Source organism: Coloeus monedula, assembly GCF_965178545.1.
Source record: "Coloeus monedula genome assembly, chromosome: 27".
NCBI classification, from domain to species: domain Eukaryota; kingdom Metazoa; phylum Chordata; class Aves; order Passeriformes; family Corvidae; genus Coloeus; species Coloeus monedula.
The window spans coordinates 2,185,120-2,323,075 of NC_138807.1; the positions used below are offsets into that span (position 1 = coordinate 2,185,120).

The following is a 137,956-nucleotide window of genomic DNA, read 5'->3' on the forward strand; positions in this document are numbered from 1 at the left end:
GTGGGCCATTCAGCAAGAGTTGGGTCCTTGTGGGTGCATTCCAGCTCAGGATATTCTGTGATTCTGTGATCTGAACCCCAGCTAACTGACCTCCATGGTATTTAGCAGCAAAAAAAAAAAAAAAATCGGTTTTGCTGCCTCAACACATTTTGAAAAATCTTTCTCTTGATTAGACCACCAGCCTAAAACACTTCCCACAGCTCTGCTCCTTCTCTGACAGCTCTGGGGGCACCAGGCAGGGAGGGAGCAGCGCTTCTCCTCCCTGGGGATTGTGTGTGTGACTCTCCACCCCTCTGGAGACCCCTCTGGAGCATCTCTGCCGTGCCCCCGCAGCCACCACCAGCTCCGGGGTGAGGGGCTGGGGAAGGGAAGCCCAGGCCCCTCCTGGCTCACCGAATATTTCCTCTTGCTCAGGCAGAAGGCAAATTTCTTCTTGAACTGCCTGTGGTAGCCGCGGTCGTTGGCCCTCACCTCCCAGGTGAAAGCTGGAAAAGCAAGTGGGCATCCAGCAGTTCCCGTGGCAGCCAGGCCCTGCCCTCGGCCCCCCCGGGCACAAGGACCTGCCATGGTCACTGCTGGGGTGGCCTTCCAAGGGCACGGGGACCTTGAGAGCTGCAGGCACAGCTGGGACGGGGCTGGGTCTCATGGTCAGTGACAGGGGACAGAGAGAGCAGGAGACCAGAACATTCCAAGAGCTGCAGGAGCGCTGCCCGCACCCCCCGAGCCTCAGGGTCACTCCTTGGGCTCAGGCCACGTGCAGGATGAGCCCCCAGCCTGTTCTGGTCACGGTCATTCCTGTCCCAGTTCCGTTTGTGCCGTCCCAGTGCAGACCCTGCCGAGCTGGGAACATCCCAGCGCTGTTCCCAACACCTGCCCCCAGCTGACAGCCCATCCTCACCCCAGATCTTCTTCGTCCCCCTCACAACCGTGCCCCACATTCGGCTTCCTCATCAGCTGTCTGAAACCAGGGAAATTCCCCAAACCACACCCGCTGCACACTGACCTGGCAGCTGCTGCTTCCCACGTGGGCAGCCTGTGGCTGGGTCCTGCTCGGCCATGCTGGCACCACTGCCAGGACCTGGGGACAAGGACAACCACAGACATTTGAAACACTGAGCGGTGACAGCGTGATCCCACTGGGATGCTCCAGCTTCCCAAGGCTCCAGGGCAGGACACCCCGTGGGAGGGACATTCTCCCAAGCAGCCTTCACCCATCCCAGCTGCCTGTGACAATTTTTGCCCTCTGGGGAAGTTATGGGAAATCATTTTCAGTCATTGGTGAGGAATTGGAGCTCTCCCTGTCCTGCCATCCCACCCGAGCTCACATCATGCTGGGAGAGAAGCCAGCTCCATCAATGACAAGATTTCCCTCACGCTCGGTGGCTCCGTGACCTTCCTGCAGGGATGGTGGGGAAGATTAATTAATGTTTGTGAAGTGCTTTGTGATCCTCACATGAAAGGAGGCAGTGAGGGATAAAGTATTAATTACCTTATTATTAAATAATCCCACCAGAAGTCAGCCCCTGCCGTTATTTCTTATCTCACTTCTTTGATCACTTTTTCCATTCTTTTACCCAAAGTCTCAACTTCTCTCTTGCTCCTCGTGGGTATTGGTTTGTCCCAACTCACCATGGATGCCACTGGCTGGGCATCCATCCTCATTCCAGGTGAAAGAGACCCCAACCACCAACAGCACCTCAGCCCCTGCAGCCAAGAGCTTGAAAAAAGCTTTGATCCACAAAATCCTTCTTTACCACCAAGGACTTGGTGCTGTCACTGTGCTTGGATCCTAAATGAGCTCAGCACACAATCCCAGAATGGAATGGTTTGGGTTGGAAGGGACCTTAAAGCTCATCCCATTCCACCCCCTCCCGTGAGCAGGGACACCTCCCACTGTCCCAGGCTGCTCCAAGCCCCAGTGTCCAGCCTGGCCTTGGGCACTGCCAGGGATCCAGGGGCAGCCCCAGCTGCTCTGGGCAAATTTGGGCTCTGAATGTTGCTTTCTTTGTTTTCACAGCATGGCTGAGGAGGAAGGAAGGGTTTCAGGGAGCTGCTGGGGGTGGTGGGATGCTCGTGCTACATCCCAAAGCTCCTGCTACCATCTGTCCCACAGGTAGGAGGGAGCAGGAAGAGCCGGTGGATCCCTGGAGGGATGAGATCTCTTCCATACAGAAAGCCCTCGGTGCCCAGACTGGCTGCCCCCACTTAATTTAGGCAAAATAGGATTTGACTCAGAGAGATGCAAATCTCCCACCTCCCTCCCTGCTGTGCCCCCACCTGTGTCCTTGCCCCAGGGTGCTGCCAGCTGGGGACACCTCTCCCTGCAGACAGGGCTGGATCTGATTGCAGAGGGACAAAGGGGGGGACACCAAACCCCTCCATCTCCTGCTCCTGGCAGGCACATCGCCCTCTCTCCTCCTAACAGAGGGATGGGCTCCCCTGGGATAGGGATGTGGGGTATCCCTCAGAGACCATGAACAGGCCAAGGGATACAGGCTCTGTGGAGGCAGCTGCTCCATAGAGAGCATCCAAGAGGAGACCTCAGGGTACCCAGAATGGAGGAAACTGAGTCACCTGCTCACAGCCCTCGAAGCCAGGCAGTGCCCCTTGCTTTGACTGCTGGAGGTGACAATCCCTGCCCTGATCCCATCCCCAGCAGTGTCCAAGGCCAGGCTGGATGGAGCTTGGGACAGTGGAAGGTGGATGGGATGAGCTCTAAGGTCCCTCCCAACCCCTTCTAAGGCCCCAACTGAGGGCGGTCAGGGCAGGGCCAGGGTGGCAGCCGGGATGAGCCCTGAGCCTCAGCCTCAGTCAAGCTCCAGGGGTCCCGACTCAGGCTTGGGAGTCCAGCGTCAGGATTCCAAAGGGGACAAAGGCCGAGGTGAGGCACAGCCCATCCATTGGGACAAGACACCTCCAAGGCCAAGGACCCACAGCAAGGCCCAGGACTGTGGCCAAGCCAGAGCCAGACCCACCTTCGGGGGCTTGGTCTAGAACTGAGCCCTGGCTGAGCTCCCCAAGCCCAGGGCGATGGGTGGGGGGGTCCCAGTGTGGCTGCTCAGGGCCAGTAACCTCCGGTTGTGCCCTCAGGGCCCTGATCAGGGGCTCAAAGCATCTTCTGCCCTGGCTCCTCTCTCCAGGACACTGATATTTGAGGCGAGGCTGACACTGAGAAATGCCAAGGTGCTTTCCCAGGCTTGCTGCTTCCAGACCTGCAATGTCGGGGCTGGACCCTGCCCTGAGCCTCACCAACACGCTGGAATTCCTGCCTTTATTGGTGGTTATCCTGGTCCCCACCATGCTCAGGATCAGGCCTGAAGCTGCTGATCCATCCTGTGCCCAGTCAGGATCACCGCTCCCCCGAGCCGTGCTCCCCTCGGCAGCTCCAGAGCATCCCTGCTCCCAGTCGGTGCCAAACAAAAGCACAGCTCGTCAAGCACCTGCAGCTGGCACAGGCAGGACACTCCACGGGGCTCAGCGCCCTGCAAAGGCAGCCAGGAATGCTGCCTCTTGCCAGGGCCTGGAGCAGGGGGAAAGGGGGAAAAAAAGGTGATTCAAAGCACTGGAAAAATATTTTCGAGGAGGTGTCCAAGAAACCTCAGTTCCAAGAAAGCTCTCAACGAACCTCACTCATCGCCTCAGTAATTAGAGATTAAAAGTGCACTTTGGGGAGGCGGGAACAGGCTGGGAGTGGGTGCCAGGGCTCCCTGCCAGCCCCAGCCACACGGGTGGACAGCCTGGACAGCCAAACCCTGTTCCAGCCCGAGCCCGGAGCTCCCTGAGGGGCCAGGGAAGGCTAGCGATGGCCGAAGGCACAGGACATCCTGTGACCACGGCCCCAAACCTCAGCAGTGAGTTCTTAACTCATGGGATGTCCCCAAATCAGCACCTGGGATGAGCCAGCTGGTCCCTGCCCTGCCCCGCAGGGAACGTCCCACCCCTGAGGTCTCCAGCTGTAAAGCATCTCCGTGGTGCTGCCGGCTGCTGAGAAGCCCCAAAGCAGGGCTTTCTCACCCCAAAAATGCCGTTCTGGGCTATTGGAGGTTTGCATGGCTGAACAAAAGTCAGGTTTAAGGAGGACCGGGCACGGCGCCACGAGGATTTGGCCCAGGGTGGTGAAACACGCGGAGATTTATGTCCCTGGCTGATCCGACCGCTGCCACGGGAATTCTGTGGAGGTTTTGTTCCTGAAATCACCGGATCAGTGCCGAGCTCTTGCTCAGAGCAGGAGTCGGTGCGGGAGTGCCGCGTTCCCTGGGAGCGCCCGGCAGGTCCGGCACAGGCAGTGCCCACAGCTGGGGGTTCCCGGTCACCTCTGTGCCCTCCTGCTCCTTCCCGAGCGAAAACTGGCGGGGACAGGACCAGCCTGCCCCTTGTCCCCCTCCCGGGGCTGGCACTCGGTCCTGTCACCCTCCCCGTGAGTGCTGCTGTTGTTTCCCTGATCCCAGTGTCCCAGTGGGACCCCAGCCAGAGCCACCCCGGGGACGCCTCCAGCGCCAGCCCCGCTGCGGCATCGCCCCCGGGCCAGCCCGCGTCACCCATCACGACAGGCGACAGTGACAGCGGCCCAGGACGGGCTGAGCGGGTGGGTGGGTGTCACCTCCCGTCCCCGGCACGCCGGAAACGCCCCCGCGCTCCGGCCGGCTGGATCATTAAAGCCTCTCGAGGGTTATTTCCCCAGCTCCCAGGACGTGCCCGAGCCATGAGTTTCCCTCCCCTCGCCCTATTTTCCAGCTGCTTTGATGCGGTTGCAGGTGAAAAGGCGGCTCCGCCATCCCCAAACGCCCCTCCGTGCCCGGCATCCCGGGGCACCATCGGCCGAGGGGCTGCCCTGGCACCCCGCTCCTCCCGGGGGGAGATGCAGCTCCCCGGACACCCCACGGGACCCGCCAGCCGTGTCCCCCCGCAGCCCCCGCTGTCCCAGCCGGGGTGGGTGGCTGTCACCGTGCCACGCTCCGCTCGGGGTCCCCGTACCTTGCACCGATGCCCAGCGACAGCCCCGGGCAGCGCCGAGCTCCTGCCACCTCCGCCGCGAGCGGGACTGCTGCCACCCGTCCTGCCCCACGCGGGACCGCGGGGACAGCCCATGCCACACCTCCGCGGGGACCTGCCCGCCTCCCCTCCTGCCCGGCCCTGCCCGCGGCCGGGCGCCCCCGCTCCGCTCCCCTGCTCGGATTTGCCCGGCTGCTGCTGCAGGAGCCGTTCCCGTGCGATCTGTCCGGCCTCCGGCACACGGTGACACGGTCAGGGTGTCCCTGCCACCATCCCAGAGGAGATGCAGGTGGTCCCAGACTGGATGCCAGGGCAGGGTGGGCACGAACATCCATTCCCGGGGCAGATTTGGGCAGCCCCGGGGCTGGACTGGTGCCACTGGGGATCACCAGGCCCCCCCAGAGCCCCCCGGGATGTGGCAGCAGCTCGGGGGATTTGGGCCGGGCCCTGGGGACCGAGGAAGGCGGGAGGAGGGGACAGCGAGGAAGAGGAGGCCGAAGGCACAAAGGAGCCCCGGCACCTCCGGGCGGTGCCAGCACCGGGACTGCGGACCCAGCTGGGGACAGAGGCCACCTCGTTAGTGACGGCAGCTAATGAGGCCAGAGCCTGGTGTCCACCCCGCACTCATCCTGCACACCCGCAGTGGTCCTGCGATGGCCGTCATTACGTTAATTACTGCCCTCAATTAACCGCAGAGAGCCGGAGGCGATCGCCCAGCGCCGGCCCCACAGTCCATAAAGCATTTACTGCGCAGCCGGGAGCGGCTCCTGCGAGCTCCATGAGCGGTGCCTGCTGCGTCCCTGTGTCCCCATGTCCCCATACGTGTCCCCATGTCCCTACACATGTCCCCAGTCCACGTATGTGTCTTTGTGTTCTCCTGAGTGTGCCCACGTCCCCGTACACGTCCCTGTGTCCCTACACATCCTCATGTGCCTGTGTCCCCTTACATGTCCTCACATCCCCCTGTCCCCATGTCCCTGGACACGTCCCCACGTGTGTCCCCATGTCCCCATACACTCCCCACGTTCCCCTGTGTGTCCCCGTGCTCCCTCTGCGGCTGACACTGACATCTGCCCTGCAGTGGGGGCAGATTTGGGCACATTCCCATCCTGACAAAGAGGGAGAAGCCTCTGCCAGGCCTTGCCCCGGGGCTGCTGCTCATTGTCCCGCGGGGCTGGTGACGGTGGCACAGGTTTGAAACAAAGCTCGGGGGCTGCCGGGGAGGTCCAGCCCGAGGGGAGAGCTCCGGGCACAGCGGGCAGGGAGGGAGGTTTGGGTTGGGAGGTCTGAGCAGGGCCCAGCGGTGACAGAGAGCGGAGGCCACAGCGGGGCTGGGGAGTCACGGAACCGGAGACTGCTTGGGGTCGGAAGGGACTTAAAGCCCACTTCCTTCCATCCCCTGCCGTGGGCACCTCCCACGAAACCAGGGTGCTCCAGCCTCTCCCTGAGCCCATCACCCGCCTGTCGCTTCCGCGGCGATCCCGCAGGGCTGAGCAGCATCCGCACGAAATTGCAGCATCTCAGCCCTCACCTGCCGTGTCCCACTCGCTGCCCCCTCCCCGCCTGCCAACCCCCTCCGCGAAGGCGGCATCGGCACCGCAGGAAGGGCCAGTGGCCCCTCGGGCACAGCGGGGTCCCGAACCGCGGCATGCCCCGGCTGTCGCAACCTCTCGCCGCTTCCGGAGCATCGGGGCTGGATTCGGAGGAAGGAAAGGGATTTCCACATCCCACCCCCGTGTCTCCCCCGCAGGCCGCATAGCGGGTGGCTTTGGGCACCCGGGAACGAGAACGGCCGAGGTCACCCTGGCAACAGAGGCCAGTGAAGATGACATTTTCCCAATCAATCGCCCTCTGCAATTAGCTGACACCGCCCCCCCTTCCCGTGTAATTAAGTGAGCGCCAGGAGGCCGGGGCAGAGAGTGTCCCTGGGGCGCCGAGGGGCTGTCCTGGTGTGTCCCCTCCCCCGGCACCGCGGGGGTTGTCCTGGTGTGTCCCCTCTCCGGGCTCTGCAGTGGCTGTCCTGGCGTGTTCCCTCTCCGGGAGCTGCCCCCTGGCCGCCTCCGTGCTCACAGGGAAGAGTTAAACCTCTGAGCCAGGTTTTTCCCTCTCCTCGAGGACCGAGAGGCTCCAGGTGCCCCGTTCCGAGCGGCCGAGCAGCTACAAAGCCCCGTTTGTTCGGAGAAAAATAATAATAATAATAATTTAGGAGCTTTTCCCTGCGGGACGGGGGTTGTTTCCCAGCCTGGGAGCAGCCCCATGAGCACCCCCCAACCTCCAGCCGGTATCTCCTGGGCTCCCATTTGGTCCGAAGGTGGTGGCCCTCAGCACCCAGAACTTGCCTTCAATACCCCAAAACTCCCCTCACTCTCCTCTCAAAATCTGCACAATCGGTGGCTGCTGCCCTCCTTCCACCCTCTTCTTCCTCCTCCTCTGTCTCCCGCCCCCCCCAAGCCACCACAGGCCAGGGGACAGCTCTAGGGTGGGGGTCACTGGTGCTGACCCTGTTCCTTGCCCACCAGCAGCCCCAGCTCCCCAGTCTGGCCAGTTCACCTCTCACTGGTGGCTGGAGGGTGCAGAAGGACCCCAGACCCTGTGGTGACACAGGTGTCACTCAGCTCACCCTGCTGCAGGTTTAGGGCTGGCAACAGGGACCCCAATGTCTGGGGAGCATCACAGCCCCCCTGCACTGCACTTCGGGGCACAGGGACATCCCTGGTGGGGACACAAGGCCATGGCAGGGGCACAGGCCCTGGTGGGAGCATCCCGTGCTGCCACCCAGGAGAATCCAAAGCACGGAGCAGAGTGACCGAGGTCCCCGGGCTCAGCACCACGGCCAAGGACCATGCCCGGGCCCAGCCGAGCAAAAGTCTGGAGGAGCGTGGAGGCAGCAGGGGCTGCTGTGAGGTCCTTGTCCCCACCGGCTGTGGCATTGATGTCACCACATGAGGAGCTCTCCTGCCTGCACACACGAGCCATGGGACCCCAGCACGGGATGGACACTCCCCCCCTGCCCTGGCGCCAGCCCTCCCCTCCTGGAGGGTCTGGATAAAATGTGGTAAAAAGCTTTTTATAAAGAGGATCGATGACCGTGGTCACCTCTGACCTGTGCCAGGTGGCTCAGGGGCAGGCAGTGACACAGACACCTGTGGATGTCCCTTGCTGGGGGGAGAAGCCACAGGACAAGGCAGATCCTGTTGCAAATCCTGGAGCATCTGCAAACGCAGGGCTGGGCGTGCTGAGCTGCCCGGTCTCGGCTGAAGGAGGGACATGGAATGGCTCTGAGCCCCCGACGGGCCCCGGGCTGCCCAAAACCTCCCTCCCCCTGTGAGGGGGCAGCTTTGGAGCCGAGGCTGTTTGGATTCAGGTTTGGCATATCCCTCCATCCTTGGGAAGGAAAGGGTGGGGTCAGGGAGCAGGGAAAGCCAGGCAGGGCCCCCTCCAGGTCTGGGACACTCTGACAGCCCTGGCAGAGACCCTGCGGGGCACTGGATCCCTGACAGCTCCCAGGACCAGAGCAGCAGCACCAGTTCACTGGTAGAGTTCAGACTGGGACAGGGGCCAGAGGCAACTCCATGGATATGGACACGGTGTGGAATCAGGGGCTGCACCCCAGTGAGGCGGGGCAGAGTGGGGGATTTGTGATCCCCCAGCACCTCTGAGCCCCTCTCCTCTTGCTGGGGTGGGAATGGAGCCTTTTCCCCAGCAAGCTACTTCCTTTCATCTCCCAGGTTTCAGCTCATCCCAGAGAGTTTTGGGAAGGGGAAGAAAGGGGGTTCTGGGGTTCTCTCTGCTCCTTTGCTTCCCCCAATTCAGCTGCAGCATCCAAACACTGAACACCGAGGTGGGGACGGGCAGAGCCCTGGTGCCACACTCAGAGCCAGAGGCAAAGCCACCCAGAAGGGGCAAACTTTCAGAGAGAGAGAAAACCCTTCCTGCAGGTGATGCCCCAACTCGGCAGTGCCCTGGGAGACGAGATCTTCCAGGGAAAAACAGGAGGGACAGACCCCAGAGGCAGATCCTGAACGTGCTTTGGTGTCGTCGAATCCCAGAATGGTTTGTGTTGGAAGGGACCTCAAAGCCCACCCAGTCCCACCCCCTGCCATGGGCAGGGACACCTCCCACCATCCCAGGCTGCTCTAAGCCCCGTCCAGCCTGGCCTTGTGTCCTCTGTCCCTCCACATGCCTGGGGCATGTGAGTGCTGCTCCCTTGGCACCAAGGCTGTTACAATCCTAAAAATCCCACCTGCCTCCAGCCTCGACCTGGAGGAGACTCCAAAGGTCCCTGTCACCCTCCAGGCTCCACAAGGGCGACAAAGCAAAATGCTTTTGTCACTGCAGGGGTTCCCTGATGTCACCTCGGGCTGCCAGGTGAGCCGCAAGGGGGGGGACACAGCGGGACCCTCGGGGCTGGGGTGGCACTGGAGGTCACTGCCGGAGCACCCAGCGCCACAAAAGCCCGGGGAGGTGGCTGAGAACACGCGCCAGGCGTGACTTTTACAGCCTCCGGAGCAGCCGCTGCCATCACCGAGCCATCAGCCGCGCGTTAAATAAAACACATTGCCAGTGAGGTCATCTAATGGCCCATTATTTTTTTATTTGAACTTTTTACCTTCACCTCTTCCTCCGTGCTGAATCAGCTCCTCGGCTTGGCACTTTAATTCCTGCCCCATTTGGGAGATAGACACGGGCTCCGGGGGGAGCCTGGGCAGGGCTGGGGGGATGCCGAGGCTCCATCGCAGCTCCGGGATGAGGCAGGAGGAGCCGGGATGTGCCCGAGGGGCTCGGGCACCCCTCGGGGTGTGGGGGGTTCGCACAGAGCGAGGGTCCGGCCACGGCCCCCTCTCCTCGTTCAGTGCAGGGGGTTGGGATCGGGGTTCTCTCCAAAAGGAGCGGCACCGGTTTCATCCCTTCCCCTCGGGCTCCTCGGCTCATCCCGGCGGGCGGGAGTGTCCTGGAGAGGCACGGAGAGGCGAGAGCTGGGAGCGGTGCTGGGGGAGGCCGGGCTGGGCTGCAGAGCCACGCTGGGGGCACCCGGAGGAACGAACGGGCGCTGCAAATGGAAGGGATCGTGGGATCAGGGAATGGTTGGGATCGGGCAGCACCCGGGTTCCAAAATGGCAACGGGGGAATGGGCTGGGACCCCTCGGGGCTGGGACCCCCCTCACCCCTCAGCCCGTGCCCGGGAGGCGCCGGTGTCACCCTGGGCCAGAGTGGTGGGGGGGACACAGATGAGGGGCCCCACCGGGACCCCACGGGGCCAGCCCCAGCCCCAAGCAGCAGAGCAGGGTCTTGAACCCACCACTGTTACAGAATCATGGAACGGTTTGGATTGGGAGGGACCTCAAAGCCCCTCCAGTGCCACCCCTGCCATGGGCAGGGACACCTCCCACTGTCCCAGGTTGCTCCAAGCCCCAATGTCCAGCCTGGCCTTGGGCACTGCCAGGGATCCAGGGGCAGCCCCAGCTGCTCTGGGCACCCTGTGCCAGGGCCTGCCCACCCTGCCAGGGAACAATTCCTGCCCAAGATCCCATCCAGCCCTGCCCTCTGGCACTGGGAAGCCATTCCCTGGGTCCTGTCCCTCCATGCCTTGGCCCCAGTCCCTCTGCAGCTCTCCTGGAGCCCCTTTAGGCCCTGCAAGGGGCTCGGAGCTCTCCCTGGAGCCTTCTCCTCTCCAGGTGAGCACCCCCAGCTCTCCCAGCCTGGCTCCAGAGCAGAGGAGCTCCAGCCCTTGGGGCAGCTCAGTGGCCTCCTCTGGAGTGGCTCCAGCAGCTCCCCGTGCTCCTGATGTTGTTCCCCAGGGCTGGGGCAGCTCTGCAGGTGGGGTCTCAGCTGAGCGGGGCAGAGGGGCAGAATCCCCCCTCCCCTGCTGCCCACGCTGGGGCTCAGCCCAGCACAGGGGGGGTTTCTGGGGTCAGTGCCCATGGCCGGGGCAGGTTGAGCCTCTCACCCACCAACACCCCCAAGTCCTTCTCCCCAGGGCTGCTCTCCCTGAGTTCATCCCCCAGGCTGTGCTCAGGGCTGGGATTGCCCAGAACCAGATGCAGGGCCTTGGACGTGTTGAACCCCCTTCTCCAGCTGGGGAAAGGATGCTCCTGGGAAGCCTGCCCAGCCCCCCCCCCCCAGCTCCAGGACGGCTCCAGCAACTCCCCTCCACAACCCATCTGCAGGCAGAGCAGTCCCAGACTCAGGAATGTGCATCTAGTCAACACTCTTTTATTAAAAACAATTACAAAAGTTACAGGTTACAATCGTTCTGTACAACCCAACCAAACCTCTGGTGCCTGGGGAGGCGATGGCAGCCCTGGGCCAGGACTGGCTCTGACCACACCGATGTTGTGGCTGGACACGGTTCCACTTTCCCAGGGACATCCCTTGACACAGGCAACCCCCCTAGAACCCCACCCCAAAAGCCTCAGTTTAGGCTGGACCATGGGGAAAGGAAGGGGAAATGATGGAGGGCCTGTGGCCTGGCAGGATTCCTGCCTGGAGGAATGTCCTGCCTGCCCCAGTCCCAGGAGATGGGATGGAGCCAAGCAGCTCCACGAGCAGGACACCAGCACAGCGTGTCCCTGTTAGAATGTCCTGCCTTTTCCAGGGAAGGAGCTGCTGTGGGAAGGCTGGAGCAGGGGCTGCCTGTCGAGGAACAGGCAAGAGGCAGGAGCCACATGTGACACCTGATGTGGCTGCTCCAGGGACATTCCATCGCTGCAGCCAGGGGTGAAGATAAATGATGGATAAACATGGGAAAGAGGCAGAAGCAGGAACAAACCTTCCCTCCCCAGTCAGGAAGCACTGAACCCTGTCCCTCCCACGGCCTGGGCAGGAACAGCCCCGTTCCCTGCAGGCTGTGGGAGATGGGGACAGGCCGAGGTGTCCCAAGGCTGCTTGGGGTGGAAGCCCCGAGGCGGGGAAGGAGCAGAGCTGGATGTGGAGCACTAGAGGAGGGCAGGGAGCTGCATCCCCAACAGCTGGGGTAAGGAACAGGCTGCCAGAGGAAGCACAGGCTCAGCAGTGACAGGAGCCTTTACAGCCCCACCGCTCCTGGTGGCTCCCAGGGAAGCCACCCCCCTGCCTGCGAGGGCAGCAGTGGCATGGGGAGAGTTCGGGGCAGGACATCCCTGTCTGGGAACACAGCCCAGCCCACGCCCCTGCCCACAGGGTGGGACAGTTCATGCAGGGGACACACAGCTGTCCCCAAACCCTGAGCCCAGCAGGCTACAAAGCAGTGAGTGGGACCTGGCTCTGACAGGAACCAAACCCCAGCAGCTCCTCTGCCCCCCCGGCCCCAGCCTGATACAGCCAGCCCATGCCAGGGACACAGGGACCACAGCAGCCACCAAGGGCCACAGTTCCAGTGCTGCCAGGGAGGGCGAGGGGTCACTGCCTGAAGGTGCTGCCTGACCCAGCTGAGAGAGCCTGTCCATGGGGATTGTCTCCCTCAGCTCTGCTGTCCCCAAACAGCAGCAGGGTCTGGGCAGAGGGACCCACCAGTGCCATCCAGTCTGCCTGGGCTCTGCCCCCATCACCCCAGTGTGACAGTCACACTCAGCAACTGCTTTTGCCCAGGTGCCAGACACACAATGGGGTCCTTTGCTCTCTGCAGAACTTGTAAAGGAGTTGAAATGAAGGATTTTTCCCTGTTGCTTCTGCCTGTACCACGTCCCTGCATCAGGGACAGGCTGGTGGGGCGTCCTGCACGCTGCTGAGGCCGCCCTTACCTGTACCCCCAAAAGCCTTGTTCCCTGAACACAAGCTCACTGGGGCCCTGCTGGAGGCTCAGGGTGGGGGAAGGACAGCTTGTCCTACCCTGCAGTGATGGGATGCAGGCTCTCCCTTGGCTCTGGGAGCTGTTTGTGCCCACCCTGCTGTCCCTGCCCTGCCACGTGGCTCCCTGAGGTCTGGGCCAGGTGTGACACTCGTGGTTTCCCCCTTTGCAGTGACTGCAGAACCAGGTGCCAGCCAGCCCTCAGCAAGGAGATCACCTGGGGCACAGCAGGTGCCAATTCCCAGATCCCAGCTCATTCGTCTCCCTCCAGCTGCACAGAGCCAGCCTCCCTCTTTTGCAGCTCTGCAGTGGGATTGCACCAGGATCTCTTCCCAAGTGCTCAATCCTCAGCTCTTGTTTCCCACACAATCCCCTCACAGCTTCCTGCCCAACCTTCCATCTCCCCCTCTCCAAACACTGCTTTGGAGTACAGAGTCAGTTTAAGTTACATTTGGGGGGAAAAAAAAAAAGTAAACGATCTACCTTTAACTGAACCAGAAAGATCCTTCTGCACATCTCCAACCTACCTCTAACAAGCTTCTCCTAGGAACCAAGAAGTTCTGCTTGTGCTACTCAAAACCACCTTGCCAGGCCCACAAGGCAGGGCTTGGACCACAGAGAATCCCTCAGGTGGAGTCTGAGGATCCGAGAGCCACCACCTGGATATGGGGACTGCGGGTGTGAGTCCAGGAGTCCTGCTGGGATGGCTGGGGAGCAGGAACATGCTGCTGGCACGGGGGGACAGAGTGGCTGCGGGCATTTATTGCACTGCTTCTTCACAGAGGTGCAGGAGGAACAGCAGAGAGACGCACAGGTCATCGCTTCACTTTCGCATCCTCTTTGATCTTCCACACCATCAGCTCCATGCAGGCTCTGGCATCCTCGCTGGAGTCGTGTCCTTCCACTGGGGACACAAACACAGGCCTGGCAGTGACCCCTCTGCTGCCTGCTCAGCACAGCACAGCCCAGCACAGAGAGTTCCCCAGACAGAGCCAGCTGCTCCCTGGCCCCTGCAGCCACAGCCACACCTGGGAGCACCCTGAGCCACAACCAGGGATTTAAAAGAGAAGAATTCCACAGAATCCCAGAATGGTTTGTGGTTTGTTCAAGCTCATCCAGTGCCACCCCTGCCATGGTGTCCCACTATCCCAGGCTACTCCAAGCCCCAATGTCCAGCCTGGCCTTGGGCACTGCCAGGGATCCAGGAGCAGCCCCAGCTGCTCTGGGCACCCTGTGCCAGGGCCTGCCCACCCTGCCAGGGAACAATTCCTTCCCAATCTCCCATCCAGCCCTGCCCTCTGGCACTGGGAAGCCATTCCCTGGCTCCTGTCCCTCCATGCCTTGTCCCCAGTCCCTCTGCAGCTCTCCTGGAGCCCCTTTAGGCACTGGAAGCAGATTTAAGGAGTCCCCAAAGCCTTCTCTTCTCCAGGTTGAACAACCCCAACTTTAAACACACTTTTTTCCCACTAACCCCACACTTTTTGCTGGGCTGCAGCCTGACACCATCAGCTGTGGAACAGCCAGGTGTGGATACAATATTGCTGCTGCCACGTACCACGGCCGGGAGCTTCCCCAGCAGCGTTTGCAAGGTGTTCAGGGAAGGTGGGAAGAACAGGCCACACTTCCAACAGAAGGGTCCACCTCAGCTGGCCAGAGAGAAGGGAGGGCAGAGCCTGGCCTTGGCAGAGTCACCCTAAGCCTTGTCACACCACTTCCTTTGTCCCACTCAGCACAAGGAGGGAAGCAGCGGGAGCTCTGCCCTCGGAACGGGGCACACTGCGCCGGGGCAGCGGCTCCTTATGCCAGCACGTTCCCAGCTACCACACACATGCAGGGGAGAAAACACCAGGAGCAGGAGGATGGGCTTGGGGACAGCAGAGGAAGGCAGGGCTGCACCCAGGAGGAACTGGGGTGGAGGTCCACCCTGAGAGGTCTCACCATTGTCCTGGATGATGCGTTTGAGGTAGTCGGCCATCAGCGTGCGCAGGGCCCGCTTGTAGGGCAGCCCCAGGCGGTGGGGGAACACGATGGCTGTGTCCACCACGGTGCCGTGGATCAGCTGAGGGAGCAGCAGAGGAACAGGGTTATTTCCCCTCTCCCAAAGGGACAGGCACTCCTCGGGATTAGCCATGCTGCAGCACCCTTCCGGTAACCTCTGTGCAATGCTCTCAGCAGCTTCCGACCCAACCAGTCTGGCAGGAGGCGCTGGCTGGAGGCAGGATGACTCCCCTTGCAGGGTGTGTGCACACAGGATTCCCACTGCTGTGCCAGCCACACACCTGCCCCTAGAGCCCTGAAACCTCACGTTCAGGGCAGCAGAGGTTCGGGGCTGATCCAGTTCATGTAACTCAAGCAGGACAGGTCAGTCCTTGATCCCCCGGCCTGGAGAAGCTGGAATAGCTCTGGAGTCTTTCCCAATTGAAAACTAAACTGAAGAAACAGCTGACTTCACAACAGCCTCTGTGTAAGTTGTAGCAACCTTTCAACTGCTTCTCAAGATGGAGCAGCTCAGCCCAGTGAGTGGCATCCCCACCCATGGCAGAGGATTGCAACTGGGTGATCTTAATGGTCCCTTCCAACCAAACCATTCTGGGATTCCAAGACGGGGACAGAAGTGGGCAGGATGTGCACGACAAAGCAGGATGTACATCACACTGCTGCTACACAACAGGCCTGGCCTTTGGGGTGCAAACCAACCCCAAATCCTCCCATCTAGTCAGCAGTGACTCAACAGGAAGTTTTTATCCAGCACCAGCTCAGCAAGGATGGAATGGGACAAGGAAATCCTATCACTGATTCATATCAGAGAGTGTTTTGAGTTGGGACTTTTTAAAGGGCTTCTACTCCATCCCCTGCCATGGCAGGGACACCTCCCACTGTCCCAGGCTGCTCCAAGCCCCAGTGTCCAGCCTGGCCTTGGGCACTGCCAGGGATCCAGGGGCAGCCCCAGCTGCTCTGGGCACCCTGTGCCAGGGCCTGCCCACCCTCCCAGGGAACAACTCCTGCCCAAGATCCCATCCAGCCCTGCCCTCTGGCACTGGGAAGCCATTCCCTGGCTCCTGGCCCTCCAGCCCTTGTCCCCAGTCCCTCTGCAGCTCTCCTGGAGCCCCTTTAGGCCCTGCAAGGGGCTCGGAGCTCTCCCCGGAGCCTTCTCCTCTCCAGGTGAGCACCCCCAGCTCTCCCAGCCTGGCTCCAGAGCAGAGGGGCTCCAGCCCTCTAATCCAACACCTCAGCTATGAATTGTCCCCACGCTGGAGGAACTGAGGATGCTGAACAGGTCCAAGTGCTCCCTGCCCTGCACCAAGGGGCCTGGGGACAGCCAAGAGGCCCCACCTGACAGTCCATAATCATAGGGCAGGCTGGCTTTTTTTAACACTGATTTCTTCCTCTCAGGCTAAGACAAGATTAATCCTTTGCTGTCATGAACTGCATTCAGTGGGAGCTAAAGGAATGTGGATGAAGGCGATCCCATATTCTGAGCACAGGAGTGAAATGCAGGGCCTAAGAGATAAACCTGTGTCCTGACCAAGGGATGGCTCTGCAAGCCCTAACACAGATGACTCCAACAGGACCCTGATAATCCCCTCTCCTCTCTGCCTCCAGGCACCAGCTCATGTTGCAGGACAACCCTTAACTCCACCAGTTACAGCTCCCAGAACAGCTGCACTTTAACAGAAACAACCTGCTCCTCTCCTTGGAGTATAAAACTGCCAACGTTATGGATAATCTCCCCTGGCCTGCACTCAGCTTTGGCACCCTCCCAGACACAGTGGTAATTACTTATGTAGATCAGGAAGACTGAGGAAACAGGATAATAAAGCTTTAAATAAAACTTGAAATGCCATCAGCACTTGGAACTTGCCACAGCCATTAGTGAGATATGGCTTCACTGCCACAGCCCTCGGCCATTCCGCCGTGACACCCCATGGCCCTGCAGGATTGCTCTGGGCTCCTCCTCTTGGCAGTAGCTGTGGTGCTAAGAGAAAATCAAGCCTCTAAGAGGCCAAGGCAATCATCTCGAGCTGATCTAACTGGGAGTAATGTTTTTCTGATGATGATGAAGCCTCTCCGAGGCTGGGATAAAGGGTGCCACGGAGAGGTAAAGTGTTTTACAGGCATTAAAAGCTCCTGTTTCCAACCCAGCGCTGGGAGCTGGCAGCCACAGAGGCTTCAGCAGGAGAACTGTGGGACAAGGAACAGCTGAGGGAAGTTCTGGCATGTGAGCACAAAGACTTGGCTCCTGCCTGCCACACGCTCTCCTGGTGACCCGGGACAAAGTCCTGGGGCCTCAGTGGAGGACACACTCCCTGGCAGGACAGCAGAGGTGGCTGAGGGATGGGCACACCGGGCTGGTGAGGGCCAGGCAGGAAACAGGACAGCTAAAAGGTCAAAATAACTTCATCAAAGTAACACCACAAGTCCTAGCAAAGGAGGCACGGAACAGAGAACAAATCTGGCAGGGGTGAGAGGCAAATGATTTGGGATCAGTCATAGAATCATGGAGTGGTTTGGGCTGGAAGAGACCTTAGCGACCATCTTGTTCTACCTTCCACTAGACCACGCTGCTCAGAGCCCTGTCCAGCCCAGTCACCTTTGGACAGGTCTGTCCCCCTGGGCAGCAGCAGCTACTAAAAACTGGGGTGACACCATGAGTGACACACATGACCCCAACTTGCTTACTCTTCCACCACAACCAACTTCACACAGGCTCAGAGACTGGACAGACCATGGAATCCTGGAATACCCTGAGCTGGAAGGACCCTCAGGGATGATCAGTGCAGCCCCTGGCCCTGCACAGACACCCCAACAACCCCAGCCTGGGCATCCCTGAGAGCGCTGTCCAAACGCTCCTGCAGCTCTGGCAGCCTCGGGGCCGGGCCCATTCCCTGGGGAGCCTGGGCAGTGCCCAGCAGCCTCGGGGGGAAGAACCTTTCCCTGAGCTCCATGGCCAGCCCTGACCCAGCTCCAGCCGTTCCCTGGGCTCCTGTCCCCGGTCATGAGAGTGAAAAGTTCGGTACCTGCCCCTCCTCTTCCCCCACGAGGACATTGAAGACCACAATGAGTCCCCCCTCAGTCTCCTCCAGGCTGAACAAACCAAGTACCCTTAGCTGCTCCCCATGAGCCCTCTCCAGACCCTTCCCCATCCTCACAGCTCCTCTGGACACCCTCTAATGGCTGCATGGCTTTTTTATATTGTGGTGCCCAAAACTGCACACAGGACCTGAGGTGAGGCCGCCTCACTACTGTGAACTCCTGGTCCTTGGAAATAAACAGTTCCTCAACTTAAAGGAGACACCTGACAGCCCCCAGGGTGGGAAAGCACCACAGGGAGATGTGAAGGCAAGAGCCCAAGTTACCTTTAGTGCAAATAAGTCGCTTTCCAAGCTGTGCCCTATCAATATGGTGTCTGCACTGAACATGTTCAGTAGGACGGCTTGGACATCCCGCAGGGTGATGCTCGTGTTCTCCAGGTCCTCTTCTGTCACACCTGAGAATCTGCAGAGCAACAGGAGACAGGTGGGGTTCCTTCACTTGAAGAAGGATCTCAGGGCCCAAAGCCCCTCAGCCCTTAGGGAGTGGTGGCCAGTGGAGCTTCAACAAGTGCTCCCAGCCACGCCAAGCTCCTGAGAGAGCACAGAGCTCTGTCCCAAGGCAGACCATCCTCACCTGGTGTTGTAATCCACCACCTTGGAGTCTGGCTTGACAAAGGTGTCGTAGACCACTTTCAGCTCCGAGTTGATCACAGTTACTCTCGTCAGCTCCAGTCCTTGCTTAGTGTAGCACTGCGAGGAACAGGGCAGATGTGAAGAGAGGCACAGCCCAACCAGAGTGTGGGATCTGTGGAGCCCCTCACCCAAGTGCTGCAGCTCCCAAAAGGCAGCACAGCTGGAGCAGCAGGGCCAGGCAGCAGCACTGCCCAGCGTGGGCCAGCCAGAGCCTGCCAGGGCTGCACAGCCCTCAAGTCAAACACACCAATCAATAAGAGCTCATTTACACCTCCAGCACCAATATTCGGAACAGAAAGAAGGAGGTTAGGAAACAGCTTCCCTTCAGCTGCTTGTGTCACACCTCAGCCATGCCCAAAAAGCTTTGTTTTGGCTCTGGACCCACCATTTCACAGTCTAAGGCGTAGATCCCAGGGTAGCCATCAGTCGTGGGCAGCTTCTCAAAAGTCTTCACAAAGCCATCCAGGCTCTCCTTGCGCCCGTCGTGCACGTGTTGCTGAAAGGAAAGGGACAGCTGGTGATGAGAAGAACAAGAAGCCAAAGAGCCCACTCCAACAAACCTGCACTTAACAAAAGTGGGTTTTTAATAATTTCTTAATGAGGAGTAAGTTTTGCCTGCAGTGAGCCTGAGAAGTTCACAACCACAGCAAACGCAGCCATGGGCAACCCTAATTCCAAAGGCAGATCAGGGCTGGTGGCATCCACTGACAGCACATGGAGGAGCAGGACACCAGGTGCTTGGGGAGAAGGAGCTTTCAATGTGGAGCAGAATTAGTCAGGAAGGGCTGAGGCCTGACACTGATGTAACTCCAGCTCCTGGTTCCTGTGGCCAAGACATGCCCAGGGGCAGGATCCTAACCCCAGACATCCCTGTGACACCCAGCTCCAGAGCGTGTCTGTGTGTGCACCCACTCAAAGCCACTGCATTCCAGACCCAGGCAGCCCACACGAACAGGAGCTACAGCCCACCAGCACTTGAGGCAACAGAGAACATTTCCAAGCATTTCTCCCAGCTAAGGCTCCAGGGTTAACAAGATCCAGCAGGAAAACTCAGGGAGTGATTTCACAAGTGGCTTAAGCCACTGCATGACTGAGCTGCTGTTGCAACACAGGTACTCCCACACTCCTCCACAGCACAGATCCCACTGGTTATCCTGACACCTACTCTTGGCAGCAGGAGTTGCAAGCTGGATGAAGTTTAAAGGGGAAGCAGGAACAGGTAACTGAGGGCAAAGCGGAGCCGTGCCTGCCCTTTTGCCTGCTGACATGGTTTTAGGTAAAACCACACCCAGAGGTGATGCTCTCCCTCCCTTATGACCCTGTGGGGTTTTTTGTTGTGTTTTAAGTTTTGTCTGTCCCTACATCTCCATGTATTTGTGCACAACCTCAGCAGCCTGGGCACAGCCTCCTTCGTCATGCTCAGAACCACAGAACCACTGAATCCTTGAGGTTGGAGAGGACCCCCAGGATCATCAGGTCAGCCCAGCAGCCCCATCATGGTCACCACTAAACCACATCCCCAGGTGCCACATCCACACGTTTTTTGAACACTTCCAGGGATGGTGACTCCACCACTGGCCTGGGCAGCCCCTTCCAGTGCCTGACAACCCTTTCCATGAAGAAATTTTCCCAATATCCAGCCCAAACCTCCCCTGGCCCAGCCTGAGGCCGTTCCCTCTCCTCCTGTCCCTGTTCCCTGTGAGCAGAGCCCGACCCCCCCCAGCTGCCCCCTCCTGTCAGGGACTTGTGCAGAGCCACAAGGTCCCCCCTGAGCCTCCTTTGCTCCAGGCTCAGCCCCTTTCCCAGCTCCCTCAGCCACTCCTGGGCTCCAGACCCTTCCCCAGCTCTGTTCCCATCCCTGGACATGCTCCAGCCCCTCAATGTCCTTCTTGTCAAGAGGGGCCCAAAAGTGGCCCCAGGATTTGAGGTGGGGCCTCAGCAGTGCCCAGCACAGTACAGGGCTTCCCACAGGTCTCACCCTATAAGGAATGAAAGAAACTGTTCTGGTTTGTCTCAGGACTAAAGGCTGGAGAGATGAGGAACTGAGGCTCTTGTAAAGCTGGCATGTGTGGGCAGAGAGGAAACCAGAGCAGGATTTGCATATTTTCCTGCACAGGTCACTACTGCAGGTGCAGCCAGAGCACAGGAACTGCATCATTTAAAGTTAATGAGGCAGCTGGGCCAACACTGAGGCCGATCTCTCCCTGTATCCACAGCCAGCATTGCTCAAAGGCCTCAGGGATCACTGCTTCCCAGGAGGAAGGGGCCACACTTGTCCACTCTGCACCTATGCATGCACCCTGCTCTGCTGAGGGAATGGGGAGAGCAGCTCAGCAGCCAGGAGACAACAAACACCCCTCCCTCACAGCTTCAGCCCTTCTCTCCCTGTGTAATCCAACAGAACTGAGCACTGAAGTGAAAAAAAGTCCCCTTTGAGGTATTTTTCTCCATCAGCTGTTGTTCTGAAACTGCCCAGTTCTTTCTGGCTGGGAGGAGGGCAGGGAAGTCGCTCCTGTTTTTGAGACTCGGAGAAGCAGCAGCCTCGGGTACCACAAAGAGCAGCTGCTCCAGGCTCCTGGAGCAGCACGGCTCCATCCTGCCATCTCCTGCCTCCCTGCCTCACTGCAGCACCAGGCAGGGGCATCCCTGGGCTTGGAAAGACACACACGAGCTTTTCTAACCAGCTCCGGGCCCAGTCACTGAGAATGGTGGCTTACTACGAATATTTTCTGCTTTCAACACCCTTCTTCAGAGCTGAAGGGCTCTGTGCTCCCCAGTGTCCCAACATCCCAAAATTTCCCTGCATGCTCTGATGCTGAGCAGGCTGTGGATCCAATCTTCCAAGGGGTGCTGTGAAAACTGGGGGCTTATAAAAAGGAGGGAGTGGGGCTTTTAATACTGGTATGGAGTGACAGGACACAGGGAATGGCTTCCCCGTGCCAGAGGGCAGAGAGAAATGGGAAATTGGGAAGGAATTGTTCCCTGGGAGGGTGGGGAGGCCCAGAGAAGGGGATTTTAAAAAAATCCTAAATTCATGTGGAAAAGAAGGAAAAGTAACAACTTGATCCCATCCAATCTAAAGGTGTAGGGCAGACTTTCATGGTGCCCAGACAGCTCTTCCTATTGTAACAAACCTTGAATTTTGCCCAGAATTCACCTTCTACCTTTAGCTTTTGGTTCTCCCCTGTGTGGCAGCTGCCAAATATAAAAATGCCACTAAAACAAGTGACAAGGAGCATGCCCAGAGACCTGAGGGAAAGGCACGAGACAGACTGGGGGTGCCAGGCTGGGACACAACTCTCCTGCTGCCTCAGGAAAGAAAAAAGGCACCTGTGCAAAGGTATCCCAAAGAGAGCTCTGCTCTACCAAATTCCACATCTGAGCAGGTTTTTCACTCTTTTTTCTAATGCTGAGCTCCCTCAAAAGAAGTTTTGTGGTATTTTGGAGTTACAACAGGCTCCTTGGGAAGGTTCCTCCCCTCATTACAACCAAGGGCAGGCAACAAACAGAAAGCTGGTAAGAAAAGATTTGTCCACCAGGAGAAAGTTACCTTAGCATGGGAATCTGGGAAAGGAAAAGATGGGAAAAGGGGTTTGGCACTCTGTTGCCAAGGCTCTGAGACTGCTCCTTAAAAGGAAATCCCTTATTTCCCATTTCCTCTGTGATTCACTAAAGAACATGAGCTTTTCTATGTCTCTCAAGTAGATGAGCTGGGCAGCTTGGGATAAATGAACCCAACTCACCCCAGACAGCTGAGTGTCAAATACTGGATTTTCCTACCTTTGCAGAGCAAAACAAAATTTAAGTTGCAATTGTTTTACCCCGTTAAGGGAAGCCACTGTTCTTCTAAAGGCTTAAGCAAGGACTTCCCAGCCACTGCCACTGTGAGCAGAGCACATGTGTCACAGAGAATAAAAAGGTGTTGTTCCATCACTTACTTTAGCAACCTGGCAGCCTGGTGACCCCACAGCTCCGGAGCAGCAGCTGTAGTGAGTTTCCCACCCACCTGGCACTGAAAGAGCAAGAGATGAAGGGTCAAGGAGAAGAGTCTTGTTAACAAGAGACCTGAACTTCAGCTTTCACGTGCAGAGCCCCTGGATGAGCACAACAATAACGTGTCAAACACAGGGGAAAAATAACTGTGGGTTCACAGGCAGCAATCTGAAGAGTTTAAGTCTCTGGTACTCAGCCAGACAAACTCCAGAAGCCACTCATATGCTCTGATGGAAAACCAGAGCAGAGCTCAAACTAGGTTAGTGCCTTGCTGCAAATGAATTCAACCAAGATCAGTAAACTCTCCTGGGAGTGACAGACCTCTAGTGCTCCCAGACAGCCTCTTAAAAGGCTGATCTTTTTCCAAAAGCACAGGAAGGTTTTTTCCTTCACTTTTTTGAACAAAGACTGAGCACCTCTGCTGCAGCCCCAGTGTCACATTTTGGGCACTGCCAAGCCCAGCAGCTCTTTGCGAGGCCATTTCAGTGACAGGCCCAGGAACTGTCACCACCTGGCAGCGTGACAAGCCCCAAAATCAAGCTGAAACCTGAGGAAGACTCTGTGTTTGGAGCTGGAGCACAGCCAGCACGGGCCCATCCCCCTGGCAGGGCTGTACCTCTCTGCTTGCGCAGCCGCCCCCAGTGATGGACGCACTCCTCCTTCCGGATGCAGTTCCCCGAGGCTGAGACCATGTACTCGGTGCCACAGCGACAGCAGATCCTGCAGGAGGCTTGGGGACAGGAGAAAAACAACAGCCAGGTCACTGGAAACCCCTCACCTGCTTAACCTGGCCAAAGCAAAGCAAATCACAGTCACTCAAGGCCCGAACGCTGTTAAACGACGTCTTCTGTTAAAAGAGATTCCAAACGTTGTTCCAAACTCCTCTAAAGGCACAGCAATCCCTCTGAAATGTGCCCCCCAAACACTTCCCAGAGGCAAACACGACGACTCTCCAGTGGTTTTGGTCCACAGCAGCTGCCCCCCAGCTCCATCACGGTTTGCTGCATTGTTTCTCCACGCACTGCAAATTACATTGGAGTCTAACACAGTTATTTTAAGAAACAGGATAAATAAGTCATTCTTTGGACACCAGAGCTAATGAAGCCTGGTTTCCAGGGGATCTGTGCCTTGTCACTTCCAAATGACATTTTAGCTCTTCCAGGGCACAGCTTTTTTGTAAGGATTTTCCAGCAGCTAAACCCAGGAGCACTTAGAGCAGGGCCTGGCCCAGCCACCTGTGCTTTTACTGCCCAAAATTTGGGGAAGGGAGATGCAAAAAGCCACTGGGAAGAAGCTATCATTCTTCTGATCTCCATGCAACTCCACGAGCTTTGGTGTGGGCATTAAAGCTGTTAGCACATTCCCAGCTCTGCCCAACACCAGCTCACTGGTCACAGCAGCAGCAGCAGCTTTAGTTAAACAAGGAGAAATCCAAAGATCCCGCAGCATCTGCAGGAAACTGCAGGAACAAAACCAGGAACGTGAGCTCAGGATCATATAAAGGAACTGGCTGGTTCCCTGGAAAAAAGGGCTCTCACAAATACAGCACATGACAGTGTTAATGCAAGAGAGCTTTTGCCCAGGTTGCTTCAGCAACCACAGGACAAATGTAGACACAAGGTGTTAACATGGATGAGCACTTAACACACTTTAGTGAGGTCTCTCCACACAGATGCTCAGGAGAGCATGGCAAAGCACCTCCAAAGAAATCCCCAGTCTGGGTTTTATCCCTGCTGCAGCACAGCCTGCTTCAGTCAGGGTCTGAGGGGCAGAAATCTTGCCAGGAGTTCAGAAAACTCAGAGGAGGACCCCATCCCATTCTGAGGAAACCTATGGGATCAAGGCCAGGTTGGACGGGGCTTGGAGCAACCTGGTCTGGTGGAGGGTGTTGCAGGGGGTGGAATGAGATGGGCTTTAAAATCCCTTCCAATCCAAACTATTTTGTGATTTTATGATCATTTTGTCCAGCTGCAAAAAAGGCTTTGGGGAACTTTTTGGCCCAGGACTGCCACGAGATCAAACAGAAAACTCTGCAATCCAGAGCTGCACAGCAGGACCCACTGCAAAGCCAGTCTGGCCCAGGGTCAGTCCTTATCCCACCATAACAGCAGCCCACATGGATAGAGAGAGAAAAAAAATCCTTCCCTGGGAGAGGGGAGGGTCATCAAGTGCAGAACAGGAGCCTCCTTCCAACCTGCCCAATTGCTGTTCTTCGGCAGCACAGAATCATGGAATTGCTAAGGCTGGAAAAGACCTTTAGGATCAACTCCAACCATCAGCACCACCACCATGGTCACCACTAAACCATGTCCCCAAGTGCCACATCCACACATTTTTTGAACATTTACAGGGATGATGACTCCACCACTGTCCTGGGCAGCCTGTTCAATGCTTCACAACCTTTTATACAAAGAAATTTTCCCTTATATGCAATCTAAACCTCCCCTGGTGCAACATGAGGCTGTTTCTTTTCTTCCTGTCACTTGTTACCTGGCAATTAGAAATTAGAAACCTCCCTCAGCCTCACAGCCCCACAGACTATAAACTTTGGGTCAAAAATAGCATTCTCAGGATGTGAAAGCTGAAGACACTCTCCGTGCAGGAATGCAGCAGAACTCTGCAGTCACACTCCCCATCACAAGAGGAGCAAAGGCTCCACACTGAGACCTTCACACAAGCCAGAAACGGGCAGCTCCAGCTGTACCCAGCAAATCCTGCAGATGGAAAGAGCCAGCAGAGCTTACAGTCAATCACTTTCTTCTCCTCTGCAGTGAAGAGCACAGCACGTCCAGCCTTCTCGGGGTGAGGCATTGGGTACCCGTTCTCCTTGAGCTGCTCCTCGGTCATCAGGTACTCCTTGAGGCGCCGGTACAGGGCAGCTCCTGCACACAGACACAGTGCTGGGGTCACACCACTAAAGCAGAGCCTGGCTCTCTGGCTTTACCAAGTCTTGGTAAAGCTTGATAAACTGCCCCCACCACTCTGAACTTGCTTTCACTGCCTCAGCTCAGGATGGACAGGGGGATAGTTGTTGGGTGGTAGTTTTTAAAATCTGGTCATTAGTGCACAAGTTGATTTTTAAACTCCCTGAACAAGCAGCATTAAGTCTGGAAAGCACAGCTGGAACAGAATTCATCCAAAAGGCCCATCTTCAGCCTTTCTGTTACTGACAGAAGCAACCCAATTTGGGTTGGAAGGGACCTTGGAGATCATCCCATTCCACCCCTGCCATGGGCAGGGACACCTTCCACTGCCCCAGATTCCTCCAAGCCCCAATGTCCAGCCTGGCCTTGGGCACTGCCAGGGATCCAGGGGCAGCCCCAGCTGCTCTGGGCACCCTGTGCCAGGGCCTGCCCACCCTCCCAGGGAACAATTCCTTCCCAAGATCCCATCCAGCCCTGCCCTCTGGCACTGGGAAGCCATTCCCTGGGTCCTGTCAGTAAATGTGAGACTTCTCCCATACTAATGTTTAAATGCTACAGCTGATAATTGGTAACACAGCCCTCAAACACCCCTCTAAGGCCACCCACAGCTCCCTGAAAATTTCATTATCAGAAGTTTCTTCCTGCTACTGATTTCAGGCTGCTCGTTTCATTTCACAGAATAATTATAACTTCTTGCACTCTGCTCAGTATCTCCTTTGGCTGCTGCGTTAAACCCTTCCAATATTGCTGGGTGCCCTTTGATGTTGCTTAGCTGAGCTATACTGGCCCTTTTAAGCTTTCTCAATGTCAATTCCTTCTGCTCCGTGGCCTCCCTGTCTCTCCTCTGATCTCCTCCACAATTTGCCTACATCTCTTGGCAACCAAAATACCCATAACTGATTTGAGCCCACATGAAAAACGCTCGTGGCACAACCCTTTGGCTACGATACGACCTTACTGTGACATTGGTGAAAGTGAAACTGAACCCTGCAGAGATGGAGATTTTTAAGTTTGCCTTTTAATATGACAGGCACATTGTAAAGAACTGCTTCAGGGCAAGAAAGTTAAAGTAAAATAATGCCCAAAGCAAAAGAGGCAGCTCTGAATGGTTATTGATGCTCCATCAAAGCCAGCCAGGCTGCAGCAGTGACCTCACAGCCCCAGAAAGGAGAGAAGGAGGACACTGGTCAGGAGTGTCACCATCCACCAAGGGACTCTGCAGCTCTGTGCTGCAGCCAGGTAATAACTTCTAACAGAGAAATCCCAGCACTTCAGATCATAAAATCCTGGAATATCCTGACTAGGAAGGACCCTCAGGGATGATCAGTGCAGCCCCTGGCCCTGCACAGACACCCCAACAACCCCAGCCTGGGCATCCCTGAGAGCGCTGTCCAAACGCTCCTGCAGCTCTGGCAGCCTCGGGGCCGGGCCCATTCCCTGGGGAGCCTGGGCAGTGCCCAGCAGCCTCGGGGGGAAGAACCTTTCCCTGGGATCCATGGCCAGCCCTGACCCAGCTCCAGCCGTTCCCTGGGCTCCTGTCCCTGTCGCAGAGCAGAGCTCAGCCCCTGCCCCTCCGCCTCCCCTCGGGAGGAGCTGCAGCCCCCAGGAGCCTCCCCTCAGTCTCCTCTGCTGCAGCTGAACGAGCCAAGTGCCCTCAGCTGCTCCTCAGACCCTTCCCCAGCTCCGTGTCCCTCCTTTGGACACTCTCCAACAGCTTTGGATCCTTCTGATCTTGTGGTGGCCAGAGTGCCCCCAGCACTGGAGGTGAATGCACCAGCCCTATTCTGCTCCCCCCAGTCAGTGTTACACCTCAGCTCCACCCTCACAAGTGACAGCCCAGCAGGAGCAGGGTCTGACCTGTCAGATCCTCGGCTCTCAGGCTCCCTGAGCGGTTCAGAGTAAAGCTTGTCCTGGCAGCAAGCTTCCCACCCAGCACAGCTTCATGGGACACCACCTTCTTGTTACTCGTCTCTGCAAGGAGAAGGGAACAGCAAAAGGGGACAGAGATCAGGTACCCAGTGGGTGACTTCAGTCCTAGTTTGGGACACTACACGTGGGCAAGAGAAGGACTGTGTTTATCCTCTTGGACTCTTGTTTTGCTCCAGAAATGGATTCTTTGTGCCACGTGCTGGCCCAGCATTTCCCTTCCAGCACCACAGAGGGTTGTCAGTTCACACTGTCAGCCCACAGTAATTTTAAGGGCAGCAAGGACACTTTTACAGCTCTGCTAGAAACCTGTGGCTCTCCCTGCTCACTCTGCACAGTGAGCTCTCCAAATGACCAAAAGCAAGAGAGGAGCCAGCACAGAAACAACTTGACCCCTTCATGTGCTGTGTGGGGGCATCAGCCACCCCCAGGGAGCAGCTTTGATTCTGGGGCTCTGCCGACCAACCTCCCACGCAGGATCTTTCAACTTCTTTCAGAATGGAGCTTCAGAACTCTAGAATATGCTCAGCACATCACATAATGGCAGAGAGGGGCTTTTTACTAATCATTAACTGGCAGCCCTCTCCTAAAGGCCAGCCTCCAAGTTCAGCTGCTCTGCCTAATGGCCAGGAACGTAATGAAGACAGAGGGGAGAAAAGGGAAGAGACCAGGGGAAAAAAATTCACAAGAACAGCACAAATTGATTGTTTAATGTACCCTCTCGAGAGCCAATAATGAAATGTCTTAACCCTCTTCATTTCTCTCTTGAAGCTTAATGTGTGTAACAGATTTCTGTGGTGATGGACGAGTCTATCACTTTGAAGGCATCATGTGAAAGTTACTCCATTAGCAGGGCTTTTCATTTGAAAGAACTTGTGCTAAAAAAAAACCCCACCCGTGTGGCATTATCTCCATTTAGGCTGAGAGAGCCAACAAAGCATTGCAGGACCTGCCTCTTGAAGGCCCATTAAAGCTTGCCAGGCTATAAAAAGCTAAACTGGAGCTGTTTGCCTTTCAGCATAATGCTGCTGAGAAATGGGTTCTGGCTTTTCAACAAGTTTCTCTCTGTGGTTTGTAATCCCAGCAGGGCTCCAGTTATTAAACTACAAGGTACCTACTGTTGGTGCTGGCTGGGGAGTTGGGCACGAGGCTGCGGAGCTTCTTCAGGGTGTTCACAGCCACGTTCAGGTAGATGTTGCGGCTGGTGCTGCGCTCGTAGGCCACCTTCTCCTCTGCCAGGGCCTGTGAACAGCACAAGTCATCACCACACACTCTCTTCCCACTGTTCACAGAACCCCAGAATGGTTTGGGTTGGGAGGAACCTCAAAGATCTTTTTTCTCCACCTTCCACTATCCCAGGTTGCTCCAAACCCCATCCAACCTGGCCTCGAACACCTCCAGGGATGGGGCAACCACAGCTTCCACTGCGTTTGGAGAAAAGAAATGTTTGGCTCTCAAAATACAGACACCAAGTAGGACAGCAAACAAAAAACTGCCTGACAAATGAGTAATAAAGTGGAACATGGCACCAATATGTACTGGTGCGGGGTCTTGCTCAGGTAAGTAAGAGAAAAAAAGTAATTTCATTTTAAACAAAGTGCTGGAAAAAGCACCTTCATGTGCAACTTTCTCCAGGAGATTAATAAAAATTTCCTAATTAGCAAAAAATTACTTTCTTCAAACTTTAACATATTTTAATTTGGTGTCATATCATCCCTTCTCTTTTCCCCAATATAAAGTCTGCTGCCTCCTTGGCTTAAGCATTCCAGAGCTGTTCTTGCTACCAGGAAGATCTGACCTGGCCATGTTTTCACCAAGTAATTCTTGATTCTTGTTCTTGGAACTGCCTGGGGAAGGCTGCTTTCCCCACTTTGGTGCAGTGCAAGATCTTAACTGGTAAGAAAAGGAAGTTTGGCAAATGGTGACTCCTCGGATGTCACAAGAAGTTGGGAAGGTGGAATCCCACAAAAGAAATCCTCGCGGTGTCTGCTTTGCTTCGGAAGAGCCGCACCATGTCCTGCATTTACCCCACTAATGGCCAGGGTTTCTCAATAAAACACATTACTTTCTCAACTCTGCTTTTGGAAATCCTACTGCTAGAAGGCTCCTTAGAAGTCTCCTTAAAAGCCTTCAGACGCAGCAAGGAACCAACTCCCAACCAATCACATCTATCCCAAACACTTCCCTGTGCTCAACCCTTTCATTCCAGGAGGTGTTTCTGGCTGTTCCAGAGCAAAAGGTCTTTGACCATAATGCACATTCCCCTGCACTCCTCTCCCAGGGTTATTAAAGGGATCAGGCAAGCTTTCCAAATGAAGGGGAAGATGGGATTTCCTACTGGAAGGCCCCACTGGAATGACACCTTCTGGTAATATTTAATACCAGTTTCCTCAACAGAACTGCTTGTGGATAGAGGAGTTTTCATGGAATCAGGGAATGGTCTGGCTTGGAAGGGACTTTAAAGATCATCTAGTTCCCACCCCCAGGTTTCTGCAAGCATAAATCCAATCCAGTTTTCTGGATTTGCTACCATTTTAGAAGGTCTTGGCCAAACAGAGGATGCCATTCCCTGCTGCAAACTTTATTCCTGAGAAGCAGAGATCTGTACAGACCTTGTCGAAGGCTTCCTGGGAGGAAGAGCAGAATTTCAGGCACTCATCAATGAAGAGATTGAGATACCTCTGACGAATGTTGGTTGGGACTTTAGCACCAAATTCTGTGGGAATAACAGGCCTCTGTAAAGTGGTGCTCTGGAGGTGAGACAGAGAGAGACAAAGAGGCTGGTCAGGCTCTAGGAGATTGCTCTGAGGCTCTCCCACTTCCTGCTGTTATTAATCATGGGGTGACTTCCTTTCTGAAAATCTGCTCAAAGCCAAACTTAACACACAGCACTTTTGGTACTAAAAATACCACTTGAGGCTTCACCACCTTCAGTGCTTTGACTCCTTTAGAAAACAAGTGTGTTTCATTCTGAAGTCAGCCAGGAGCCAAGGGCTCCAGTGGCATTAGTCACAGCACTGCCTGCACACACAGGCATTCCAGAGCAGGGAATGCTGACATTTCCAGCGAGACATCCAAGGTTAGGATGGCACCAAGCACCACAGGCTGAACTGGAGCCATGAACACACACCACCACAAGTTAGGGGCACCAAAGCCAGGTTTGGTTCTCTGGCTGTAAAGAGAGAACAGGAGGCCCCTCGTGCCAGGCTGGCAGCCACCTAAACCATCCCACTTCCTGGGGCAATCCTGCAAATTCGCTGAATTGGGGGTTTTCTTTCTTTTTTAATGCCAATCATGATGTTCCTAAAAGGATTTCTCCCTTCAATTTAACGGCATGTTCTTCAAAACCTGCATGTTGGACTGAGCTACGAGCCACCACTGCAGTTTTCCATTTACCACCAGTTTATTCCCCAAATCACAGCACTTGCCTCTTTTTCAGAGAGGAAAATGTACATTCATCTCTAAAACACCCAATTGTTTTGTCAGTTGTTCTCCATCCCACCCAAGAGATATCCATAAACCAAACCATCTGCTGCAATCTGGAATAGAAACAGCTCTGGGGAAGATGTCAGCTTGTTCCAATGGGAGCAACTGGTCCTATCTCAGAGGGGAAAGGGCTCCTTTTCCCCAGGAGACTCTCACTTTGATGCCCTGTTCAAGGGGATTTGGTCCTTTTCATTAAATAAATAAATTCTCAGTCTAATGTGATACCCTTAAGCACCTCTGTAACTCTGCTACATATTTTATCCTTTCAGTTATTTCTCTTCTTTTTAATCAGCTTCAAGTTCTATGTTACTATGGTGGCAGTTTGGGTGGGAAAGGAAAAAAAATGACTTTTCACTCTTCTAGAAATAATCAGAGCAAGTTATGACAGATCTTGACACAGACATCATCAATAAAGGGATCTTTAATCAAGTCCTGGCACGAACCACGTTCTGCCATCCACTCCAGCAAACAGCTCCTTATGCCATCCCCAGGCTGCTCCGTGAGGAATTCTTCTCTGAATTGTCTCAGCAAGTAACAGGTTCCCAGTGCTCATGGGGAAAAGATGAACTTACAGAATCATGGAGTTTTGGGTTGAAAGGGACTTTAAAATTCATCCCATTCCACCCCTGCCATGGGCAGGGATACCTCCCACTGTCCCAGGCTGCTCCAAGCCCCAATGTCCAGCCTGGCCTTGGGCACTGCCAGGGATCCAGGGGCAGCCCCAGCTGCTCTGGGCACCCTGTGCCAGGGCCTGCCCACCCTGCCAGGGAACAATTCCTTCCCAATATCCCATCTAGCCCTGCCCTCTGGCAGTGGAAGCCATTCCCTGTGTCCTGTCACTTTGCTAAGGAACTCATAGCAAAGGTACCCAAAGGCTGGGCAGAGATCCCAGGGGCTAAAGAGAAACAGAACAAAAAACAACTAACGAAGGAAAAACAGTCTTTTCTTTAAACACCAGCAGCAGCATGAAGTTCAGTGATCACACTGTACTATCTAGGTCACAGAGGGACTTTATTCATAACCACCTGCCTCAGTGTGGCCCACAAAGCCTGGGAAGGCCATTAATCCATCCCTGGCTTCTGAGCACAGGAGGTTCCAAGCCCCTGACCCAAACACACCCAGGCCACTCAGCACAAGAGAAGGCTCAAACTGGAGACAAGTGATCAATATTCACAGAGATCAGAGCAGCACTTAAGTATTTCTACCTTTTTAAACTTCTACCCCTCGAGTGTTTAATTTTTTATACAATGCTATCTAGGAAAACCACAGGAAGAAACAATCCCACTTAATCAACATAATCAAAACACCACTTTCAGGGAGTGCTAAGTTTGGAACAGCAGGATCAAACATCCCACCCTCCCCGGGGAATGACAGGAAAGAATTCAAATTCCCCTTACCTGTAAGGAGGGAACATGTGCTACCCTTTTGGGCACGATGGTGCTGGTGGTCTTGGAAGCCATCCCAGCCAAGGTGCAAGGCTTCAGAGGAAGGGTGGGGGCTTCAGAGTCATTGGAAGGTGTGACACTCCTGCCACCAACAGTCGTCTTACTGCTCCCGAGGCCTGCAGGGAACACAAAACACTCAGGTGCAAATCCTGCACTGGGCTTCAGGCTGCCAGAATGAACTCACTATCAAAGGCCAGCGCTGCAAGCTGTGATTTTCTCAAATCCAGGTCTCCAAAGGGATACAAATTGGGCAATTTTACCACCTTGCAGGCAAGGATGAAGAAATCTTCTGCCAGGAAACGCGTCTCATTTGGGTTTGTTTTGGGGTAACTGAGTCAGCAGAGTTTAAAGAGGTAACTCTGTCAGCTGCAAGGCACTGACACCCCACACGTCAGCTCTGAGTCCTTCCACTACAAAGGGACAGCAGTGAGCGTTAATTAGCACTTCCCTCCTGCTCCTTCGACCTCCAAAGGCTTAAATGGAAGAGGAAATGAAGAGCAAACACAATCCAAGGAAGAAACAGAAAAAGGAAAGGCTGAAGTGAGGGAGGCCAGGTGAGACAGATGAGGCTGCACACGCCTGACCTGTTGCTTTTCAGAACAGGGCGGAATTTCTCAGGGAAAGACCTTCCCACTGGACACTATCAGCAAAGATTCAAGTCATGGCAAGTCCTACACATCCCCTGACAGTTTCACATCTGCTCAGGAGAAATGTAAACACACAGTGGTGCCTTTGACCAGGGGGAGGACAGGACAGCGATCCCAAATCCCGCCGCTGGCTTACTTTGCTTGGCTGCTGCGGTGAGGGCTGCATTTGGCACGTGAGCAATCCTCCTCTTTTCTCCTGGCAAACAGAGAGAGGTCTTTTGAACGGCCACAGCCAGCTGTGCTGCCTGCTGCTGAGCCAGCTGGATCCTCTGGTAACACACCTCCTGGGCCGTGGGGGGACGGTACGGCCGCACTACCGGCTTGCTCGGGGCCTCTGCCTGCACAGACAAACAGCGTTTAGGGCCAGCAGCTCCCCTGCTTCATCCACACCCTCTGCCTTCCACTCACCCCAGAAAGGTCTCTTCTCCTCAACCCCTCTGTTAGCAAGTACAGGGTTTGGAGAGGAGAAGATCCCAACTGTCTTCCAGAACAAAGTAATTAAGAATCATCCCTTGACAAACGTGGCATTCATGATTCACGCTCTGGGAAGGCCTCCCAGCTCACTGGCACATTCCTCAATTGGCAGGTGGTATTAATGACTGCTTTTAGAGGCGTGATGTTCCCCGTGGCTGTGCCCAGCCCAGTCCTGGGTTCTATCAACACTCTCAGCCTTGCTCTAGAACACAAACGCAGCCCTGTGCTGCCTCCTTTGCTTTCTGCTGCAGTGGAAAAGTGACAACAATTCTGCACTTCCCTGTGCCTCACGATGCTGAGCTCCACTGCTCTCTCCCTGAAGACCCCCTGCATCCACCTCTGCACCACAGCAGCTCCCTGCAGCCCTGGAACTGCTTAAAAGCCTCACAGATATGTATTTATGGGATGAGAGCATTACATAAACTGAGCTCTCAATTTCAAACAGGCTCTGTCCCTGCCCACTTCTGGAGGCACCTCAGTGCCTCGGCCGTTAACAGCACAGGGTCCACACGCGTTTCCTTTGATGGCCAAATTTAGGTTTGCAGGAAAAGTGCCAGAAATGATGTCAGCAAAGAGAGAAGTTTCCTAGCAGCAGAAGTGCAAGACAAGCAGCAGTAGTACAAACTTCACTCTACTTAACAGCCTTTGAAATGTGAGGAACAGGCCTTCCCTCCTGAAATCTCGGAGGAGGGCGGCTCAGTGTAACACCTGGGGGCAAGCTGGCACCTCCTGCATTCCCGGCCTCTGATGCTTCTGGATACCAAACTGAGTGCAGTCAGACATTAAGTTATAATTACAGACTTCCAAGCAGGACAGGCCACTCATTTTCTGCCTCACCTGCAATTCCTTTGGCCCCTCCATTTCCCCTGGCAACCAACCCCGAATTCGGCTCCCTCCCCTTCTCTTGCTCAGTCCTTGAGCTATAAATCATGAGCAAGACTTGAGCAAATATTCCACTTGGAGGGACACAGCAAAGCACAGGCCTCAATTCTGAGGTGAAAAGTGGCAGTTCAGGTGTTACAGCACCTCCTGGGCAAAGCTGGGAGCTGCTCTGAGCTGACATACTCCAGGGAATGCAGGTCCTGGAGCTGCCCTGGCAGCTGAGCACACCAGATCGGCTCTGTTTGCCCAAGCAAAGGCTGTGCTGGGGCTCCTGTCTTTGGAAAGCATTTTGGGATCAGCTGTCACATTAAGAAAATATATTTAAAGATCTGCACATGTCTAAAAGGCGCCTCTTTACAATAAATATTTGAGTTAATGAATTTCCAAGCCATTTGCTTCAGTCTCTTATCTCTTCACTTTGGAAGAAAGGGCCCTTATCAAACCACATGAACTGGCTGGAGATATGCAGTTAAATAAAACCCATTGTATTGACCCCAGAGCTTCAAATTATTAAAGGCAAAAAAGCCTCTCCTAGGCAGAGAGGAAAGGCAGAACAATTAATTTGGACTACCCAGCTCAAATTAGTGCACAAGCCTCCACTCTTATCCTGCTGCAACATAAAACTAATCTGTGCTCAGCACCTGGAGGGAAACACATTAAACCCTCAGAGAAAACATGAATTAAAATCCCAGGGAGAAAGGAATAAAAAAATCAGAATGTCTTCCTTGCTTTTTTTTTTGTTTTAATTCTTCTCCTCTGTATTTTCCCAACTGGGAAAGAAGAGTATCCAAACAAATACTGCTGAGATCTTGGCTGATTCAGAACAGATGTCAGGTAATGGTCTTAAACATCTGACCAAATTCCTGCAGTATCTTTGAGATCACAAGGCACAGAAAAATACCAGCAGATGCAGAGTGACCTTGTGTCCAGTTGATTTTTATTGAAATCACTGAATGAAGCTATACTGGAGAAAAACGAACATCCCAACCTATCCCAAAGGGTTATCCCAAAGAGCAGAATCCATTCAACTCTTCCCAGCCTACCCTTGGTTTTAGGAAAGTTTATTAGAGTTTTGCTGCCACTTTTACTGGATCCTAAACATGGGAGCTTTTTGAGAAACTAGAAAGAGAGGAAATAAAACTGCCACAGACTAATTCCAGCACAAACAACTCCCACGCTGCTGCCTGGCCCTGGGAGTGCAGCCTTTCCCAGGGTCAGGACAGAAAATCCTCACTTGGACCAATCTAAACATCTGCTTCTAAATCTGCACTTACATTTCCTTGTTTGACAAGATGAGAGATCCTTCTTTTTTGGCCAGGAAACAAGGTAGTTAAATTATCTTCTGTCTTTTCTTCATTTGCTTCCTCTTTGGACAGCTGGAAAACAAAAGAACAGGAGAACAGACTTGAAGACCCCTCGCAAGAGGGAGATGTGGAAAGTCTCCTTTTGGGTTAACCTTGCAGGGGGCAGGTGAGAACACGTGGTCAGCTGCTGGGCCACTGACAAGAACCTTGCTGTGACCCCAGGAGCCACCAAGGAAGCCAAGGAACAGCAGCAGGACGTTCCCACCCCAGCAGCAGCTCCATGAGCTGGCATGGGGCAGGATCAGCCTTACCTGCCACAGGAGCCTTGAGCAGCCCTCCCCTGCCAGCCACTCACACACCTCACCTCTCATGGCATTCTTACAGTCCAGGGGGTTTGGGGTGCTTTGGATTTTTTAAGAAGTTGGGAACTGACTCATTTCTGCCCCAGGCAGGTGCTGACACCTGCTCAACACCAAACCACAGTGCCCCCACCCCACATTTAGGGAAACGTTTCTCTGCAGGTTAATCCACAGCTGTCACTGTAGGACGACTCTGGTGACACAGCCCAGGTCACATCCAGAAACTCAGCAGGAGGCAGAAGCACCTCTCCAGCCAAAGCTGCTCCGAGCTGACACCTCAGACCTGCTCCTGGACAGGGAGAACCACTTGGAAATCTTGAAATTCGACTCAGTTGTTAATTGATACAAAACACTTCACAAGTTTCTTTTTCAGAGCTCCAGCTGCTCTCCAGACAATCTTTGTTTTCAGTTTTTCAAAACAACTCCTGGCAAAACTCTGAGATGAGCCTGACAATCTCTGAAACTCAGCAACAGAGCCCAAGGCTGGATTTAGGGATTTAGCTCAGGCACCACTTGAGATAAGCCTGCGTTCATCACCACAGGGGCACTCTGGATGAACACTGCACCCTGAATCACTTGGCTCTCTGGGAACTCCAGAGCCTGATAATTCAGTTACATCCCTAATAAACTCTCTCACAGTGCAATTCTCTCAGGTGGAAAAGCACCGCACTGCCCACAAACAGCTTCCTGCAATCACAGATCATGGAATATCCTGAGCTGGAAGGGACCCTCAGGGATGATCAGTGCAGCCCCTGGCCCTGCACAGACACCCCAACAACCCCAGCCTGGGCATCCCTGAGAGCGCTGTCCAAACGCTCCTGCAGCTCTGGCAGCCTCGGGGCCGGGCCCATTCCCTGGGGAGCCTGGGCAGTGCCCAGCAGCCTCGGGGGGAAGAACCTTTCCCTGAGCTCCATGCCATCCTCCCTACACATTACTGAGGCCAAACAACACGGGGCTGTGTTGGTTTTGCACAGGCTGGTGTTTGGTAGCAGGGGGACCACAGAGGTGGCTTCTGTGAGAAGCTGCTGGAAGCTTCCACCATGTCCGGCCAACCCAATCCCCGATGGCTCTGAAGATGGACATGGCACTGGCCAAGGCTGGGCCAATGAGAGAGTTGGTAACGCCTCTGTGATAACAGAGAAGAAAGAAGAAAATCAAAAGAAAGTGGGGGTAATTTGTATTCCAGCTAGAGAAGAGGAGGAGATGAGAACATGTGAGGGAAACAACAGGGAGACACCAAGGGCAGTGGAGAAGGAGGGGCAGGAGGTGCTCCAGGAAACAGAGCCGAGATTCCTCTGCAGGCCATGGTGAGGCCATGGGGGAGCAGCTGTGCCCCTGCAGCCCCTGGGGATCCCCGGGGGATGCAGAGATCCACCCGCAGCCCCTGGGGATCCATGGGGGATGCAGAGATCCACCCGCAGCCCCTGGGCATCCACGGGGATGCAGAGATCCACCCACAGCCCTGGGGGAGGTGCCCACACCGGAGCGGGCGGATGCCTGCAGGAGGCTGTGATCCAGGGGCAGTCCCGGTGCAGAGAGAGGAGGTCTCTGCTCCCAGGCTGGAGCAGTCTGGCCTTGGAGCGCTGCAGCCCGTGGCAGACAGAGCCCGGCACAGCAGTTTTGGGGGGCTGTGTGCCCGTGGGAGGGGCTCACGCTGCAGCAGGGGCGATGTGGCTGCTGCTCCTGAGTGGACCCATGCCAGGGAAGTTCAGGAGAGCTGTCTCCTGTGGGAGGGACCCCACGGCCTCACAGGGGAAGGACTCCTCTCCCTGAGCAGCAGAAGAAAATCTCGGGTGACAAACTGACCCAAACCCCCCAGCCCCTGTCTGCCTGCACTGTCGGTGGGAAGGAGGGAGGGGTTGGGGGAAGAAAAAGTGTTTTAAGGGCTTATTTTATTTCTCATTATCCTCCTCTGATTTTGTTAGTAACAAACTCGCTTTGTACCTCTAAGTTGAGCCTGTTTTGCCCTTGGAGTGTTTCCTCCCCATCCTTATCTCAACTCATGAACCCTTCATTTAAATTTTTTCTCTCCTCTGCACAGCTGTAGCAGGGCAGGGTGAGTGAGTGACTTTCATGGGTGCCTGGTGTTTGGCCAGTGTCTAACCACAACAGGGGTTCATCTAGAAAATTATTCCATAAACAATAAAAATGCCCCATGACCAATCGCACCCAGCGGGTGCCTACTCACCCACACCCATGTCCCAAAGAAGGATCCCTGTGCTGCACTGAGCCTCCTTCCCAAAGGAGCAGGAAACCAAACCTCAGGCTGCTGAGCTTTGTCACTCCAGCCCACAATTAACTGTTTGCTATGAGTGGCAGCCCCTGGTTCAGCACTTTCTGAATTCAGTGATTAGTAATTCCTGCTATAGATTATGTGCCCTTCAACTATTTTTCACTTAAACTGGGCAACTTGGAGGAAAAAAAAGGCCAAAAATAAAGAGTTCTTTCCTAGCTGAGAATTAAACTAAACCCTGAAGAAAGAACAGCTGCAATGCTTAATAACTGAGAAGAAAACCATCACACTGAGCCTTATATAGAGTTTCTTCCACCCATTTTGTGTGAGTGTAAAAAAGGTCTTTAATTGTCAACAACACAGAGTTCCCTGTGACCAGACTGGGGATGTGAGTGCAGCAGAGAGTTCAGCAAAAAGCTTTAATAGCCCAGCTCCTTTTCCAAAAGCTGAGCTCTGCTCCCCACACGCAGCACACGCCCCCTCCTCACACCCATGGTCCTGAGTGCAAGGGTTTGCTTGGGCCACTGCACCCACCCAGCTCCACGAGCCTGGAGAGCAGCACCAATTCCTGCCTTTTGCAGCCAAAGTCAACAATCAGTTCCAGCAGGAGAAACTGCCACAGGGTGGTTGTGTGGCTCCTTCTGCACTCGCTTGCACCTCCTTCCCATCCATCATCCCTAAGGGAGGCTGCCTGTGGGTGAAGGGGTCTAAACTGGGACACACTGGATGCCCTGAGGGTGCCCCAGTACCTCCATTATTTTGGGATGCAGGGGAGCTGCAGCTGAAGTCACTCAGTAATTCCTTGGATAAACTCCTGGCTCCTCCCCTGGACCCCCTCTTCCCAGCACACAGAAGGCACCTGATTTTGTCATCTCACTTCATTAAGCCCCTTCCGGTGTCCAAGAGAGCTGCAGAGGGACTTGGGACAAGGCATGGAGGGACAGGAGCCAGGGAATGGCTTCCCAGTGCCAGAGGGCAGGGCTGGATGGGATCTTGGGAAGGAATTGTTCCCTGGGAGGGTGGGCAGGCCCTGGCACAGGGTGCCCAGAGCAGCTGGAGCTGCCCCTGGATCCCTGGCAGTGCCCAAGGCCAGGCTGGACACTGGGGCTTGGAGCAGCCTGGGACAGTGGGAGGTGTCCCTGCCCATGGTACTGGATGGGCTTTGAGATCCCTCCAACCCAACCCATTCCAGGATTCTATGAAGCCTCCCAGGTAACAGAGCTGCCTCACCTGGCACCCCTGCACTGCAGTCAGACGGAAAACACAGATACAAGTTTGGGATGTTTTCTCAATGTTGGCAAATTTGTCACCTTTTACATCTGTAAAGCTGTTCCCAATCCCATTCCCTGAACACCTGGTACAGCAAAATCATCCCAGCCAGGGATGCTGAGGGTGCTGGGTCTGACAGCAAGTCACACACCCCTGCCTGAGCCCAGGAGCTGCTCCCAGCTGGATGGTTTGTCTTGCTGCCCAGCGAAACTGGGATGTCAGAAGATGAAGGATGAGTTTTGTCTGCTCCTACTTCCCTGCTTCAGATGCTGTGGGAGGATCACTGCCAGAAGCTGCTTTCTAACCTTTTACATGTAGAAACATGGAATTGTTAAGGCTGGAAAAGACCTTTAAGATCATCAAGTCCAACCATCAACCAGCACCACCACCATGGTCACCACTAAGCTCTGTCCCAAGTGCCACATCCACACGTTTTTTGAACACTTCCAGGGATGGTGACTCCACCACTGGCCTGGGCAGCCCCTTCCAGTGCCTGACAACCCTTTCCATGAAGAAATTTTCCCAATATCCAGCCCAAACCTCCCCTGGCCCAGCCTGAGGCCGTTCCCTCTCCTCCTGTCCCTGTTCCCTGGCAGCAGAGCCCGACCCCCCCGGCTGCCCCCTCCTGTCAGGGACTTGTGCAGAGCCACAAGGTCCCCCCTGAGCCTCCTTTGCTCCAGGCTCAGCCCCTTTCCCAGCTCCCTCAGCCACTCCTGGGGCTCCAGCCCCTTCCCCAGCTCCGTTCCCTTCTCTGGACACGCTCCAGCCCCTCAATGTCCTTCTCATCATGAGTTCTCCACTCTGTTCTAATCTTCAAAACCGAGAGGTTTCCATCCTCCAGGGACCAGTCAGTCACTGCCAAAACTCTTTTTATGTAAATACTGTCTTTTTACCTCCTTAGATTGAAGCCCCTGGTACCACTGGAAGAAATTCTACCCTCCATTTCTTGCTTGCACCACCCACAAGCTATCCAGAGATCCCCAGGAACTACCTGCAGCATGCATTTAGAATAGGAAAGAGGAATTTGGGGACAAAGTGTCAGTGACAAATACTGGACTTACTTGCACCAACACCCTGTCCAGGTTCTACCTGTCCCTATGTTCCTTAAACTCTGCTGCAACAAGAAGGCAGTGCCCAGACTGGCAATCTCAGATTGGCTTTGAAACCCCCAAAACTCACTCCCTGAAGCCTTTTCTCCCAAGGTTCTCAGGCCAGACAGCAGTAACTGATAACCCTGAAAGCTGAAAGCCTTCCACACAAAAGGGAACTGAACCCTCACATTTCACAGCAGCTTTCAACCCAGCAGGTAAACTCAGGTGCAAACACTTCCAAGCACTCAGTCATGACAAGGATGAGATTCTCCCAACACACGGAATCTCCCTCTTCAGCTGCTTGAGATAAGCAACACCACTAAACCGAACCAGAATCCTTCCACCTTTGGAGGGGAGAGCACACACACAACCAGCCCAACGCAGCATTACCTGTTTCCCCAGCCTTCCCTTGTCTTCAGTTTTCACATCTTTAGATTCATTAAAGATCCTCAGACACTCTTCCATGGGATCTGACTCGAAGTCCACATCTTTCTCAAGGATGGAATAATCAATGTCATCAGATGTTGAGGAAGATGATGACGACTTGGACAACTTGGAGCGCTTCACTTTCTTTGTCCTGTCCTTGTCACTCTCAGAGGCTGAGCCAGAGTCGGCCCCATCCGAGTCCGAGCTCACATCAAGTAAGGAGGAGGACAAAGGCCGGCCTTTGTCATCGTCATCTCCACTCTCATCTCCAAACAGGTCCACGTGACTCAAACTCCGCTGCTTCCGACCCTTCTTCGGGTCTCCTTTTCCAGCAGAACTGACCTTGTCTTTCTTTTGCTCCAGGGAACTCTTGGTCCCTTTCTCTTTGTTTTTACGACCAGAGCTTTCCTTGCCATTTTTCACATCAGCTGTTTTGCTCTGTGAGTCCTTCTTGCTGCTCCCCACTTTCTCTGTGCCCTTGGTAACACCTTCGCTCTTGCTTTTCCCTGAACTGCTGGTGGTGGACTTGGATTTTTCTTTCTTACACCCATCCACCTTTTCTGACTTCTGTTTTTCAGGTTTCTTCAAGTTCCCATCTGCTTTCACTTTGACATTTTTGTCTTTGCAGTTTTTCTCTTCATTCTTGATTTTTAATTTTTCTTCTTTCTTGAGCACTTTGTCTTTGTCTGTATTTTTATTTTTCTCCTTCTTCCCAGCCTCACTGAGGCCTGATGTTTTACTAACATCTGTTTTCTTCCTTTTTGTTTTGTCTTTGGAGTCTTTGTTTTTATTTTCAATTTCCTTGTTGTTCTTACCAGAACACAACTTCACTGCTTTTGGGTTCTTGTCTGGTGAGTTCTTGGCAAGGTTTTTCTGTGAATTTGGAAGGTCCTCCCTGTGCTGTGCTGCTTCTTTGCTCTCCTGGGAAGCAGAGCCATCCACTTTGGTGCTCTGCTCTTTGCTGGACTCACTCGAGTTGTTTGACTCACCCTCAGAACCACCTTTTGAGGGTGAACTACCAGAAGCTGTTTTATATTCCACCTCAGCCTCATCTTCAGAGGAGGAGAACCTGGCCAACACCTCATCGTCATCAGGATCTTCACAGAGCTTCTTCCTTGATGGAGAATAAGACTCCTCATAATCAGAGGCCCTTTCCCTTTTGGACCCCTTGGTTGTGGCTTTGCCCAACAGCCTGGCAGAGTAATTGGAAAGGGGGTCATATTCCAAGTCTGTGGAGGGCTTGGAGTCGTCAATCACATATTTATTGTTAGTGACAGTGCTGCTGTATTTTTTATTCTGCACTACAGCCTTGGGGACATATTCCAGGGAGCTCCCTTTGGAGCGGGAGGAATCCAGAGTGTATTTACTGGACCGGCCAGCAGCAGCCAGAGGAGTGGGGTTGTAGTCTGAGTTATTACTGAAGTTGTAGCTCCCTGGATTATACTCCAAGGAGGCAAAGGAATCATTCTGAGGCCCAGCAGCCGACACAGGTGAGTTTGAAATGAGTGAGGAGCCCTCTGAAGCACCCAACTCCTTCGTGGTTTCCAGGAGCTCCTCGTACTTCTTCTGCTCCCTCTCCACTTCGTTCTTCACCGCCTCAATGGCCTTGTTGACCAGCTCCAGCTCCAGAATTCCAGGTGTGACATCTGTAATGTCAGCCAGAGTGCCATCCTCCGCCTCCAGTGAGGGCCTGGGAAGCTCTGGGTTGTAGGGATCATAGCCTCGCTCTGGAAAGAGGAAAGAAAATCATTTACTGCCAGCAATTCAAGTACAATTTAAAAGAGGTCTTTTCAAGGTCTGCTCTGATCAAACCCCAACACTGAATGACACAACCAAAAGCCACAGTCTTGCACCACAGAATAAATAAATGTTGGATACCAAAAGCCACCAGTGATGTTCTCTGGCCTAGACTAGACCAGATTGTACAAACTACTCCCAGGACTAAAGATCTGCTAACAAAGTGCTTTTAATACTCATGGAAAAGCTCTATAAATTAAATATTCTTCAGGGCACCAAAGAATAATCACTGTATTAGGCCCAAGGGGAGCTGATTGTGCACAGAATTATCTGCTTAATTCAATGAGGCCACCAAGGGGGAAAGAGGATTCCTGCAAGAAAATGTGGATTAGATTCTCACTTCTCACTGCCAACACCTAAAGCCCACCAAGAGCATCCAATATTCCTCAAGGCTCAGTGTTTCTCATGGCAGCTGCAGGAAAACCAGTCTGATCTGGACTGACAAACTGAGAGCTGCTGGGAAGGAAAAATTACAACAGGCAACACAACTCAGCCATTCAGATCAACCACCAAGACAAGAACACTGAACACCCAAAACATTTCCCTTTTCAGAAAAGTCCCTTCAGTGGCCTCTCTTCCACATCCAGCCTGGGGAAGAGAAGGCTCCAGGGAGAGCTCCGAGCCCCTTGCAGGGCCTAAAGGGGCTCCAGGAGAGCTGCAGAGGGACTGGGGACAAGGCATGGAGGGCCAGGAGCCAGGGAATGGCTTCCCAGTGCCAGAGGGCAGGGCTGGATGGGATCTTGGGCAGGAATTGTTCCCTGGCAGGGTGGGCAGACCCTGGCACAGGGTGCCCAGAGCAGCTGGGGCTGCCCCTGCATCCCTGGCAGTGCCCAAGGCCAGGCTGGACATTGGGGCTTGGAGCAGCCTGGAACAGTGGAAGGTGTCCCTGCCCGTGGCAGGGGTGGAATGAGATGATTTTTAAAGTCCCTCCCAACCCACACCATTCCAGGACTCCAACAAAGACAGTGGCATTTAGCAAACCCACAGAAGCTATGGGAACATTAACAGCTGCTTTTTGACTCTGAACTGCTTTCAGCCCTTGTTTTATCACAGCATCTCTGGATGCTGACATTCCAGAGGAACTTTTGTTCTCTGCTACAAGGACAGCACTAAAACTGGCTCTCCAACATGGGTATGCAGAAGACCCAAACAATAAGCAAAGAGATAGAAGACAGGAAATAAAAAACCTCTCAGGTCTAAGAGGGATGAGAGAATTTCTTGTAACAGTCAGAAACAAACAGTATTAAAAGAGCTGTTTCTACCATTCTCATAAGACTGAGGGGTTTGGGGTTTTTTGGAGGGGGAAGCAGGGGTAGGTTTGGGGTTTTTTAGAGAGGGTGCATGAATGCCCAGCTTCCTTTGGCAACAGGAAAAGGATCTGTCTAGCAGTTGGCAGAACTGGCCCCCAAGGAAGCAGAATGAAAGAGGGTGGGTTAAAATAAAGGCAGCGGTTTCAGAAAACGCTTTTTAACCCTTTGGGTTTGTGAAGTTGTTTTCCAAACCAATTAGCTCCTGATTGAACGGGGACTCTGGGCAATGGCAGCGTGTTGTCACCACCTTCCACAGGCCTGTCTGAGCCCTGTTCAGAGCCAGAAACACAGGGGAAGAGGAACAAGGTGCTATTTCTATAAGCAGTTCCCCTCCAGCTATTGCAGAGAGCTGTAATGATGACACAAAGAGCATTTCCAAACCCAGGGTGTGCTCCTCCCTTGGACAGCCAGCACAGCCAGGGACAAAGGGAGTGAGCAGGTGACAAACCAGGGCAGTGGGCACTGCACAGGCCAATTCCTGGTTAGAAACCTTGAAGAAAAGCAGGTAACAAGGAAGAAACACGAACAAAGCCATACGCAAACAGCAGCAGCATCAAGGCAAGGGTACGTACAGCTTATCAGAATGATTAGGGGTAAGATCAGCCTAAGAAGTGGTAAGGAGCAGACAGCCCTCCACGCCCACCACTCATCTCTGACCACGGTGTGAAACATCAGCTCCACACTGGCAGAAAGGACCGGTGCACTGAAGCCTGGAGGAGTCAGCTACTACTCTCTACATCAGAATTGAGACACAAATATTTTAAGGGAACTGCTGAAAGCCTGATAATTCATGCAGGGCTAAATATGAGATGGCCTGCAAACAGAGAACCCAGAGTCTGGATCTAGAGACTTGCCAAAATAAAGCAACAAACCCTAACCAAACAAAAGCCATCTTGTCCATGCAGAAAACCAAACTATTTTAAATGTATCAGGATCAGGGAAAGCAGAGGGCAACCCCAGCATGGATCTGGTGTCTGGATCTCTGCTGTTCATCTCTAGCATAAAACTCCTGGCACATTTTCTGTGGCTGGAATGGCCAGATGAAAACACATGTTGTAACCTCAGGACAAGCCCCAGGCTTTGAGGCAGGGCAGAGGAAGAGCTCTTGTGGAAGTGTGGGGGAGGCCTGATGGATTCTCCAGCACTGCTGATCAAAGGCTGCCTGGCCATGAAAGACTTGTGTAAGTGGCTCCACGATGGCCATCAGCACCATCCCCTCTGGCCACGAGGCATCTGCAGATAATGCAGCAGAAACACAGAAGGAGGGGGGTTTATTTATATGAAAACACACACACAAATATATATACATATATAAATGATGAGGCATAAACACACAAGTCTCCAAATCAGAGATCTTCAACCTGCTATTGGAAATCAGAGCAGCTTTTCAGCTGCCAAACTACACTCCCAGGAACCAGGAAAGGGAAGGATCTTCCTACCACTGGGATGTGACACTCAAAGGAGTCTGCTTCACCTTTCCCTTTATTCCTCTTCCTTTCACTAACCTGGTGTCATAGATTAGCAAGCATAGTCCCAGAAGGGACGTCCTTGCTAAGGGGTGCTTACAGTTTCCTCTGGGAACTGATAGAACCTATCAGCGGCCAGTTTGAATATGGACAATTCTCTAAGCCACTTAAAGTTGTGACCACCTCTGTGATCCACACTTAAGAATAGACAAACTCCCCCTCCAAGCTCTCTCTCGTTTCCGGCGCTGGCACAGGTGGCTGCGGGCCCCGTGTGGGGGCCAGCGGACCCGGCCAGGCCCTGCTTGGGCCAGGCCGGGCAGGGCCACGGCCATCCTGGAGCCATGGACCTGTTCCAGCCATGGAACCCCCCCCACTGCCTTGCCGTGGGCAGCCGGAGCGGCTCGGCTCTCCCCCCTCTCCACTGCGATAAGAAAAATTCAACATTCCATCTGCAAAGCTGCAAGGCCGAGGTGAGATTAACCCTTTTACTGCTGTGAAGAGCTGAAAACCTGAGGGAAGAGAGAGAGGAGATGCTTAAAGCTGAAATTCTGTTGTGAAGCTATGATATATCAGAGTATCCTGTTGTAATTTCATGAAGATATGGGGGGTGGAGTGTTCAACTCGTAAGCAAAAGCACCTGCACTGAGATAGGCAGATGCTGACACAGCTGTAATTTCATGAGAAGTTTGGACAGGGAGAGATGAACCAGATGAGGACTTTTGCTCCAAACAGGAAAGGAGAAAACCTCAGTACCTAGAGATGCTCCCAGAGATAGTCCTAATGATGGAAGATGATGAAGACCCTTTGCTCCCAGGGAAGGAGAAGGGCCTCTGTTTTTGTTTCTGAACGGCTCAACCTTAAAATTGTACCCCAAGAAACTTCCAGAGTGGACCCTCGAAAGCAGTTGCGGGAAAAGCTGCAAGTCAGGGGGAAAGGACTCACACGCAGGCAGAGAGACTCCTCTTCCTAAATGGACTGAACAATATTTGGAAGTGGGTGGCTGTCTTGTTGTGATAATGTTTTCATAGCACAAGCAAGAAGAGACTTCTCTTTCTAAATGGACTGGACAAGGTTATTATGGAAGTGGTAACAGACTGAACATCTTAAGGGTTGTGTTTTACATTGTCAGTGGGAGAAGGGAGGAAGGTGGGGGGAGGAGGAGAGTTCTGAAGGTGTGGTATAATTTTTTTTCCCCTCTTTTAGGTCTGTTAATAAACTTCTTTATATTCTTTCACGTTTGGTGCCTGCTTTGCGTTTCTCCTCATTCTTATCTCACAGCAGATAAACAGTAATGAGTATTTTGGACCAAACCACTACACTAAATTGGTGTTTCTGCCCGGTTACAAACCGAACCCGCGACACCTGGCTACTCAGGGTGTACAGGAGGAGCTACACTGGGGTTGCTGTTCTGATGTACCAATGGCTGCAGTTCCTGAGGCACTCCGAGTGAAATAACTCTTTTTGGAGGGATGGAAAGCAGAGTCTGCTCTGTCCCTCAGGAATCACGAGATAATGAGACTTGAGATGCCAACTCCTTGCAGGATTGTGAACTAAACACTTTTTAAAGTACAAACTATTTTAATAAATTAATGTACCTCAGACATATGAAATAACCCTCCTGAGACACAAAAGGTGAGGATACCATCAATGTTATAGAAAACAAGTTATTAATATTTTACACAGAACCTCAGTGAACAATTTACTTAACCCAGACCTGCTTTAGAACACACCCAATTGAGCTGTGCTTAAACCAGCCATTGCAGCACAGAAAACATGGAAGCATAAAACAAGATTCTGCCTAAAAAAAAAACTGGGCTGATGGGTTTTTTCCCTGATTAATGTCACGCTGGTTGTGGGACACGAGGCCTCAGTTCCAAGGTGGAGCTGGATTATTACAAAGCTTCCCTGAGCCAGAGACTCCTCACTGGTCCTTCTAGTTTGGGCAACAGGCAAGGGCAGTAAACAAAGCTGACATTAAAGAAGAGTGGGAGGACAAGGTCGCCTGGGTGAAGGTAAAACTTAATTTACAGTGAATCATTCCAGAGAAAAGTCTTGCCTTTTTTTTGTCCAGCCCTGCCACAGCACGTACCTGAGATGCTTTAAATACAGAAAAGCCCAAATGTGTGACAGGTGCTGGCCAATGCAAACCTGCAGGTTTTGGAAAAGGAGTCCAGCTCTTGAATGCACGCGGGGAACAGAATCCCAGGATGGTTTGGGTTGGGAGGGACCTTAAAGCTCCTCCAGTCCCACTCCTGCCATGGGCAGAGACACCTCCCACTGTCCCAGGTGTTCTAAGCCCCATCCAACCTTGGACACTTCCAGGGATGCAGCAGCCACAGCTGCTCTGAGCAACTGGATGACAACTTCTTCTTCCAGATCCAACAGAGCTGCTCAGCTGCTGCCAGACAAAAAGGCAGCAAAAATGAAAAACTTCCAAATTTACAGCAATTAGGAATTCAAAATGAAAGGCTTTGCTGGCCAAGCTGCAGAGGGACCAGCACAGGTCAAAAGACAATGAACCTTTCTTGTAGTGAACCCACAAGAGAGACACTGAGGGGCTGGAGCTGGGAAGGGGCTGGAGCACCAGGAATGGCTGAGGGAGCTGGGAAAGGGGCTCAGGCTGGAGCAAAGGAGGCTCAGGGGGGACCTTGTGGCTCTGAACAAGTCCCTGACAGGAGGGGGCAGCCGGGGGGGTCGGGCTCTGCTCGCAGGGAACAGGGACAGGAGGAGAGGGAACGGCCTCAGGCTGGGCCAGGGGAGGTTTGGGCTGGATATTGGGAAAATTTCTTCATGGAAAGGGTTGTCAGGCACTGGGACAGGCAGTGATGGAGTCCTCATCCCTGCAAGTGTTCAAAAATCGTGGGCATGTGACACCTGGGGATGTGGTTTAGTGGTGACTGTGGCCAACTGTTGGACTCAATCTCACAGCTCTTTTTGATTTTCAAGCCCTGCTGCTGCTGAAGTCACCCATTCCCTTGGGTCACCTGCAGCTGGCAACAAAAGGTGCATTCATGGCGAGGTGGGCAAGGTGAAAGCTGTTTGAAGACTCTTTGGAAAAGGAAAAAATAAAGGCATTTTTATTTCACGTCATCGGAACAGCTTTGTTGGTTTAAGAGCTCGCTGTGTTTACAGTGCCAGCACTCAGCAAAGGGACAACCTCTGTGATTGCAGGAAAATTATCACCGCTGGAAAATCATTCTGAGCTTTTCATTTAACACTTCACAGAAGAGACAGCGGTTCCTCAAGAACAAAATATTTCAGAGAGGCTTTACCAGCAGCCTGAGTTCTGCTGCTCTTCAGAATTAAAGAGCACACAAGAAATGGCAGGTTTTGGCACAGAGCTCATTTGCCGGGACCCGAAGCAAATTTCCAACAATTAATTTAACAAGAATATGCAACCGCTTGGAAATAATTAACACTGAGATTTAAAATAGTACATTTCAAATAATCATCCAGAGGAAATGGGTTAGGAGGGCAGGGAAGGGGAGATAAAAGAAATGTTTCTTCAACTTTAAACTTAACCCTAGTCCAAGGATTTGTTTTGCTCCTTTTTTGTGTTTTTGAGAAGTAAATTTAATTATAAAATTAAGTGTTAAAAGCAGAGATAACCTTGTCCTGGTCAAGGAACATCAGGAAGCAAGGTTTCAGAGGTATTGGAGGCAGAAGAATCCTGTGCACCCCACTCCTTGGATTTGTTCCTCCAGGGGAGCTATTTCATGCCACATCCTCAAAGTACACCATGAACCTCCACAGTCATTTCTTTAGTGGAAAAACGGATGCAGATATGAGAAAAGAAAGTCTGATATTAGCAAGGCTGAAAAAAAGCCTGAACAGTCATCTCTCACTCCAAGGTATTTTTAGCCCTGCTGGGACCCAGCCTGGGCAGCACTGGTTTCTCCAGGTGTTGTGGCCAATGGGGCCACCTGTCCCCGTGGGCTGAACCCCAGGGGTGACACAGCACAGGGAGGGGGTCACGAGGGACCAGAGCAGCCAGACACCACCTCTGCATTGTACTCTGAGCCATTTCCTCAGCTCAGCCATCCCAGACTGAGGGCAGGCAGTGGCCAGGGAGAAATCGTGGAATGGTTTGGGTTGGAAAGGACCTTGAAGCCCATCTTGTTCCTGGACCCCTTCCACTGTCCCAGGCTGCTCCAAGCCCCAATGTCCAGCCTGGCCTTGGACACTGCCAGGGATCCAGGGGCAGCCCCAGCTGCTCTGGGCACCCTGTGCCAGGGCCTGCCCACCCTCCCAGGGAACAATTCCTGCCCAAGATCCCATCCAGCCCTGCCCTCTGGCACTGGGAAGCCATTCCCTGGCTCCTGGCCCTCCAGGTCCTTGTCCGAAGTCCTGCTCTCCTGAGACAGGGACCTGCCCATGTGGGTTCATTGCAGCAGGAGCAGCTCCAGAGGGTTCTTCCCGAGCTGGAAGTGTTATCAGGGAACGACTCACTCAGCAGGAAACTCATGAGAGCACATCCCACAAAGCAGCTCAGACAGAAACGCCCCGGGATGCAGCACCGACCTCCTCAGTTTACTCAAGAAAACACAGTTTTGGGCAGTTTTATCTCTGGTGCAGCGAAACAAGAATCTGAAAGGTCCTCAAGCCACTGAACGTGGTAGCTTCACCCTCCTGGTGGCTTCACAGAGAGCCCCCAGAGACACCTGGGACTGCCACTGCCTCCCACAGCAACACCAGTTAAATCCAGGGATGCAAAGCCAGGACACGATGACCTGGCCCACACAAACCCCTCGTTCCCATCCCTCTATCCCCAGAATCACCGACAGTCCCACCCACGCTGGCGGAAAACAGCAAAGAGCATCAAGGTCTGTGACACATTTTCCTAAGAGGAAATCACATCATTGGCACATTTCTCCCATAACTTAGGAAAGGATGTGAGAATCCCAACTGGTGGATGGGCCAGGACAGGCAGAGGACAAACACTGGCACCCAAAATACACCCTGACCCCATGGCCTGTCATGCACAGGCTGGAAGGAGTCTCACCGTATATAAATCTGGATATTCAATGTTTGGGTTCTTTGGAGATCTTTCCATTCCCCCTCTCAGTTTAGCTCTGAAGTTACTCCTCAAAATACAAGAAAAGTTGAAATTCTGTTTGGGGGAAAAAAAAACAACGAACTTAACAGAGATTTGTTTTTTTCTGTTTCTGAGAAAAAGACCAGAAAACACTTCCACATCTCCTGTGGATAGTGTTGGATAAAACTAAGGATCTACTCCAAAATGTAATTAGCAGAGTAAGTCTTCTTTTCAAAGAAAAAAAAAAGTATTTAAATATTTCAAATATTCTGGTGTCTTCTTTTCCCTCTATTCAACTCCACCTTGAAAACCTACCTCAACCAGCACAGTCACAAGCAGCAACATCCACCCATCCTTTAATTTTCCAGCCTTTTTCTAGTGTGCTCAAGATAAGTTATCTTCTCCACACCTGTCTCATTTCTTTAACTAGTGTGGGTGAAAAATTCCCACTTAAGACAAGAAAAAAGAAAAAAAAAAACCAAACCAACCAAAACCCAACTACTTCAACTCAGTCACAACTGGACACTTGGAAAACGAAGTCAAAAGCTAAAGAAAAGCACCTTTCAAGCTGTATTACATTAAAACACTTCAGTTGCAATGTATGAAAGGCTAAAAGCAAAACCTAAGCTGTTTTTAAAACCTGTCTGGCTTCAAACCATTCAAAAGCTGGAATTAAAACTCTGCAGCTCCTTTAGGACTCAGACACCTGCAGCTCCTTGGCCACTTTTAACCACAGAACCCAACACCCCCAGCACAACCCTCACTTCAATAAAAACCCAAAATCCCCAGGAAAATGAAAACCCTCCAAAGCCAAGCTGAGCTTTTTGCACACTCCACATGTTCCAGAGGCAGATGCCCAAGGACTCAGGTCTCCTGGGAAATGAATGGCGAGAAGCCTCCCTGGAGAAGTCGCTTCTCTCCAGCTGCTCCTTCCCAGCCGCACCCCCCAAACCACGACCTCACCCCGCAGGAAGCCAAAAACTTCACAAAGAGTTACCTGAGCTGCCCGGGGTCAATAAACACTGCAGATACTTGTTCATGCTGGAGCTGCCCGGTGCTGCGGAGACATCCCGGCAGGGGCTGCAGGCAGCACGCGGTGCCCGGCTGCTGACACAGCACTTGGTGGGAACTGGGGCAGGACCCGCCCGAGTCCCGCCTTCACCCTCGTGTGCTCCCAGCTCGGTCGGGCTTGGAGCGTCTGCAGGGGCTTCCCGACCCCTTTCCTCTCTCCTAGCGCTGCTCCCCTCACCTCGGAGGAGTTTCTGACCTCCTCCTCCTCTCCCCACTCGCCAACTGCAGCTGCTTTTGGCTTGGTTTGAGCTCCACACGTTGGTGTGTGCGGTGGATCCCCAAACATCCATCCCCCGGTGGTGCTGTGCCCCCAGCCCGACCCCAACACCCCCCCAGCTCTCCAGCCGGCAGGGGAGGAGGTGGCAGGGCTGGGACACAGCCTGGCCCTGCCTGTCGGTGCCTGCCCAAGCCCACGTGAGCCAGCCCAGCGCCTCCGCCTCGCCCAGCACAGGGAACACGCTCCGGGAAGCCCTGGATTAGTGAGTCGTGCTTCCCACTAGCGCGGCAGGGCTTGGCTAGAGATTAAAAACATAAATCAGAGCAAGTGTTCAAACGTCAGGGAAGATATCCCAGAGGGGAGAGGGAGGTCCCAGGAGCGCAGACAAAGGACTCCTGGGCGGGTGGAGAGGAGCCGGGTACTCACCAGCACTGGCACAACTCCAGCTGTGCCAAACCCCAAAGCCTGCTGGCCTGATGGAGATCTGCTCCCGCCTCCTGCTTTTCACACATCTGGAATGGGCCCACGTGGGGAGACTCGGATTCGGGGCGGAATCTCCCCACAGTCACAGAAAGATCAAAAATGGGAAGTGTCCTGTGAGCCCACACTGAAATCCCGGCACAAAGGGCACCTGCACTGTCCACCCCCAGGAAAATGCCCCAACTGACAGCGCAGGGAAACCACCACTAATCCCAAACTGCTGAGAAGATACATCCGACCTCAACATCAATTGATTTTTCACTCTTCATTTCAAAACTTGGTTAAAAATAAAATCCACTGGTGGCTTTTTGGTAATTACTGTCCTAAACACAAATGTGGGGGGAAAAAGCAGAATTGATGCCCCCTCCCAGTTCACGGACTGGAGCACCCAACACTGAACACCTGCTTTGCTCTCTCAGAGAAATGATACTGAAAACACTTCATGGGCTTCCACTTCTCCTGTAGCAAATACAGTAATTAAAGCTCTTTGCTGAGATGATCTTGCACAACATCCATTCCAGAAAGGAAAATGCACTGGGAAAGACCTTTTTTTCATCCTTTTTAGGCACGGTGTGAACATGCCCTGCAATGTGAGTCACGCCAAGGCTCTAAATCCCAGCCTGTGCCAAGGCTGCTCCCACCAAACAGGCACAGCCCCTCAGCAAAGTCCTGTGTGAGTAACCTGACAATGGCCCTGATCCTGTGGGGACATGTGGGGTGATTAAAGCTGGGTTTTAATTAAAGAGACTCTTTAGGTTTTACCAAGTATCACAGAACCATAGAATGTCCTGAGCTGGAAGGGACCCTCAGGGATCATCAGTGCAGCCCCTGGCCCTGCACAGACACCCCAACAACCCCAGCCTGGGCATCCCTGAGAGCGCTGTCCAAACGCTCCTGCAGCTCTGGCAGCCTCGGGGCCGGGCCCATTCCCTGGGGAGCCTGGGCAGTGCCCAGCAGCCTCGGGGGGATCATCTGGTCACAGCCATCCTATGTGGCTGCTTTTGGGCAGAAGAAGGGAGACGTGAAGTGCCTCCCTGCACCAGAGACAGGATCTGGAGATCAAACTGGAGAGATAAGCCCAAGGATTTCTCCTCACTTGACCTGAGCCCAACAGTGTTGCAGCAGCTCATTGTGTGTCAATCACACAGAGGAGCAGAACTCTGCCCCTGACACCTTCCACAGATTTGATCCAGGTCTAACCTGCAAAGCTTTCTACATCCAGATAGAAGATCCACACAGCAAGGAAACTGCCCCACAAGCTTTGGACCACATCAGAAAACTGCTGAGCAGCTCAGTACACCCCACTGCTGAATAAAGTACTTCAGGCAGGGTGCTGAAAGCCTGGCTGGCTCTTCCCATCTCACACGAACACAAGGATCAGGACCTGAGGGAGTGGCTGGAGCTGGGTCAGGGCTGGCCATGGAGCTCAGGGAAAGGTTCTTCCCCCCGAGGCTGCTGGGCACTGCCCAGGCTCCCCAGGGAATGGGCCCGGCCCCGAGGCTGCCAGAGCTGCAGGAGCGTTTGGACAGCGCTCTCAGGGATGCCCAGGCTGGGGTTGTTGGGGTGTCTGTGCAGGGCCAGGGGCTGCACTGATCATCCCTGAGGGTCCCTTCCAGCTCAGGATATTCCAGGATTCTGTGATCAGAGCAGACCAAAGAGCTCAGAGCCCCAGACCTGGAAGCAGCTTTCTGCTCTGGGTTCAAAAACATCCACCTCTGAAACACCCCCTGACAGCATCAAACCAGCAAACCAGGGCTGCCTACCTTAAGATATTTATGAAGAGCTGTATTATGCCTCTTTTATGTCTTTCAGCATACTCAGGACCTCGACTTTAAAGAGAGACCTATTTTTCCCCTCTACAGCTCTTGAAAAGACGCTTTTAGGACTGAAGGCAGCTCTTCCCTCCTCCTTACAGCGCATGCTTTCAAAGCACTTCACACACATTCAATAATCTTTTCATCCTGCTCTGAAGCAGGTGGGTTTTAGTCGTCTCAGAGATGGAAAGAGCACTTCAGCCAAGTCAGGATGAGAATTTGCAATCTCCAGATTCCCAGTCCTGGATGGAAAACACCCCATCAGCCCCAGCCCTTTGCTCAGTGGTCAGCCAGCACAGAATTTTCCCAAACCTCCAAGGCAGCCACATTCTGTTACCACACAGGCAGATCCCCGCAGTAAAACACGGGAACGGATTTCCCACACCAAGCATTCCATGTTTCAGACCCCAGTTCAAACGTGCCCCTCACTCAGCATGTTTGTATTTATGGAGCTGCTTCCAGACAGGAAGGAAAGAGAATGCCTGACACATCCAGACAGCAGCAGTCAGGGAAAACTCAGTCCTGCTGCTCCTGCAGATCTCCAAGGGGCATGGAGGGCACTTCACCACTGTCCCCCAGTGCTTGGGAGCACAGGAGCACTGCATGAAAAACAGAGATCCTGTTGTGAACACCTGAACCTTGGGAAGTCTGGGACGGTGAGGGTGGGCAAAAAAGGAGGGGAACAGTGCTACATCCCACTAATTCCTCTTTTCACATCCTCTCTGCTCCATCTGGCACATGCCCACAGCCCCCCCCCCCCCCCCCCCCCAGCCTGCCAGGGCCAGCTCCACTCTGTTTTCAAAAGCTCCTTTCAAAGCTACGAAATTGCACCAAGAGTTTTGGGGTTCCTGCCAATCCTCCGGTGATCCTCAAACATCAAAGCCAGCCCCAACCTCGAATCAATATGCTTAGCAGGCCGCTCCTTTAGATGTTATCCTTTTTTTCTAGGCACCATCCCAGAAAACACCAATCTGTGCTGTAGCTCTTGGTGTAGAAACCCACCTGCCTTGGCAAAAAAATGACGCTTTTAAAGCTGCTTTATCGAGTGAGGTGATTAAATAGGTCAGATCTGCCCAAGTGCATGGTCAGGAGGCTACTTCAAAACAAGACAGGCAGTTCCCCCGGCAGGGAGCAAGTCCTGGGGGATGGAGAACCTGCTCCCAGAAGATGGTTGCCTGGTTCTGGCTGAGCTACTACACCCTCTAGTGTAAATCCTACAGATCCTTCCAGGCGGCAAGAGCCTCAGGCAGGCAGGGAAGTGACAGGAGCACTTCAACCGGAATCGGAATCGTTCCCAGGAAGCTGAGCCAAGCACTGCCTGCAAAATTAACTGCAGAAGTGTCTCCTGCTCCTACAGGAATCAGGAACATTTTGTGACTCGCTGGAGTCGGTTCTAAAAGCCTGAGATTGCAGCAGGTCCATCGCTCATCTCCCATTTCTCAATTGGAATCACAGAATCCCAGACTCGTTCCGGTTGGAAAGGACCTTAAAGCCCATCCAGTGCCACCCCTGCCAGGGCAGGGACACCTCCCACTGTCCCAGGCTGCTCCAAGCCCCAATGTCCAGCCTGGCCTTGGGCACTGCCAGGGATCCAGGGGCAGCCCCAGCTGCTCTGGGCACCCTGTGCCAGGGCCTGCCCACCCTCCCAGGGAACAATTCCTGCCCAAGATCCCATCCAGCCCTGCCCTCTGGCACTGGGAAGCCATTCCCTGGCTCCTGGCCCTCCAGGCCTTGTCCCCAGTCCCTCTGCAGCTCTCCTGGAGCCCCTTTAGGCCCTGCAAGGGGCTCGGAGCTCTCCCTGGAGCCTTCTCCTCTCCAGGTGAGCACCCCCAGCTCTCCCAGCCTGGCTCCAGAGCAGAGGGGCTCCAGGAGAGCTGCTCCATAGCCCTCTCTGGACTTGCTCCAACAGCTCCCCATCCTTCTCATGTTCAGAGGTGCCTGGAGGCAGCTCTGCAGGTCGGCGTCTACACAGAATCAACATTAAAAAGTGGCTGGAGGCCAAGCCTGAGCTGAGACAGAACTCACAGATCCCTGTTATGCCAGCCGTGCCATGTGCTAACGTGCCAAGAGTTTGGGAAGGAGGCAGGAACAGGCTCTGAGCCGGCTGCAGGGAGCAGGAGGCAGTGGCTGGAGCTCAGCCTTGTGATCTTGCTTCTTTCACAAGTGGCTGAAACTTCCCCTTGGCAAACCAGGCCCACATTATGGGTTCTATTTGCTAAAAAAACTCTTCTCTAAGTGCTGTAGATTAGGTTGGCTATCAGGAAAAATTCCTTCATAGAAGAAGTTGTCCAGTGTTGGAAGGGGCTGCCCAGGGCAGTGGTGGAGCCCCATCCCTGGAAGTGTTGGAACAACCTGTGGATGTGGCTCTTGAGGACACGGGTTAGTGGTGACCACGATGGGGCTGGCTGAAGGTTGGAGCTGATGAACTTGGAAGGCTTTTCCAACCTCAACAATTCCATGACTACATAAACTCCTACTCCCCAAAACCCACGCCTCTGACACGCCCAGGCCAAGCCTAGCAAGGCATTGGGGTATTTTTGTTGCCCTTCACACTCAGCTTACACCAACACTTCCAGCCAGCTCTGGGAGCCTCACACACTTTCCAGGGGCACCCAGAGGTTTTCCCTTCCCCACTTCAAACCCCAAACCCAGCCCCAGCTGTTATCAAGCACAGCAGCACCTGGTGCAGGCCAAAATGAGCAATTCCAGCTCCAAAACTGACACTCCACAGATATTTAAAGACATGCAGGAACAGCACACTGAAAGATAATTATAATATAATCTAAAGAACCATCCTAAAGCATCCTAGGGAGCTTTTAAAATTCAAAAGAGCACTGAAAACAGCAAAAACTTTTGTTTTTCTAACGATTATCTGCCTGTGACAGCCCTGAGAATGCTTCTTTTCTTTTAAATTAAACTAGTAGTGGTGGTAAATTGGCCTGGTAACCAGGAGGCATCAAGAATTAGTCCCCTTCCAAATTTGAGAGCAACCCAAAGTTAAGCAAGCACACAAAAAATACAAGCTGGGCTTTGTTTTGGCAATTTTTGCTTCAGATTATTAGAGACCGTCCACACCAGGATTATTATGCCATTATACCTAACAGAAACAACAAAGCTTTGACAAAAAGAAAGCCAGCAGGGTTCTTCTAGGGAGAAGAATGAAGGCTTTTTTCTCCCAATAAATCAGGAGAACAGCAAATAATGTGTATAAATAAAAAGACAAGAGCTGCTGGAAGAATGGACAACAATAGCTCACTATTGATCCTTGTGGGTCTCTTCCAACTCAGGATACTCCATGACTATCTGATTCACTGGCTTTTTGTGCCAGGCTGCCTCTGCTAAGCCTGGCAGTGCTCTGTGCCCCACAAACCCCTCACGGGGGGTGTCTGGCTGACCACAGCCCCCCAGTACGGGCCCAGCCTCCCCGATCCAGCAGCTCCTGAAGGGATCTAACGGCCCGGGAGCTGTCAGCAGGTTTGGAAATCGGCGCTGACACCTCAGCGCCACGTGAGCCGAGTGCCTGGAGCGCCAAAGAACGGGACCAGGGCAGCGCTGCCCTGCTGCAGCTGGGGCTGTCCCCGGACACGCCGGGAAGCTGCTCCCCTCCACCCTGTGTCCAACAGGATCCCACCGACCCCCATCGCTCTCTCACCCGGTGCGGCTGCAAAGCTCCTTCAAACCCTCCCTCGGACGAAGGACGAGGTGGCAGCGCACGGCCCGGACAGGGCTGGGCACACGCAGCCACAGAGCCGCGGCTCGGGGGGGCCGCACCGGGTGATACCGACAGAGCCCCGGGGGTCACCGCACTGGGAAGGGGCTACGGGGAGCGATCCCGCGGCATTGGGGGGGCTCAGGGGAGCCGGAGGCACATTCGGGCCCTGAAGGGTGGGGAGAGGAGGAGGCCAGGCACGGCCTGCCCTTGCCGGGGGGAAAACACCCGGGGCACGGGGCGAAAGCGCGACCGGGCCGGGGGCGGCAGGGACGGGAACAGCCGCAGCCCGGGGAAGGGGTGAGGGGGAAGGTGAGGGGGTACCGCGGCCCGGCCGGGCCGGGCTGTACCTGCACCGTGTCCGAGCGAGAGCCCCACGCTGGGGTCGCCCGAGGCTCCGGAGGCTCCGCACGGCGCCGGGGCCACCGGGGGGTGCCGGAAGTGGCAGTAGGGCCTGCGGCATCCCCGGCCCGGCCCCGACCCCCCGGCGTTGAGGAACGGGCAGTCGATGCCGCGGAAGTAGCCGGTGGATCTGAGCATCCCGCCGGCTGCGGGGCGGGAGCGGGGCCGGGCGGGAGCGGGGCCGGGCGGGCGGAGGAGCCGCGGGCGGCCGGGACGGGCTCCTGCCTCACACGAGCGGTGCCGGCCCCGCCGCCATCTTGGGAGCGCCGGGCGCGGCAGCGAGGACCCCGCGACGCCACTGCCCGCACAGGGCTGCCCACGGCGCGCCTGAGAGCGGGGCGGGGCTGGGGCGGGGCTGAGGGAGGGCCGGGAACTGGGACGGAATCCTGGAATGTCCTGAGCTGGATCCTGCAGCGATCATGGATCCAGCCCCTGGCCCTGCACAGGCACCCCAACAACCCCAGCCTGGGCATCCCTGAGAGCGCTGTCCAAACGCTCCTGCAGCTCTGGCAGCCTCGGGGCCGGGCCCATTCCCTGGGGAGCCTGGGCAGTGCCCAGCAGCCTCGGGGGGAAGAACCTTTCCCTGAGCTCCATGGCCAGCCCTGACCCAGCTCCAGCCGTTCCCTGGGCTCCTGTCCCTGTCCCAGAGCAGAGCTCAGCCCCTGCCCCTCCGCCTCCCCTCGGGAGGAGCTGCAGCCCCCAGGAGCCTCCCCTCAGTCTCCTCTGCTGCAGATGAATCCCGGCGTTCCCGTTCCCTCGGGGCATGGCCGGGCAGCTGGAGCCGCCATCCAGAATCACCGCTCTCAGGGATGCCCAGGGTGGGATTGTTGGGGTGTCTGTGCAGGGCCAGGAGTTGGGATCGTTGATCCCTGTGGGTCCCTCGCAGCTCAGGATATTCCAGGATTCTGTAATCCAAGCTCGGCCGGGTTTAGCACATCCCCGTAGCGAGGGGAGCCACAGGGGTTGGGGGTACAGCCCGGGGCTGCAGCCACCTCATCCTGCTGCCGAGCAGCCCCAGAGTCCCCGGCAGCCCCAGAACGAGTCCCCCGGCTGTGGGCACAGTGATGGTCATGGGTTCCCTGCTCTGTGGCCCGTCAGCCCAGCATCCTCAGCACAGACCATGGTGGAGCACCACTGACCACCACACCAGCACAGCCTGCAGATCCCAGCATGGACCACTGGCAAGTTCCAGTATTCCCAGCATGGACCGCCATGTATCACTGGCCCCAGCATGGGCCGCTGCCCCAGCTCCAGTACAGCCTGCTGCCTCCAGCATGGACCACCGTGAACCACCTCCCCAGCAAGGATCATCCCTAGGGATGGACCACCATGAACCACCTCCCCAGCAGGGACCACTGCCCTGGTCTCAGTACACCCCACTGCCTCAGCATGTCCCAGCATGGACTGCCATGGACCTCCAGCCCCAGTACAGCCCATCCGCCCCAGCATGGATCACCTCAAACCACCTCCCTGAGCCCCAGCACAGCTTGGGCCTCCTGGAGAGCAGCAGGACACACTGGACAGGTTTGGGCAGTGGCCCCAAGGCCGAAGCCAGAGCAAGAACTGGTTCCACACCCCATGAGGGCCCAGCCTGCTCCTTGCCTCAGGTAGTCACCACACCTGCATTTACCGGTGGGGAAACTGAGGCACACAGTGAACTGAGGCACACAGTGGCAGCACTTTGGCTGAGCTGAGCCTGTGCCGGAGCAGGGACTCAGAGCTGGGATTCAGAGCCAGCCCTGTGGGGATCAAACAGAGAAGGGCCATCCACAGCTCCTGGGAATCACTTGGCACTGCTGCTGCCTTGGGTGTTCAGAGCAGGGAGACTCCACCTCCAGCAGGTGAGGCCCTTCTGGGATATCAGCAGGGATATCCCTCCAAGGAGCGAGCCCTCCAAGGAGAAATCCCAGGGAGTGGAGCTGGACACCCCAGCCTGGAGAGATGGGATGATCCAGGAGAGCCTCATCACTTGTGCAAGGATGAGATGGGAAGCTAAGGGCAGTTCCAGGAACAGTTGGGTGATGCAGGGAAAGGTGCACAAGAAGGAGTTGGCCCTGGCCAAAGGGAGGGACAAGGGAAAGCTTGCTAAAGTTGTGGTTTGTAATAGTCTTAAGTGAAAAAAATCTGCTTTGTTTTCCAAATTTGGCACATGCTGCTCCCACGGCATCCCAGCAGAGTCCAGGAGAGGAGGATGCCAGGAGGGGAACCCAACACTGAGCAGAACCAGCAGCTGCTGACCCCGGGAAACCTGAATAATCCACAAAAAGCTTCTAAAAAGCAGGAAAGTCCAGGAGATGAGCTGCCTTCACTCTGGCAGAAACCTGGCCCTGGCACAAGGTTCTTTACAGGTACTGTGGGAGGGCTGTGCTGAGATCCCACCCACACCTCCCCAGCCAGTTACCTTCTCCCACCAGTCCTGGGAGAGCAAGCTCATCTTTCCCCCACAAAAACAGAGTGGTTTTATTTTTATGGTATGGATAAATCTATTTTATAAAACTTCAGCTGTAACAGAGAAGCCTCAAGAAAGACACAAACGTAAACAAAAGCACAGACACACGGGGTACTTCACCGCCTTGTAATTCTCATCCTGTGCTTCCTCAGCTCACAAACCAGCAAAATTAAACTAAATAAAATAAACAATAAAAGAAGTCATAAAATAAAATACTTGTTTCTGCCCAGACCTGGAGGACCCCACATGAAAAAGTTTCCCAAACTCAAGGCTGGTCTTGGCTATGCTTTTGCCTCCCCACCTAAGCTCAGTTAACTGGGATGCCCACTCAGCTCCCAGTCAACAGCACTGGGAAAGGTCCCGAGGGTCCCTCTGCACACTGAGGCAGCTCCTCTGAAAGCAACAACCCCCAAATTCCCCCATCCTGCTCAGCACTCCACAGGAATCCCTCCAACCCTGCTCAGGACCTAAAACCCCCCCCAGCCTCCTTGACTGAGCATGGGGCCCCCAAAACTGACCTCAACCCCTCAAAGCTCCTGACCCTCTGCAGGGAAATGAGGGGTCCCCAACCCTCCTGCCCCCCTGTCTCACAGCCAAAGCTCCTGATTTCAGCTCAGGAGGGGGACAAGCTGGGGCAGGGGTGGGCACAGGGTGGGGCTGTCACCAACCTCGATCCCTGCAGGGACAAGGGGGATGGATGGGGGTTTGGCCCTTGCCTCCCCAGGAGAGCCAGGCAGGGTGATGTCGCTGCATCGGGGCTGGAGCCACCCCTGCCACAGCCCTTCCTGCTGCTGGGGGACACAGGGACCTGTCCCCTGTGACAGGGAGACACCACGCTGAGCTGGGTGACACGGGGTGACAGGGAGACACCACACTGTTACTGCTGCTGGGTGACACAGGGACTCGCCCCCATGACAGGGAGACACCGCAGTGTGCTGGGTGACAACGACACAGGACCTGTCCCCTGTGACAGAGAGACACCACACTGTGCTGTGCTGGTTGACACAGGCACCTGCCCTGGTGCCAGGGTGACCTCACGCCCTGCTGGGTGTCCCCCACACATCTGGGACCACACGAGGATGTGGCCCAGGAACGTGGCTCCAGGGCTGCCACGGGGATGCTCCTGGTTCACTCCCCAGAGCAGAGCTCACATCCAGGCCTGGGGCTCGAGGGTTTCCCTGGAATCTCATCCCCACCTTCCAGCCCTGCCCCCCCAGCTGCTCCCTGCCCTGCTGTGAACCCCCAGCTGGGTGAACGGGCTCGAGTTTTGGGAGAAGAGTCCAAAACAATGGAAACCAGCTGGAGATGCTGGTGTGACCAGAGCCTTCCCCCACAGAGCCCCGCTCCCTGCTCCTTGTTCTGCATCACCGCATCCGAGCACCCCAGGGCGAGTTTCTGCTCCCCATGGGGGGGATTTTCTCTCCATCCACGTGGGAACTTTTCCACTGTCCCAGCACAGTCTCGGCGTGAGGTGCCAGGTGGGGTTTGTGAAGTTGGAGAAGGAAACAAGAGTTGGAAGAACAGGGCCTTCCCTGGAGCTGCCAGAACATCCTCACATGGGGCCATCTCTTCACAGGGATGGGCTAATCAGGATGGTGACATCGCTCCCAGTACTCCCAGTACCCCCAGCACCCCATCCAGGTACCACCCTACACGTAACCCCCCACGGTCCATGTCCCCCATGGGAGTAGCTCACCAGACAGGGGGTCTCTGTGACACCCCATAATCCCCTCCACATCCTGGATCTATGGCCTGGCTGCTGCATCCCACCCTGCTCAGTGGGGTACCAGTCACCCTGGGGGATGCTCCAGCTCCCCATGGGTGTTTCCAGCCCCTCAGGATGCTCCTGGCACCCCAAGGGGATGCTTTGTCTTCCCAAGGCCTCCTGGCACATGAAGGGGATGCATCCCAGCCCCCCCTCCAGGATGTTCCGCTCCCTCAATGGGATTTTTCATCCCCCCAGGATGTTCCTGGTGTCCTAAGGGGATGCTCTGGCCCCTACAAGGCAATGCTTTTACCACGGAGGTGCTGCTCCCAGCCCCCCACGGGGATGCTCTGGCCCTCCAAGGGGACATTTCAGTCCCGCAGGGTGGTCCCAGCCCCACGAGGACTCTTGTCCCAGCCCCAGTGCGTGTCCCACGTGTGCTGTCCAGGCGCTGTCACCGCGGGGCTGTGGCAGCCCGTGGGCCTCCCTTGGCCGTCCCAGCCTCCAGGCATCGCTCAGGCATAGGATGACAAAGGGAAGCTCACAGGGGGCAGCGGGCCCGGCCCCGCACTCCTCCGAGAGCTCCTGCGGACAGAGGAGAGACGTGAGGGGAGAGCAAGGAGCCTGGGGAGCTGCAGGATCCGAGGGAGCTGGGGGATCCTGAGGAGTTGGGGAATCCCAGGGAGCTGAGGAATCCGAGGGAGCTGGGGGATCCTGAGGAGTTGGGGGATCCCAGGGAGCTGAGGGATCCGAGGGAGCTGGGGGATCCTGGGGAGTTGGGGAATCCCAGGGAGCTGAGGGATCCGAGGGAGCTGGGGGATCCTGAGGAGTTGGGGAATCCCAGGGAGCTGAGGGATCCCGGGGATCCTGGGTAATCCCAGGGAGCTGAGGGATCCCATGGCAGCTGGGGCATCCTGGGGGATCCCGCAGAGCCAGGGGAGCTACGGGATCAGAGGGAGCTGGAGATTCCCAGCCTGCCCCACATCTCCAGGAGGTGAAAACTTTCCCATGGGTCTCCCCGGTGCAACCCAGAGCCCTGGCAGCGCTGCGGTCCCTGGGGATGGTTTGGGACGTGGCAGGTGTGAGGTGCCAGCGGGGCCACACAGCCCAGCGGTGCCGGTGGATGCAGGGACTGCGTGTGGAACCCGAGGGGTGAGGAGAGGGGCCAGAGGGGGTGTGGGGCTGCTCAGGGGGTGAGTGCACATCTGTGTGTGTCTGTGCACATCTGTATGAGTGCACATCTGTGTGTGTGCGTGAGTGCACATCTGTGTGTGAGTGCACATCTGTGTGAGTGCACATCTCTGTGTGTGTGAGTGCACATCTATATCTGTGCACATCTGTGTGTGTCTGTGCACATCTCTGCGAGTGCACATTGTGTGTGTGCACATCTGTGTGTCTGTGCACATGTGTGTGTGAGTGCACGTGTGTGTGAGTGCACATCTGTGTGTGTCTGTGCACATGTGTGTGTGAGTGCACATCTGTGTGTGCACATCTGTGTGTGCATGCAGGTCTCTGCAGGGCTGTGCACACACGTGTGTGTGTGTGTGGACACGCGTGCAAAGGTCCCTGCGTGCAGGGCTGTGTGTGCTCACCCATCCATGTACACACGCATGTGCAGGTACACGTGTGATGTGCACAGGCAGAGCAGGGTGGGGCCATCCCATAGTTTCCCACCCAGGCCCAGGGACCCAGCCCAGCTCAGAGACCCTCAGGGACCACCACCTGCCACCCCTGTCCCCAGTCCCAGCCAGCAGCGCAGGGCCAGGTGCCCCCCTGGTTCTGCGTGCCGCTCATGACGTGTGGGTGCCCCCCAAAGTTATGGGTGTCCCCTCAGGGTTGTGGGTACCCCCAGGGTGGTGGGTGCCCCTGCCTCCCGTGCCCCTGCCCCCTCACCGTGTCTCGCCAGGGAGGTGCCGCCGGTGTCGCGGTGCAGCTGCGGGCGCGTCGGGCTCTCACAGCTCTGCGCTGCTCGGGGAGTGGGGACACGGGCTCTGCTCCCCCACATCTGCCCCCATCCCTGTCCCTGCTGTCCCTGCTGTCTCCAAGGCCTCCACCTCACTCGTTGGGCAGGGCAGAGCCAACGAATTCTCCCCTCTCCTTGTCCTTTCCTGTCTCCTTCCCGCCACCTCAGCCAGCACCGTGCTGTGCCCCTCACCCTGGCATCCCTTTTCCAACGCCGTCCCCTCTCCCAGCCCGACCACCAACGGGATCCTTCCCCTCTGCCCTTTTATACCATCTTTGTTCATATGACAAGCACGTGGAAAACCAGAGCAGAGCTCGGAAAAAAGCTCCTTAAGATGCTTTAATTCAGTTTCCTGGATCCCATGACTGAGCTCGGCCTCTGAACGGGGTCTCATGACTGTGGCACGCAGGCCCCGGCCATCAAAAGCCTCATTTATGCCCCAAAAGAGACTTAAACCCCTCTTGGCCGGTCACCCAACATCCCCCATGCCTGGCCTGGGCTCCTGTGCCCCCCTGGCTGAGGGCTTCAAACCGGTCAGGGGGACACCTGCCCTGACCCAGCTCTGCTGCAGCTGCAGGAGGGACTTCGGGGACACTCAAGGCCTGGCTCTGCCTTTCCCCTCCAGGGAAAGGACACTGCAGAGTCCCCCTCCAGGCACCAGACCCGTCCAGCCCTGTCCCCCACCCAGTGCCCTTCCTTCGCCCCAAACCACAGCACCAGCGGAAGGGACAGAAGTGTCATCCCAGAAGGGACAGAAGTGCTGTCCCAGTGGCTCTTGGCCCAGTTCAGTCCCAGGACCCCCAGCCCACACCCTTTGAGGTCCCTGCAGCTCTTGTAGGGGTGAGTGTTCCTCTCCTCACTCCAGCTGCTCGGTGAGGATGGAGCCTCCATCCTGGGCCAGGAGAAGTGACAGAGCCAGATCCAAAGCCCTGATCCCAGTCAAGGCTCCCCACCGTGGAGGTGGCACCCAGCAATGACGATCTCCATGGACTCCCATATTCCCAAGCTGGCTCTAAACTTTGGAGACCAGGCTGAACTTTACTGACCTTTTGCCTTTGTTTTAAACTGAGGCACAGGAAATACTATCCCAAGCCACCCTGACATCCCCCCAAACCCAACGAGCTCTGAGACGTCCCGCCAGCGAGGCAGAGCCGCCCCGAAGCATCCGCAGCTCAACAGGAAACAGGCAGCAGTAAGAGGATAAAAATACCCTGGGTGCACACAGAACGTCTCTGTGCCGGGATTAGGGAGCCCTGGGACAGCGCGGCCGGAGGGAGCCGGGCTGGGTGGCTTTGGCTTCCCGCACACGTGTGAGCCCAAGGCTCCCAAACCACCTGGCCACTGCTGGCAGAGGGATGGGGAAGGAAGGACTGGGAGGATGCGCAGGGAGAAGCCAGATATCCCAGCTCCTAAATCCCTAAATCCCCCAGGAAAAGCAGTGAGGCTCCCCCCAGAGCCACTCGCATCCTCTTCCAGCTCCTGCACAGCCCCAGCAGCAAGGAAGGGTCATCCCTCCTCCTCTGGAACAGGCAGCTGTGGTCCCGGGGGAGGTGAGGGATGTGTGGGGAGCACAGGGTCCCTTGCCCCCCCACCTCGGCCCACCCCAGCTCCCAGCCCCAAACAATGGGTGCATTGGAGTGCTCAGAGCGTGGGGGTGCAGCAAGGCCCCCCCGCCCGGCCCCTGAGCCCCTAAGGAGATTAAATCCCTCCTCACATGAGGCTGGCGGGGCCCAGGGCCTCGTGTCGGGGAGGGGACACCAGAACAGGGACAGGGAGGGGAAGGGGAAGGGGCAGAGCAGTGTTTTGCTGTTTGGGTTGGGGCCAGGGATGTCCCGGAGGAAGGAAAACACACACACACAGCCCTTCCCGGGGCTGTAAGAGCAGGCGCTGTCCCAAAAATCACCAGCCTGAGCCTCTGCCTTTCCCTGGGGCAAATTCCCTGTGCTCCTGGGAGGACTCCACGGGACAACCCTGCACCTGCCCCATGGCCAGTGCACCTCCAGAATCACTGAGGTCCCCACACAGCCGGGGGCAGAACTGGGCAGAGAGTAGGTCAAAAATAAGGTTTGCTCCCCCAGGACCATCCCATGTGCCCCAGGACCACCCTGTGTCCCTCGCTGTGCTGGCCTGGTACAGAGCAGGGCATGGGGATGTCCCCCTTCCCCTGTGGCACACCCGGCCCCCCACAACTCCTGGAAGGCTGAGGCCATCCTCCACCTCTGCACCCGTGATCCCACGGGATCCCCTAATGACATGGGACAGGAGCTGGCAGGGGAATGGGTTCCTGTTGTCCCCAGGTCCCACTGGACACATAGACCTTTCCAGCCTGGTCCCAGGGGCCAAGGGCATCTTCCCCCCTCCTGCTGGCTCCTTGGGGCCACCCAGTCCCCAGAGGAGGGCGACAAGCACTGGGGAGCTGGCCAAGGGCAGGGAAGGTGCTGAACAGGGGGAACAGTTGAGGGGCCGGACACCCTGGGGCTGGGTCACGGGCAGGAACCTCCAGGGGTACCCAGGGAAAGGGCACACACGGGTGAAACGTTAAACCTCTGCTCTTTATTCGCTGCCTGGTTCCCTCACCCCGTTTTCCCGGGCGAGTGGTCCGGAGGAGGTTTTCCAGGGGTGACCCGAACACCAGGAGTGCTCTGGGAAGGCTGAGCAGCGCCAGACTGGAGGAGGTGTGGGGCAGGGGGGCACCTCCTCCATGCATCCCCATAGTCCCCTTGGGGACACGGCTCTGCCCCAGCCGCGGGGTGAACACCGGGCACCACCAGCGCTGGTCCCGGGAAAGCTCCATGGAGAGCGGGAACTGCCACCTCCTCTGTCCCGCCCACAGGGACGCCGGGGAGGGGCCGGGCCCCAGCCCCTCTCCAACTCGCCTTATTGCTATGGTCAGAGCAGCAGAGCGGCTGGGAGGGGCTCGGGGCTTCGCCGGTTTGGGAGAGGAGATGAGGACATGTCTGAAGCCAAGGATCCACCGTCGGAGGGTGGGCTCATGTCTCTGGGAAGGGGGAAGGAGGGAGCTGCCGTCTCTGGCCAGCCGGGCCGGTGGTGCCAGCAGCGCCGGGGCTGGCACTGGCAGGGAGGAGAGCTGTGCTCGTGTCCAAGAGCAAACACTGTCCATTCCAGGGCCTCCTGCCCTCTGCTGAGCCTGGAGCCGAGGCTGAACAAACTCATTACAGCTCCAGCAGCAGGGCCTAGGGAGAGCTACCGGGAGAACTGGAGAAACAAGCAGAACCCCCCTGCCTGTTCCCCTGGCTAGTTGCGTTGGCTGGCCAGCTCCTGGGAGATGAATTTCCGAAGGCGCTCGAGGTACTGGCTGTAGAGTTCAATGTCATTGTGCCCGGCCCCGTCCACCCACAGCGGCTCCACGGCCTTGGGGCAGCGCTCGAAGAGCGCCAGGCCGTGGGAGAAGTCGATGACTTCGTCCTCCGTACCGTGGATGATGAGGACAGGAGAGGTGATTTTGGAGATCTTTTCGATGCTGCCAAGAGGGTGGATGGGGAAGAGAGGAGAGAGGGGGGGTAAGCACAGGGAATGAGACATTCCCATTCCTCCTGCCCCCAAAAGATCCCCTGGGAGAGGGATCAGGAAACACTCTTTGATCGTGGCAGAGCACAGGGACAGGGAGTGACACAGAGTTTCTGCCAAGGGAAAGATCTGCCCCGGTGTGACAGACAAGGAGCAGACAACAGTGACAACATCCCCGTGGGACCTCAGCAGGGCTGATGGGAACTGCTCCAGGACAGCCCTTCCCTGCCGGGATCAGCCCTGCCAGGCTCCAAGGAAGGGAAGCACGGCTGTTCCCAGCCCGGTCCCAGAGGCCACACGAGGCCATCGGGATGCAGAGCGTGGGCTGGTGGCTCCCAGCCACAGCTTCCGGCTCGGGGACTGTCCCCTGGGCCCCAGGGGCCCGGCTGCAAGGGAGAGGCAAAGAAGAGCTCGTCCCCTCAGCACTGTTCCTGCCATCTGAAGAGCAGGAAAATCCCCAAGGAATTACTCTTGAGGGAGAGAGGAGTCCCAGGGACACCCAGGACACCTGACAAGGAGCCAGTGGCACGGCCCCAAAGCTGGCGGGCAAAGGCACTGGGACAGGGAGGCCAGGAGGTGATGCCATAGGCTACTGGGGCACACACATGGCACGGGCCTCAGGAGGGGCACAGTGACCCCAGGAAGGGCTAGGACCCCCAGAGGGCACCAAATACAGGGCAAGAAGATGCCGAAGGGGATGCCTAAACCTATGATGAAAATGGGGCCATGTGTCACAGGTCCCCTGGCTGTAACCAGAGCTGGTCTGGGCACTGCCCCTCCAAAACCCCCATTCCCTCTGCCCAGGGCACTCACTTGGGGAAGGCATCGAACCAATAGGTCTTCTTGGTGTCGGGGAAGGCGACGCGCATGCCGGAGGTGAGCGGGGAGTGCAGCACGATGGCCGCGCACTCGTAGCGGGAGGCCAGGTCAACCGTGGGCACTGTGCCGATGCTCTGTCCATACAAAATGATGTTCTCCGGGCTGATCCCGTACCTGGCAGAGGACAGAGCAGGTCAGTGGCCAGGCACATCGCCAGGAGATACAGCTCAGGGGTCACTCCGCTCTGGCCACAGCACCCACAAGGGTGGGTCTGGGGTCTGTCCCCCTGACCTTCCCCCAGTTCCCCATGGCTGGGCCCAGTGCAGTTCCCTGCACTCCCAAAGGACCAGGGAGAAGCCAGGGCTGAGCTGCCAGGTGAGTTCTGGGGGGTGTCAAGGCTTTCCCTCACCAGGTCAGGGTTATGGGGGGGTTCACAGACCCTGGACTGCAGCCATGTGGGGCAGCCCCACCTCTGGGTCACATTGCGAGCCAGGCCCGAGGAAGAGGAGGCAGAGCCTGGCATGGGGCTGCATCCCAAACCCGGCAGGGGAACCAGGGCTGAGCCTGGCACAGCGAGACAGGAAGCACAGCTGTGCCAAGGTCATGCCCCGCAGCATCCCTACCCCTTGGATTCGCCAGCTGCTCCCTCTACAGCTTTCCAACCACCCCTTCCTGTCACAAGTGGCCCAGGGTTCCCTTTCTGGGAGATTTCCTGTTTTCCAGACTGCTGGAGCACAGGGTTTTCCTGAGGGCAGCAGGGCCGTGCTCCCTGCCCTGGCCTGCCCCCGGCTCACCGTGTCCGCAGCGCCTGCCACGCGGCGTCGATGTCGGAGTAGAGGTTGCGCTCCGAGGGCTTGCCCGTGCTCACACCGTAGCCCGAGTAGTCGTAGGAGAAGATGTTGCAGTTGATGCGGGTGCCCAGCCCGATGTAGAAGCTGCTCATCTGCCCCAGGTCCACGGCGTTGCCATGGGAGAAGAGCACCGTGTACCTGCGGCACCGGGACACGGGGACGGAACGTTAATCCCGGGCTGGGCCGCGGGGCCGCAGCTCGGGCACGGATATCCCTGGACGTCTCCCTTGCAGACCAACAACCAAAGCCCGGGACATAAAGGGCCAACACCCCTCTGGCCACCAAGGAAGGTCCTCGTGACACCCAGACCCTTCTGCTGCCGGAGCCAGGGGCTCGCTCCCAGCAGGAACAGGCAGCTTGAAGGCAGCATGATGATTCTGTTCAAGTTTTTGAGTCTATTTTTGGTAAAAAGCTCAGGATTTGGGGCCATTTGCCCAATGGGGATTTCAAGTAAGAATTCTGACAGCGGGTTTTTTTCTCTCCTGAGCCTGGCAAGACACCAGATGCTGAGAGAGAAGTGAATTGTGGGAGTGACAAGGCACAAGAAATTTCCACCATAAGGGGGAAAACAATGTTAATCATAAAAATTAACACTAATAGAAGATTGATGGGAGCTTGGCTCCCTTCTGCCAGAGGGAGGGAGCAGGACCTACTCCCTGCTGAGCCCCTGCAGCTGGTCCGAGGGGTCTGTGGCCAGGCTGAGCCTCCAATGCCGGCCTGGATGCCCAAGAAGCCCCAGGTGGAAGTCAGTGACAGGACAAGCTGCAGGAGGTCAGACAGCCAGCAGCACCTGATACCCCGGGGTTTGGGAGGTCTGGTTCCCCCCAGCCCAGGTTCTCCCCTCCAGCCCTGCAGCTGGGACGCTGGTCCTTGAGGACCTGTTGCTCCTGGTAGGATATGGGAAAGGGGTCAGCTGGGGTGACCTGGCCACCCTCTGCACCTGAACCCCCAAACTGTGCCACTGCTTGGGGAGCAGCTGCCAAGTCCCCTCCTGCCCAGCCACTGGCAGCAGGAGGAGGTCTCCATCTCACACTCCAGGCTGCCTCTCTCCAGCTTCCCAGTTCACAGACCCACGGGAGTGACCAAGCCCCTCCTGGATTTCACTCCCATCACTCTTTTCCTTGAGGAATGAAATGTCTCTGTGAATTTGACTAAACCAGGCTCTGCTGGCTGGCACAGGCAGTTGTCCATTCCCATGGTCACCGCAGGGCTGGGGACAGGGAGGAGCAGCTGGTGCAGCCACCCCAGTGCTCCCTGAGAACCAAGCTCTGTGCAAACAACTGGAGCGTTGCACCACTGCCGTGACACTGGGGGACTGTGAGACAGCCTGGAGAATTCCCACATCCCTGTAGCCACTGGCTTTGCCTCTGCTCCTGCTTTAAACCCATTCCCAGCGCAGCCACAAGCCAGACCGGTCCTGGGAGCCCAGCTCGCCCGTCCCACCGGACGCCTCCAAAGCCCCGCGGCAGGGCCAGCTCCTCCCATGACACTGAGCCGAGGGACAAGAGGGGCCAGGAGCCCCCAGCGCGGCGCCAGCCCGGTGCAGCCCAGCAGAGTGGCAGCTGGCACACCCACGGGTGACTCACCTGGCGCCGGGCACGCAGCGGACGTACATGCAGCCGACGCGGTTCCCCCGGCTGCTCTTGGTGACGAACACCTCGATGTTGTCCAGCTCCCGCTGGGAGTACTGGAAATCCGCCCGGTCCTTCAGGTGCAGCTTCCAGCGGCCCGCGGCACCTCGCAGGGAGCCGGTGCTGCCCACGGGCTCGGGCTCGGGCACCACGGCGTAGGTGGGCTCCGGGGGCAGGAAGGCGAGCTTGGCCGCGATGCGGCTGGGGCAGGGCGGGCAGCAAAAGAGGCAGCAGAGTTGGCTGATCGACAGCCCGTTCATGACGGCGGCGAGGCGGGAGGCGGCCGCGCCCGGAGCGAGGGAGGATCCGAATCGGACAGAGGCCGGGAACGACGCCGGCCCGGAGACACCCCGTCCTCAGCTGGCCCTGGGCACGGCTGGCGCCGGCCGTGCAGCGCGGGCCGGGGCGTGAGGCGGGGCTGCGGTGTCCATCTGTCCGTCCGGCGGCTGCGGGGGCCTGCGGGCAGGGCAGGGGCTCTGAGGGCTCTGTCCCCTCCGTGACCCACGGCCGGGGACAAACGTGCTCCCCCCAGTGTCCCCCGCCTCGAGCACCCCCGCAGCTCGCAGCCCCCACCGAGCCCACGCAGCCCCCCCCCCCCCCCAAATCAAACCTCCTGCCACATTCGCCAGCCCCCGCGGCGGGGGCGAGGACAAGCGCAGGATCGCACACACACCACCCCCACAGCAGCCACACGGCTGCTGGGACAAAGGACACGGCTCCCCCGGGGCCACCTAGGTGCCGGCACAAGCATGCGGGAGTGCCGAGCTCCCGAGGAAAAAGGGGAAAGGGAAGAGAAAGACGGAGAAGAAAAAAAAAAAAAAAAAAAAAAAAAAGAAGAAAGAAAGAAAGAAAGAAAAAAAAGCAACTATTTTCTGCAAGTTTGGGCACAGGCTTGAGCTGAGGAATGTCAAACCAGCCCACACCCCGAGGAATTCGCTCCATCTGCTTCCGAAGGGCTGGGAAAGGGGAGGAAGGGGTGGAAGAGGGATATGGCACTGAAGCTGAGATATGGCAATGAAATATGGCAAAATACTGGGAGTGAAGGGGTGCCCCGTGCCCCGGGGGGGTCAGGACCCCCTCGGGCTGGTGACCATCCACAGCAGGGCCGGGGCTGGTGTCACACCTGGCACGTGGCACCCCAGGTTTGGCACCCCATGAGCCACTGGGACCAGCCGCCGTGGGTGGGCAGCCCTGCCCGGCCCCTGCCCTCTCCCCACGCCTGCTGTGGGGGTCCGACCCGCCCCACACCCACTGACCCCACAGCCACAGAGGGCGCATCCACACCGTACCCAGCCACTGACCCCTGTGCGACCCCCCCCCACTGACTACTGGGTGCTCCCCCCTCCCTGATAGGCATGGGACCCCCACCCCACACACACTGACCGGGGTGGCCCTTCCCCCCCCACTGCCCGCTTTTAGCCTCCCTCCCACCACTGTCCCCTCCCCACCAACCCACCCGTGTGGCTCCCCCACCACTGACCTTCTCCCCCTCACTGTCCAGGGTGGCCCTCTCGCTTTGCTGACAAGCACGGAGACCCCCCCCGACCCCACTCACATTGGCCCGTGGGGGGCCCCCGCGACTGCTGCGGGCCTCGATCTCCTCCCTGATCGCTGGGGGACCCTCCCCAAACACACACTGGCCAGCGGGACCCCTCCCCGCTCCCGGGGGTGTGTCCCCCACAGCCCCACCGGACCCGTACAGGCCCCCCGACCTCCTCGAGCCCCCTCCCGACCACTGAGGAGCCCCCACGGGCACACACAGACCCGCGTGGGTCTCCCCCTGCCCCCACCGCCTGCCGTGGGACACCCCGACCACCGTAAGCCTCTCCCGACTGCTGGGGGTGGTTCTCACACACACTGACCACACTGACCGGCCCCCCCTTCCACTGACCGGCGTGGACCTTTCACCTCTCACTGCCTACTGGGAGGGCCCCACACCTCCACTGACCCGCGCGCGGCCCCCCACAAACACACACTGACCACTGTGTCCCCACCACAGTGACCAGCGTCACCTCCCCCGGCGGCCCTGGGCCTCCCCTCCCTCTGGCCGCGCTGTGGGACCCCCCACAAACACACACCGACCGCCCCCCTCCGCCCCCCCACCGCCGCCGCTGGACGGCGGGACCCCGATCCCTGCAGGCCCACCCCGTGTGCCCCTCCCTGCCCGGTACCTGCACATTCTCCCGGCTCCCCGGGCCCCCGGCCCCGTTCGGCGCTGCCCGAGGCCCCGCGGCCGCTGCGGCCTCCCAGGCGGGGGCGGCGCTTGCCCCGCCCCGGCCGGAAGTGACGCCATCGCCCCGCGCCCGTTGCCATGGGAACAGCGCGGCCGCCCCGGCGCCTCATGGCGGGGCCGCGGCGTGGCCCTTCCTCAGTCCCTGGGTCCCGAATGGGGCTGGAAGGGACCTCTGGAGATCATCCAGTCCAACTTTGGCACGTGGAGCAGGTGGGATTGGAATGTCTCCAGAGAGGGAGACTCCACCGCCTCCCTGGGCAGCTGTTCAGTGCCCTGCCACCCTCAGTGTAAAGTTCTTCCTCATCTCGAGGTGGGACTTCTTGTGGTTTAGTGTATGGCCATTGCACCACTGGAAGGAGTCTGGCACTCACGTGGGAGATATTTATATGGATTGGCGATATCCCCTCTTGTTGGAAAATATACCAAGTTTAAAATTCTTATTTTATAACTTGAGGAAAGAGCAGTCAATAGCTAACTCATGTAAGCACAGTTAACTATTGGGAGACAGCAAATGTTAGTTCAGACAGCAGATGTTAATTACAAAACCTAAGAAGCTGAATTCACCCTAATCTTGTCAAGATAGAGGGGACAAGGATCATCTCAGAGACTGCTGAATCATTCCTCAAAGGACTACGCATGCCCAGGGAGAAAGGTGAAAAGCGCACTGTGAGGAACACTACTGATCTTCACCAGAAAGACCCCCGAGGAAGAAGAGAGACCACCAGGACACACAGCGCATGCGTGACCCGTATGCTAATGATATTAATGACTTCCAGGAATAATTTGTATAACCACACCTGTCCCAAGGAATGTGATGAATATTCATAATTTAACCCATAATACTGTGTTGTAGGGAGCACCAGGTGTGTGTGTTTGGAGGAGCGATCCCCACACACCCGGCGCAGAATAAAGCAAATACCCACTTCTCTGACTCTGTCTCTGAAGTGTCTCCTGGCCCGGTTTGGGGCGATTCAAGATCCCCTCCTGTTGGAAAATATACCAAGTTTAAAACTCTTATTTTGTAATTTTAGTCACATTTGTTCGCCTTTGCCCCGGGGGAAGGGACCTGAAGTTTCTTTCCAAAGCATTTTCCCACCAGGTGAGGCCTGATGAGTTTAGCATCTCAGCAGACTGAGAACAGCATAAGAGATACACAAAAGATAAAGGCCATCAAGGGCCATTGACGAACCATCAGCAAACATCAGCGAACATCTACCCCAGAGCTGCCCTGGTTGGAGACACCTGGTCCGGAAAAGGCTGATAAGAAAATCCAGGAGTGAAGACCTAATTAACATCAGAGGCGAAGAAACCCATATCCAGTAGGAAACCAACTACTAAGAACTGTCCGGCTTGGGATCAATGAAGGTTAAACCAATGGATTTCATGGGTTTTGGACTGCATAAAGTGGGGCCAGAATAGAGAGTAGAAACTGGTAGAGCTCATGGAGCGCGGTCCCCTGCGGCTGAAGGGCAGCGGGGGCGCCCCGGGGGCCGGCAAGCGGAGGAAGAAGGCGAAAGACAAAGCTCAGATCCTGGATCAGATCGTGAGCAGCAAGAAGCAGGAGGAGGAGAAGCAGCACGGGCTGGACAAGCGGACCCCGGCGCAGGTGGCCTTCGAGAAGATGCAGGAGAAGCGGGTAAGGCTTTAAAAACCCCCGCCAGCCCTCGGGTGCGGCCGCTGAGGGGGCTGCGAGGGCCGGCAGTAAGCGGCCCTTGTGTGTCTCCTGCAGCAAATGGAGCGGATCCTGAAGAAAGCGTCCAAAACCCACAAGCAGCGAGTGGAGGACTTCAACAGGCACTTGGATACTCTGAGTGAGCATTACGACATTCCCAAAGTCAGCTGGACCAAATGACCGGGCTGCTCGTCACAGCTCTGGAGCTGGACTCGTGTTCTGTTTGTATCAAGCAAGGTTGCTGTGTAAATCTGTCTGTTCTCCATCTTGTCTAATGTATCTTCTGAGCTTTTATGACTTTATCCTGTCCTATTTTATAGTCTTGTTTTTTAAAACCAAACATCCAACACTCTCAGTCTTCCTTGGACTAACCAGGCCCAGCTCCCGCGGTCTCTCCTCATCACAGAGATGCTCCAGACCCCAAATCATCTTTGGGGCCTCTGCTGGACCCTCTCCAGTAGCTCCTTGTCCTTCTTGTCCCAGAACTGGACACAGCACCCCCGATGTGCCTCACTACGGCCGAGTAGAGGGGCAGCATCGCTCCCTGCCCCGCCGGCCACTCTTCCCGATGCCCCCCAGGGTCCCATTGTCCCCCCTGGCCCCAGGACACGCTGCTGGCTCAGGGACAGCTCGTCACCCACCAGGACCCCCAGGTCCTTCTCTGCAGAGCTGCTCTCCAGTGGGTCACCCCCAGCCTGTGCTGGCACTTGGGGTTATCCCTCCCTGGATGCAGGACCCTACACTCGCCCTTGCTGAACCTCCTCAGGTTTCTCCCCACCCAGCTCTCCCCCAGCCTCTCAAGGTCCCTCTGAATGGCAGCACAGCCTTCAGGTGAATCAGTCACTCCCCTGGCCTGAATCATCATGAAACCTGATCAGGATCCCTTCTATCCCTTCAGCAGGTCGTTTCTGAACAAACTCAACGAGGCTGGACCCAGTTCTGAGTCCTGGGGACGGGGCTGACCACAGGTCTCCATGGGGACTCTGCTGTGCTTATCAGGCCCCTCTGAGCTCTGCATTCAGCCAGGCCCTCCCCCCAAATCCATTTATCCCACATTTCCTGAGTCTACCTACGAAGATGTCATGGGAGACAGTGTCCAAAGCCTTGCTGGAGTCAGTCCTGGTGCCAAACACCACCCGAATGCCCCCACATGGGTATGGGGAAGGGGAGGAGGCTTTGGGGGCCCACGGGGGTCCCACTGCAGCCCCAGGGAGGTGACAGCAGCCAAGAAGGAACCTGGGAGAACCTCAGAGCCCCTCAAACCCCAGCCAGAGCTTCCTACTCAGCCAGAAGGGAAGAATCCCAGACTTAGAGAATTGTCAGGGTTGAAGTGATCTCTGGAGATCATTCAGTCCAACCCCTGGTGGATTTGAGATCCGGAGGGTGCAGGTCTAGGGTGCTCTGACCCCCGGCCAGCACCAGGTACTGTTAATGATGATCCACAGGGAAACTGAGGCATGGAGCCCCACAGCCCCCCTGAAAGAGCCCAGAGCTGAGTGGTGCCCCCACAGACATCCCTGCCTGTAACAGAGCACCCACAGCATCCAAGCAAACTAGACTGTGTTGTATTTACACTCATGGACAGGGAGGAAGGAACAAGGAAAAGGGCGGTGCTGGAGAAGCAGGCGGCTGTGGGCTTTCCCAACGGATCCATGGGAGCTGCTGCACTTCCTCGGGGCTGGTGGCTGCAATTCCTGCTTCCCTTGAGAGGGAGGGATCATCCTCAGCCAAAAGCTCAGTGGCAAACCCAGCCTGGCCACGCATCAGCTCTGTGCTGATGGCCTAGGTGTGTCCAGGGGTAACACGTGCAGCCACTTGCGTGCTCCAGACATGTCGTCAATGTTATCCAGAAGGAAAAACCTGAGGAAAAGGCTGGCGAGAGGCAGCCTTGCTCCTCTCTGTGCTCTCTGTGCTGGAGGGGGGGGGGGGGGTTTGCATCAGTTTGGGAGGATCGGATGCTACCGGTACCACCACAGGATGGCTGGCAGCTGGCACAGCACACACTGCTTTGGCTGGAGCAGACTGGAAAAACTAAACACTCGGAAGGGTCCCCCCACCAGCACTGGGGCAGAACTGCCACAAGCAGGGCAGGAAAACAGCCCTTGGAAGGAAGGAGCTGCTGAGATTTCCCCTGGCTGGGCCTGCAGCTCTGCTCTCCGACACCGAGGGAAATGCTTCCAAAGCGTGGGATGGCCAGCAGTGGGACAGAGGCTGCTGCTTGTCCCCGGGGACGCATCCAGATTTCTCTGCTTGTGAGAGCCAGAGCTCCGTAGCCACAGCCCTGCTCCTGGTATTCCCAGGAATCCCCCGGGCATGGAAGAGGCTGTGGCTGTGCCCCAGGAGCCTCTGCCTGAGCTCCAGGTCCTCCCAACAGAGCCCTCTGGGTGCTCTTTCTGGAGTGGTACTGAGATGGCATTTGCCTTTTCCACACCTCCCTTCGTGTGTGTGTGTGTGTGTGTGTGTGCGCACTCCCAGAGCCTTCCAAGTGCCTTTTGGGGTGCTTGAGGCCTCTGAGTATGTTCACTGTACCCCAAAGTTCTCCTTCTGCCTTCCCTTACACCTCAGAGCCCTCCCTGGGCCTTGCAGCACCTCAGGGAATTCTAGGAGTTTCTCAGTGAGCCCAGAGCTCTCCAAGCACCCCTTCCTGCTCCCTGGGGCTCTCCACAGGTGTTTCTGAGCCCCCACCTGGACTTCTGGGCACCCTGGGACCCTCCTTGTGACTTTCCCTGTGCCCCAGTTCCCTCTGTCTGGCTTGCAGAGCATCTCCTGGGGACCTGGCCCCGCCTCTCATCCCACAGGGAGGGAGGAAGCAGGAGAGGGCAGCTGGGTGGGTTCCCTGAGCTCTCCCCATGGCCCACATGGGAGGAGGGGACCCCACTGTCACCTGGATGCAGGGGCAGGTCCAGAAGCAGAGGTGTGGGGACCTGAGCTTTTGTGCACAACCCTGATGAGAGTGACTCGTGTAAGGCAGAAGGCAGGGAGAGAGAAGGGAGAGGAGAAAGGGGAGAGGAAAGACAGGAGAGAGGAGAGCAGGCACACACAGTGCTGAGGGACACACACCTTGCTGGGAAAGCAGCCGGGGTGAACCAGGGGTGCTGAAGCAGGAGTCTGGAGCAGGGGTGTCCCTGGCTCCCTCCCTGCAGAGAGAGGCACAAGGCAGCAAGTGGAACCTCCTGGAAGGTCCTGCCCACGTCACTTCAAGCCACAAAATAACTTCCCCGTGCCAGCATCACTGCTCAACCCCCTTGGTGCTTCTCCAACAGCGTCACAGAGGGTGGGGAGGGGGTTCTGGGGTGTTGGAACTACGGAATCAACTTTTCTGCATCTGAGAGCAAACACGTCCCGGGGAGCAGACGGCAGCCTGGCTGCCAGGATCCCCCAGCTCCCGGGTTTACAGGCAGTGGGAACAGAGTCCAGCGGCTGCTCAGGGACTGCGGCCACAAGCCCTGGGTGGTCTGCAGGACTCGGAGCCGCCGGGAAGGGAGAGGTGCCCGGCAGAGCCCGGCCGCTCACGCCGTGCAAACCACCCGGCAAGAGGCAAGTCTGAAGGTCTTAGCGCTGGAGCAGCGGGGCAGGACGGTCCCTTTTCCTTTGGGAAGCTGGTTGAGAACACATCAGCTGAGCTGTGGCTGTCGGACAGGCAGGAAGGGAGAGGAGGAACACCAACTGACTGCTAGAGGTGCAAGGAGTCCCCACGTCCAGGTGCCGGTTCGTGTGCGCTGCCGGAGTCACCCTCGCACCACTGCAGGGGCTGGGAGGAGGAGGAGGAAGGCTGGGAGGAAGGGGAGGAGCACCAGGCCGCCTGGTTGCAGTTTGAGCTGCTCAGACCCCTTCACAACTTCTGGATCTTCTCGGCAATAACGATGGGGTTTTCCTTGCGGATCTTCTCGGCAGCTTCTGCCTTGTAGTCGTAGGGGCAGGCGTGCATGTCAGAGTACCGGTGAATGGCACAGAACAGGTTCCCGCAGCGGCAGTCGAAGCCTGAGGGGAGGAAGAGCAGGGACAAAGCCACATCAGGCCCCATCCAGCTGGGCAGGAAGGCAGCAGGGCCTGGCTCCTTCCTGCCACGCCAGGAAATGCCACCCATGCAGAGAGAGGGGCAGAGGAGGGGGGGCTGCTGTCCCCCACAGGCCACAGGGACTTTTCATTTGGGGAAGGCCATGGGTGGCTCTTTGCTTTCCTCTGGCTCAGCATCTCCGCATGCTTTGGGCAGCCCCAGCTGTCACATGGTGGGAAACGCTCCCAGAGCAGCTGCTGTCCATGTTCCCCGGGGACAAGGGACATGCCAGGCACTGCAGAGTGCCAGATTGCTAATCCAGACCAGACTCCCCAGGCAGCCTGAGCTGGAGCTGAGCCCTCCGAGCCAGCCCAGCTCCCCAGGGTCACACAGCAGCACCTGGACTGACCAGCAGCAAGCAGGGGAACTGTCACCATGTCAGGATCATGTTTGAGCTCCTTAGGCTTCAAAATTCCCAATGTAGTCACTTCACCCAGGGGCAATGCTCAGAGTGCACACTAACACAGCACCCTGGGAAACCAAGGCAGGGAGTGAGCAGGGGATGTGCTGCAGGACAGCAGGGAATCTTGCTGCCAGGGAATCATGCTCTGTTCCTTCACATCTTTCCAACTGCAGGCTGTAAAGCCCACAAACACCTTGCTCCAAGGTGCCAGTTTACTCCTCTTTGAGAGAACTCATTTTATCCTAAATGCCCTGAATTCACAGGAGTTCTCTGCAAGCTGAATCCTAAAGAAGGGAACTTCTCATAGTTTAAGGCTCTTAAGGAAACACTCATCCAGGAAAACAATCCTCTCTGCAACCTGAAGGCTGGGCACAGAGTACCCTGCCCAGTTCCAGGTTTATAAACCCACCCCTATTCTAGGACAGTGCCTGTGGATTTCCAGGCAAGCTCAGGCTAAAACTTCCCAGTCCAGACTTTGCCAAAGCCTCTTATATCCATGCAAACAGCCAGTCCCTGGCTGCTGGATGCACCAAGGAGGCTACAGAAGCAAGTGCTCTGCCAGAACAGCATGACCTGCACAGCTCCAGAGTCAACTTTTTTCCAGGGAAGCACTAAATGCCAGAGATAATTTAGGGGAATTACGTTTTTATTAAGAAACCACAGCCAAATGAATTGCTTCACTTTCCAGGAGCAGTTTTCCCACTGATAGCAGTGCCCTGACACCATCCCAGCACTTCTCTCTGGCTTTACAGGCTGCATGCTGAGAGCCATCCTGCTCTCAGGAAGCTAAGAGTGGAAATCAGGCAGCATTAACAAATGGGATGAGCCTTGGAGAGGGATTTTCCATTTGGGTCTAACTCAGTTCATGTCACTGTTACGAAAGCTTTACCGCAGACCTGACCGGGAGCAGATTCCGATCCACAGCGAGCTCTGCCTTCCTCTACAGCAGCTTTTGCCAAGAAGCAGAGACAACAAAGAGGTGCTGCTGCATCCAATCCTCCTTTCAAGGGCTGCCAGGACCCTGGCAGCGAGTGGGATGTTCTCCAGGCTGTTGCCTTAGCCAGTGCTGTCGCAGGTCGGAGCTCCCCTCCCTCCTTCTCCTGATGGATTTGGGGGCAACCTCCAGCCTCTGACCCCCCAAACCCAGTGGCACCGCAGCACTAGCAGATGTGCTCACAGGGCTCTCACTCTGGACTGCTTAGGGCACAGGGAAGCTTTCCCAGAGCCAGGCACTTACCAGTCAGCCCAATCTTCTTCCGGCAGGTGAAGCAGCGATTCTTCTTCGGTTTCGGTTTTTCCGAAGCCGTCTTGCCCTCGGCCGTGTTCTGGGATATCTCAAGCAGGGTACCTGAAACAGAGGCAGGAGTTTTGCTACCCTTCTTGATAAACCAAACGTTCATTTTATTACAGGAGCTGCTTGAGGCTCTAATGACTCTCCATGTGCACACTGCCCTGGCTGACATACCCCCAACTGTGAGATTTGCCTTGTTCCACAGAGATCTCCACCTCACAGCTTTCTCTCTGTTTCAAATGCCTTAAATCCAAGGCTGCAGTGGCCACTGGACAGTGACTGGATAGTCACTACAGCTCAGCTGCTGTACAGCAACACAGCTGTCAGCTGAGCCCACAGTTAATCTTCGTAGGGAGAAGAAAAAAGTTAACCCCTTGTAAGTACTACTGATTATTTTTGCTGACTCTTATGTAAGTGTTCCCCATATGTAGGTCTTAGAACGCTTTACACAGATATCCATCACTGCCTCTAATCTACCAAAGGGAAAACTGAGCTCTCAAAGCCAGATTGTTAAAGGTCACTGATGCTTAGCAGGATTTCCTCCAGCACCTAAGCAGGTTAGAGAAGTCAACAGGAGGGAGTAGCTCCAACTGCTCGTTGGAGCACCTGTGGTGCAGGCTGCTCTGAGGAGACAAAACAGAGACAGCTTTGTGGAGCTGACCCTAAACAGCCTCCTAAAAACTACACAGGCAGAAGAAAGGGGCAGGCTCTCCCAAGCCTCTTTTTACGGTCTCTCACCTGCCTGTTGTAAATTGTCTCCTGGGCTTGCAGGCAAGGGATTACCAAACCCAAAATGCCCAGCCATGTGTGGTGACTAGAGCCTGGCTTTTTAGCAACCAACAGCTCCTGGGTTTTTTTAGCTTTCAATGCAAGCAAGCTGTCAGCTGAGCAAAGGAGGGTGTCTGCATGCAGGATCACGGGCTTATGCCATCAGCTGGAGGATGTGCCACGCTGGGCAACAACTCTGGTGTGCCTCAATCACGTCAGGGCACCCACTGTGTAACACTCCCCCAAGGGACAGGTGCCCCCATCACACAGGGTGACAACAACGGGCCTCCACTACCCCCAGGCACTGTCACAAAGGAGTCTCCTTTCTCCAAGACTCTGGTGGATCTGTCTCCCTTCCTCCCCCTCGGGAGCTGGCAGGGGAGTGCCGCCAGCAGCAGCCACGTCAGGCTGTGGGACGCTCCGGGCTCGCTGCCATTCCCTGGGAGAGGCGTCATGGAAGATTATCCTCCTGCCAGCCACTCGAGGGCTGGCAGCCACTCAGCCCTCAGCCCACAGAGAAATCTCTATCAGCCTGCCCTCAGGCACAGCATTTGCTCTCCTCCCTGTCACCAAAACAAGAGTTTCCTCTTCAGCTCTTAGGTGTGCCTTTACACGGGAGGGGACACACCCCGGGGTCAGCAGCTGTCCCTGCTGCTCCAGTGGACTCCTGAGCTCGGTGTCACTCAGACCTGTGAAAAGGCCAAAACAACCACCCTACCTGATGAGGAAGAAGCTGATGAGGCTTCATCTGTCTTGCTGAATTCCTCTGTCTCATTGCTGGTTTCCTCTCTGGATATGCTCATGGCCGTCATCTGATGGGTCACAGGAGTCTGAGCGCTGGGAGCATGTGCAGCAGACAAACAAAAAGAGAAAACACAAGTATCTTCATTTGATGGACAGTTATGTGGGAGAGACCTTCAGCCCTTAAAGTTTATTTCCTTATATTCAAAAGTAGGTCAGGAGTACAGCAGGTCAATTCCCCAGATCTGGGATCAAAGTTCTTTATAGACATAAATGAAACGAATCTGTGATGATCTCAGTTTCCTTTTCCACCCAATTATATCTCAAAGCCCATCCAAACAAGTCCAGGGGCAGGGAAACAGAGCTATGAGTCAGGGCTGTAATGTGATGGTAGAGTTCAGGGCAGCTCTGTCCTCCTTCCCATCAAACAGACCCAAGGTCTCTAATCCTGCTGTCACAGCTTCCAGACTGGGTCAGCAGCAGGTGCTTTCACTTAGAATCACATGATATCCTGAGTTGATGATCCTCATGATCCTTTCAAGTCCAACTCTTGACCCTGCACAGGAAAACCCCAAAAATCCCACTGCTTGCAACTGACTGAGCAGAAGTCGAACAGCTGAACAGAGCCAGGGACAGACAAGGTGCACTGGCTCCAGGAGATCCAAGATGCCACTGAATCTACTACCAACCCTCTGGTACACATCAGACAGCAGCAGGGACATCTCAATCTTACAAATAAACCAGAGTCACAATGCAGCGCTTACCCAGCTCGTTTACAGACTGGCCACATGAAGGATGACAGCCTGTCCCTTGTATCCCAGAGCTGGATTTTAGCAGGGTTTAGATCCCCTCCCCTCCAGACTCTGCCCCTACCTGGCTTTTGCATCCTCAGGTGTGGAGTCTCCCTCCGCGCGTTGTCCTGCGATCGCCTCGGAAGCCATGGGGCTGCTGCTGGGACCACTGGGTGCTACAACACAAGGGCAGGCTTGGTCAAGTCTCTGAGAAGTGTCAGCAAGTTCCTCAGGTGCTTGACAGCCAAGGAGAAAGCAGAATAAGCACTTCCAGCAGGTTTTACGCTCCTGTTCCCTACTGGAGATGGGAGAGCACACCCCTGTTGGGATCACTCCCATATCCCTGTTCCTACACCCTCCCCTCCAAATTTGTGCATGGGACTCTGTGGGGTTAACAGACCAGGGCTGTCTGGATCCTGAACCCAATGGCACTTTGCAACTTCTCCAAGGTCTAAGAACCAGATCCTCATCTGCTGAAAGGAAACAGCTTCAGCAGACACGTGTGGGTTTGCGTCAGCTGAGGATCTAAGTTGGGGTCCTAAGAAAAACTCTTTGTCAAGAAAAGTCACGTTCCTGAGCATATTTTGTGTGGGTGACTCGAGGAAAGCCATGATTACCCTCAGGAATAAACTGTGGAAGAACCCTCAGAGGCATTTCTCACTCTGTACATGGGGCATCTGCACAAACCCCCAGCAAAAGAAATCCCTGCTCACGTTGCAGAGAGCATCCTTCCCCTGCTCCCATCCCAACTGCAAGAAACAAAAAAAGTCATGTCACACTGTTAAGGTAAGAAAATTATACAGATAGGCCAAATAAAAGTTCATTGTGGGGCTTTGTCATGGCTCCCAGCAGTCAGCTCCTACCTCAGGGAGCAGGAAATAGCTAAAAGCTGGGATCGCCATGAGCACACGTGAAATTTTACAGTCTACTGGAAGGTGCTGGCTGGGTTCATAAACTGGTGAGACTGGGAAGAAAACAACTGCCCCACCTGACAGGGAACAGAAATGCTCGAGGGCGTGGGTCCTTGACCTAGAACCTTGGGTATGCATGGAAAGGGAAAGATGATTTTTACCAGGAGGGAGTAAATCTGCTGGCAGCCAGGTACCAGTGCCGTGCTCTGTCGCAGTTGCTGAACACAGTCTGTATCCAGACACCCATTTAAGACAGATTTCCAAAAAAAAAAATCCTCTACCTGGAGGGCTTATCCGGTCACTGCTCTGCTGCCTCTGCAGGAACTCCTTATAGCACACGGAGCACATCCCGTTGGTGCGGGGGCTGCCATAGAACCCGCAGCCCGTGGTACACAGCAGAGGCACCTGCGTCTGGTTTGTCTCCTGAGCCATCCTCGCTCCTCCGAGGCACCGAGCTACAACCAGGAAGCAAAAATAAACCCGGGACAGCTGTGAGGGCCGGAGCGCTCGGGCATTGTGTGCTGCAGCTGATCAGGAAGGAGCACAAAGGATCCCAAGAGAGCCCGGTTCCCGCACGTGCACAACAACACGACCCCAGGCCCTCGAGCGCTCGGGGCTCCTAAAATCCGTGTCCTGGGGCCCTGAGCCACCCCCAGAGCTCGGCGGCCAGGAGTTGCCCAGAGCCAGACTGGAAAGCCAACAGGAACTGGCTCCTGGTTCTCCCTCCTGCACCATGAGGCTCCCTACACTCCCGGTGACAGACAAGCACATCAGACCCGAACAATCTGCTCTCCACCCGTACGAGATGAGCCCCCACAGCACTACTGATGCCCCCTGTGAACACCCACACCTCCAACGCCCAGTGCAGGCCCAGTCAGTCACATTTTGGTTTTCATTTCAAGCCTGGTTTAGTTTTTTAATTCTCAGGAAGATGACGCAAGCGATGCAAAAAGAACCCACTGACGCTCTGTTCTGACATACGTGGGTAAGGGGAACATTAACATGGTTAGGCTGGAAATAAGGATACGGTTTTCTTTCCAGCAGCAAGATGCAATTCCAGAACACCTTCCCAGGAAAAGTGGAACCTGATTTTAAATTTAATCTTAATAATTTCTCTCTGGATCACATGCAGTTACCTCCAACCCCAGGAATCGGCCTCTTCCAGCCACACACGGTGTAGCATTTACAGGGCCAAACCCACCGCAGCGCTCCAAATGAGAACCATGAGGCACAAACAAAAACCACACACAATTCCAATGTGTGTGGACAACGTGGCTGCAGCCGGTCTAGCTCTGACACAGAACAAGGGGAGAGGATGTGTGCAGGACCATGGTGGGTGCGGGTGGCTCCAGCTCGGGCACAAAGCCACGGCGTTGGTACCAGGAGCTCCCAGCAGTGCTGCCTTTGTGGGATACACAAAGTACCCACCACATCCCAGCCAGCTCTGCCGCTTCCCTTCCTGCTCCTACAAAACTTGCTTCACCAAGGGAATAAACAAGAGGAACACGAAACCATTACCCTGCCAAGGAGCGCTCCCGTGGGACGGAACCGGATCACCTCTGGTTTATTCCTCCTCGTCCTCAGCTGGGGGATGCGGGTTTCGGCTCCGCACCCGGGGGTCCCTCGCAGAGCTCAGACCAGCGCTCCCATCACCGCACCGGGATCCTCCCGGCCCGAACCGGCCTCTCCTCGGGCACTCGCAGCGAGGGCAGCCCCGGTAGCAGTGGATCCCTCGGGGGTCCCGGCTGGCGCCCGCTGCCACACGGACAAACCTTCGGGAGCTGCTGTCGATCGAGCGTCCCTGCAGAAAGAAGGGGCCGCGGGCTCAGCCCTCCCCGAGCGCCGCACGGCCCAGCCGGCCGGCCGGCCCGAGCCGCGGCCCCCGCCGTGCCCGGGCGGCCCGGGGTGGCCAGGACCCCCCTCCCGGCCGGGGATAGACCCCCGCCCGCCCCCTCCCGCGGCTGGCCGCGGCCCGCCACCCCCCCCGCGGCCGGGCCCCGCGCCCCGCTCCCGGCCCGCGGCGCTAATCGAGGCCGAGGCTCCGCGGCCTGCGCGGAGCGGGAGCCCCGGGCCGGGCCCCGCTCGCCGGGCCCCACTCACCGGCGGCGGAGGAGGGCGGGCGGCCCCGGGCCGGGCCGGGCCGGCCCCGGGAGGCTCAGGCGGGCGGCGGGCAGGGAGCGCTGCCGGGAAACATGGCGGGCGCGGGCCCCGAGCGCCTCCCCCGGGGAGGGCCCGGGACGGGGGGGACGGGACGGGGGGGACGCGAGGCCTGGGACGGCGCCGGGGGTGGAGGTGTGCCCCGGGGACGGGGGGCGGTAGGCTGTGACACCCCCCGGTACAGGGGCGGGGGTGTAGGGGAGGGGGCTGGAGTGTGGGTGTTCTCCAGCAATAGGGGAGGGGGCTGTGAACTGCCGGCTGTAAGGACAAGAGTAAAGGTGTGCTCCGGGAATAGCGGAGAGGGCTGTGACACCTCCCTCCCCCGGCTATAGGGACTGGGGCATAGGGGAAGGAGCTGGGGTATTGGTGTGCTTCAGCAACAGGGGAGATGGCTGTGACCCCCTGCTTATAGGGACTGGGGTATAGGTGTGCCCTGGCTATAAGGGAGGGAGCTCTGACCCCCTTGGCTATCGGGCGGGGTTATAGGTGTGCCCCATCTATAGCTGAGGAGGTTGAGACCCTCCTGTGGGTATGTCGGGTGGGACACAGCCAGACTCGCCTGCAGAGAGAGGGATCTGGGAGCCCCTGCTGGAGGGGCTGGGTCACAATCAGACCCAGGCTGTAGGAAGGGGGCGAGACCCTTGTTCCTCAAGCTATAGGGGCTGGGACACAGATATTCCATGACTGTAGAGCCTGGGACACCGCTGGGCTTCAGCTGTAGGGCAGAGGACTGGGGACATGGCTGTAGCTTCTGGGGGGACAGCACTCTGCTCCCACCCCATCCACAGGGGCGGGATGCAGCCGGCTCTATCCCAGCGGTAGGAGCGGGGCTGGGACCCCCAGCTCTGGGTCTGGGGCCGTACACCGTCCATAGTGTGGATGGGTGGGATGCTTCAGGGGTCTCCAGCTGGAAAGAATTCCCGGCTACAAACCGTTCCTGTCGCTCTTCACCAAGCACTGGATGATGTGGGTGTTTATTCAATCAAAGCTTTGCTCAGGTGGCCCAGCTGGTCACGAGGCCGATTCACTTCTGAGCTCGTGTGCCCAGCCCTGAATCCAGGACTCTCCTCCGAGCCCGCGTGTCTGTGCCGGGGGTCCAGGACTCTCCTCCGAGCCCGTGCCACGGGTCCAGTCCTCGCCACGGCCATCGCGATGGGGTTCCCCGGGGATGACCCCGCAGGAGAAAACGCCCGCTGCCAGCTGAGCTGGGGCTGGGGAACACCGAGGAGCAAAACCCCCGGAAAGCCACGGCCAAGCCCTGCTCGGGAGTCTCCCCAGCACCTCCCTGCCCAGGGGGACTACAAAGATCTTTACCCTGAGCTTCGGCGGGCTGGGCGCGGGGTTCGGCTCGGTTTTGGTTTGAGGAGAGGCGCGGGCCGGGCTCCGCTCTCGGGATGCCCTTGCGGGAACCTTCGGGGCAGCACAAAGGTCCTTGCCGGGACATGTTGGGGCATTTCCCACCCGGGCACCCCCGGGCCGGGGCCTCGCGGCCACCAGGTGGCACCAGGAAGCCACGGACGTGGGCGCAGGGACCCGCAGAGGGTGGGCACACAGGTACATAGAGATGGTGGGTGCACAGGTACCCATAGAGGTGGGCACACAGGTACCCATAGAGTTGGGCACACAGGTACATAGAGATGGTGGGTGCACAAGTACCAGGGGAAGGTGAAAGCACAGATACCCGGGATGGTGAGTGCACAGGTACCCACCCAGGGTGGGCACACGGGTTCCCGTAGAGGTGGGCACACAGTTACCTGGGGATGGTGAATGCACAGGGAAGGTGTGTGCCCTGGTAACGGAGGGGGTGGGCGTAGAGGTGCCCATGAAAGGTGAGGGCACAGGTAACTCATGCACCCTCACCTGCAGCCTCCCAGGCATCCCTCGCTCACTGCCAGCCCCATGCTCCAGCCAGCCCTACAGAGGGGGTCCCTGGACCCTACTTTGTTAATGAGGGCCGCTCAGCTAACAAGGCTCCCTTGGCTAATGAGGGTCCCTTGGCTATTGCAGACCAGGGGTCCTGGGGCTGCCAGCTCCAGCACAAAGTGCCCCTGGCTCTTGGGGCTCCCCAGGCACCCTCTGGTGCTGCTGTCCCTCTCCCCAGGCCCTTCAGCTTTGGGGGTCAGGGCACCTTTTGGGGGGACAAAGCCCCAGCAGCCCGGCTGGGTAGGTGGGGCACAAGGGCTGCTCTGTGAGAGCAGTTACAAGGGGACTGGGAGGTCCCTGACCTTGGGGACTCTGAGATCCCACCCGTGGCCAGGGCAGCATGGCAGGAGCTGGGGACACCGTGCTGGGGAGGCGGGGGGCACGCAGAGCAGGGCAGGCCGGGCAGTGGGATATTAATACACATCTTCCCGTGATGCTCTGGCACAATTTTCAGAGCCAAAGCCGGAGGGATTTCCTGGCCGACACAGCCAGGGTTTGTCCCTTCCCCACTCCGCTCTCCCCTCACCCCCAGATCCGCCGGTCCCCCACCCCTGTGACTCTCACAGCACCAGGACATGTTGCTAGAGCATCATCTCCATCTGTCCTTGAGTCGTGGGAGAGGAGAGGAGAGGAGAGGAGGGGAGAGGAGAGGGGAGCTGCCTCCATCCCTGCCGGCATCAGCCCTCTCCACAGCATCTTCTCCGCCTGGGTTATCTAATGGCTGTGGCAGAGCCTTTAAATGTCACCCACTAAAGAGCACGACGGCGTCCGGGAAGGGAGGGGAGGCTGGGTGAAACAGGATGGGAGAAACAGGAGCAAAACAGTATCGATTTCCAGCCAATTATCACTGTTATCAAAGCAGAGCAATTAAAGGATGACAAACCCAAGATCGCCAGTAGCCGGCTGCCCCTCCGAGGCGAGGCGCGGGCTCACCAGCTCTGTCAAACACACACAAGTACACAAACACATCCAATGCCTCCGTACTGTGTGCCCGAGTGTGCTCGGAGCACACGCGTGTGCTCGCACACAGACCCGCAGGGGTCCTGAGCTCCGCGGCGTCTGCTGAGCTTGTTTTCCCCGTGGAGTTAATCTCCCCAGCCCGCTTCACTGCCTCGTTCTCCGTGCAGCCGAGATGTGCCTCCATCTGGCTCTCGCTGAGCCCAGGGAGGGTGGAGGGCGCTGGGGACGGCTGGCAAAGCGCTGCCCGCGGCTCTCGCCCGACGAGGGGCTGGAGCTGCGGGAACTTAGCTCGTATCTCCTCCTCAGGTCGTCTGAAATGTTTTCTCCCCGTGTGCCCATCCCTCCTTCTCCCTCCTCCTTCCCGCTGCCCCAAGGCGCGGGGACTGGCTCCGACCCTGCTGCGCCTCAGGGCTCTCCCAAGCTGCCAGCCGGGCACTCGCCCTACGGCTCCTTACGCTCTTGCAGGATGGATGTCCGAGTAACACAGCTCCGAATTACACCATCCCTGACACTCGGTTTGTTCAGCTGCAGCAGAGGAGACTGAGGGGAGGCTCCTGGGGGCTGCAGCTCCTCCCGAGGGGAGGCGGAGGGGCAGGGGCTGAGCTCTGCTCTGGGACAGGGACAGGAGCCCAGGGAACGGCTGGAGCTGGGTCAGGGCTGGCCATGGAGCTCAGGGAAAGGCTCTTCCCCCCGAGGCTGCTGGGCACTGCCCGGGCTCCCCAGGGAATGGGCCCGGCCCCGAGGCTGCCAGAGCTGCAGGAGCGTTTGGACAGCGCTCTCAGGGATGCCCAGGCTGGGGTTGTTGGGGTGTCTGTGCAGGGACACAAGCTGGACTCAATGATCCTTGTTAGTCTTTTTCCACTCGGGATATTCCATGATTTTATGATTCTATGATTCCATCACTGGTGGGTGGTGTTTGGGAGCACCAAAGATGCCAGCAGGGACCAGATCCCTGGCTCAAAATGCAGCCCAGAGCAGCAATAGGGGTTACTCATCAGCCATACACTGTGTCACAACACAATGATCCAGTGGCCCTGGCACAGGGTGCCCAGAGCAGCTGTGGCTGCCCCTGGATCCCTGGCAGTGGCCAAGGCCAGGTTGGATGGGGCTTGGAGCAGCCTGGGACAGTGGAAGGTGTGGCACTGGATGAACTTTAAGGTCCCTCCCAACCCAAGCCACTCTGGGGTTGTACAAACACCCGCAGTGTACAGCTTGAGACGTGGCAGTGTGGTTCCAGCACTGAGAGGGTCAAACCCAAAGCCAGGGTCAATCCCTGGTTGGGTAGACCCCAAAGCCTCCCCTTCCTGGCCTGGCAGCCTTGTCCCCAAGGGCTGTGCTACCCACATCCAGTGGCACAGCTTGAGAGCAGCATCTCCAGCAGCCACCCCAGGAGATGCTTTCCGAGCATCTGGGGAGGAAGGAGAACTGGGGTCTGGTCCTATTGCCTGGGAGGGAGTTTATATGGGAAACCATGGAGGCTGACAATGGCAGGAGCCCTGTGCTCCTCGTCTGGCCTTGGCCACACTTCTCTGCATCTCAGGAGCCCCATGCCAGCCCTCACCACTGAGAATTGCTGCTTCCCCAGAGAATGAGCAGACCTGAGCCCTGACGCCCTGCCTGGGCACTGGTCATCCACACTCCCCTGTCCCCTGGATCCCGGCCGTGCACAGCTAACACATTAACCTAGTGCTGCGCCAGCCCCCGGCCCCGCGCTCCCTGCCTGCGTGACACACATCTGGGTGAGCAGAGAGGTGTAGGGGGGCATCAAATCCTTTTAAAAGGCTCAGTGGGTTAGAAACCCCCTTGCAATTACCACCTTCTCCTTGTCTGGCTCACACAAAGGACTCTCCGGGGCGCTGGGCATGTTCCTGACAAACCCAACACAGCCGCGGGAGCCGGGAGGAAGGGACGGATGCAGGAGCCTTTTCAGGCACTGCTATTTGGTTGCAAACTGCTTAATTTCCTGAACAAAATGATATTTTTGTTGTTGTTGTTGTTTTGATGGAAAGGACAGCACTTTTTTGGCATGGTACAATCCCAGGGCTATTCATCCGTCACCACAGCAACGAGCTCCATCAATGGCCATCTGAGATTGCGGATGATTAGAGACAACATGTAAAAGGTGGAAGACGCTGGGCACCTCACAAACCTCATCTTCCCAAATGACTTGAATTATCCTCATTATTTCTCCCCGGCCAATTCTCTCCCCGGTCCGCAGGAGACGTCGCTGTTATATAAACACGGGAAGAGCCAAGTTATGAGAGCAGGCGGATGAGAAGGGAATGGTCCCTTCTGGTGGGGACTGACCTGGAAAGCTCATGACATGGAGGATGAACCCTCCGAGGTGCTCAGGGAGTTCTTCCCATGCCTGGAAGGGCCACGCAGGAGTGGGGCCACGCCGCTGTCGGGGCAGTGGGGACCATGGCTGAGCCTTGGGGTGGGGTGGCCATGACCTCTGCTTTTCCCTCGTCCTGCAGGATCTCCTGCAACTCTTCCCTGAACGGTGCTAATCCATTCTGGGGACACAGTGAGGAGCTTCGTGTTGGTTTGCTCTTGTAGAACTTCAAGGACCCAGCCCATCACCACCACCAGTTTTTGGGGTAAACCAGAGAGAAAGAGGTCACTGGAGCCTGGCAAAGGTGTGGCACATCCCAGCGGAGGGACTTCCTGTGGTGACAGGGTCCTGAAACATGGCAGCCCTGAAACTTTAATGCCCACCTGCAATATTCATGGTGCTTTCGACAGCGGCAAGGCAGGAATTGTGCAGAGCAGCCTGAATATTTCATGGGTGGCTCTGCACTGGGATTTTGGGGATGGTTTCCTCTACTACCACTGCAGCCCCACCCTGCCATGGAGTCTGAGCTATCCAGTGTGGAGGAAGAGTGATGACACCCTGATTTGCAGCCAAAGAGTCCCTCAAAAATAATCAGTGCATGTTTTGGCCCCTGCCCAGGGTGAGAGGAGAGGTCATGTCCTTTTGGGCATCTCCCTGCTCTGGGAGGATCAGGAGACCCCAGGTGCCAGGCTGTGGGTCTCCAGGGTGACCTCCCAAACTGGCTTTGGTGAATGTCCCCCACTCTGAGTCCCAGAGCACCACAGAGGTGCCTCGAGTGCCCACCCTGGGCTGGGCTGTCCTGTGGTCACTACGAGGGACAGGGAGAGCAGTGCTGTCCTCTGTGACTGTTGCAGGGTTGTTCCCTTGCTAGAGGTCCTTGTCCCAGGGCCATGTAGCAGCACAGGAGGTGACGGCCACACAGGTGGCTGGGATCCAGGTTAGCTCTCCATTGGGACGTCCCCACTGTGAGCCAGGCGCTCACAGCCAGTGTTACACAGAATCCTGACCTGAACCGACCCAGCCCAGGATGGCAAAAGGTCCCCAGCCCAGTGACACCACAGTGGTGGGGGAGGTGATGGTGACAACATCAGTGATCTCTGCAGACAGTGAGAACACCAGGTGAGAGCAGCCCCTCCCCTGCCCCTCTCTAGCCCTTCCTGAGCACTCCCTGCCTGCTCTGCAGCAGCTTTGGGGGGCTGCTGGGGGGTGGCTGCCTCTGAAGTCCTCTTAGCTGGAGCCCTGAGGGCAGCAGAGCCCCCCATGGCAGGGACAGGGCTCAAGCACCCTCATGGTTCCAATGATGCCCCAGAGCCACCAGCTCTGCAGACCCCATCACGGTGCACATCCCCTCCTCACTCTGTGCCTCAGTTTCCCCTCTGTATCCTGGGGATGGGCCCTCTCTCCGGGGTGTTTTCCAGGACCACAGGCAAGAGAATGGGATATCCGTGGGCTCCTGACTCCATCCAGGGCCAGACCCCAGCCCTGAGCACACTGATGGGAAGGGTGGCCACGGCACACGAGTGCCCAAACTTCTCTTCACCCACTGGAGTGGCACGAGGAGGCAGAGGGTGGGTGCTTCCCCTGGGCTCAGCACCAGGCAGGATCAGCTTTGCTTCCCTTCTGGAAGGATGTTGGGGCTTGTCCTTCGAGCAGGGACTGGGCACTGCTGTCACCTCCCCTGAATGGCTCCTGAGGAGCAGGGACGTGAGGGACAGCTCTGCCCCAGTGAGGGAAGGTGACTGTCCTTGGGGCAGTGGTTGGTCCTGGAGAGTGAACCCTGCACTGTTTTGACCTTCTCTTCTGCCAGAGCCACCGTTGCTGTCCCCCAGTGTCACATGTGAGATGCTGGCACCTCTGCTCTGGGACATTTGTGCCAGTCAGGGGTCCATGTGCTGGCTCCGGGCTTGGGCTTTTCCCCTCCTTGCGTCCCCACCGTGTCCCAGGTCCCCCTGCTTAGGGAGCACCCCTGGCCAGGACCTGCACCCCAAATCCCACCTGCCCCCAGCTCCCCAAGTTCCTCTTTGGGTCCCATCTGTTCCCCAGTAGCCCCAGCACCTCAGGGCAGGGGACGAACAGCCAAAACCACAACAGGGCCTTGGCAGGGAGCCATGGCTCTGATCAGGCTTGACTGGAGCCGATAATTAACAACCAGAGAAGATCGATAAGGGAAGCGGCTGTGCTGCAGCCACAGACAGGGACTGGGCTGGGGCCCCTCCTGCCACCCAGGGGCTCCATGGAGCCACTCTGGCACCCTCTGCCACCTCAACGCCGGCTCTCTGCTCCCATCCCGCATTCTCAGAGGAGGAGGATGGGAGACGCACATGTACGGGCTCAGCCAGCTCCCCCGGGGAACCAGCCCGCCCCCAGGCTGGGGGTGACAACGGGGGGACCCCCCCCTTATCCTGCAGACCCCAGGCCACGTGGGCGACGGAGCCGGAGCCGACACTCCAGGTCAGGGAGCTGCGGGGTGGGAGAAGGAGTTAATTCCTACACCGAAAAGCTCTTTGCCGGCATCTCGTCTCTAATGGAAGAGTCATGTCGGATTAGCGGGCGGGCGCGCGAGGCGCCGAGCGAGCGCCCTGCCTGCCGGCGCCCGGCCCCGGGGACAGCCGGGGAAGCCATGCGGAATGGCAGATCTGGGCCACTGGGCCAGCGCCGGCGGGGGCCGCGACCACGGCCAAGGACGGGCGCGAGGAGAGCCCCGCAGAGCTCCCACGCGGGTTCCCATCCCCATGGCGGCGCCTCGGCGTCCACTCCTGGTGCCCAGGGATGCTTCTCCTCTGCTCCCAACTGAGCCAGAGCAAACGGGGGTTGGAAGGAAGGACGCCCCAAGCCCTGGCGACTCTGCAGCCGCTGCAATCCAATCGCCGAGGGTGAGCAATGCCCGGGCGATGGAAAAGTGGGTCAGGCACATTGGACACCATGTGCTCCTCCTCTCCTTTCACACTCCTTATCGCAGCCCCGATGGTAAATAAACCAGCCCGTCTCCCCAGCAACCCAGCCGGGCGCTGGGCTGTGCCGGGAGCGGAGTCCAAGGTGAGCCACAGTGGCAGCCATGGGAGCCAGCCCAGCCAGCTGGGAGCCAGGGATGAGTGGGAACCCCCAGGCCATGGGCACAGGATCTGTTCGGCAGGCAGGGAGCACCGTCCCGGGCTGGTGGGGTGGGAAACGTGGGGAAGGCCACATCTTGGTGTGATGCTGCCTCTGCAAAGGGCACTGAGTTCTCTCGAGCTGTTCATTGGTTCTGGAAATGAGCGCAAGATGGAAAAACTCTAGAAAATGGGAATATTTGCCACCAAGAGGTATTTGAGGCACCTTGTCTCCCTTGGGATCTGTCAGCAGGAGCAATGGCTGAAAGCATCACAGCATCCCTGACCCACTGACCTGTAAAAACGAGGCATCCCAGGGGGCCCCACCCTGTATCATCCCGCTAAGCATCCCCCTCCTCAGGTGACCCCAGTGGCTCCCCCGAGGCAGGGGTGGGCTGCTGCCACCCCCCTTCCAGCTGCTTAAGTCAAGCAGAGCCCTTTGTTTTCTCCTTTCATATTATTTAATTCTCCTCTCCTCACTTGCACTGCAGGGGCAGTGGCTAAGCCCAGGGCTTTGCTAAGCTGGGATCGTATTAAAAGAACAGAGAGGAAGAGAGTTTCTGGTGCTAAGCTGCTTGTGGTAACAAAGATGGATTTAAGGAAACTGCTCCCATAGCGATATTATTGCCCAAAAGCACCCAACCCCAAGGAAAAGCAGCTGGGGATGCAGGGAAAGGCCCTGGGAGGTTCCTGCTGGGATGCACCAGCAGCAGCACCGGCACTGCAGTGCTGGGGGTTCTTGTGTGGGGCCACCAGGTGAAGCCCCCGGAGGCCACAGCTGGAGCTGGGACCCACAACCAGAGCTGAGCCCCTCAGCCGGGGCTGGGACCGGCCCACGGGCAGTGGTGGGTGGCTCACCTGGGCTTGGCTGTATTAAAAGCTAAGCCCTCTGGCATGGCTTTTTCCAGAGCAGCAGCCAAAAAGGTGCTTACGGGGCCAAGGCGGGCGCTGCCAAGCCCTAATTAGGGCCGCTCAGCAGTGCCGGCGCTAATGCGCAACCTTTCGCCTCTGGAGACCGGGATTTAACGCACCGGGATCGCCTCGGCGACCGAGTGCTGGGCTTGGCGTGTTTGGTGAGAGGGGAAAACCCCCCTTCCTTCCCAAAATTGCACCAGGCCGGGAGCTGCCAAGCCTTCCTGGACCACCAGTGCTTGGTGTCCCCAAACCAGGGGGATGCAGAGTGACCAGAGCCTGGGCACGGGGTGGGCCAACAGCAGATTCCTGGGCACTTTCCTCTCCCCTCTCTTTCCCTCACCTTCTCTCTGCATTAACATGTTAACTTTGGCCAAGAGCTTTTCCCACTGACCTACTGATCTTTCCTATTTTGGTCCCTGGAATTAAGGGATTGCTGGGATTAACTTGCACTAAAGCCTCCAGATCGGCTCTGGAGCGGGACGCCCAGGTATGGGCGCCACGGGCAGCCCGGGGCACCGGGGGCAGGAGGAGGGAGCCCGGCGGTGTCTGATGGCTCCAGCGTGGGTGGGACAGGGCAGCACCCCACACCGAGCAGCTCAGGTGCTGTCAGCTCCTGCTTCTCCCATTCCCGGGGTTTTGGCCCCGCTGTGGTCAGGGCTGGACACCCACACAGATGATGGGGAGGGTGGGGTGCCCAGAGCCCCCCAGCAGGGATGGATGGGTGCTCTGAGAACCAGGCCCTGTCCTGGCAGCAGGGATGCCGCCGAGGGGCTGTGCAGCTCCCAAGCCCCTTCCCCAGGGAGCAGCTGGTTCCCGTGGCAGAGCCCTGAGTGGGCAGCCAGGACAGGACCTTGACCAGCACCTTTTTCCTGCCACCAGCCGCAGCCTGGGGTTCCACGGTCATCCCCAGCTGAGCCCTGGAGGGGGGATGCTCCTGGCACCCAACGAGCCTGCACATCCTGCCACATCCTCTGCCTGCCCCACAGGGTGATGCCCCAGTGTCACCAGCCCCCAGAGCCTCACTGTTGGTGACAAAGATAAGGCCACCATCTCGGTGCCCCCGAGCCCTGGGCTATTTGTTTGCAGTGTTTCCACAATATTCCAATTTGGGGGCAAAGTAAAATATTCAAATATCCCCTTTTCACCCCAGTCTGGGGGTTCCCCTCAGAAGCAGGTGGCTTTTCCACCTGGAGGGACCATCCCACATCCCTGCCCCAGCCCTAGGGATGTGTCCCTGCCACGTGGCCCCATCTGCCCCAGGACCCCCGTGCTCGCCGCTGGGCGCAGGAGAAGCAGCATCACATGAAACTCAGCAATTTTGTGACTGGGAAGTTCAAAAAGATGGAGGTGAAGGAGGGGCTGGGGGGGGGGCAGGAACAACCCGGCTTTGAAGGTGCCTGGAGATTAACTCAAGGCCATGGTTGAGGCTCGGAGACTTTTACAGCAAAACCTCATTAAGGCGGGAGCGGGGGGAACGGGGGGAGCCAGGAAATCTTCTAAGCAGGAGGAAAAATGTTTGATTCAGCAGAAACAAGTGGGAAAAAAGCCCCCTTGAGTCCCCCCACTCCGCTTTTATCTGTCCCGGGGGGATCGGGGCGGAATATGAAATCTGCCCCTTTCCTCTTTCCTGTTTATCTCCTAATTATTACGCTGGAGATTCGGCAGCGCCGCGCGGTGCCCGGGACGGTGCCGAGCGGAGGCTGCGCCGCCCGAGCCGGGGGCGAGCGCTGGGGGGAGCTGCCCGGGGAGCCCCCTGCACCCCACGCCGCCGGGCTGAGCCCCCCGGGGCACCAGGGAGGGAGGGGGTGGCATGGGGAGGCCAGGACCGTCCTTCAAGTGCCAATTTGGGCATCATTTGTGCGATGAGGTGAGTCAGGGCTCTGCAGTCTGGGCCAGGGAGACGATGCCTTTGCCCCCTCCCCGGGGATCACGGAGCCCAGTGGGGTGAGCAGGGGGTGGGCTCGGCCAAGGGCTGGGGCAACCAGGGATAAAAGGAGCAAAGCCCCCCGGGGCAGGTGCTGCAGCCACCCACGGTCACCCAACACCGCGGCCCACTGACCTACTTGGAGCATCACTGCACCACGGGAGTGCAGGATGGGGATGCAGGGGGGGGTGGGGATGCAGGAAGGGCTGAGGGTGCAGAGAGGGATGGGGATGAAGATAAGGACAGGGATGCAAAGAGGGATGGGGATGCAGGAAGGGATGGAGGTGCAGATGGACAGGAATGCAAACAGGGACAGAGGCAAGGATGGGGATATAGGAAGGGATGGGGATGTAGGAAGGGATGGGGATGTAGGAAGGGATGGGGATGCTGTGCTCCACCCCAGTGGACACCCATAGCCGCTGCCCGGGGCACAGTGGGGTCCAGCCCGGCCATGACCCGGCCGCCCCCCCAGCCCCTAAGGAAGGCTCAGCAGCTACTAATTGCTTGGGACACCCCTCGGGGTGCAGGGTGAGACTGAATGTTCCTCCCCCGGCAGCTCTGCTGGCCACGGCTCCAATTAGCCTCGTTATCCTGCGTCGCTGCTGATTAGGGGCCGGGTAATTGCCGCGGCGTTGGGTGTCCCTCAGAGCCACATGGCAGCAGCTATTGCATAAGCACCGGGCAGGCGTTACGTGAGCCGTGAGCGGGTCAGGCCAGCCCAGGGGCTCCGGTTACACCTGGCTCTGCTGTCCCCCAGCCCCCGGCACCGGGCAATGACAGGGACACCCCCGCACGGGCTGCAGGAGTCAGGGGTGCACCCCACCGCTGCCTCAGTTTCCCCCTTCTCCATGCTCTGCTTTGCACACACTGTGTGCTCGAGTGGCACCCACCCTGCACCCAAGGCCCCGTGACCCCACAGCCCCATCCCATGGCCCCAGAGCCCCACACCACAGCCCCACAGCCCCATCCCATGGCCCCACAGCCCCACACCACAGCCCCACAGCCCCACAGCCCCATCCCATGGCCCCACAGCCCCACACCACAGCTGTTTGCCATGGCCCCATTAGCCCACGGCCCCACGCCACAGCCCGTGCCAGCCTTTGCATAAGCAGCACCGAGGTGCAGTGACTCACACCGCTGCAGCGGGGCCACGTGCACAGCACCATGCCCGATCCCACTGGCTGCCAGGACTGGCACAGCTGGCCAAGCCACATCCCATCCCCATGGTCTGAGGGCACTGCCCTGTTTGGCGCAGCTGAGGGACCCTCATCCTGCACCACCGAGGCTCTCCGGCAGCAGGGCTGGGAGGAAGGGTGGCACTGACACCACGGAGAGGGCAAAGCAGTGGGACCCAGCCCCTGAGCAGGGGCTGCCCCCTTGTATCACCCCCACAGCCGGGGGGACACAATGAGGCTCAGTGGTTGCAATTGCTGCGGTTTCCCCCGGCCCCCACTGCTGCCCCCGCCCCCAGCCCGGTATGGGGGGACATGGCTGCACCCTCATCCATGGGGCACATCCCCCTGCCAGCAGCTGAGGATGAGGTTTGGGGACACCAATGCCGCGTTCACCCCGTGACCCACTCCCTGCAGGGCAGGTCAACCATTCCCCATGGGAAACTGAGTCACGGCAGGCGCCTGGCAGTGCCCGTGGCAGGGAGCCCACGGCAGAGCCTCCGCGGGGTCCGGCCGTGCCGGCCCGGGGCTCGCCGAGCTCGGGGCTGCTGTCACAGCCCTGGCGGTGATCGCCGAGTGGGGTGAGGGGCTCTGGGTGTGGGGCGGGCGATGCTGGCAGAAGGTTCCCCTCTCGCTGGGTGGGGCTCGAGGGAGAGCAAACAGTGATTAAGGCGCGATGGTGTCATCCGGAATTCCTGCTCACCTGCGGGCCAGCCAGGGGCAAGCTGGGCTGATCCTGGCGGCAGAGCCGTGCCAGTGGTGGCCACTTCAGTGTTGCCACAGGTTGGCAGTGCCCCGCCGTCTGCCCTGGCCCTGATCACAAAGATTTGGCAGCAAGGCTGGGCGAGGAGAAGTGCTGGATGGTAGCAAGTGTCAGTTTCTGCTTCCTTATCCTTCCTGGTGGCCATTTCCTTCCTCTGCCACTGGTGCCACCTGCACTGGGCTGGATCCAGCCCCGCTGGACCTGTCCCCCGGCATTGCCCTGGTGGGTGCAGCTCCTGGCACCGAGTCCGGGCCTGGCACCACCCAGGAACCAAAGGCCCTCCAGCCCCACTGCTTCCCATCACCAGCAACAGCACCAGCAGATACTGGGGTGAGGGTCCCTGCACCAACGAGCTGTGAACGGAGCTGCACCAGCTCCTGTCACAGCCTGGGGAGGGGGAGAGGGTTTTTGGGGGTTCTGTCACCTCCAGTGCTGCCACAGCAGAAGCAGCCCCGGGCAAGGCCGCTCCTCTCTCAGGAACAAATGTTACTGCAGGGGCTCTGCCACCAGTGAACTGGCTCCACCTCGCTCTGGCTTTCCTGGGGCCAGGACCCAATTTAAACCCGGCCAAGTCCATGGGGTGAGACCCTGCTCACCAGAAAAAGGGGTCCTGCTCTGGTAGAGCCTCTCCACCTCCACGCTTGTGGCCCCAAAACCACGGGGCCGAGTCCCAGACCTGCAGCACCCAGCAGCTGCTCAGGTAACCCTGCAGCATCTCCTTCTCCCCTGGGTCTTCCCCCGGGTCATTCCCGAACCTGTCGGTGCCGGACCGGGCGCCGCACACGAAGGGTTAAAGAGACGGCGGCGGGGAGCGGGAGCGTGGATGGGTGCGTGGGTCCCGCGTTGCTCACGGCAGGTGTGGTGCCGCTTATGTAACCTCCTCATACTTTTGGGTTGCGCCGAGCACTCGGGGAGTATTTTCGCTCTCGCTCTGGCGCGATTCAGCCACGGCTGTCCCAACAGCAGCAATCGGCGACCGCCTTTTGGGAGGGGCGAGTTCGCCGGGGCCGGACCCTGCGTGCCACGAAGAGTCACTGCGCTGCTCCCGGTCTCAGTTTCCCCATCTGAAATGGGGCTAATGAGGGTGACCTGCTTCGGGCAGCTCCCGTGACCCCGGGGGACGGCAGCGGCCTCGCCGCGCACGCCGCCGGCTCAGGGGCTGCCCCTGCCCGGGGCGCTCGGGATGCGCACCGGGGTGGGATTTCTGGCTCCATCCGGGGCTGTGCTAGCAGGAGCCGTGCTGGAAGCAGAGCCTGCGAAGAGCGAGGCGAGACGTCGCCCCGCGTCCCGTCTGCGTGCCCATCCATGCAGAGGAGGCAGGAAAGCCGGGAGGAAGGAGCGAATCCGACCGGCGAGAGCAGCGAACCCGTTCCCAATCGCCATCAGCAAAATCATGTCAGACAGCAGCACTGGAGCGCGCTGGGCGGCTCGGCCCCTCCGCCCCCCGCACCTCCCGCCCCCAGCCCGTGTCCCCCTCCCTGCCGCAGCCGCTCCCGCACCGCAGCAGAGCCGGGCGGCTCTCGGCACATGGGTGGGAGCACACAAAGTGCCACCACGGCTCAACCCCAGCGTCCCTCTGCCACCGCCACCTGCCCGTGCCAGAGCAGGGGGACAGTTTCAGGAACAGCAGGGGACCCCCTCTGCCAGTGGCCCATCAGCATCCCTGCACCCCTGGCTCAGCTCAGCCTTTGGGATGGATGTGAGCTGAAATTTCCCTCTTCAGCTGTGATTAAATGGTTTGATTTGACTGTTGGGGGGCTGAGGTGTCCCCACAGGGCCTAGCTGTGAGGGCAGGAGGCCACCCAGGGAGGAGGCAGGGATGCCATGGGTGGTGATGGTGGCTGCATCTGTGCCTGTGGTGGGTGTTGTCTCCATGTCCATGGCTGATGTGGCTGTGCTATGCTTGTGACCATGACTGGATGCCATGCTCGCGGCAGATGCCACTTCCATGCCTGTGGTGATGCCAGGTCCACACCCATGTTGGGTGCCAGGTCCATGTCTGCAGTGGGAGTTGTGCTCATGCCTATGGCAGATGTCTTCTCCACACACATCAGGTCTCCAGGCCAGTGCCACAGTCCCCAGGACCCAGGCATCTCTGGGCACTGCTGAACACTGACCCTGGCACCTGAGCCCAGCGTGACCAGGACCAGCCGCCTCCACCCCTGTGATGTGGCACCAGGGAGGACTCTGGTGACCTGGTGCACCACAAACCCCAGCCAGGGGACTTTGCCCCGTGCCGACATCTCGGGCTCTGCACAGCGAGGCCGCGTTGCGTGGTCCAGAGCCACCATCTCTGCATGTCTTAGGCAGTGTGTCCCAGTGTCCTGTAATCCAGGGTACAACCCCCGGCCCCAAAGCCATCCGTGTGTAACCCAGCATGAAGGACAGGGTGGGAATGCCTCCCTGCCGCCTTCAAAGCTTCACACTACTTCCATGGCACCATTCCCGACCCGCAGGTCTCCCAGGTGGGATGTGCCCCCAGACCTCAGCATCTGCACCCTGGCATGGGCACCTGGAGCAGCCGCATGGGGGTCCCCCCGCTCTCCACACCACCCCAGTGCCAGGTGTTGCACTTTCGGCAGAGGCCCCCCGCCCTGCCCTGCCCTGCCCTGTCCTGTCGGGGGTTTGTGGGGTCCCCGCGCCGAGCCGGGGACAGCGCCTGGCGGGGGCAGCGGGGCTGCACGGGAGCGGAGTGAAGCAAGGGAGCGGTGATTCAGCGGGACACGCAGCCGGCCCCGTGCCTGGGCGAGCCGGGGCAGGACGGGCACCGGCACGGCCCTACCGGGGGCGGGCAGCCCCGGGGGGCAGCTCCGAGCTCCCCGCGGCCACAGCCGAGCAGGGGTCGCGCAGACCCCGGTCCCGGGGAGGCACCGGCAGCGCCCGCGCAGCGCCGAGCACCGGGCGGCGGAGCGGCGGGGATGGGGATGGAGCGGGAGGAGGAGGAGGACGAAGGGCAGGAGGTGGGGCTGGAAGTGAAACCGATTGGGGGGGGGGGGCGGGGCGGGCTCGTCATGTGAACGGCCGCATGCTCGGGCAGAAGTGGGTCACGGCGCGGCGGAGGGGCAGGTGCCAGAGCCGCCCGGTGCCGCCCGGTGCTTCCCGGTGCCGCCCGGTGCCTCCCGGTGCCGCCGCTCGCCGCCGCGCCCCGCGCCGCTCCGGACCCCCGCGCCGCCCCATGCGCCCGCCGGCGCCCTGACCGCGGCGGACACGATGCGAGGTGGGTCCGGGGGGCTGGGGGCTGAGGGGGGCAGCGGCAGAAGTTGGTCTCGGTGGGGATCGGGGGCACCCGCACCAGCCTGGAGGAGGGGGACGGGAAGGACCCGACGTCAGCCCGGACTGGGATAGGGGGATCCGCATCAGCCCCGCGGAGGGGACCGGGGGGACTCGGTGTCGGCCTGGACAGTGACAAGGGGGGACCCGCATCAGCTTCGCTGGAGGGGGACGAGGGGGACCCGTATCAGCCCGGCGGAGGGGATGGGAAGGACCCCTCACCAGCCCCACTGGGGACACAGGGGACCCGCATCAGCCTGGCTGGAACGGGACAGGGGGGTCCCACAGCAGCCCCGCGGAGGGGAACAAGGGGGGAAGGCGCACCAGCCCCGCCGGGGCCGCTCTGCCTCCTCCAGCTCCCCCTTCGTTAGGAATAAAATTCTTGTTTATTTTGCTTTGCTTTCCGACGCCGGCTTAGACGCACTCTTAAGCTTTTCCCCGCACTAAACCCCTTAATCTCCTCTTCAATATGTTGCTCCCACCAGGGCTGGATTTATTGTAGTTTTTTCCCTCTTTTCCCCCTCCCCATGGCGTGGGGGGCAGTTTGGGAGTCTCCTACAGGGACGGGCGAGGAATCAGGTGCAATTTTGGGTGCCCCTTGTCCAGGGCAGGGGTGAATCGTGCCAGCACCTGCCTGGTTTTACCCGTTACCAAAGGCAATTCCTACTTTTCACCCCTCTGCTTTGCCAAGCAGGCGGTGGGGAGGAGGAGGATGGAGGGAGGAAGGCTCCAGCGGGACAATCCAGCGGGGCCTGGTGATGGTGACGCAGCGGTGGCCGGGCTCAGCTCTGTTCCCAACATGCTGGGAGCACCGCTGCAACCTGGGCTGCGATTTTCATCCTCCTCTAAATCATTTCTCCATCATCCCCTGCCTTCCCCGAGCCCTTCGCCCTGCTAGGACTCCTTCGTGCCCCTCCATGGGTGTGTTTTGGGGGTGCAGGTCCTGGGCACGTTTTGGGGTGTGGGTACCAGGACGTTCATCCCCGAGCTCCTCAAATCCTGTTTCCTCCCCGCACCGCGGGTGCTGCGGCTCTGCCCCCACCGCACTCTTGTGTAACGGTGGGGCCGGGGTGGGTGAGGAGGGCGAGAAGAGCCCCCCACATCCCCTTCCTGCCTCACGACATCCTGGGTTTTCACCTTTATTAGGACGGAGGAAAGCATTAACGCCTGTCTAATTACGAACACGCCTGGCTCTTACGTAGCACTTGCACAGCCAGCACCGGCTTAATTAGCAACCGGGAGAACTTTTCCTTTTTTTAAAAAATATTTTTCCTTGCCCCCCTGAATTGCTGTGTGGTGACCCTAATTTAGGGCCAAACCCTCCTGATATCCCACCATTCCCCTCAGTCGGGCGTTTTTCCCGCAGTCCCGTGTCCTCATCTCTCTCGAAGCCCAAATGCCGCATGGCGACGCCAAATTGATTCAATCTCCATTTTCCTTCCCAAAACCGCCACCGCTCTGCCCCGTTCCCCCGGGGGCCACAGCAGTTCCTCGCTCCTGTCCTTCCCTGCGCCGCGGCTGCGCCGGGGCCGGGGAAGAGGCTTTGCCTTGTATAATCCTATACGGTTTCCAGCCCTCCTGCTCGCTTGTTTTGCAAGCAGCGTGGCGAGGAGCGTGCGGTGGCTCGGCAGCCTTTGCGACTTGTCCTAGTGACCTAGATCTGTCATTGGAAAAATCAGAGAGGGCGGAGGAGGAGCTTCCCTGCCCGTTTCGGCGGCGTGCACACGCTGGCGCGGCCGAGGGCGGCCGGCACCCACCGGCCCTCCCGCACGACGGCTGCGCCTGTCCCGGGTACCACAGCATAGGGATGGCCGTGCCTGGCACTTCCCAAAAAACAAGCCTGCAGGAGAAAGCTGTCCACTGGCTTTATGGGGTCCTGAGGGGTCCAGACGGGATTTGGGATCCCCCACCCCGATAACCCCAGGGGGAGTCAGCACCCGGAGAGGAAAGAGCAGTGGTGGGGGGACGGTGGTCCCTGTGCCCAGCCCAACGCCCCTGTCCCTGCTCCCTGTCACGTTTAACTTTGAACTCGCAGCGGCTATTTAAAGAGCTGCTAATGTCTAAATCAGCACGGTTTATCGGATGTGGTGAGCAGAGCTGCTCTCCTGCCTTTTTTTAGCCCCAGGGAGATAATTCCCCCCGGTTTAGCAGCAGTGCTGGAGGGGTTCTCCCACCGCAGCTTTGTCCCCACCCTGGGCTGGCACCCCCCTCCCCGCTGCCTCACCTTTGCCACCCTTCTCCACCAGCCAAAGTGCAAAGGGCTGCGTCCTGCGCCGGCGGGGCTGGCCTTGGCACGGAGCTGCGTGGCACGGGAGCTGCTGAACCGGAGCTGCTGAACCGGAGCGGCCCGGGCAGGAGCCGGGCGGCCCTGGGGGAGCCACATCGCCCATCCGGCGCTACGATTTCCCTGTTGGGGGCACACAGGGACAGGGAAAAACAGTACTTTGCTGGAGGCTGGGGAGAATGCAAAACTTCCGTCCGCGTGGCTGCAAGGGAAGGTGGCCAGAGGTTGCCCCAGGGCAGGGTGAGAGCAGCTGAGCGCTGTTCTGGCCCAAAGTTTCCAGGAAATCTTTGCTAATCAATTAGGAAAGCAGTTCCCCCCTCCAGCATCACAGCCCGGCACGGGGCCGTGGTTTTGTCATCTAAATTTTCCCTACTGCCCACTTGGCCTCGGTGCTGTCGGTGCTGCCCGTGTCTCTGTGCCTGGAGCTGGGGCTGTGAACACCTGGCTTGTTTGGGGTTCCCCGGGGTGCATGCATGGGGATGGGATTTTTTGGCAGCGATGGCCAAAAATCTCGGTGCTGGGAGACCCCGGAGTGCTTCAGTACTGGAGTCTGTTTAATAGCAAAGCCAACAGCAGATGTAAAGGGTGATAATTCCCTTTATTTCCTTATTTATTCCTACCCCAACAGCAAAACAGAGCTGTGGATGGGGGCTGTGGGGAAGCACAGTCACTCCCGGGGTTGAGGTTGCTGCAGGGGATGCAGGAGCAGAGCCGGGGGTTACGGCAGGAATGGGAAGATGGGGTGGCATCGTAGGTCCCTGCATGTCCCTGTGGGTCCCTGCGTGTCCCTGTGCAGCCTGGACTCATCCTCCTCTCCCTGCTCTGGGTGCACCAGGGGGATGCTGAGTCCCCCTGGAAGGGGAGAGGTGGTGGAGGCGAAGCATCGGAGCATCCCGGTGTCCTGGCTGGGGCTGGGGTGTCCAGGGGGGCTGCAGGGCTGCTGCCAATTACCAGAGGTGCCTGTCCTGCGGCATCGATCGAGGCCGGCAGATGGATGGGCACGGAGCTGCTGTCCCAGCAGGATCACTGGGTAACGAGCCTGGGCACTGGGGAAGTGCTGGGGATATTTGGGGCAGGGATGGCCCCAGAGGCATGGAGACACCTCTGAAATACTCAGAGCTGGGATGCTCACCCCACTACCTCTGGCAAGGGCACCACGGCCTCGCGTGGCCCCAGCCAAGGGAAGGTGGCCATATTCTGCCCCTGCGCGGTGACAGCTGTGCAGGCTCACCCTGGGGGACTGTGCAGAGGATTGTGCAGGGATCTGCCAGTGCACCCCAAACATCCCCCTCCCAGGAGTCCTCACCCCGCAGCCAGGGGCCCCCAGTTCTCCGATGGGAGCGGGGGCAGCTCCAAAAAGCCTCCAGCAGCAGTGGGGTCACCGCATATCCCGAGGCTCAATGGGGTGCTGAGGGTTTCGGGATGATTCCCCAAAGCAGTGAGATCATACGGCCGAGGGGAGGGATGGGGGGACGAGGAGGAGGAGGATGGGGCCACCGTCCTCCCTGCACCGCAGAGGGGGGTCCAGCCCCCCGTGGCTGCATCCTGCAGGGCCTACCTTGTTTTGTTTTGGGGTGCAAGGGATGCCCGCCCTTGGGGCGGAGGCGATGGAGAGGAGGGTGTGCCGGCGTGGCACCAAGGCCGGTTCCTGCTCCGGGGAGGGCGGATCTGGCTCTGCCGAAACCACCGGAGCCTCCAGCATGGTCTGGGGCGAGAGGTGCTGGGCTGGAGGGGACACACACAGCTGGGTCTGGGGGGTGACAGGCGACCCAGTCACTGTGCAGGGACAGACCTGTGTCCCTCACCTGGAGCTGCAGCCCAGGGTGGCAAACGGGAGGTATCACCCCAAAATGCCCCAATATCCCCGCCCCCCTTGGCGGGAGGTCGGGCTGCTGCCCGGAGCCCCAGCCCGGTCCCGGCGCGGCCGCGGCCCCGGAAGGGTTAAGGGCCGTGGTTACACAAGCGCGCGTGGCCACGGGCAGAAAGTGTGTCAGTGGGACAGGATGGCTCCAACCGCGGGGCCACGCGCAGCCGCCGCACCGGGGGCCATCGCCCCGCCACGGCCGGGCCCCGTGGCCGGACCGTGCCACAAGGGCCACTTACATAAGGGCCGGCCGGTGGCAGCGGGCCGGGAGTTGGGCAAGAAGTGTTTACAGTGGGAGGAGAGCAAATACCACCGCCGGGACATTTTAATTGCCGGCTGGAGATCATTATTACTTATTTTTTTAACCCTTTTGTTGCTTCTTTTATCCTGCTCCCTATTTTAGCCCCATCGGCCCCAGGGTGGAGTTTCCCTGCTTCCTTCCCCAGAGGGGGAAGAGGTTCACCCCCTCCTAAATCCCCCCCCCCACCCCGTTCGCAGTGTGGCCGATGATGGCACGGTTGTGGTGGGAGGAGATGCCAAACTCTCCGGTGGGGAAACTGAGGCACGGGGGGGCCGGGGGGGGGAGGACTATCCGGGATTTGGGGTCTACTGTGATGTTTCCCCTGATCACAGTGAGATTTAGGGGATGCAGGAGCTGCTGTGGCCACCTCACCCACACCCGCATTCCTCATCCTTCTGGATCTGCCCCAGGAGGGTGTTTGGGGGTCGCAGGGGAGATGGTCCGGCCGCCCTGGGGGTTCGTGGCTGCGGAACGAGGGGACACGGATGGAGCCGGCTCGGTGATTCAGCCGGGTTTACAATCGGAGCAGCAATTAACCGTGCTGGGCTGTAATTGCCATCTCCAGGTTACGGCCCTGTCTCCACGTCAGTTATTTGGGGCGAGCGTCTTACGAGCGGGTCAGGTGCCAGCGGCGGGCACGGCCGGGTAATTAGCAGGACGGTAATTAGAGCCCCAAAAGGCTGCAGGCACACGGCAAGTGCTCAGGGCTTCTCCTTCACCAGGGGGAATCATCGCCATCACCCTTGGCTCCGGCTCGGGGGGCTCTCCGGGGGCTCCCCTCCGGCGCGGGGGCGGGATTTGGCCATCGGCATCACACGAAGCTTTTGGGATCGTTGGTGCTTTTGGGGCATTGCGGGGCGGCATCGCTGGGCTCTGCTGGGTGGGTGCCGGCGGTACCGGGCCGTGCTCAGCCCCGGCGCTTGCCGGTGCCGGTAATTCCGGGTACCGGAGTATCGGCCGCGGGCGTGAGGGCGCGGCGGCCGCGATGCATCACCCGCGCTCCCGGCGGCTGCAATTAACGTTGCATAACGAGCCGACGCCGCTTCCTGCCGGGGGTGGCACCCCCTCCCTGTGCCCCCCGCGATGCCACCACCTCGGTCCCATCCGGGCGATTGGGGCAGGGTGTCGGAGTGGGGCGGGGTCCCTGAGGTCCGGCAGCGTGGGGGAAGATGGCAGCAGGATCCAGGGAATTGGGGGGTCATCGGAGCTGGGTGATGATTTGGGGGTGGCCACACGTGGCCCTTCTGGTGCCTCCGTCCCCCTGCCAAAGGGGTGGCCCTGCGGCTGCGGTGTTGGTGCAGCTGTGGGGGATGTGAGGATGCTCTGGACATCCCCGCCCTGCCCTGTGCGGAGAAATCAGCTCTGCTCTCCCAGGCCCAGAACCACGACAGAGGATTTGGGGAGGGGCACGGATGGGATGTGACTCCCTTGAGTTGGAGGGTGGGGGACAACACACAGCCCTGGGAGAAGCCCAGCTCAGCAGCCTGGGGAAGGAGGGGTGAGCCCCCAAATCCCCTGGTGCATATGGGGCATTGGGTTAAGCAGTGAGTCAAAGGATGTAGGAGGGATCCATCCCTCTCCTTACACCTGGACTCGGAGCGAGTCCTTCCCCAGTGTGGCCGGAAGCAAACCTGCCCCAGGGGCTACAGGGATGCATTCCTGGGGGAGGACTGATGGCATCCCTGAGGGTACCAATGCCATCCCTGGGACATTGAGCATCCCTGAGGTACTGATAGTGTCCCTGGGAGGGACCAATTCCATCCCTGGGGAACTGAGCAGCCCTGAGGGACCGATGGCATCCCTGGGGGACCAATGGCACCTTGGCTGCTCCTTGCCCAGTGAGGCTTCACTGGCCCATGCCAGCCTCCCCCAAGCAGCAAGGGACCCCAGGACCCTTCCGGGTGCTGGGGTACGGGTGACACTGGCCAAGCACTGGGATTGTCACACACAGAGGTAGCCCCACAAAACACATCCCTCGACGAGAGCCAATGGCTCCCAAGGGAGAAGAGCGGCAGAAGGGAATTACCCGAGCAGGGATTTGCACAGGCCCAGGAGATTGGAAATAACCATAATCTGGCCAAGGGGGTTATTTTGGTGCGGCGGTGGCTGCCCAGCACCCTCGAGAGCAACGCCAGGCTGAGCCCGGATGGGGGTGTGGGGGCTGGAGCGGGGATTAGAGGGTGCAGAGATGCCGGGAGGCACGTACGAGTCCCGGGAGTGCCGTGCGTCCCCCCCGCACGGGTGGGGAGGGCAGAGCCAGCCCAGATTTGGGGCAGCTGGAAAATGAGGAGGACGAAGCCTATTAGCAGCTCAGTGCCAGCGAAGCAGAAGCGGGGAGGGAAGCGGATTTGTGGGGGGAAGGGGGCTGGGACCTTGAGCTGGGGATGGCTATATCGGTCCTGGGTTTCACAGGAGCTGCTGGGGGGATGGGGGAGCCCAGACTCTCTGCTTGGGTCAGACCTCCAGCGGCAGAGCATGTGCTGCTGCAGGGACGGGAACGGTCCCTGTGCCAAGGCTGTCCCTGTCCGGGGCACACATCAGCTGAAAAACAAGGGGAATGATTCCAAAACAGGGTCCGGGGCAGGCTGGGGAAGAAACATCCCGTGGTCTCCTGGATCCAAGGGCTTTCTTACCCTGTCCCTCACTGCTGGACGGGATGGGGGTACCCCACGCCCTGTCTGAGCTTTTTATGGACCTCTCAGAGGTGCAAGAATGCTTATGGATTCTGTGGGAAGGGCTGTGCTGCCGGTGGGTCCAGCTCTCGTGCCTCAGTTTCCCCAGGTGCTGAGCCAGCCCGCGGCTGTCGTGGATGGGAGGCCACCTCCCTCCTCCCGTTCAGCAGTGACCATTATTAACCACTGTGCTTTCCCCCCTTTCCCCATCCCCCGCAGCCCAAATCGAGGTGATCCCGTGCAAGATCTGCGGAGACAAATCCTCAGGGATCCACTACGGTGTCATCACCTGCGAAGGCTGCAAGGTGAGCCCGGGGACGCCGGGAGCCGGGTGCCGGCAGGGGGGTGGGCACGGGGTCTGGCTTCCAGCCCGGCACTTTCCCAACTCCTCCCGTCCCATCCCGGGCAGGGTTTCTTTCGGAGGAGCCAGCAGAACAACGCCAGCTACTCCTGCTCCCGGCAGAGGAACTGCCTGATCGACCGCACCAACCGCAACCGCTGCCAGCACTGCCGCCTGCAGAAATGCCTGGCACTGGGCATGTCCCGCGACGGTGAGTCGTGCACCCGAGGTGCCCCATGGTCCTCAGGGGCCACCTGCTCCTCCTCGGAGCGAGTCAGGCTCTCAGGGTGAAGCTGCTTTCCCCACAGGGCCAGCCCGGTGCAAGGAGAGTTTGGGAAGCAAGAAATGCTTTTGTGTTTTCCACGGGAAAATCTAAACTGGTTCTGTTTGGTTTGACCCGGGGTTGGTCTGGGGTGGGGGGGTGCAGCCAGTGGGGTCCCAGCCCCGCTCGGGGCTCACAGACCCCCAAACCAGGCCCTCCCCGGGGAGCCAGGACGTTTCCCAGGGTAGTGGGCGGACGTGGCTTTGCTCTGGGGGGTGAAGCTGCCCTGACACGGCCGCTGTCTCCCCTTGGGGCAGCGGTGAAGTTCGGCCGCATGTCCAAGAAGCAGCGGGACAGCCTCTACGCCGAGGTGCAGAAGCACCAGCAGAGCCAGGAGCAGAGCAGCGGCACCAAGGATGAGCCCGAGCCCCTGAGCCGCGTCTACACCACGAGCGTCAGCAGCGGCCTCTCGGACCTGGACGACATCTCCACGCTGTCGGACGGGCTCCTCTTTGACTTCCCCCTGACCCCCGATGGCAGCAGCACCTACTACAACCTGGACCTGCTGGCCTCGGCGCAGCCCTCGCCTGACCAGTCCAGCCTGGACGTGGCTGATGCCACGCTCATCAAGCAGGAGTCCATCTACGAGCTGATGCTGGAGCCGGCGCTGTTGGCACACGGGGCGCTGGAAGGTGCCCAGCTGCCCCCCGACATCTCTGTCCTAGAGATCGGTGAGTGCCAGTGCGGTGCAGGGCCCTGAAGGTGGTGCTTGGGGCCACCCCAGCACCTTGCAGGACACACCCAGCTCTGGGTACACTCACCTGGTCTAGGGAAAGGTGTCCCTGCTCACGGCAGAGGGTTGGAACGAGGTTTAAGATGAGTAAGTGGATGGGATTTAAGCTTCCAACCCAAACCATTCTGGGATTCTACGATAGTGAGCCCAGCCTCAGCTCTCGGAGCAGCCCCAGGGCTCCCTGATGGAGCTCAGCATACCCAAGGTCATGTGGCACATCCCTCGCTTGCTTTAGGCTCAGCCCCTGCTGCCCAATCTGTCCTCACACCCCGGTGACACCATGTGAGAGCCCCTCTACCCGTCAGCCCTCAGCCCCAGCCGCCCCACAAGAGAGGATGGGGTTGGGGTCCCCAGGTCTCACCTCCCGCTGTCCCCACCTTGCAGACCGGGTGGCCCAGAACGTGGTGAAGTCACACCTGGAGACGTGCCAGTACACAACGGAGGAGCTCAAGCGCCTGGCGTGGAGCCTCTACTCGCCCGAGGAGGTCCGTGCCCTGCAGAGCAAGGTGAGTGCCACTGTCACAGCCCCTGCCACAGCCAGTGTCCCCTGGGGCTATGCCGAGCTGAGGGTGAAGGTGAGGAGGGTGAGGAGAGTCTGTCAGTGCTTTGGGAGCTGCCCAGATGGGGAGTTTGGGGTGGCAGCTCACATCCCAGGTGTCCTAATGCCACCATCCCCCATGGATGGCACAGCACTGGGGTCTCGTCCCTGCCCCATGGGGTCACAGAGCCGGGGTGCCGGGGTGCCAGCACACCCTGAGAGTGTCCCCCGTGCCGCAGAGCTGCGAGGCCATGTGGCAGCAGTGCTCGCTGCAGATCTCCAACGCCATCCAGTACGTGGTGGAGTTCGCCAAGCGCATCGACGGCTTCATGGAGCTCTGCCAGAATGACCAGATCATCCTCCTGAAAGCCGGTAAGAGGGGGGGACCCCACCACCCCCCTCGCGTCCCTGCCACCCCCCTTCACGTCCCCACTGTCCCCCTCGCGTCCCCAACACCTCTCCTGAGTGGCAGCTGCAGGGCCAGAGGCAAATCTTCTCTCTTGGCTGGTGCTTTCCTTTCGGGGGTCCCCTCCCTCGCTGCCCCAGTTCTCCCAGTGCTGGGGGAGCAGGTGCTGGGCTGGAAGGAGCTGAAGGTCGCGTTTAAGGGCGATGGTGAAGGGGGGCACGTGGGGAGTGGCTGCCTTGGGAAGAGGCTTTTCTCCACAGCCGCCCTCATCCAAATGTCACCCAGAAACTGGGATGGAAATGGGAACAGAAGGTTTTCCCCTGGGAGAAGGGGTGCCAAACTCAAACGGTAGCAGGAAGGATTGAGAGAAAAGGATTGGCCTCTTCTCCCAGCAAGAGACTGGGAAGAGGAGGATGATGGCAGCGCGCACCCACGTTCCCCACCCTTCCATCTGCCCAAGCTGGCGATGCTGTGCCCAGGCCGGGGAGCTGAATGTGCAAAATCCCCAAAACAGTGGAAAAACCTCGTAGTTTCTAATCTGTCAGAGCTGGGGAGCTGAGATTAGCACCCAGCACTGGGGACATGTGCCAGTGTCCCAGCGGGGTGCTGTACCCCAAAGCCAGAGCTGGCCGTGCCTGATGCGCTGGAGTTTAACTCATTCTTTCATTTCTTCCTTCCATTTTCTTTTTATTTATTTTGTTTTCACCCTTTCCTCTGTCTCGGTGCTCCACCACAACCTCGGTCTCTCTGTGCCTGGCTGCGAATGACTGGATAATATTTCCCTTTGGTGAAATATTGTGGTCACAATTGGACACCTAAAAAAACCCAACCAATCCCAAAACCCAAACTGGATTTGTTGAAATACGCATTCTGCTCTTGGGAATGAACAATTTGGACCTCAAACGTGCACTGGGGGCTTTCCTCTTTCTTACATTTGGTCCTGGGGTGATGGAAACCCCCCGACCTTCCCCGCCCCACCCTGCCCTGCCCTGCCCTTGTCTGCGCTCTCTCTGCCTACATCAGGTTGCCTCGAGGTGCTCCTGATCCGCATGATCCGCGCGTTCAACCCCTTGAACAACACCATCCTCTTCGAGGGCAAGTTCGGTGGGATGCAGATGTTCAAATCTCTCGGTAAGAGCTGCCTCGCTGCCCCTCCCTCGGGGCTCTCCTCTCCTTCTCTCCTCTCCTTCTCTCCTCTCCTTCTCTCCTTCCTCTCTCCTTCCTCTCTCCTTCCTCTCTCCTTCCTCTCTCCTCCTCTCCTCCTCTCCTCCTCTCCTCCTCTCCTTCTCCTCTTCCTCCCCCCCTCCCTCTCCTCTGTTTTCCCTCTCCCTCTCCTCCCTGCGTCTGTCCCTCTCCTCTCCCCCTGAAGCCCAGGCAAGGCTGGAATTTACAGCCAGGTGAGCACCCAGGAGCCTCCTTCACCCATTTCGTCTCCCAAAACCTTTCCAAGCTCTGGGTGCTGCTGGGCTCTGCTGATGGCTGGGCAGAGCAGTGACAGTGATGTGTCCCTGCTGTCCCCTGCTCAGACTGTGACGACCTCATCGGTGCCATCTTCGAGCTGGGGAGGACCCTGTGCCGCCTGCAGCTGTCGGACGAGGAGCTCGCCCTCTTCACCGCTGCCGTCCTGCTCTCCCCAGGTACTGGGGGGCTGTGGGGAGAGCCCCACATCCGGGGCTGTCCTGTGGGGAGAGCTGACCCCGTAAACTTCAACGCTGCTTCCTTGGTGGATGATTTCTGTTATTCCTGGGAGAGGAACTTGGGGGAAAATGCATCTAAAGATGCACAAAATGCATCTGTCAAATCTCCTCAGTGGGAGGAGGAACTGTGTCACCCACAGCAGGGAGTGTAGAGAGGAGCCAAGCGTCCCCAAAACCATCCTGGAGAGCAGGAAGGCTTAAAAGAGCCAGGGGCCACTTCCCTGTGTCTGGGGGAGACCCTGGGGTGACTCTGACCCCGTGGTGACTCTGTCTTTTGCCTCTCGCAGACCGCCCGTGGCTGACCGAGTCCAAGAAGGTGCAAAAGCTCCAGGACAAGATCTACGTGGCTCTGCAGCACGAGATCCAGAAGAAACACTCCGCTGAGGACAAGCTCTCGAAGGTAGTGGCACAGGAAACGCAGCCAAGGGTGCCAGGAGGTGTCTGAGCTGGGGGACTTGGCTGTGCTGGAGCTCCTGAGCCACACACAGACATTTTGGGGAGCAAGACCTCAAACCTGTCAGAGGAGAAGAATTTCTCCTTCCAAGGGCCATGAATCTCCGTTGTGGTGCAGGCAGAGGCAGCACCGTGCTGCTGAGCCTGGCAGTGCATCGGGGAGTGGGGATTTTTAAGCAAAATGAGCCGTTTTGGGAATGCCTTGGAGCTGTGGTGGGGAGGAGCCCCCCCTGTGGAACGACGTGGGTTTGGGGGTGAGGCCAGGTTGCTGCCGGGCTGTCCAAAGGTGGGGAATCTGCTGGTGCCCCAGTGCCAGGCAAAGCCAGTGATCCCCAAAGCCACCCGCGGTGCCCAGGGAAGGGGGAACAGCAGTGCAAGGGACACTAATTGGGAACCCAGTGGTCCCCAAACCCCCCTGCTTGTTCCCAAGGGAGAGGGAGCAGTGGCAGCAGGGCCACTACACCCAGGATCCCAGCGGTCACCAGTTCCTTCTCTCCCTGCAGATGGTTTCCAAGCTGCCCTTGATGAAGACCATTTGTAACCTGCACTTGGGCAAGCTGGAATTTTTCCGTCTCCTGCACCCGGAGACTGCCATGAACTTCCCCCCCCTCTATAAGGAGGTTTTCAACTCGGAGCTTCAGTACAGCGACCCCCGGGAGAGCTAAGGCCAGGAGCCAGCGGCCCCCTTCGAGTTCCCCAAAACTTGGAGACAAACTGCACTTCAGAGGTTTGGGGTAATTTATTTAAATCAAATAATCAAACTCAAGAGAACCCCGGGGGGGGCTGCGGTGCCTCCCCGGCCCCGTCTCCTCGCTGTGGATTGCAATAGCTCTTGAATGTAAAGCACCTTGAAGGAAAAAGCAAATGGACTTTGCCATACCAGTGAAATGAATGTGAAATCTCTGCTCGGGAGAGGAGATGCTCCCGGCAGTGGTGAGGGACCGGCTGCTCCCGGTGACACGGGAGGAGGGAGCGCCCTCCCCGCTCTCCTGGCTGCACTCTCCACCTCTGATTTTTATTTCTTTATTTTTTAATTATTATTTTTATTTTATTGTTTGGTTTGTTTTTTTTTTTTTTACCCAAACACCAGGCATGGGATAAAGAAGGGGCAATGCTGACTCAGCTGGGTGGGGTTGGGGCTGGAGCTGAGGAGAGGGAAAAGACAGAGCCTTTGCTTTATTTCATGTCCCACGGGTGCAGCGGGCCCACGGGAGCTTGGCCAAGAAAGGTCTGGCTGTGGCCAGCGGAGGATTCAGCACAGGATTTTCCTGTGGAGGAGGCTGATTTGAGGGAAAGGATTCCCAGTGCAGCAGGGGAAAAGTTTTGCAGGGTCTCCATGCCCTCCATCACAGCATTTTCCCAAATTCCCAGCCAAGTCCTCGTCCAGCTGGGCGACCACCTGACTTTGCAGAGCCCATTCAGCAGTTCACCTGCCTCGTGCCACCTTCCTGCATCCCAGAAGCTTTTCCAAGCCCGTGTGACTTCAGCCAGAGATCAAATCCTGGCCATCCGTGGCCACTGGAGGGGCTCCAGGGCTGCCCCCATCCCCGCGGTGGCCGCAGCAGCCGTGGCTCTCTGGGTACTGCTGTGTGTGTAGTTCTCTTATCAATCCCATTAAAGCCACCCCACAGTTCAGCACCCAGAGGAGGGTTTGTGACCCTTCCTCCACCCAGCCCACAGCTGGTCCCATTCCCAGGTTCCTCCTTCCCACACCACACACGGGAGCACAGATGTGGCTGCCTGCTGTTGCTTGAGTTGGAGCCAGGCTTTCCCCTCAGTGAGCTCCTTAGAACTGTTATTTTGGGGGTTGTTCTCGAGTTAGCAGGATTTAGGAGCTTTTTAGGGGGAGAAACTTCCTCTTGGAGTCAAGGGGAAGTGAAAGGTCCTTATTCCTTCGCGCCAAGGAATAGGGGTGGTTGGAAGGAACGTGGTGTGTTTGGGGCCTGCTGCTCCTTTTGGGAGGCTCAAAAGGGGATGAAGGGAAGGATTTGTGGGGTGATGCTGTTATAGGCCACAGCAGCAGGGGATGCTTGAGAGACTCCGTGGCTCTGCAGATGGATTTTTCCGTCCCAGTTCCTGCTCCTGCTGTAGCAAATGCCAAAAACTACAAGGGAAAAATCTGCTCCGAGGCAGCCCCAGTTTCTGCTGACAAAGGGCTAAAATCCCAAGCCCCTTTCCTGCTTCGTGCTGATTCCTTGTGCACCCAATCCCATCCTGCGGCAGCTCGGATCATCCCCGAGCGCGAGCCAAAAACCTTCAGTTCCACAACTGCACCCTTTCAACCAAACGAGCAGCTTTCTTAGTGACGTGAGGGACATTCCTGCTTTTATTAAAAGACCTCCTAGGGAAGACCATGGACCAACCTTGACGAGGGAAGACTCCCCAGGAAGCTGATGGGATTTCTGCTCCGCTCGAAGGCAGAGGGAAATTTGGGACCGCGCTCCTTCCCAGCAGCTGCCACCCGCCTCGCGCAGCCCTGAGCTCCCTGGGTTTGCTGACCACATCCGAAAACTGCTTCTGGGAGCACACTGGAGCCCGCCAGCCTTGGCTCCCTCTCCACTGGAGCCAGGTCTCTGGGAAAAGGCTGCCGGCCCTCCCACGGCCCCCCGCGACGTCCAGTGCCAATGCGTCGCTGTCCAGCGCAGCGTCCACGGGGTGGGGATGTGCCCGGCTCCTCTCCTGCCCTCTGCAAAGCTTGGGCAGAAGTGAGAAGTCAGAACTGCCTTTTACATCCTGAGGGTTGTGCCTTTTTTTTTTTGGAAGCATCATTTCCGACAGCACCGTTCACTTCCCAGGAAAAGCACCCCCAGAACCTGACTGTGCTTCTTCACAGCGCCGCCGTGCTCGGAGGGAGCAGCCCGCGGGTGTTTTGAAACGTTTGGGGACAAAGAGGAAAAAAAAAAAAGCACACACCCTTCTTTTCACCCTCAGTATTCGTCAGCCAACAATGCCACCGACTTCATTTCATCCGGCAAAGAACCCAGGAAAGCACCTTAACTCGGGAACAGGCGGATCCCTCGCTGCCGGCCGCGTTTCTCTGGCTCACGACACAGAGCCCATCCCGTGGGGAGAGATTTGGGATTATTCTGAGCAATAAGAGCCCCCCGTGGGAACCTAGGGAAGACTGGAAGTATTAAATGCGTGTGACTCGACCTGCCAAACCGCGGGAACCTGCACTTTTCAGTTCTCTTTAAAGGAACCGACTTGATTCGATGATTTCTGGGGAGGGGATAAAGTGATTCGGTGTCAATTCCGTGATTCCTGGCCTGGGACAAGCGCCGTGCATGGAAAGGGATGGCAAGGGATGGCAGCCCTGCTGTGGGCTCACCAGGGCTGTGCCAAGGTCCCTCACACCCCGCTGGGCCACCCAGAGCCCCGAGCTTGCAGGGAAAGGGCGAACAACAAAGCCTGGGCAGAGATGCCTGAAAAAGGGAGAATTCCGCTCTGTGGCCAGTGGGGAGGGTGCCCAGGAGCCCTGAGCCCCGCTGGCTCCGGTGCTCCGTGCTCGGTGGCTCGGAGGCGTTCCCATCCCGACGTGGGATGTTCCTTTCCAGCAGCCCTGGGCAGCCTCGGCCGCCAGCGATGGCTCTTTTCCAGACCAAGATTAATTTAGTGTTTGTTTGTCTGCTCTGGCAGTTTAGCTGAGTGTCCATTTCCACCCACAGAACCCTCACACTGTGTATAAAGATGGATCAAAAATATATATAATATATATTCTTGTGAATGTTGGTGCAAAAGAGAAAAATATATAAAGTTTCAGTCAGCTTAATGTTATTTTTTATCTCTATGAATGAAAGGAAGAAATGGAAAACCTTTTATTTCCATTTACCACCCCTCCACATACACCTACCTGTAGATACCAACAGGTTTTATGGAAATGTTTTACTTTTTAGATTTAGGAAAATGCTTCTGTTCTCATTGAATGTTCTGTCTTGTAAGATTGTAATTTCTATTTTTTTAAAGAAAAGAAAATAACTAAATAAAATTTCCTCTTTCAAGACCAGTCAGCTTAGGAAGGGAGGGCAGGGGAGGGAGAAATGTTTATTTAAGGACAAAACTGTTGTTGGAATTTTTCATAACATTAAATAAAAAGTAATATAATGTATGGATGACAACCTTTTTCCTGAGGTGTGTTCTGTAGGTACATAGATGTATATTGCACAAAATTTATGGGAAGAAAAATAAAGTCTGTTTTACAAGGTAAAAAAAAATATATAATGTTGGAAATAGTGATTTAAAATTTTAGCAAAGGGTGAGAGTGGAAGCAAATCCCTCGAAGTGATGGGAAAATCTTTAATTTCTTCTTTCAGGACCCAACTGTACCAGAATCCCACAATGGTTTGGGTTGGAGGAGACTTTAAAGCCCATCCAGTACCACCCCTGCCATGGGCAGGGACACCTCCCACTGTCCCAGGCTGCTCCAAGCCCCAGTGTCCAGCCTGGCCTTGGGCACTGCCAGGGATCCAGGGGCAGCCCCAGCTGCTCTGGGCACCCTGTGCCAGGGCCTGCCCACCCTCCCAGGGAACAATTCCTTCCCAATATCCCATCCATCCTGTGCAGGATTGGGACATAAGGGGAGATTTCAGACTCTGGGAGATGTTCTTGCTTCACTTAATGCCAGGAACACAACAAAGGGAGCCAGGAGGAGGCTGGATTTGTGCCCTGTGGGTGTGTGTTTGGTTTGGAGCCTTTGGAATCACTTCCCAGCCCCTCTGCATGCTCCAGCCTGGGCACTCCAAGGAATAGCAGAGGTCTGGGAAAGTCCTTCATCTGGGAATTCTGTTTAAGCACCCCTGAGCTGAGGGACAGGGACAGCACCTGGCAGTACCGGGGACACATTTTGAGGCAGGAGATTTGGGACAGGTCTGGAGGGATGGTGCATCTGTGGGAAGGAATCAGGGACAGCCGAGGAGCATTTGGGATTCATTTTCAAACAGTTCCCAGCCCCAGGAAGGAACAAATACCCCTGATATAGCAGGGCATTATACATGGATTTACGTCCTGGATTTAACAAGGATGCAACGCCAGGGACAGGAGCCCAGGGAACGGCTGGAGCTGGGTCAGGGCTGGCCATGGAGCTCAGGGAAAGGTTCTTCCCCCCGAGGCTGCTGGGCACTGCCCAGGCTCCCCAGGGAATGGGCCCGGCCCCGAGGCTGCCAGAGCTGCAGGAGCGTTTGGACAGCGCTCTCAGGGATGCCCAGGCTGGGGTTGTTGGGGTGTCTGTGCAGGGCCAGGGGCTGCACTGATCATCCCTGAGGGTCCCTTCCAGCTCAGGATATTCCAGGATTCTTTGAATCTCTGCTCTGGGTGCAGACAGGGATCACTGGATGTGAAATGTGCAAATCTCATCCTCGTTTCTTTCTGCTTCCCCCACAAATCTCACCAGGTGCCCATTCCCTGCTGCCTGGGCAAGCCCAGGGCTGTGTCCCTCAGCAGCACAGCTGGGCTGTCCGGGAGCTGTGGAGCAGAGGGGAATCATGAAAAGGGATCCTTGGATCAGTCAGGGTCACTCAGTCGCAGTTCCCATTGCTGCCCTCGGCCATTCCTGGGGGACGGCACGGCTCCTCCTCCACCTTCCCACCCATACGGAGTTCAGGAGAAATCCTGGCTGCTACCAAGAGCTGCGAACAGCCTGAAACAGGGCCCAGCCTGTGGAGATGTTGGGAAAGGCCATCACCCACTTTGGGGATGGAGGGAGCGGAGCTGGGGTGTCCAGGGAACCGCTGTGTCCCACTGGGACCACCAGAGCTGGGGGTGCCACCCTTGGATTGCTGCACGCTGACATTTTGGCTTTCATTAAAAAAAAAAAAAAAAAAAGCCTCTTTTTTCACCCAAAAAATCCTGGGTTTTGGTATATTTCACAAAAATAAAATAATAAATTAAAGCATGGCAATTCCGTTTAAAAATTCCTTGTGAAGAGCTGCTCCTTAAGCAAAAAAATGTTCGGGAAAAAATGGCTCCAAGGGAGAAGCTGGGAATTGTCAAGGAGTTTTCACAGCTGAAGTCCGGGGTCAAGGTGGGCTGTGGTGGGACGGGAGCCCTGTGGTTATCCCAGGGGACAGGAGTTTGGGGGTGGCCCGGGCGGTGTCCCCTCCCCGGGTCCGTGCCCCGCTGTCCCCCAGCAGCGCTCCCGCTCTTACTGGTCCAGCAGCACTGGATTTACTGGGGCCGAGTGACCTCTGCTGGTTCACACCCAAAATATTCCCGGCGTGCCGATGATCCGCGTGGATGGGAACAGCAGACCTGACCTTTCCTTCCCAAAAAAAACACCCGCCCAGCTGGAAAATCCTGGAGCCAGTGGCACTGCCCGTGCCCGCTTTGGGGACAATCCCCGGCAAAACTGGGCAGCCCACCCAGAGCAGGGGCTGAACGCAACCAGTGAGCCCCGGGAGCTGGATTCCAGGGAAACCTGGTGGGGTTTGGGGAAATGGTAGGGAAAGTTTTACAGAGAGAGGTCTCAGCATTTGGTCAGCTGAGAGGGATGAGCCTGACACTCCCTGGGGCTGGGAGTGACAGAAACCACGGCCCCAGCGCTTGGAAATGCCTTTTAAAGCCGAGTTGGGGTTTTATACACCCAAATTAACAGGATTTGCAGAGCTGAGACCTTGGAGGGGGATCCCTACTGACATTAAGGAGTCTAATGTGGTGAAAATAAGAATGTAAGGAGCTCTAGAACCAAACAAAAGTGTTCAGGTTGGAAGGGACCAGAAAAAATAAATAAACTAAATAAAATTTCCTGTTTCAGACCAGTCCGCTTAGGAAGGGAGGGCAGGGGAGGGAGAAGTGTTTATTTAACTACAAAACTGCTACTAACTGTTGTTTGAATTTTTCGTAACATTAAATAAAAAGTAATGTAATGTATGGATGAAAATCTTTTTACTGAGGTGTGTTCTGTAAGTACATAGATGTATACCGCACAAAATTTACAGGAAGAAAAATAAAGTCTGTTTTACAAGGTGAAAAACCCCAAGCTAATAATGTTGGAAATTGTGATTTTAAATCTTAGTGAAGAGTGAGAAAGAAATTTTAGCAAAGTCTTTAATTGGAAAAATGTTCATTTTTTCTGTGCTCTCGGGACCGAGCTGTACCAGAACCCCAGACTAGTTTGGGTTAAAAGGGACCTCAAAGCCCATCCAGTGCCACCCCTGCCATGGGCAGGGACACCTCCCACTGTCCCAGGCTGCTGCCAGCCCCAGTGTCCAGCCTGGCCTTGGGCACTGCCAGGGATCCAGGGGCAGCCCCAGCTGCTCTGGGCACCCTGTGCCAGGGCCTGCCCACCCTCCCAGGGAGCAATTCCTTCCCAAGATCCCATCCAGCCCTGCCCTCTGGCACTGGGAAGCCATTCCCTGTGTCCTGTCATCCCAAACCCTCGCCGAAAGTCCCTCTGCAGCTCTCTTGGATCCCCTTCAGACACTGGAAAGGCTCTAAGGTCTCCCCGCAGCCTTCTCCTCCCCAGACCGGGCAGCTCTCGCAGCCTTTTCCCATGGGAGCGATGTTCCAGCCCCTGGAGCATCTCCCGGTTCCCCCCGGCGGAGCCTCCGGGCGGGGTCGGTCCCTACGTCGGACAATTCTGTCCCTCCCGGCCGCCGTTCCGCGCCACCGCCCCTCCCCTTCGCCCTGCCCTTCACATGACAGCGGCGGGGGGTGCGCCGCGGAGCACGCTGGGAGTTGTAGTCCACGGAGGAGGACGCGCAGCGGCGGCGGCTATTGGCGGGACTCTGTTTCCCAGCGCGCCCCGCGGCGGCCCGGGAGGAGTGGGACCGGGCGCTCGCTGAGGTGGGCGCGGGGGGATCGGGCCGGGGGCACCGGGCGGGCCGGGGGCGGCCTGGGAGGAGGGATGGGGAAAACGGGGGTCGGGAAGGGGGAGCGGGGTGGGGGAGGTGGAACTGGGGGCCGGGAGGGGGAGCTGAGGGTCGGGGAGGCGGCGGGGGAGTGCCGGGGGAGCGGGAGCTGGGAGTCTGGGGACGTGAGGGGGAGCAGTGGGCCTCGGAGGAGGGACGGGGGAGCCGGGAGCGGGGGCGGAGCTGGGCGTCGGGAGGGGTCGCGGGTGGTGTCGGGGGCTCGTGGTGTAGCGGGGGCGGGGGGGGAGCGGTGACACTCCCTCAGCCCGGGGGTGTAACGGGGGGTGCCCGGGGAGGGGGCGATGGGGGAGGCTGTGCTTGGGGAGGTATCGGGGACAGGTCTGGGGGGACGGGCCGTGTGTGGGGAGGAATCGGGGACAGCCCGGGCGGGAGAGGGATCGGGGGCGGCCCCGGTGGGAGCCGCTATCGGGGGCAGCGGGCGGGAGGAGCCGGGCCGGGCCGTGTCCCGAGTGCCGCGGTGGGTGAGACCCCCACCCCCGGGGGCGCTCGGGAATTTGCCTCCCGCGGCTCCTTCCCGGCTGGGACACGGCTGGGACACGGCTGGCGGCGCTCGTGGGGATGTAGGGGGGACAGGGTGACATAGCCCGGGGGCCCCGCTCCCGCTGGGGAGGTTCGTGACAGGGATTCTCCAGCAGCTGTGAGGGTGAACCTCTCTGATGTGCGTGCTTTGGGTACCGGAGATGTGTGTGTTGCCCTCGATAGACAGCACCTGGATGTTGTAGTTTTATTTCCCCTTCTAATTTCCCCTTCTCATTTCTGGTCCCGGTGTTCTGTAACTCTCTCAAGAAACTCCTTTGTGGAACCTGCGATGAAGAGAGCAATGGGTTAGAAATTAACCAATAGGTGGATTGATTTATCTGCATTTCAGTGTTATTCTGGGCTAATTAATATTTTTGCTGCTGTCTGCAATCCAATTCTTCTGTGTGAGGCCAGTCTGAGCAGGTGGCAAGGGGTGGAACAGGCTTGTGTCCTAAGCACGGGTGTTTCTGTGCTTTCTGTCTTCTTGAGCCTTCTGAGTTTCTGTTCCTGAGCAGCCACGCTTCACTCCTGGATGTGGTTGTACCAAAATGAATATTTGTCTGCTGTGGGTTTTGCATAGCCAAATTAAGGCTCCTGCCCACCTGCTGCGGCAGCAGGGCTGTAAACAGGCTGGGGGAGCCCTGAAGGGAATTGCTTCCAATTCTGCTGTCTCCCCAGCTCCAGGATGGGGGGAGATGGGGCAGCAGAACCCCCAGTATAGCCAGGAATTCGGAGCTGATCTTGGAATGACGTGGGAGGGGTGTAACCCTTGTAACTTCACTGTTCCTTGCTCCTTTTCTCAGGGCACTGCTGCCATACACACACACAGTTTCCCCGTTCTCCCTGGTTGTGCTGGGTGGCTTTTGGAGTTATTTTTTGGCTGGTTGTGTCACTGCAGGGACAGTGTCCCACCCTGTGAGGGCTTGTGGTGCGTCAGGGAGAGGAAACACCACCAAACCCAAGATGTGTCAGCTCTGGGTTTATAATGCTGAGTTGATTGTTTTGGAGTGGCTGCTGCAGCCTTGGGCTCTCTGAGAAGTTCCTGGTAAGAACTGGGCATCTGAAAGAGGCTCAAACCCAGCCTTTTGTCTTGAAACCAGTGCAGAGCCACCACTTTTCTCTTTAAATTCAGCTGGAGAGATCATGAGAAAGGCGTTTGCTTGTGTGGGAGCTCCGGAGGCTGTGTTGATTCCCTGCCGAGCCGGGTGATTTCAAATCCAGATCTCCTGGATCCCTGCAGGGTCTCGTTTGTTTTAGGCTCTTCTGAAAGGTCTGGGGTCTGCTGGCTCAGGGTGAGTTCTGAAAGCCTGGTAGTCTGATGGTCCTCCCCAAAGGATCAGCTTGAACCACCGTCAGGAGATGTGTGTTGTGCCCAGGTTCCTCATTCTGCTTGTGTTCCCATCGTTAAATCCCTGTTAATGAGGGAGTGTGGACAGTTCTGCTCTGTTCTGGGATCCTGCCCCTCTGCTTGCTCTTGGCAGAGTGCTCTGGATGAAACCCCGGAGTACAGGATTGTGTGGAAGCTCTTGGCCTCACTGCATCGCAGAATCACAGAGTCCTTAAAGTTGGAAAAGGCTTCCAAGGTCATCAAGTCCATCCTGTGACAGATCCCCACCAGCCCAGAGCACTGAGTGCCATGTCCAGGGCACTGGGACACTCCAGGGATGGGGACTCCAGACCTCCCTGGGCAGCCCCTTCCAAAGCCTGACCACTCCTTCCATGGAGAAATTCCTCCTGATGTCCAACCTGAACCTCCCCTGGCACAACTTGAGGCCATCTCCTCTTGTCCTGTCACTTGTTCCCTGGGAGCAGAGTCATCAAATCAGAATGAAAATAAAAAAGCAGTACAGAAACTGGGGGGTTTGTTGGATGGCAGACTTGGGATATTGGGCTCTTCTGAGATTGGCTGGGATCTGCAGGGCACAAGAGAAGCCAGTGTCCTGTGAATCTGGTCATGGGGACGTGCCCCAGGTCACTTGGTGGGTTTATGGCAAAGCAGGAATGAGTGCAGCTCTCCCACTGCCCTGTCACTGCTCCTCTTTTGGCATGGCCTTTGCTTATTCTCTGCCACCTTTCTCTGGTTCTGGAGAGAACAGTAGGGAGAAATAACAAACTTTTTGAACTATTTGATATGGGCAGAATAAAGAAGGGGACTGAGGAGTAGCGTATGCAGTAGCAGGAATGCAAGGGATACTCAGTAATTGCTGATGATACTAAATTGGGAGGAGCTGCTGACCCCGTGGAAGGCAGAGAGGCCCCACAGAGAGTCTCTGCCAAACGCCGGGGCTGAGCAGCCCCCAACCCTGTGGCATGAGACAAGGGCAAGTTCTGGATCCTGCCCTGGGGTGGGGCAGCCCTGGATGCAGGGACAGACTGGGAATCAGAGGCTGGAGAGCAGCGCCGTGGGAAGGGACCTGGGGGTCCTGGTTGGTCCAAGTTGGATCTGAGTCCCCGGTGTGTCCTGGCAGCCCAAAGGGCCACCGTGTCCTGGGGGGCACCAGGCCAGGGAGGGATTGTCCCGCTCTGCTCTGCACTGGGGCAGCCTCACCTCCAGTGCTGGGGGCACTCTGGGCACCACAAGATCAGAAGGGTCCAAAGCTGTTGGAGAGTGTCCAAAGGAGGGACACGGAGCTGGGGAAGGTCTGAGGAGCGGCTGAGGGCACTTGGCTCGTTCAGCTGCAGCAGAGGAGACTGAGGGGAGGCTCCTGGGGGCTGCAGCTCCTCCCGAGGGGAGGCGGAGGGGCAGGGGCTGAGCTCTGCTCTGGGACAGGGACAGGAGCCCAGGGAACGGCTGGAGCTGGGTCAGGGCTGGGCATGGAGCTCAGGGAAAGGTTCTTCCCCCCGAGGCTGCTGGGCACTGCCCAGGCTCCCCAGGGAATGGGCCCGGCCCCGAGGCTGCCAGAGCTGCAGGAGCGTTTGGACAGCGCTCTCAGGGATGCCCAGGCTGGGGTTGTTGGGGTGTCTGTGCAGGGCCAGGGGCTGGATTCAGGATCCCTGTGGGATCCAGCTCAGGATATTCCAGGATTCTGTGGTTCCCAAAATGTGCCTCAAAGCAGATTCCCACAGATATTCCTTCACATTTTCCCTAATGTGAGATGGTGCAGCATCTCACACTGCAGTCACATTCAAAGGAATGGTGGTGTTGTCTGCCTAGAAAAACAGCACTGCTTGTGTTCGTGTCTTGGTTTGAGAGGGAAGTGGTGTCCCTTGAACTGACACAGGGCATTTTGTCTGCGAGATCCTGGTGAAGAAAAGCTCCGACTGTCTCCAGTGGACTCCTGAGTCATGTGCGTGGGACTGTGAACTTCAGAGTTACTCATTGACCACAGATGAACACAGTGGAAAAAGGAAGATCACACCGGAGGTTCCTTAGCGTGTGTGGGATTTTCCTCCCTCCACAAGTAGTGGGTTATAGACGAAGAAAATCTGCAGTGGGTACAGGGTGCTGGGTTTTACCTATTCCCAGTTAAACTGAAAATGTCCAGGTGAATAGAGATCTGATTTACATACTGGAGAGGGACTGTTTATAAGAGGGTGTAGTGACAAGGCAAGGGGGAATGGCTTCAAACTGACAGAGGGTAGGGTTAGATTGGATATTGGGAAGAAATTCTTGGGAAGAAGCTCCCTTTTACCAGGAGCTGGGAAAGTGAACACATCTCAGGAACTGATTACTCAGTGTAGAACATGGCCTTGTGTGCCTGTCCTTGCTGAGAGAAGGGTTCTTAACGCTGCTTTATGGATCCAAACCACATCTTTCTGTAGGGAAATTAGTCATTGTCCCAGGAACTTCTGTGAGATTACTCATGGAAGCAAGGTGGCTGAAGAGGGCAGTATCCAGAAGTTTCTGTTGTAGCTTCATTGTGTGAGAATCCTGGAATCTCCTGAGTTGGAAAGGACCCACAAGAATCATCAAGTCCGAGCCCTGGCCCCACACAAGAAAATCCCAATTTCATGTGCTCTGTCTTCAAAGCACCGAAGTGTGGCTGGAGTTTGTTAGGAAAGGAGCAGGTGGATAACAACAGCTGGGTGAAAGGAGAAGGGGGTACCTCACCAGAATGCTGCTTTGTCTGGGGGTTTTATTTATTTATTTGAGTTAAAGCCTTTCAACAGCACCACAGGTCTCCTTGAGAGGAGGGAACAGGAAAACCATTGTTTGGCCATTGCAGGAAAACTCTGTCAAGCCAGGAATGTCCCCCTCAGTCTTTCTTCCTGATCCCTTTTCCAGTGGATTGACTCCTCTCTGCAGCTGTAGGACACCAACACTGAAGTGCAGCAGCTAAATAATCCTCTTCTGAAGAAGGACCTTATTCACTGGCTCATTTTTCAGTAAAAGATTCCTCTCTCTTAGCGCTTTAGTGTAGCTGCTGTTCATGGGCCATTTGTTCTCCCCCCAAAATTCACGGATCTCAGCCGGGAGCAGCTGCAGAAGGGTGGGGTGAAGTTTTAATGGTGTTCTTAACTGTCTTCATCCTTTATTTTCTATTCACACATTTGAAAAATGCAAAGCTAAAGGCTCCCATTTCCAAACCATCGGTTACAAACTCTGTCAGGCACGGGGCAGTGCCGGTGTTGTGGGACAGCCCGGAGGCCTCAGCTGTGGCAGGGATGGATCCCTGAGCAGCTCCCAGGGGACAGAACCTCCTGTCCACACTCTGTGGCTTCCCTAGAGGCCGGCCCAGGAAAGTGGTATGTTCTCCTCTGTGCAGACTTATTTAAGCTTGTGCATCTCTGCAGAGGGAGAACAGGCTGCTTGTCCAGTCCCGGGTGCTGTTGTCTCCACGGGCTGGGTTAGAGTAGCTCAAATGAAAAGCAAAGCAGCCCAACAAAACAACTGTGCCAGTGCAGAACCGTGCAGCCTCCAGACCTTACCCGGGGCACACGGGAGGAGAGCACGGAGGTGCAGCAAAGGGGAAGCAGCTGCTGTAAATCCGGAGGGATTTGGATACAGTGTGGCTGTTCGGACCCCGCTGCTGCGGCTGCTGTCGGCTGTTCTTAGGGGCAGTTTTTAGTCTAGACTGCCTTCATTTCTGTCAGACTCCACAGGGCTGGTTTGCAGGGCTGGTTTGTGTGTTCTGTGTTTCCATTCTGGGATTTGCAGGTAGGGACACAGGGATACATGGTGTTTTTGTCCTTAAGGAAGGAGGGGTGGAATTAAAGCTCAGCAAAGACTTCTCTGTGTATTTCATCTGTGGGATCAGCTCTGCCAAAATCAGCAACACAGCTGATGCTGGGTAAAGTTCCGAGGATTTGCTTCTGCCAGAGTTACAGCCACGCTCAGTGGTGGTAACAGGAAGAATGAATCTGCATTTGTGCAGAATTTCTAAAATAATGAGGGGTGTTGGGTTTGGTTCCAGCTGATTATTTTTTTGTTAAGCAGGAGTTTAGTGCCCAGCTAACAGGGATTATCTGTTTGTTCCAGGAGTTGGGAAGCACCACAGAGAGCCAGGAGCCAACAAATCATCTCAACACCTAAATGAGGCATTAAGTCTGGTGAGCTCTACACATTTCTCTTCCAATGTATGAGCTCTGCTGGGTCCCACCCTGACCTGTGTGGCTGCCCCTGGAAGCTGCAGGTGTTCTGGCAGGGGCTCCCTGAGCATCCTCAGCCTTTGCCAGGGAGTGCCAGGGGCACATTTGTTTGTTGCTGGACAACACAAACCTTCCAAGTGGCTGAATGAGGTGCTGCCAGAGCTTCCTCTGCCCAAGGAGAAATCAGGATCCTTTCTGTGAGGCTCCAGCCTTCCTCCTTTGGGTGACTGGACACGAGTAGTTTGTAGTGGGAAGCCCAAGCTCTTGTTTGTCACACACTGGGAACATTCCCAGTTCCAGGAGGTTCTCTGGGGGCTGGTTAGTGACATGTGCTGACCTGATTTTTTTTCTCCAACAGATCCGTTGCTCTGTCTGAAACCTCACGAGGGAACACAAGTATTAGACATGGCAGGTAAGAGCACCTCAGATCCAGCAAGGAGAGAGAGTGGTTTCAGAGAGTGCTGTTCATGATGCTGTGGTGGCTGTAACGTGTCAGGAATGTGACCTGTGTCCCTTCCCGAGACCTTGGTGATCCCTAAAGCTCTTCAGCTACTTCTCTTGCCTTGCTCACATTCACTTTTCCTGCTGTGTCCTGATCTGTCTCCTGAGGTTTCTGCCCAAGTGATAAAGGCTCAGGTGTGACTCACTTGAAAGTTTTATGAGGGTGGAATTTATTCAGAAAAAAGTACAGGAGAATAAGTCCTTCTTTCCAGAGGCTTTCCATGGTGTTCCTGGCTGTGCTGTTGACATTAATCCATCTGAATTTTACTTAGGAACAAAATTCCAACTTTTTTTGAAGTAAGAGGAAGTCTGGAATTTGCCTCCAGCTGCTGCTCATGGGTGATGCAGTTTGGTTTTTGAAGGCATGGGGTGCATTTGCTGATCTGATGGGTTGGTCCCAGCCTTGATGGGAGAACTGTAGCACTCCAAGCTCTGCAGACATTAAAGGGGATATTTTCATGTAATTTATTTTGTCTGATGTCAGAAGTAACCCAGAACAGCTGGGAACTGCAGGGTCTCTGGATGGGAGGAGGTGGGCAGCAGCAGAGGTGTAATCCCCAGTCCTGTGTACCTGGCAAACAATCGTGGGGGTGTTTGGACCATTTTATGAGCTTGAAAAACGACAAACTGCAGTGGCTGGTTGGTTTTGGCCCCACCATGTGGGAGCTCTGCACTGGGAGCTGGCAGCAGCTTTGCTCTCCATGACAGAAAATGGGAGAGAGCAGAACCAGAGGAACAATCTGCAGCTTCAGCTGTTGGAGAGGAACAGAGCAAAAGTTTCCTCATCCCTCAGAAAAAAAAAATGGTTAGAGAATCTGCTTTTACTGTTTGATTAATCTTGGTCTTACTGGCTTCCCTAGAGAGCTGTCCCTTCAGCTTTAAAAGCTGTGTCCCCCCCTTTCCCTTGATCCAGCGTTGTTAAATCCCTTTCTAGGCTGCAGGGACACACTGTGCAGGAGAAATCCCATTAGGTGCTTTCAGCAAACAAAAAATTAATGCAAAGGAGTCCAAATTCCTGTGGACTTTGAAAGCATCTGTGGGCCATCAGCTCTCCATGGGATGGAGTCAGCAGTGGTGTTAACCAGTAACTCAAAGCAGTTTGGAGGGCATCTGAATGAATGTAAAATGGGTTTAAGGGAGATTTGTGAGGAGGGGCAGAAGGCTTGATGTTTGTTTTTATCAGGAGAAGTCAAATTGGGCTGGTGACTTCAGTCATTATTCCATAGCTACTTCTGATGTATTCCCAGTGGGCGTTCTCACCATATTTTCTGTGTGAAAATATGCATGAGGGAAAGCCTTTTTCCTTCCTAAAGCCTGGCTGCAGCTCTAGGCTCTTCCCTGCCAACCTTCAAACGGAGCTGAGGAGCTGCTCCTGCAAAATGTCTCCTCAGCCGGAGATAATGGGAAGAGAAGGGAAACTCTTGTGCTGACAGTTCTTGTTCAGACATTTCCTCTCATCTCCTGTGCCATTTGGAGGTTTTCCCAGGACATTCTTCATCTCTTCCTCTGGTTGTTTTTAATTCTGTTTACTGGGGCTGAAGGAGGCTAGAGACAATTAGTCACAATGCCCTGGAATCAAACTTTAATCAGCTCTGGAAGGCAAGAGCAAACATTCCCAAACATGTAGGAACACACATCCAGGCACACACAGACAAATCTGGGAGCTGACAGCAGCAGAGGATTCAGGCATTTAATTACTTGGTTTTAAAACAGAAATTCTTCCCAAGGTAGGGTTTTCTTCACCATAAAGCTTTTGGCAGCATTTGCTGATTTATTGTCTCTGAATGCAAAGCTTTTGCTTTTTTTCTTTGCTTTTTTTTTTTCCCCCCCTAGGGCTTAACCTTGAAGGAAAAACTTGAATGTACCATTTTTCCATTAAAAATCATGTGTGCTTTCAAAACAAGATCATCCCTGACATAAAACCATGGAATCCCAAAATGATTTGGGTTAAAAGGGACCTTGAAGCCCATCCAGTTCCATCCCCTGCCATGGCAGGGACACCTCCCACTGTGCCAGGCTGCTCCCAGCCCCAGTGTCCAGCCTGGCCTTGGGCACTGCCAGGGATCCAGGGGCAGCCCCAGCTGCTCTGGGCACCCTGTGCCAGGGCCTGCCCACCCTCACAGCCAGGAATTCCTTCCCAGCATCTGACTTACTTCCCTGAACTGGATGGTACCTGGGTACAGAATTCCAGTTTGGGGATGCCTTCAGCCACCCTTCCTTATTGTCCCAGGCTACTGCATGTCCCAAGGCCTGACCCATGGCCAGGACATGCTCCTGCCTGCTCAGAGCTGGTGGCTGAAGGTAGCTCTGCTTGTCTGGACACTGACCAGCCTTTCTTTCCTCTTGCTGTGCATTTCTGAAGGGCTGTAACTTATCACCTCTGTGCAGCTGTTTCCCCCAGATGTTGCTGACACCTCCCCCTTCCTGAGGAAACTCATCCTGGAGCTTATTTTAAGGTTTTTTTTCCTTGCAGCACCTTTCACACAACCTCACACTGATGTGTAAAGGTGTTGAATCCACGTGATGTTTGTTAGCTTGTTCCTATTCCCCTCTCTCAGCCTTGTGTGTAGTAAAATAAATGTCCTGTCGACTGCTGAGGAAGAAAACCAAAATATTTGTGGTCCAGGGAGAGCATGAACATGCAGCACTGTTGGGAAGGTGTGGAGGATCTGACATATTTCTGCTCCCAGCTGAAATCTGTGTTCTGTGTTCCAGAAAAGGTGAATAACTTCCCACCGCTCCCCAAGTTCATCCCTTTGAAACCGTGTTTCTACCAGAATTTTGCTGATGAAATTCCCATCGATTACCAGTTTCTGGTGAAGAGAATCTATCATGTGTGGATCTGTAAGTTGAATAAAAAAACTTGTGCTGGAAAAATTTGTGTAGTAAAACCCCGTATTTGTGTAGTAAAACCCCATAGATCTCAATGATTTATGTGCTTTAAAGTTTTGGCTGCAATTAGTTGGTGAGGAGCAATGATCCCCCTTAGAATACTCTGATATTACTTTATGCCTGAATTTTAAACTGTGCCTTGAATCCTTGAAGGATCTTGGAGAAAGGAGGGTGTCAGTGCTGGCAAAGTCTGTTAGTAAATCTGAAGAGGGAAAAAGCAGAGCATGCTTGATACCTTTATTAATGTCAAATGATCATAGAATCCCAGACTGGCTTGGGTGGGAGGGGACCTGAAGGATCATCTGATTCCACCCCCTGCCACGGGCAGGGACACCTCCCACTGTCCCAGGCTGCTCCAAGCCCCAATGTCCAGCCTGGCCTTGGGCACTGCCAGGGATCCAGGGGCAGCCCCAGCTGCTCTGGGCACCCTGTGCCAGGGCCTGCCCTCCCTCCCAGGGAACAATTCCTGCCCAATCTCCCATCCAGCCCTGCCCTCTGGCCCTGGAAGCTATTCCCTCTTGTCCTGTCCCTCCATCCCTTGTCCAAATTCCCTCTCCAGCCTTTTTGTAAGCCCTGTTTAACTCCCAAAAATAGCTACCTCAAGGAAATTCCCAGTTCCCCTAAGGTAAGAGGAATAGGAGAATTTTAGACAAAATAAATGTGGCCCATTTGCTGCTACCTGGCTCCCCACCTCGCTCTAGGAAGGCTAAAATTCCCCTTTATCCCCTGATTTTGCTTCCCAATGAAAGCAGTGTCTTCTAGCTGCCTGCTGGCTCTTCCTTAGCTATCCACAGCCCCCAAACACTCCCCATCGTGCTGGAGTTGGGAGCTGATCCTCTGTCATGGCTGGTGATGTGCTGATACTCTGTGTGAACAGAGCTCCTGGCCCTGGGCTCCTGTTTGCCTCAGCCATTCAGAAACCAGGAATGAAAATTGACCATTCTTCTCCAAGGAATGAAATCGGTGTGGCAGGCCTAGGAAACCACAGGGAATGCTTTGGAAGATTAAGAATCTTTTTGCCTTGCTTATCGTTTTTTCCCCAAATGCTTGTCATCCTCTTTACCCTTCTCACTGAAGGAAAGCTTGTTTTCTGCCAGCTCTGCATTTGGTGGCGTGGCTTTTATTCCAGATGCACGGGATGTGTGTAGGAGAGAGATTTGTGTGCATAAATAATGGCATAATCCATGGCTCCATTGTTCTTTGGTTATGTGGAGCTGCTGCAATGAGCTCTGTAATTTTCTTGCCTGAAGAAGCTGCCTGTCCCTCCAGACTCACTGGTGCGATGTCGAAGCTGTAAAGCCGCCTTTGTCCTCCCCTCTCGCAAAACAAAGAGTCCCTCAGTCGAGTTAATGGCAGGCTGGAGGAGAGCCAGGGATTTGGGCATGGCCAGGAGAGCTGCCATCTGCACCAGGAGTTTCACATTTCCATCTGCAGCGCGCTTCCTTTTGGGGTCTCCCTGATTTTTTGGCATGGGTTCGAGAGAGACACGTAGAGGGAAGGAGGTAAACAAGAAAAGGCCGGTTTTGAAAAGTAGAAATGCACAAGTCGTTGCTGGAAGGGTGATTGCTCATTACTTTAATTGGATGTGAGCACTGGATTAAGGTGGAGGGAGGTTTGGGGAAGGCTGTACCAGAGCTCCCACTGCTGGAGAACAAACTCTGACCTGAGGCACAGGGAGAGCCAAAAGTTCCTTAAAACTTTGTAGATGCTCTTGGCTTGGCATTGTTTTGTTTGGGTTTTTTTTTAATTAAGTAACTTCTGGAGAATAAATACCCTCTGAAAATGAATATTTGGAGAAGTACAGCTAATTGGTGTATAAATGAAATATCAGATTCATGGAATCCCAGAACGGTTTGGGTTGGAGGGACCTGAAAGCTCATCCAGTGCCACCCCCTGCCATGGGCAGGGACACCTTCCACTATCCCAGGGTGCTCCAACCTGGTCTTGGACACTGCTAGGAATGGGGAATCTACAAACTGTTAGTTTAAGTACCTAAAATTAATTAATTTAAATAACTACTATTCCTTCTTCCCCCCCAACATTAAGACACATCCAAACCATTGTGTGTTAAACCTTGTTGGCTACTCAGAAGACATTTTCTTTGCAGTAAACCAGTGTTTTATTTTACTCTTGGTGTAAGACAGAAGTAGCAGCTGGGTGTAGGTTTCATTCTCCTGCGTTGTCAATATAATTTTGTGACCATAAAACCTTGCATTTGTTTAGGACTCCCAGGCTGTGTGAAGGCAGGTGAGTCAGTGCCCAGGAGGAGAGGGAAGAGTCAGAAGGACCAAGGCAGTGATGTGCAGATGAGCTGCAGAGCCATGGCAGGGGGTGAAGCAGGGAATGGGCAGGACGCTTGGCACAGGTGAAGAGAAATTCAGGGATTTAATTTTGCCTGAATAACTGAGGCCAAGGTCCAGAGTGTTCCCATGAGCTCATCACCAGGCTGTGCTGGAGGGTCTTTGGTGTTTGGACCTCCCACTGTCTCCTTTCTCTGTGCTTGTTGATACAGGTTACCACAAAGGGTTTGAAGAGTCACCACCAGTTTTCCAAAATAGGAGCTTGTAAATTGGCCTCTTTGACCTTGGCAGTGCCTGGGGGGATGCAGGGACAGGTGCAGGGAGCCCTGGCTTGTGGCTGAACCCCCTTTCCAGGGATGTGAGCTCCAGAAAAATGGGGGAGCAGCATCCCTTCACGCACTACTACTTACTGCAGCACTGCTGTGCTCTGGGGGCCTTTGTCAACTGTTCCTTTTTATCCAAGTGACAGGAACAGGAATGTGAAAAGGCCTCTAAGCCACCCCTGTGGTCCCATATTCTCAGCCTGATTGGAGTTTGTTTATCCCCTTGCTCAAGGCAGCGCTTCAAGCCCTCAAGCTGGTATCCAGGCTTCCTCAGAGGCCCAGGGAAGTGGAGAGAGAGCCTGCAAGGCACTGAGCTGGCTCTGAGATAGCTCCTGAGGCAGCCCCAGCAAGCGCAGAGTCTTTCAGAGGCAGGGGCAGGGTTACCCCCCCGTCCTCTCACAAAGGGTTTTGCTACAAATGGAGCTTAGACCTTGCTCATAATTCATAATAACACTGGCTTGAGTCGTGTGTTGGTCACATCAGTTGCTACCCAAGCTCTCCATCCTTTGACAGGTTGTAAAAGAGTTCCCTCATCCCTCTGCTGCAGGATCCCTCTGGAGCTGGATGTTCCTGTGCTCCCAGCTCCAGGGTCACACAGGAATCTGCAACTCGCTTGGAGCAGCTGCATTGCTGCCCCAGGGACCTTTCCCATTGGAATCCTGGGGGCTTCATAGAGTCCTGGAACATCCTGAGTTAGCAGGGACCCACAAGGACCATCAGTGCAGCCCCTGGCCCTGCACAGACACCCCAACAACCCCAGCCTGGGCATCCCTGAGAGCGCTGTCCAAACGCTCCTGCAGCTCTGGCAGCCTCGGGGCCGGGCCCATTCCCTGGGGAGCCTGGGCAGTGCCCAGCAGCCTCGGGGGGAAGAACCTTTCCCTGAGCTCCATGGCCAGCCCTGACCCAGCTCCAGCCATTATCTTTTGTTTCCTTTTCTCATGGAGTCCTGAAACTGCCCCACCCCACGTTCTCTCCTCTGCCCTCTCCCCAGTTTACTGCATCACACTGGCCGTGAACCTCATCGCCTGCCTGGCCTGGTGGATCGGGGGAGGCTACGGGGTCAACTTTGGCCTGGCCATCCTCTGGCTGATCCTCTTCAGCCCCTGTGGCTATGTCTGCTGGTTCCGACCTGCCTACAAAGCCTTTCGGTGAGTAGGAGCCCAGGAGGTACTTCTGGTCCAGTTTCCTCTGGAAGCTTCCCCAGTTGTTACTGGGCGGTGCTGCTGGGGAGATCTCTCTGACTGGGATGAAGGTTCAGCACTTGAAGTCTGAATGTCTTGTTTACTTTTGAAATGAAGAAGAATGTGGCTACTTTTAAACACTAGATACGGGACTGAGGGTCACGTAAGATTGGAGGTGAGCAGTTTGCCACTTCTAGGGGGGTTAAATTCATGTTTTACTTAAATAAACTTAGCAGCACCCTCATCTCAGTGCAATAGGTGCTAATTTGGTAAAGCTTCATTGAGGCTTATTTTGATGGAAGACTATTAAGTTATTAGTTTTTGAGAACTCTTCTGATTTCTGTCTCTGGCTACTTGAGAGCTTGTCTGCTTAGCTTTTTAGATAAAAGCAGTTCCCTGGAGTCAGTCCTTCTGAAACTCCACAAATATTTAAAACCATCCTACATTTTTGCTTTAATTAATAATCATTTGCATTTGCTGTGGACCACGAGGCATCACTCAGACATTAATGTGTAAAGCCTGGCAGAGCTGGGAGGGTCCTGAGCAGTTCCCAGCCTGACACAGGGAAAGGAGGGACCTGCCCAGTGCCACCACCACACCCCACACACCAGTCAGGGCTTTGCCCTCTGAAGGTGAAGCTCCTCTTGGTAGGATACTCTGGATTTTGATTATTCACCAGACCCAGTGATGAGCTGGTTTGGGTAACAGCAGAAGCAGCTGATGGAAGTGGGAGGTGGCAGGTGGGTCCTGTCTGTTTAGTACACGATAAATTGTTTAAATGCGCTTCTGAATTGATGCTTTGTATGCCCACAGCACTGGGCAGGTACTGATAAAACACCAGTGGCATCATGGAGTACAGGGGAGGGTCATTTCTGCTGGAAACAGGAGGGTTGGATTTGTCTCAAAGTTCTAAAGGACATGAAAATCCCAGCTCTGAACTCTTGCCCTCTGGAGCCAGAGTTTGTCCCCATCCTGAGCTCAGAAGCCCCAGGGCCTCCAAGTGCTGGAGCTCTGTTCAAAGAGGAATTTCCATTCTAAAGTCTGGGAAAAATTACTCCTCCCTGCTGACCTCCCTCGGGCTCCACAAGGGCCGTTTCTCATTATTCCTTGAACGTTGTTTGGATGTGTTTATGCAAGTGAATGCTGAGAGGTCCCCGAGGTTACTCTGTGCACAGACTTGCAGTTAAATAAAGACTCAACCCCAGGGACAGAGAGGGGAGCTCAGGGATCATCCCCTGGGACAGCAGTTGGGAAGAGGCGTGGAAATCACCACGGAGGGGCAGCACTGTTGGGATCACAAGTGGTGATTCCAGAGGCAAAATCAGACCCACTTGTCCTGGAGGGGGCCACCCTTCAGTGCTGGCACCCTGTCCTGCGAGGATGCTTCCCTAGAACCTTCATCATCCCGCTGCATCCCAAATTAAATTAGCTGCAGAGCTTTGGCGCTAGGGCAAAGCTGTAGCAAATCTGCACCAGAAAGCTGGATGAGAAATCACCTTTTCTCTGTATCCTCACTAATTCCTGCAGATCCTTTCAAATGAAGACTCCTCCAGCCCCTTCAGGTCGGAGTTGCAAGAGTCTGTTTGAAGGCTCAGCCTCGAGCCTAATCCTTGTTAATTGGATTCTGACAGGCACCAATGTCAGCAGGCCCTGCCTAAAGTGTTTCTTTCATGTTGCTGTACTCTGAGGTGGTGTTTGAAGGGTGGGATTGTGAGGATACTCAAGGATGACAAATCTTGCACAACCACCATTTGGGAGCTGACAGACACCCAGACCAACACGGGCAGCTCTGAGGAGCGTGGGCCTGGCTGGAGGCTTCTCCATGTGCCTCACCTCCCTCATCTCCTCCCTAGGCATCAGGGGCTAGAATTATAATACTACCAACCATTAGCATAATAAAAATAATTAAAATAATAAGCATTTAAATACTTTCAGGGCTTAAGCAGGAGCTGGCAGTGGTTGGAGCTCTTTTGTTAACTCCCTTTTGCACCAAACTCCCTCATAAGCACCTGAAGTGTTTTTTGTAGATAAATCATTGGCCCTTTGAGTTCCTTAGAGTATGGGAATCATTTGTATCAGTAAAAATGATAGTTTGAGGAACTTTGAATGTGCCTGATGTGGCTGGTTTGATGGGATGAAGATGCATTGTGGTAGAGCCCAAACTTGGGCAGGGCAGTGCTGGGCCCCCAGTGCACCCATGACAGAGACTGTGAATGTCCCTGCTCAGCATCTTGCTTGGGGCCATTTTGTACCTAATTATTGTACCTGCATAAACTCAAGGACCTCACCTGTACATCCTGAGGATGGGGAGCCTGCAGAGATGGGAAGAGAAGTGTGTCTCTGCTTTCAGGGTACCACCCAGCTCTCTCATGGCTGCTTTCCCTCCTATGATGTCCCAGAGCTGGATTATTTACCACAGATGTGGGAACATGATGGCAAGCAGACACTGAGACCTTCCCAGCTGGAATTCTCATGCTCAATGATCACTTCTAGTGTATGGACAAGCTCTACCTGGCAGTGTCAGGCCCCTGTGTGCCCCTTGCCAGGGGCTGAGCTGGGCAGGTATCAGGCTGGGCTGACGTTTGGTCAGAGAATGATTCAGACTCTCTGTGTGGGAGACTCGTGTCCCTCCACCTCTCCTTCTGTGTCCTCATACGTGTAATTCCTCGGGGAGA

The 137,956-nt window shown here is 56.6% G+C and overlaps 7 protein-coding genes across 8 annotated transcripts in view; 3 read left to right on the forward strand and 4 right to left on the reverse strand.

The window, feature by feature from the left end:
* The window catches only part of ATP8B3 (ATPase phospholipid transporting 8B3), a gene marked incomplete at both ends in the record, with an annotated part of 17,300 nt that extends 16,242 nt beyond the window's left edge, over positions 1-1,058 (reverse strand). Inside the window, 2 exons of the mRNA XM_082297681.1 lie at positions 394-485; positions 1,004-1,058. Coding sequence (XP_082153807.1) covers positions 394-485; positions 1,004-1,058 — 147 coding nt within the window. The remainder of the gene's footprint in view (positions 1-393; positions 486-1,003) is intronic.
* A 10,141-nt stretch (positions 1,059-11,199) lies between these two features.
* REXO1 (RNA exonuclease 1 homolog) lies at positions 11,200-58,505 on the reverse strand. The gene is made up of 16 exons (XM_082297998.1): positions 58,192-58,505; positions 40,907-42,669; positions 35,535-35,636; positions 33,041-33,242; positions 32,210-32,373; positions 29,939-30,076; positions 28,445-28,568; positions 27,258-27,371; positions 25,221-25,358; positions 23,093-23,206; positions 22,422-22,495; positions 18,869-18,979; positions 18,425-18,540; positions 18,115-18,253; positions 14,696-14,816; positions 11,200-13,661 (listed from the first exon to the last, which is right to left on the reverse strand). The coding sequence occupies exons 1-16, from the start codon at positions 58,379-58,381 to the stop codon at positions 13,573-13,575; spliced, it is 3,699 nt and encodes a 1,232-aa protein (XP_082154124.1). The 5' UTR covers positions 58,382-58,505; the 3' UTR covers positions 11,200-13,572.
* An 8,388-nt stretch (positions 58,506-66,893) lies between these two features.
* On the reverse strand, positions 66,894-73,463 carry ABHD17A (abhydrolase domain containing 17A, depalmitoylase). Its single transcript, XM_082298091.1, has 5 exons — positions 73,361-73,463; positions 71,145-71,645; positions 69,502-69,696; positions 68,702-68,881; positions 66,894-67,841 (listed from the first exon to the last, which is right to left on the reverse strand). Exons 2-5 carry the CDS (start codon positions 71,447-71,449, stop codon positions 67,616-67,618), a joined length of 906 nt encoding a protein of 301 aa, XP_082154217.1. The 5' UTR covers positions 71,450-71,645; positions 73,361-73,463; the 3' UTR covers positions 66,894-67,615.
* Positions 73,464-74,073: 610 nt separating this feature from the next.
* Positions 74,074-75,942, forward strand: LOC309582643 (protein FAM32A-like). The gene is made up of 2 exons (XM_082297900.1): positions 74,074-75,058; positions 75,152-75,942. The coding sequence occupies exons 1-2, from the start codon at positions 74,864-74,866 to the stop codon at positions 75,272-75,274; spliced, it is 318 nt and encodes a 105-aa protein (XP_082154026.1). The 5' UTR covers positions 74,074-74,863; the 3' UTR covers positions 75,275-75,942.
* A 695-nt stretch (positions 75,943-76,637) lies between these two features.
* Positions 76,638-86,291, reverse strand: LOC309582642 (AN1-type zinc finger protein 5-like). The gene is made up of 7 exons (XM_082297899.1): positions 86,157-86,291; positions 85,575-85,857; positions 84,338-84,511; positions 83,228-83,321; positions 82,332-82,450; positions 80,792-80,902; positions 76,638-79,075 (listed from the first exon to the last, which is right to left on the reverse strand). Exons 3-7 carry the CDS (start codon positions 84,486-84,488, stop codon positions 78,927-78,929), a joined length of 624 nt encoding a protein of 207 aa, XP_082154025.1. The 5' UTR covers positions 84,489-84,511; positions 85,575-85,857; positions 86,157-86,291; the 3' UTR covers positions 76,638-78,926.
* Positions 86,292-92,458: 6,167 nt separating this feature from the next.
* Positions 92,459-114,839, forward strand: LOC309582501 (nuclear receptor ROR-beta-like; the record flags this gene model as incomplete). Its single annotated transcript, XM_082297682.1, has 11 exons — positions 92,459-92,550; positions 107,211-107,344; positions 109,905-109,990; positions 110,095-110,236; positions 110,605-111,018; positions 111,465-111,586; positions 111,858-111,990; positions 113,048-113,155; positions 113,551-113,661; positions 114,009-114,121; positions 114,678-114,839. The coding sequence occupies 11 exons, from the start codon at positions 92,459-92,461 to the stop codon at positions 114,837-114,839; spliced, it is 1,617 nt and encodes a 538-aa protein (XP_082153808.1).
* A 7,071-nt stretch (positions 114,840-121,910) lies between these two features.
* The window catches only part of SCAMP4 (secretory carrier membrane protein 4), a 22,136-nt gene continuing 6,090 nt past the window's right edge, over positions 121,911-137,956 (forward strand). For both annotated transcript variants that reach the window (XR_014227108.1, XM_082297756.1), the window contains exons 1-5: positions 121,911-121,950; positions 127,975-128,045; positions 128,443-128,496; positions 131,301-131,429; positions 135,092-135,248. Coding sequence is in view for 1 of the 2 variants with exons in the window: in XM_082297756.1 (XP_082153882.1) it covers positions 128,490-128,496; positions 131,301-131,429; positions 135,092-135,248 (293 nt within the window). In the remaining variant the exon portion in view is untranslated. The remainder of the gene's footprint in view (positions 121,951-127,974; positions 128,046-128,442; positions 128,497-131,300; positions 131,430-135,091; positions 135,249-137,956) is intronic.

Bases quoted from the DNA above. Each gene is read 5' to 3' on its own strand.
- LOC309582643 (XM_082297900.1), top strand. From the start codon at position 74,864: ATGGAGCGCGGTCCCCTGCGGCTGAAGGGCAGCGGGGGCGCCCCGGGG. The intron at 75,059-75,151 runs GTAAGGCTTTAA...TGTCTCCTGCAG, and splicing joins AGAAGATGCAGGAGAAGCGG to CAAATGGAGCGGATCCTGAA.
- LOC309582642 (XM_082297899.1), bottom strand. From the start codon at position 84,488: ATGGCTCAGGAGACAAACCAGACGCAGGTGCCTCTGCTGTGTACCACG. The intron at 82,451-83,227 runs GTAGGGGCAGAG...ACATGCTCCCAG, and splicing joins CCTGAGGATGCAAAAGCCAG to CGCTCAGACTCCTGTGACCC. The intron at 79,076-80,791 runs GTAAGTGCCTGG...TCCTCCCCTCAG, and splicing joins GAAGAAGATTGGGCTGACTG to GCTTCGACTGCCGCTGCGGG.
- ABHD17A (XM_082298091.1), bottom strand. From the start codon at position 71,449: ATGAACGGGCTGTCGATCAGCCAACTCTGCTGCCTCTTTTGCTGCCCG. The intron at 69,697-71,144 runs GTGAGTCACCCG...CCGGTGCCGCAG, and splicing joins CGCTGCGTGCCCGGCGCCAG to GTACACGGTGCTCTTCTCCC. The intron at 68,882-69,501 runs GTGAGCCGGGGG...GTCCTCTGCCAG, and splicing joins TGGCAGGCGCTGCGGACACG to GTACGGGATCAGCCCGGAGA.
- REXO1 (XM_082297998.1), bottom strand. From the start codon at position 58,381: ATGCTCAGATCCACCGGCTACTTCCGCGGCATCGACTGCCCGTTCCTC. The intron at 23,207-25,220 runs GTAAGCTCTGCT...CCTGTCCCCAAG, and splicing joins GGAGAAGAAAGTGATTGACT to CCTCCTGCAGGATCTGCTGT. The intron at 14,817-18,114 runs GTAACTTGGGCT...CTGCTCCCTCAG, and splicing joins GCGACTTATTTGCACTAAAG to CTGATCCACGGCACCGTGGT.